This window comes from Saccopteryx leptura, chromosome 6 (assembly GCF_036850995.1).
Source record: "Saccopteryx leptura isolate mSacLep1 chromosome 6, mSacLep1_pri_phased_curated, whole genome shotgun sequence".
Lineage (NCBI taxonomy): Eukaryota > Metazoa > Chordata > Mammalia > Chiroptera > Emballonuridae > Saccopteryx > Saccopteryx leptura.
This window is the reverse complement of record NC_089508.1, coordinates 30,896,774-31,028,474: the sequence shown is the minus strand read 5'-3', so window position 1 is coordinate 31,028,474 and position 131,701 is coordinate 30,896,774. Positions and strand designations below refer to the sequence as shown.

The 131,701-nt window shown below is 41.1% G+C and overlaps 2 protein-coding genes and 1 long non-coding RNA gene across 3 annotated transcripts; 2 read left to right on the top strand and 1 right to left on the bottom strand.

Moving 5' to 3' along the window:
• Positions 1-23,987: 23,987 nt before the first annotated feature.
• On the top strand, positions 23,988-31,805 carry LOC136377387 (uncharacterized). The gene is made up of 2 exons (XR_010746291.1): positions 23,988-31,518; positions 31,549-31,805. It is a non-coding gene; the product is annotated as an uncharacterized lncRNA (long non-coding RNA).
• SYNJ2BP (synaptojanin 2 binding protein) lies at positions 31,551-74,884 on the bottom strand. The gene is made up of 4 exons (XM_066344085.1): positions 74,722-74,884; positions 47,181-47,317; positions 35,122-35,217; positions 31,551-32,207 (listed from the first exon to the last, which is right to left on the bottom strand). The coding sequence occupies exons 1-4, from the start codon at positions 74,783-74,785 to the stop codon at positions 32,067-32,069; spliced, it is 438 nt and encodes a 145-aa protein (XP_066200182.1). The 5' UTR covers positions 74,786-74,884; the 3' UTR covers positions 31,551-32,066.
• A 16,369-nt stretch (positions 74,885-91,253) lies between these two features.
• On the top strand, positions 91,254-93,446 carry LOC136377025 (disintegrin and metalloproteinase domain-containing protein 20-like). Its single transcript, XM_066343608.1, has one exon. The coding sequence runs from the start codon at positions 91,254-91,256 to the stop codon at positions 93,444-93,446; it is 2,193 nt and encodes a 730-aa protein (XP_066199705.1).
• The last annotated feature ends 38,255 nt before the right edge of the window (positions 93,447-131,701 follow it).

The following is a 131,701-nucleotide window of genomic DNA, read 5'->3' as shown; positions in this document are numbered from 1 at the left end:
GTCCAGGGCCCCCACCTGCTTCTGGTGCCGAAGCTATAAGTCCTGCAGCTCCCGGTCTTACTTCTGCCTCAAGGTCTCAAATTCCCACTGGTGAGCCCATCACAGGCGCTCCAGCTTCCTGGCCAGGTCCCCCAAGAGTCAGCCCTCAGCTTCTGCTCCTGCAGAAGGGTGGGGCCACCAGCGGGAAGCTGCAGTGGCTCTCATACCCCTAAAACCACAGCCCGGCTTGGATCCTGAGATTATCATTAGAGGGGAGAGCAGAGAGGAGAGCAGAGAAAGGCCATGTGGAGGAGGCCAGGAGAAGCAGCCAAGATGATGGAGTGTTGAGTGAGAAGCCAGTTTGTGCAGGGAGAAGGAAGGAGATGGGGAACAGAGGTGAATAAGTCTGGTGAGCTAGAAACCTTTGATTCTAGGAAACTTGGATAAGTCAGTAGCTTTGTGAGCACTGAATGAGTGGGTTTTGAAGCCCAGTGTGTGTTTTTACTTGCCCGCCGGGTGCAAGCTAGGATTAAAGATGATGGCCCACCAGTGTTTGGCTCTGCTGTTTCTTTACCGACTGTCCGAATCCAATGTGAACCTGCATGGGCCAGGCTGCTGTGATGGTGGCCCTGGCCACTGGCTTTACATTTGGCGTAGTCTGTGGCAGGATTCGATACAGATCGGCAAGGAGCCACTACCACCTTTGAGTGGTGGAATAGAGGACTGGCTGGTGTTATGGTTCCCCATGGCTGTCCTTTTGGGGACCGTAGGCTGGCTGACTTTTACAGCCATGCGTGAGGAAACTGAGAGCTCTGTGGAAGAGGCGTTCCGGGACCTGCAAACCGAGCAGCGGAAGGAGCTGGAGCAAACGTGGGAAAAACAGATGCTGACCCTGGAGCTGGTCGAAGCGCTGGAGAAGGAGGCTGACCAGGTTTGTGAGATTCGCCTGGAAATGGAGCAGCTGCTGGAGGAGGATTCACAGGTTCGTGAGTTGCAGATTGCCCTAGACATTGTGGAGAGCCAGCAGCAGTGGGAGGCTGGGGCTGAGGCTGGAGCTGGAGCTGCAAGGTCTGCGGAGCAGAAGGCGGCAGCAGCCTGGGACTCGAACCCGGCAGCAGCCCAGGACTCCAGCCCTGCAGCGGGAGCTGGTGTTTTCAGTTCCTCTTTGGAGGATGAGGAGAATCGGGCTGGAGTGGCGATCCGCAGTCTCCAGAAGGTGAGAACCCAGCAGCAAGAAATACTATGTTCCTGGTAAGTCTGCGATTTTGGGACATAGCGGTGAACGCCAACATGCTCTCCAGAGCAGAGATGGAAATGCTGACTGCCATTGCCACGTGCTCCTCTTTGGGACAGTGTAAGACCTGCCAGGACGGCAGGGATGAGGGGGGTGGCTGAGGTCTCATGTGCATGGACTGATTTCCTGGACTATGACCAGAGTGGGCATTGGCTCCTTTGTTGAATGGACTTAAGGATTTTGGACAATGTGAAATACCCTGATGGGGTTGGGGGGCGGTTTTGCTGGAAGCACTCCCCTGCCCCGGGAAGCTTTTCCCATGGCTAGAAAGAAGGCCAAAGACATTTTGCGCTTTGGGCAAAGTGCTCAGAGACTGGTGAAGTGAACCTTTGTGATTGTTGAAATTGTATGATTTGTCATGTTGTAATTTGTGTAATGTGCCTAATTTTCTTGCACAGGGATGCCGGTGGTGTAGATTGTGGGTAGTAAAATGATCATAGGGGTGGATTGTTGGGCAGATAAAATATATTATGCTCACTTTGTTAAAGATGGCGCTGCCCACACAGAAGCTGTCGCCCAGGTGATATTAATGTGTGTTGGGGGCAGGCAGGATCCTTGTAGCCTGGGGCTTGGTTTTAGGACTAAGCCTTTCCCACCCTTTTTGATGTGTCTGCCTTTTTTATCTTCTTTCTGAACTGGGATATGTGAGTAGCCCTGCCTGTCCTGTGTCCTTCACAGAATGAAGGGGAGAGGGTGTAGAGGTCTTGAGGACTCAGACTATCCAGATAGGCCTTCCTTTACTTTTTTCTTTTTTTTATTTCTTTTTGCCCTTTTCTATTTGTTTCTTGTTTTTCCTGTGTTTATATGTTTCACTTTTTGTTTCCTTTATTTTTTCCAGTTTTTTCTTTTTTCCTTTTATTACATTTTTCTTTTTTATCTTTTTTATTACTCTTTTCCATTTTAATCTTTTCTTTTTTCTTTCTTTTTCTCTTTTCATTTTTGTTTCTTTATTTCTTTTCCACTTTTATTTCTTACTTTATTTCCTTGTTCCACTTCATATTTTTTTCACATTTTATTTCTTGTTTTTTATTTTTTCTTTTATATTTTTTATTCTTCCTTTCTTTGTTCTTCCATTTCTTTTTTGCATTCCTTTTCCCTTTTTTATTGCTTTCTCATTTTTTATATATTTATCATATTCTTTTGTTTTTTCATTCAATTTTTTTCTACTTATTTCTTTTTGCTTTTTCTATTTTTATTCCATGTTATACCTTTTGCTTTTTTATTCTATCCACTTTTTATCTTTTTCTCATTTTTTCTTTATAATTCATTTTTTCTTTTTTATTTTCATTTTTATTTTTTTATTTATTTTATTTCTTTTTCTATTTCTTTGTTACATATTATAAATTTTTCCCTTTTCATTTCCACCTTTTTCTTTTCTTTTTATACATTTTTTTCTGTTTATTTCTTGTTTTTCTTTTTTGTTTTTTCCCTTTTTTCTTTTTCTTTTTTCCTTTTATCTTCCATTTTTTCTTTGTCTCACTTTTAATTTTTTTAACATTTTTCTTCTATATTATTTTATTTTTCTTCCCACTTGTTTCTTTTTTAGTATTTTATATTTTTATTTTTTCCTTTTTTGTTCTTTTTTCTCCTTTATCTTTTTTCAATTTTTCTGTACCATTTTATATTTTCTTTTCTAGTTTTTTTCTACTTTTTGTTTTTTATTGACTTTTTTCATTTTTTATTTCTTTTTTCTATATCGTTTTTTTCTATTTTATCATTCTTTTCCCTTCATTTCTTGTTTTTTACATTTTAACTTAGTTTTTCCCTTTTATTTCTTTCTATTTTCCTATTATATTTTCCCCCTTCCTTTTTTCTTTTCTTTCATTATTTTATTTCCATCTTTTTCCTTTTAATTTTTTCACCTATTTTATTTAATCATTTTTTCACTTTTAGAAGATGCCAGGAGGAACAGAAAACATCAACTCATATATGCCTTGAATATGCAAGGTCAGGATTTTGAACCACTAACCTAAGCATTTTAGTCTGATTCATTATCTACTGAACTGCAACAGCTCAGGTTAATCTGGCTCGTTAAACTTCTCTCTAGGTGTAAAAGCGAAGTACATGGCTGTTGTGTGATCTGCAGAGAAGAGAGGGAAGAGGGTGGGGAGGTCGTGAAACCTCAGACAGTCCTCACCACAGAGCCCTGATCTCCAGCTGTACTTTCTCACACATCACCAGAAGCCTCTGGCTGCCACTAGAAAGGATGCAGGTATCAAATCCTGTGCTTGCTGGTGAAGGGGTGCCTGTTGCAGGGTGTGTCTCCGAACACACAGTCACCCCACAAGCAATCATGTATTAAGGTTGAGAATTCTATTGGATACAAAGAAAGTATATTTCTGGGCCATGACCACACTAGGCTGTGGTCAGGGAGGCCAGTCCAGGATGTGCTCCATTGGAGGGGCAGGCAGCCCATGTTGTTTTTGAGTATTTAAAGGTCCCACTCCCCACAAGACTCACCTTCCTAGCAGAGCAGTCCTTCTTGCCGCTTGTCCTGTGGGGAAGGGAGAAAGGAGGGAGTGGCTTAACCTCCAGTTGCACTTTCTGCCTTAAGCTCAGAAGCCTAGGGCTGCCCCCAGAAATATGCAGGAAGCTGATCCTCACTGGGCTATGCAGATGGCCAGTCCAGCCGCAGGCTCAACATCTGTATGGCCGAGTCCAGCCCCTCAGAGACCAGAGCGACTTGCCCAGAGGGGTCCCTGCCCTCCCAACCTTCCAAGCTCAAAAACCTTCCAGCAGAACTTCAGCTTTCCTCCCACAGCCATGCCCCCATCCAGATAGTCTTTGCTTTGCTGGAGGGCCCCTCCAAACTATCTACTGGAGTGGCTGGTTTGGGGTGTGGGGTATGTCCCAAGCACAGGGCAAGGTCTCCTCTTCTGAATGAGGGGGACGGTGCCTGGCCACAGAGAGCGCAAGGGGCCCGCAGGGGAAGATGCCCTGAGTTTACCCAGCCCAGCCACCACTTTGTAATGGAAGCTTGGAGAGCCTGGGGCCTAGCATGGATGCACAAGAGCTTATGTTTTCTTTGGCCTGTGCTCAGTTCCCAGAAAGGGCGTGCACTGAGTGATTTGGGCCAGATCCCAAAAGGCTGAGAGCTGAATGTGAAGACGGGAATTCCCGGGATTACCTGGAAATGATGTCTGCCAAGTTGTTATGCCTGTGCCCATCCTTCGAGTGGCAGATGTATTTTTTGGCTGGATCTATGCACATGGGCACAGGCTCCTGATTCTGGGCACCCCCTTTATTGTGACCTGTTGGTCAAATAAGTTTGTAAATATGATATATTTGTTTGTTCGCTTGTGATTTATATTGGGTGTGGGGGACAGGCTATAAGCAGGCCAGGTCATTATAGCCTAAGGTTTAGTTTTAAGACTAAGCTTTTCCCCACACCCTTGACTGATTGTATGATCTGGGTAGTGCACTCCATTGAAGAATCCAATTATGCCTCAGATAAGTGACTTTGTATCAGAGACTTCCTTATTTGTATATTGGATTAAGGGTTTTTGGTTTTCTACTCTATAAAGTGGGACAGACCAGGAGCTTGCTCACACAGTTCCTGCTATCACGATTGCAGGGGCCTCCCTGATCCCTTGCCCTTCATGGGAAAAGCTGGTTTTCTGCTTTTCCCTTGTCTTCTTTTGTGGTTTGCCTGTCTTGGTGAGACACCAATAAATAGGATGGCCCACCATCCTCTGACTCCGCCATTTCTTTACCTTCTGCCCGAATCCAATGGGAACCTGCATGTGAATGGCCACGATGGCGGCTCCTGGCCTTACAACTGGCGTAGTCAGCAGGATTCAGAGATTGGTATGGGGCCGCCATCCTTGATGGGTGGGGTAGAGTACTGGTTGCTGCTCTGGCTCCCCATGGCTGTCCTTTTAGGGGCCATGGGCTACGTGTTTTTTACTCAAGAGAAGAAACCAGGAGTTCTGTGCGAGAAGCTGCCCGAGGTCAAAAGCTTCAGTATGAATTGCAAATAGAACGGCAGAAAAGGCTGGAATTGGAGCGAGCAATGGAGAAGGAATTACGGGTTCGCGAGTTGCAGTTTACCCTGGAAGCTGAACGTTTTCACCGGCAGTTGTTGGAGAAACAACTGCGGATTCAAGAGCTTGAGTCTCAGCTTCCGGCCAAAAGCCAGCAGCCACAGGAGCCTAAACCGTCATCAAAGGAGCAGCAGCATCTGTGCCGGTGGATTGGCTTTGAGTCAGTGGGAGCAGGCGCTTGCAACTCCTCTTCTGAGGATGAGAAGGCTCAGGCTGAAGCTGCCATACGCACACTGAGAGCCCGACCAGTGGTCGCCAAGAAGGTAAAAACCCAGCAACAAAGAGTCCCTCAGGGGCAGCCACAGCCTCCTGCCCAGGTAATGGAACACTCTGTGGTCCAGCCCTATACCCAGGCAGAGCTGATGGAGTTTGGGGCACAATTTTGGCAGAAACCTACTGAATCCCTGGTAGCCTGGTTACTACGATTATGGGATATAGGGGTGGATGGCATCATGCTCTCCAGAACAGAGATGGAGAAATTGGCCGCCATTACCACATACTCTTTCTTGAGGCAGCGTCTTCAGAACTGCCATGGCAACCCAGGAGACCATACCCTATTAGAATGGGTGATGGTTGCCATTCGTATGGTCTGGCAGAATGCTGGAGAATTGCCGGGGGCAACGAGTCGGTGGCAGTGCTACAGTGAGTTAGTAAAGTCCTTCGGGAACTAGGTATGAAGAATGCTGTTTTCAACCCTGGGTCCCATGGGCCAGACGAGGAAGTGTTTACAGCAAAAATGAGGGAATTTGTCCTTGCTAGCGCCCCGTCAGCCCTTTTTGGGTCACTTGTGGCTATCTTGGGCCCCTATGTGGGGCAGCCCATCAATGCAGTTACACAGATGGTAGCAGATTTGGGAGAGCTGGAGGCCACTCGGGATCATAAAGCAGTGAGGGCTGCTGCATATGTTGCCCCCCCCCCCCATAACTAACAAGGGAAACTGGCCAATAAAGGTTACCCGAACGCAGATGTGGGTAGATTTGATTGCGGCTGGAGAAAATAAGGGGAAATTGGATGGCCAGTCTAATAAAATTCTTTTGGAGCTTTGGCAGCAGCTTAAACCAGAACAGAAGTTCCAGCCACTGAGACAAAAGGCCCCAGCAGCTACCAATAAAACATTTGGTGTGTGCACAGCTAGGTTACAAGATTATATGATAGAGACGGCCGAGGGAGAGGAGAACTCCCAAGACCCATTGTACCAGTTTGAATAGGAAAAGGGCCGAGGGACCCATCTAAGGGGGATGGGTGGGGACCGGAGGCCACATGTGGAACTGGCTATCCACTGGTCCCCTTCCAATGTACAACGGGTGTTGGCCTTGTTGGATACAGGTGCAGAATGTTCCCTCCTCTATGGGAACCCAGAGCGGTTTGCTGGGACCCCAGTGGCCATTGATGGTTATGGGGGCCAAACTGTTCAAGTGAAGCCAATAACTATTCCATTGGGGATATGAAGACTGCCTCCTAAGCCGTATAAGGTGTATGTATCTCCTATTCCTGAATATATTTTGGGGGTAGATGTCTTGCAAGGACTGTGGTTGGAAACTATAGCTGGGAGTTTCGGCTGCAGATCAGGATTGTGAAGGCCATATTGCGGGGACACGCATCACATTCACCTTTGCTATTACCCATCCCTCGGCATGTGACTAACACCAATCAGTACCACCTGCCAGGTGGTTATGAAGAAGTCATAGGGACAATCCTCGAATTAGAAAAGGTGGAGATCATCCGGCCAGCACACAGTCCTTACAACTCCCCGGTGTGGCCTGTGCGCAAAGCAGATGGAACCTGGAGAATGACAGTAGATTACAGGGAACTTAATAAAGTTGTTCCCCCTTTGCACGCTGCTGTTCCCTCAATAGCTAACATGATGGATCAGCTAAGCCATGAGTTGGGGACATACCATTTTGTGGCAGGCTTGGCCAATGCTTTTTTTCTTTATTGATATAGGTGCAAAGAGTCAAGACCAATTTGCCTTCATTTGGGAAGGGAGACAATGGACCTTTACAGTGTTACCCCAGGACTATTTGCATAGCCCCACCTTGTGCCATGGGCTAGTGGCTGCTGATCTGGCTAAATGGAAACAGCCAGAGGTAAGTTCGCATGTACCATTATATTGATGATATTATGCTAACTAGTGACTCTCTTCCAGAATTGGAGCAAGCAGTCCCTACCCTGCTATCCCATTTGAAAGCATGTGGCTGGGCAGTTAACGAGAACAAATTACAAGGACCTGGGTTATCTGTTAAATTCTTGGGAGTTGTCTGGTCGGGTAAGACAAAAGTTATCCCTGACGCAGTTATAGATAAGATTCAAGCATACCCCGTGCCCACTACGGTAAAACAGTTACAGGAATTCTTAGGTTTGTTGGGGTATTGGCAAGCATTTATACCGCATTTGGCTCAGTTACTACGCCCCTTGTACAACCTTATTCGAAAGGGGGTTCGTTGGGATTGGACTGAGCAGGCGCAAGGTTCATTTGCAGCTGCTAAGAGAGCTGTCAAGGTGGCACAGGCCTTGAATGTGTTTGATCCTGCCAGGCCCTGTGAGCTGGATGTTCATGTAACCTCAGAGGGGTTTAGATGGGGCTTGGTACGACAACCTATTGGGTTTTTGGTCCCAATTGTGGAAAGGTGCTGAAGTTCGTTACTCATTAGTGGAGAAGCAGCTGGCAGCTGTGTATGCTACCCTCCTAGCAACTGAGAGTATTACAACCACAGCTCCAGTTACAGTAAAAACAACATACCCTATTGCTGGATGGGTGAGAGATTGGGCAACTAAACTATGCAGTGGTATGGCCCAAATGTCCACCCTGGCCAAGTGGGGTGCCTACCTGCAACAACGCTGTGCTCTTAGCACCAGCCCGTTGAGAGCAGAACTGCAGGAAGTCTTGGGTCCAGTCACTTATGCGACCTTAGAGTCAGGTGCAACTGGGGCTCAGGAGGCAGAACCTGAAGTCAGTCCCTACCAGGAGGGGCGGGTGCCCATCCCCGAGGATGCCTGGTATACTGTTGGTTCCAGCAGGGGCCAACCTGCCAAATGGACAGCTATCGCCTTCCATCCGGCCACTGAGACTATTTGGATGGACACGGGTGTAGGCCAAAGCAGCCAATGGGCAGAATTAAGAGCTGTTTGGCTAGTTGCCCATAATGAACCTTCACCTCTGGTGATCTGTACTGACAGTTGGGCTTTCTATCGTGGACTGACCCTTTGGATTGCTACTTGGCACATTAACCAGTGGATGGTAATGCACCGTCCACTATGGGGTCAGGCCATGTGGCAGGACTTATGGGAAATAGGACACCAGAAGCAGGTGACAGTATATCATGTCACGGAGCATGCCCCTCTAGCCCATTCTGGGAATGATGAGGCAGATACGTTGGCAAGGGTGCGATGGTTGGAGACTGCCCCTGCAGGTGATGTGGCATAGTGGCTCCACCAGCGCCTGCTCCATGCAGGACAGAAAACTATGTGGGCTATGGTTAAGGCTTGGAACTTGCCTGTGTCCTATGCAGAGGTACTTGCAGCCTGTGAGCAATGTGCAGTATGTTCCAAGGAACACCCTCGGAGACCACTGGTGTCGCCTGGACAGATCCAGAGGGGTCATGTTCCACTGACACGATGGCAGATAGACTTACCAAAGTCAGAAGGGTACCAGTATGCAGTCACTTGTGTAGATACTGCCACCGGGCTGCTTGCTGCTTGCCCCGCTCGTAACCCTGACCAGAGGGCAGTCATACAGGCTCTGGACCACCTGAGTGCTGCATACGGGCGACTGCTGGTCCTTGAAAGTGACAATGGTACCCACTTCACTGGTTCAACAGTGAGGCAATGGGCTCAAAAGCGGGGGTGGACTGGAAGTACCATGTTCCCTACCACCCCCAGGCTGCTGGTATCATTGAGTGGTATAATGGACTCTTTTTTTTTTTTAACTTTTTTATTTATTTATTTATTCATTTTTAGAAAGGAGAGAGAGAAGGAGAGAAGAGAGAGGCAGAGAGAGAGAAGGGGGAGGAGCAGGAAGCATCAACTCCCATATGTGCCTTGACCAGGCAAGCCCAGGGTTTCAAACTGGCGACCTCAGCATTTCCAGGTCTACGCTTTATCCACTGCGCCACCACAGGTCAGGCCTATAATGGACTCTTAAAGCAGGGATTGCGACAGGAGGTGGGCACCGGCTCTCTTACTGGATGGACACGCCGCTTATGGACAGTACTCCGGATTTTGAAGGAGCGACCTCGACGGGGGAGCCCAGCTCCAGTAGAGGCCCTCCTGCATCGGGCAGCTGCCCCCATTCAGTTGCAGATATGCACCAAGGATATTTTACTCAAGCCAAGTTTCGTACAGCAGGGCAACGTGCTCTTGCCTGCTCCAACAGCTCTTCTTAAAGGACAACAGCTTCAATGGACTTGGCCCTGGACTGTACAGGCCCCCCATCTGAGATGGGTGGCCTTGTTGGCACCATGGGGAAAGGGGCTAGAGGTGGACCTCCAGTTAACTCCTTGGGCAACCAGCACCTGGCCACCTAAGGTAGAAGTGTATTATCCCTTGAGTGCTCAAGGGGACAGCATTATGAAGGGCACCTTTGTAATTTCTTTATGGCCAATAATGAGTTCTCCTATTTTACTACACATAAAACCAGCAGATGCTGGTGTATTGGCCAATAAGGTTTGGTATGCCCGCTCAGGGAGGCCTCTGGTGCCAGCTATGGTGCTGTCTGCAGACAAAACTCTGGCCTGTATTCTGCCAGAGGGAAAAGATTTGCCTCTCTTGGTGCCACTGACAGCTCTCTCATTTTGCCCATAGTTTTTGATCTGTTAATCCTATTGCTGTAGTTGGTACTATTTCTGTTTATGTAATGTTTCCCACTCCTTGCACAGTGACCATCATGGAAGATGCCTGTGGTTTAGATTGTAAAGCAAGCAAAAGGGGTGGAATGTTGGTCAAATAAGTTTGTAAATATGATATATTTGTTTGCTCGCTTGTGATTTATATTGGGTGTGGGGGACAGGCTATAAGCAGGCCAGGTCATTATAGCCTAAGGTTTAGTTTTAAGACTAAGCTTTTCCCCACACCCTTGACTGATTGTATGATCTGGGTAGTGCACTCCATTGAAGAATCCAATTATGCCTCAGATAAGTGACTTTGTATCAGAGACTTCCTTATTTGTATATTGGATTAAGGGTTTTTGGTTTTCTACTCTATAAAGTGGGACAGACCAGGAGCTTGCTCACACAGTTCCTGCTATCACGATTGCAGGGGCCTCCCTGATCCCTTGCCCTTCATGGGAAAAGCTGGTTTTCTGCTTTTCCCTTGTCTTCTTTTGTGGTTTGCCTGTCTTGGTGAGACACCAATAAATAGAATGGCCCACCATCCTCCGACTCTGCCATTTCTTTACCGTCTGCCCGAATCCAGTGGGAACCTGCATGTGAATGGCCATGATGGCGGCTCCTGGCCTTATATGGCCCAATGCAGGGCGTTTTTTCGGAGGCGTCAGGGGAGTAGGGCTGTAGGGACAGATACTCCATCGGTCCATGGTGATGGAGGCCTCTGAATTGCTGGAAGCAGTCCGCTTGCCACGGGTAGAGGGAGGGACAGGGTGGAGGAGAGGAGGGGAAGGTGGGCTGGGTGGGTTAGGGTTCATGGGCAACCTTGTTGTTTTGTGGACCCTGCAGGGCCTGTGCTTCCCCATGGGGGTGAAGGGCCTCCTGAATATTTTGAAAAATCTCTTTCCAGTAAGAGGCCTCAGCCACAAATTTGATCCTGGAGCCTGCCAGGGGAAGAGGGCAGAACGAGGTGAAGGGAGAGGGAGATAAGACACAAGAGGAGATTTAGGTTTTCTGTGGACCGTAGGAGCGGTGAAATGGGGATGGTTAGTGCAGCGGAGAAGGTGACGGCAGGGAGGGCGTTTTTTGGGAAATGTGGGTGAGGTAGAAGGGAGATTGGCAGTGCAACGACTGGTGGGAGGGCCTCGGGAGGACAGTACTTTGAAACGGAAAGGGGATTGGGAGTGGAAGGGGGAGGGGGTCTCATAGGGCGGATAGGAAACTGGATACTGGTGAAGGGGCAAGGAGCATTAAAAGGGGGCTGGGGAGGGGATCTAATAAAAGGGATATAAACTGGGTACCGTTTGAGGATGAAGGGGCAAGGAAAGTGGGAGCCGGAGGGCATTTGCTGGGAGCAGTAGTTGAGGAGGATGGGAGATAAAAAAAGGAAGAAGGAGGTGGTTTGCTGGGAGCAGTAGCTGAAGAGGAAGCAGCGTGGAAAGTAGAAGGGGGAGGGGCTTTGCTGGGGAAGATAAACTGGGAACGGATTGAGGAGGAAGGGGAATGGGAAGTGGAAGGGGGAGGGGCTTTGCTTGGGGCAGTAATTAAGGGTGATGGGGGATGGGATTTGGCAGGGGGAGGGTGTTTTCTGAGAACAGTAGTTGAGACGGATGGCAAATGGGATGTGGAAGGAGGAGGTGGTCTGCTGGGGGCAGTATTTGAGGAAGGGAGGAGATGGGAAGTGGAAGCGGCAGGGGCTTTTCTGGGAGCAGTAGGTGAGGGGGAAGAGGCATGGGAAGTGGCAGGGGGAGGGGGTTTTCTGGGAGCAGTAGCTGAGGAGGAAGAGGGATGGGAAGTGGAAGGGGAGGGGCTTTGCTTGGGGCAGTAGTTAAGAGTGATGGGGGATGGGAAGTGGCAGGGGGAGGGTGTTTTTTGAGAACAATAGTTGAACGGGATGGCAAATGGGACGTGGAAGGAGGAGGTGGTCTACTGGGGGCAGTAGCTGAGGAGGGAGGGGCATGGGAAGTGGAGGGGGCAGCCGGTTTGGTGGGGAGGATAGGAAACTTGACACAGGCTGAGGAGGGAGGGGCATGGTAAGTGGAGGTGGGAGGTGGTTTGCTAGGGAGAGTGGGCAAATGGGTACCAGCTGATGAAGAAAGGGCAGTGGCAGGGGAAGGGAAAGGGGGCTTGCTAGGGGTAATAGCTGAGGGGGAAGGGGGATGGGAAGTGGAAGGGGGAGGGGGTTTGCGGGGATTAGTATATTCACCACACTGCTTCTTCAAGGCTAATGAATCAACAGAGTGAGAGCAGGATCCAACCATTGGGCTCTGGCTCCACCCTCTGTCTTTGTGACATCAGGAGAGACTCCAGGAAGCCCCGCCCTCTGCACATCTGTTGCCCTATAGGGCTAGCAAACCAAGGTCGTCTGTGTTCAGTCCACTTTATTTTCATATGGTTTTCTGTTAATTTCAGGTGTAGGCACAGTGGTTAGACCATGGTACGATTTACAAAGTGTTCATCAGATACTTCCAGTATCCCCCTGGCAACACACATAGTTATTACTACATTACTGACTGTATTTTGTGTGATTTACTTTACATCCCTGGGACTATTTTGTAACCATGAGTCTGTACTTCCCAATCCCCTCATCATTTAAATCCAGTCCCCGAACTGCCACTCCCTTATGACAACAATCGGTCTGATTCTGTTTTGTTTGTTTGTAGATATTGCCTTTCAAACTCCACACAAAAGTGAAATAAATTGTCTTTCTCTGACTTATTTCACTAAGCACAACAACTTCTTTGTCCATTGAATATACCAGAAATGGTAAGATCTCATTTTTTGGCAGGGGATGGGGTGAGTAATATTTCAAAGCATACATGTACCACCCTTAAATTTTTTTTCAGGTTTTTAAAATATTTTTATTTAGAAAATTAAATTTAATGGGATGACATTGATCACTTAAGAGTATGTAGGTTTCAGGTAAACATTTCTTTAGCATTTGAACTGTTGATTATGTTGTGTACTCATCACCTCATGTCAAATTATTTCCCGTCACCGTATATTTGTCCATCTTAAAATGTTTTAATTTATTCTTTAATTGAATGTATTGGAGTAGAGGTTCTGCTGTGAAACTCAAGAAAACATCATCTGCACACCGCATCGTGTGCCCACTGCCCCACCGCCCCACGCAAGTTCTCTCTCAGCTTCATTCTCCCCACGCTGCCCACCCCACCTCCTCCTCATCTCCCTTTTCCTCTGGCTGTCACATGGTTTACTTGGTTTGCTTCCTGTGCTGCCTATTTTAAATAACTGCATTAAAATAGGGGTGCAGGCCTGACCTGTGGTGGCACAGTGGATAAAGCATCGACCTGGAACGCTGAGGTCGCTGGTTCAAAACCCTGGGCTTGCCTGGTCAAGGCACATATGGGAGTTGATGCTTCCTGCTCCTCCCTTCTTTCTCTTTCTCTCTGTCCTCTCTAAAATAAATAAATAAAGTCTTCGAAAAAATAAAAATAAATAAATGTTAAAAAAATAAATAAATATAGGGGTGCATAGTTTCTTTTGAAATACTGTTTGGGTTGTTCAGATATTACCCAGAATTGGAATCACTGGGTCGTAGGGCATTTCATCTTTAGTTTTGGGGTACCCTTCATACTGTCTTCCATGGTGGCTGCACCAATCTGCGTGCCCACCAACAGGGCATGAAGGTTTCTTTTCCTCCACATCCTCACCAGCACTGTTGTTTGTTGACGTTATTGAGGATTGCTTTTCTGTCAGGTGTGAGGTGGTAGCTCAAGGTGGTTTTAGTTTGCATTCATTCTGATGATTTGTGATGTTGAGCTCTTGCATATGTCTACTGGCCATCTACATATCCTCTTTGGAGACACGTCTATTCTGGTCCTTTGCCCATTTTTTTAATAGGATTTGGGGGGGCTTGGTGTTGAGTTGATGAGTTTTGTGTTTTTTTAAAATAAATCTAGGATTGTAACCCCATATCAGATGTATCATTGATGAATGTGCCCTCCTATTCAGTGTGTTGCTTTCCATTTTGGTTTTTGTTTTGTCTTTTTGTTTTTGCTGTGCAAAGACATTTTTGTTTGCTGTTGTCCCGTTTGTTAGTTTCTTTTTTTTTCCTTGCTTGAGGAGATAATGTCAGAAAAAGATATTGCTATGAGTAATGTCTGAGATTTTAGAGCCTGTGTTTTTCCTAGGATATTTATGTTTTTTAGTCTAACATTGAAGTCTTTTATCCATTTTGAACTTATTTTTGTGTATGGTGTAAAAAGGTGGTCTAGTTTCTTCCTTTTATTCAGTCTTTATTTCTTTCCTTTTTTTATTTTGCACATATCTGTCCATTATCCCCAACATCATTTATTGAGTAGACTGTTTTCCCCCATCTGAGGTTCTCCACTGCTTTGTCTAATAACTGCTTTGACCAGTATTTGTTGGTTTTATTTCTGGGGTCTCTGTGCTGTTCCATTGATCCATATTTCTATTTTTATGCCCATGCCATGTTGCTGTGATTACTATAGCCTAGTGCCATGATGGCAAACCTATGACACGCATGTCAGCACTGACACGTGTAGCCATTTTCAATGACACGCGGCTGCATGTGGCCACATACCAGAGAAGTATGGGGCCACATGCCAAGAAGGACATTTTATCCTTGGCTCCTGCACGGCCAGGTGCAGTAGCCGAGGATAAAACATTTGTTGTAGTGTAGACATTCTGTGCCGGAGGTCTGTAGGCCAAAACAACAGAACTCCGGCACAGAGCGTCTAGTTCTTGGACTTCTGGTTAGGCCGTTAGGGGATCTTTGACCTCACTTCCAGCGGGTGGAGCAGGGAGCAGCGGAATGCCGTGGAGGACGCATCTCTGGGGGCTCTGTGATTGCCATTATCAGCAACCACTTAACCACAGCAACCATCATCCAATCTACTCTTCTGGGGTGTCGAGGATTTCTAATTGACCATTGTTACTGAGATAAGTGAGGGGGAGGCTGGGAGAGGCGAGGGCCTGTGCTATGGGTGCCGTTTCCCGCCATTAGAAATAGCGGCAGCCATCTTAATTTACATAAGATGCAACTTGCAGAATTTCAAGACAGCATCTGGGCTCAGGTGTTTGTCGACTTGAGGTCAAAGTTTGAGAATCTGGAAAGGTGCCGCTTGGAGAATCAAGAGGAGTGCCACTACGAACATGAAACTAGGAGTGCCTGCAACCGATTACCAGACACTTTTAGACCCTGAAAAATATAGCAATGGCTTTACTCACAATTTTTCCCTCTACGTACTTTTTTGAGACCTTATTCTCAGCATTAAATAATATCAAAACCAACCAAAGAAACAGATTGACAGATGAAGTTAGTAGCGCTTGCTTGGGCTTGAAGTGTACAAAAAAACCAACCTTCAATTGAAGATTTAGCCATTGAAATTCAGCAACAAAAAAGTCACTAATAGGCAGGTTAGTTAAAGAATTCCCCCTCACTTATCTTAGTTCACGGCACCCCACACAAGTTAAATAATATCAAGACCAACAAAAGAAACTGACTGACAGATGAACAAAGAAGTCACTAAGCAGGTAAGTTAAATAATTTTTAGTTTATTAAATAGTTATATATTACAATTATACATTTTTGTTATTTAAACTATAAATATTGCAAAACTATGGTTTTTTTCTCGAAGTGACACACCACCCAAGTTATGCTCGGTTTTTTGGTGAATTTTGACACACCAAGCTCAAAAAATTGCCCATCACTGACCTAGTGGTCTAGTTTGCTATCAGGTGGCATGATACCTCCAACTTTGTTCTTTTTTCTCAAAATGACTTTGGCTATTTAGGGTTTTTCCTGATTCCATATATACTTTGAACTCTATATTTGTTTTCCTTCTGTAAGAAACACCATTGGTATCTTGATAGAAACTGTTGTGATTGTGCTCCCAGTAATATGGATACATGAACAGTGTTCGCTCTTTCTGTTTATGAGAACAGTATATGCTTTCATTTATTTGTATTTTCTTCAGTTTCTTTCTTACATGTCTTATAGTTTTTTCCAAGTACAGGTCTTTTGTCTGCTTAGCTAAATTTCTTCTTAGGTATTATTTTAATGCAAATTAAATGGGATTGTTTTCTTAGTTTCCCTTTGTGATTGTTCATAATTAGTTTATAAAAATGTTACAGACTTCTGGATATTTATTTTGTAACCTGCCAGTTTTCTAAATTTTTAAGTTTTAGTCATTTTCTGTTGAAATTTTTAGTGTTCTCTAAATACAATATCATGCCATCTGCAAATCAGGACAGTTTCACTTCTTCCTTTCCAATTTGGATTCCTTTTATTTCTTCTTCCAGCTGACTGCTGTGTCGAGGACTTTTCCGGTAGGTGCTACATTGAGTAAGTGTGGTGAAAGTGGCCATTCCTATTGGTTTCTGATCTTGAGGGAAATGCTTTTAGTTTTTCCCTGGGCTATGGAGACAGTAGAAAGATCATTGGTTGTCAGGGGTTGGGCCCACCTGGATGACCCAGGATACTCACCCTACTTAAGGTCCATAACCCTAATCACATCTGAAGAAATGTCTTTTGTCTTAAAATGTAACTATTCACAGATTTAGGGATAAGGGTGTGAACATTTTGGGGAGAGGCTCATGCTGCAATATGCTCATGTAAATACTTGTACACAAATGTCCATAGCAATTTTATTTGTAATCACCAAAAACTGGAAACAACACTATCACGGGGGTGGATAAACAAATTGTTGTATGTCCATACAATGTAATGCTACACAGCAAGCAGTAGAATGAACTACAGAATGATACATGTCACCACATGCATGGATCTTAAAATGATTATGCTGTTTGAGAGAAGCCAGGCCTCTTCCCCCAAAGCAGTGCAAACTGGGTAATTCCATTTGTATAAAATTCCAGAAAATGCAAACTAGTCGATAGCGACGGGAGCCAGGGGTGAGGTGTGTCAAGGAAGACCTAGTGGGGGGATTACAAAGAGGCTTGAGCAGACTTTTGGGGTGATGGGTGCATCCATTATCTTGAGGGGGATCATGGTTTCATGATTGTATACATATGGCAGTTTATCACATTGCACACTTTAAATATGTGTGGTTTGTTGTATATGTCAGTTAAACCTCAATACAGCTGGTATTAAAAGGCATTTCTCTACAATGGGATACATATTTCATAAGAGAAGACGTTAATATGCCAAGAGTTAAATTGTTGAAAGCAGATGGTGGCGAGACAGGTGATCGTTCTACTCTTCTTTTAACTTCCCGAGATCCTTGAGAATTTTCAGAAGAAAAAGGTTGGGAGGAAAGAACCCAGGCTTTGGGGCCAGACCTCCAGGGAATCAAGTCTGATTCTGTCATATCCTAGCTGTGTGAACTCAGGCAAGCGCTGACCTCGTGCATCTCATTTCATCATCCGTAAAACAGGCCCGATCATCACGCTGAGGTCACCGGGTCGTGTGCACAAAATGAGACTGACGCACAGAGCCGGCTGAGCAGGGGCCTGGGATGTCATGAGTGCTCACTCCATAAAGGTAGCTGTCCTTGTCAAGTTAGTTCCCTTAGCTGAGGGACACAGAAACCGAGGTTGACAGACTAAACTGAGGTCATACAGCTATTGTCAAATCTGAATCTGAACTCTTTTTTTTGAAACATTCACTGACTACCACACTTCTGAGAACCATGAAGTTAATAGTTCATGGCCAGAGTGGCCAGGACTCCGCCCCCACCCCACCCCACCCTCCTGCCAGGAATGTCATCCTCATTCTAGACAACAAAGGAAGCCAGACCTAGCACCCAGATGTGTATTTTTACAGGGTGAAGTTACATACGTTGCATAGCTGGTCATTTTCAGTTTGAGGCTCAAGGTCTCAGTCAAAATGACATGTTTTTGTAGACAGGTGAGATCACATAGGCTCAAAGTCCATGATCAGAACTCTTTCTTTAAAGTGGAATCAGATCGTACAGATACATTCCTAAAAACACATTTATTTGGTTACTTCAACTTGTATTGAAGCCTTAAGACCTCGAAGGGTCACGTTAGGGTTGCCCAGGAGTGTACTGTATAGGCTTCACATGTAAGCGCTCAAGACGTACCAGCCAATGGATGCTCCGTTGAGCCTGGAGGTGAGGGGAAGATGTTCTAGAATGGGGGAAAGTCTTGTGCAGTCAGTCATTCCCCTCTCAGTCTTTTGGGATATTGCCATTTAATTTGGTAAGTGGTTTTTGTTATAAGGAACAGAGGGGTATAAGGGAAGTTTGAATATGATGAGAGAGGAGAGGAAGTTGAAAGACAATTACCGTGAAGGAGAGGAAAGAAACTTTGGAGGATCATGACCTTTTACTCACCTTTATATCCATCTTTCTCCCCTCCAGCCGGGAACACACACAGTAAAAACTCAAATCTTTTTGTGACCATTACTTGAGAGCAATATGTGCTGTGTAGAATTGTTGTATTCGAACAGCGAGATAAGATGTCTCGCCACACAATCAATCAATTAGCCAAGTTAAGAAATTAGGAATCTTTAATTAGCCGGCTACGCAGACCACATGGAAACTTAAGTTGTTCAAAATGCACACAGTTTGGGGTTAGGTTTTATAGATAGAATTACATACTGACTGAGGAATGGGGAGGGGAGAAAGCATAGCAGTAAAACAAAGCAGTGAAACAAGCTTTCTTACAGTGTTTATCTATAGCAGGGGTCCCCAAACTACGGCCCGCGGGCCACATGCAGCCCCCTGAGGCCATTTATCCGGCCCCCACAGCACTTCCAGAAGGGGCACCTCTTTCATTGGTGGTCAGTGAGAGGAGCATAGTTCCCATTGAAATACTGGTCAGTTTGTTGATTTAAATTTACTTGTTCTTTATTTTAAATGTTATATTTGTTCCCGTTTTGTTTTTTTACTTTAAAATAAGATATGTGCAGTGTGCATAGGGATTTGTTCATAGTTTTTTTTTATAGTCCGGCCCTCCAATGGTCTGAGGGACAGTGAACTGGCCCCTTGTGTAAAAAGTTTGGGGACCCCTAATCTATAGGATTAATTCAGGGAGAAATATTCTGAGAACACCTGCTACTTCGCAAAGCTAGCCCAAGTCACAGTCTGGGAAACCAGCCTCAAGGCCAATAGGGAGTAATTTACTTTCAGAAAAAGTAAGTTCTGCTAAAAGTCTCTTTGTTTTAGAGAAAGTAAGTTTGCCGCCTGACCTGTGGTGGCGCAGTGGATAAAGCGTCGACCTGGAAATGTTGAGGTCGCCGGTTTGAAAACCTTGGGCTTGCCTGGTCAAGGCACATATGGGAGTTGATGCTTCCAGCTCCTCCCCCCTTCTCTCTCTCTCCTTCTCTCCTCTCTCTCTCTCTCTCTCTCTCTCTGTCTCTCCCTCTCCTCTCTAAAATGAATAAATAAAAAGATTAAAAAAAAATAAAGGTCTTGCTTAAAAAAAAAAGTTTGCCAAAAATTATGTTACAAGCCTTTTCTACACTTCAAAATTACTTATTGCAAAGAATGCCTTCTGGCGAGGAGACCACACAGCTGCTTGGGACATCCCTCCAACTGGCTATTCCAACATGGCATGTGTGCAACCCATACACTGCTTCTGGTGCATGAGGAGTGTAGAATTGCGAGGAAGGGTTTGAAAAATTCTGTAGCAATTTGATGGAGGGCTTTGATGTCTGTCCTAATAAATTTGGGGTTTATATTGTGCACATCTTTATTATTATTATTATTATTATTATTATTATTATTGTATTTTTCTGAAGTGAGAAGCAGGGAGGCAGAAAGACAGACTCCCTCATGTGCCCAACCAGGATCCACCCAGCATGCCCACCAGGGCGCAATGCTCTGCCCATCTGGGGCATTGCTCTGTTGCAACTGGAGCCATTCTAGCACCATGGAGCCATCTTCAGCGCCTGGGCCAACTTTGCTCTAATAGAGCCTTGGCTATGGTGAGAACACTTAAAATCTACTCTGGTAGCATTTCAAGTATACAATACAGTATAATTAACTATAGTCACCATTTTGTGCATTAGACCCCCAGAACTTACTCATATAAACTCAGAGTATATGGTTTCACTAACATCTCTCCATTTACCGTACTCCTCAGCCATGGCAATCACCATTCTACTCGAGGTTTTTGTGAGTTTGACTTTTTTTTTTATTCCAATTATGAGTGAGAGAGTGAGTCATCCAGTATTTGTCATTTTCTATCTGGCTTATTACACCTAGCGTAATGTCCTCCAGGTTCATCTGTGTTGTCACAAATAGCAGAAAACAGATCACTTAAGAAATAAGAGATAATACACTGGATCTGATATTGGAATAACAAGGCTTCTCCCAAGAGCAGTGTCTGATAAGGCTAATTACTGTTAAAGCATGAAATGGTATCAGTAGAGAGCAGAAACAACACATTCTAATTTTAAAGAGACTGCTGCCAGTGTATATAAAAGCTGCAAACAAAGATGCAGAGTATATCTTTCTTTTATTTTTAATTTTTTATTTATTCATTTTAGAGAGGAGAGGGAGAGACAGAGAGAGAGGAGAGACAGAGAGAGAGAAGGGGGGAGGAGCTGGAAGCATCAACTCCCATATGTGCCTTGACCAGGCAAGCCCAGGGTTTCAAACTGGCGACCTCAGCATTTCCAGGTCGATGCTTTATCCACTGCGCCACCACAGATCAGGCAAGCAGAGTATATCTTTAACCTGTTGTTAGCAATGGGACAGAATTTTCTTTTGGCAGTCTGAAAAAAAGAGGCTGCTTTCTGAGGCCAACACTCCGGATTCATTTTGAGGGCAGCAGCACTGTAAGTAGGAATGACTGAAAGGAAAACGGGCAGCAGAGCTAGCACACTAGTGGGGGAGCAGCAGGTAATGAGACAGCAAATGAAAACTGCAGTGTGACCTTTGGTAGGGGAGCCCAAAAGTGAGAAATTTGGCTTCAGTAATAGTAGCTTCTTGGTTGTGATGAATAGGAGCTATGTAAGGGTTGGGAAATAGTTAATCTGCTTGCTCTTCTCCCTTAATGGCTCCCTGGCCTTTGTTTTGAAATGCAGGCAAAAGTTTACCTTTGTAGGAATGTCTGGGAAAGCTTACTTTGGGGAGGGACCTGACAATGGTGGTAGTTTAAATCTCAATAGTTGTTTGTAAAAGCCTAGCCACAGGATTTACTGTGAAAAGTTAAGGCCTATGAATTAAAAACTTAGTTCACCATTCTTAAATCTTTACCTCGTATCCTAAGAAAACAGGGAGTCTTTTCCCAGACAATTCCCAGAGGCAGATGGTCCCAGAGGCACAAGATCCTGGCTGTTCTTGGAAGACACCTGACCCTGGCTGTCTTGAAGATTTACCAAGGACACCAGATAGGACCATGCTAATTGGGCCTGTTACATCAGGATTTGCAGAGAAGATATTCCTGAAACTGAACCCCAAACTCCTGCATATTTTTACATGTCTAACTGCACAGACTTTGTTTGCCTCTTACAACATTACCAACACTCTAAAAACAGTCAGCATGAGGAGACTGTTAAGGCAGTTCTATTGGACAGGAGTCCCCTGCCTACTCAAGTTGCTGCAATTTGAATTAAAGATGCTCTTTTACCTACTCAGTCCCTGTCTCTCATGAAATTGGAACTAAAAAAATGGGTGGCAGACAACATGGATCCCAGCTTGTTCTGGTAACACCTTCAGCAAGTGACTGAGTTTATCACTGAAATACATTCATTCATTGAAGACCTGCTAGCAACTCTTCTAGGGAATAAAGATAAAGCACTGAACATGGAGTGGGAGCAGATGGCACAGAAAATGCAAAGCTCTAAAGCAAATAAATTTATTTGAGGAATAATAAAAAAAGCCAGGGAATACGCAGAGTAGTGAGAAGGGAAGGGAGTTGTGGAAGTAGATGAATGAGAGAGCTAGACAGAGGCCAGATCATGTGGGACCTTGTGAGCAATATTAAGGATTTTGACTTTTATTCTAAGTCAGATGGAATTGATTGCACAATTTCAAGCAGGTGCATGGCATGCTCTAATTCAGTGGTTCTCAACCTTTTTTGGGCCACGGACAGGTTAATGTTAGAAAATATTTTCACGGACTGGCAGCCTTTAGGGTGGGACGGATAAATGTATCACATGACCGAGATAAGCGTCAAGAGTGAGTCTTAGGCTCTGGCCATTGGCTCAGTGGTAGAGCGTTGGCCTGGCGTGCGGGGGACCCGGGTTCGATTCCCGGCCAGGGCACATAGGAGAAGTGCCCATTTGCTTCTCCACCCCCTCCTCCTTCCTCTCTGTCTCTCTCTTCCCCTCCCGCAGCCAAGGCTCCATTGGAGCAAAGATGGCCCAGGCACTGGGGATGGCTTCTTGGGGCGCTAGAGTGGCTCTGGTTGCGGCAGAGCATCGCCCCCTGGTGGACAGAGCGTTGCCCCTGGTGGGCGTGCCAGGTGGATCCCGGTCGGGTGCATGCAGGAGTCTGTCTGACTGTCTCTCCCCATTTCCAGCTTCAAAAAAGAGAAAAAAAAAAAAGAGTGAGTCTTAGATGGATGTAACAGAGGGAATCTGGTCATTTTTAAAAAATAAAACATTGTTCAGATTTAAATATAAATAAAATGGAAATAATGTAAGTTATTTATTCTTTCTCTACAGACCGGTACCAAATGGCCCACAGACCAGTACCGGTCCATGGCTTATGGGTTGGGGATCACTGCTCTAATTGACATTTTTTGCAAAATTCCCCTGACTTCTATGGGAAGAATGGGTTAGGAGTGGGTAGTGGCAACAAGGCAAACTGTTAGGAAGACTAACAGAAATCCAGGCAATAAATCCTGGTGATTTGGAATAAGATGGTAGTGACAGAGATGGTCAGATACAGGCTATATACTTTTTGTATGTAGAGACAACTGGACTTTTTGATGGGTTGCATGAGGGGTATGATAGAAAGAATATGATCAAGAATGGTTGTGAAGATTATCATTTGAACTGAGTAAATCAAGTGACCCAAGGAAAGGGAAAGACTAAAGGAGGTGTAGGTTTGGAGGCATAGGGATTAGGAATTCTATTTTTATCACGATAATTTAAAATATCTCTTAGGCATCCAAATCTTGAGATGATACGTAGACAACTGACTTATACAAGACTGATGCTAAGTGAAGAGATGAGGGCTGGAATATCAATGGCACTTATGGTCAGGGGGCTAAGTTAGATTTCTAGGGAAGAGAGTGTACATATGTAAAAGAATATAGCGTACCAAAGGCTGCTAGGAGGTGAGATCACTGTAAATGCCTTACTGATACCTGCTGTTATCAATGGTTAAGGTCTGCAGTACAACCTTCCTTAAGAACTTGGAAATTAAAAATCAGTACTGCTATCCGGGTTAAATTGTAAAACTAACAGGTAACAGGCCAAAGCAGACATGCAGTGCCACTTTGAAAATACAGAACGGTTCTAAAATCTGTGAGACATCACTGTGATCGGTGTGACAGGAGAAATTGTAGCCCCACAGAATTCACATTTTGAAGCTCTAACCTCAAATGTTAACCATATTTGGAGATAAAGTCTTTATAGAGGTAAGTTAAAAAGAGGTCTTTGGGACAAGCCCTAAAGCAATATGACTGGTGTCCTCATAAAAAGAGGAAATCTGGACACAAGATATTCGTGCACGCACAGAAGAAAAATCAGGTAAACACAGAGAAAGGAGGCAGACATCTACAAGCCAACAGGGAGGCCTGAAAAGAAACCAATTCTGCCTACACTTTGATCCTGGACTTCTTGCCTCCAGAACCAGGAGAAATAAATTTTTGTTGTTTAAGCCACTCAGTCTGCAGTATTTGTTATGGAAACTCTAAAAACAGGTACAATCTGATTAAATGTAATAACACAGCAAGAAAAAATGTGTTGATCAGAAAGACGTTTAATCACTTATGGAAGTGCACACACAAAAATAGGCAACAGTCTGAAACCAAAGAGTTACAGGGCAACAAGTTGGAACAGATGTCATATCAACAGCGAAGTGTTTTAAGTCCTAAATGCAAGCACATCCGTTAGTCATCAGAGAGGCTAACAGAATAAAATATTGAAGTAGGAGGGGGTAAGAGTAAACAGGAGATGGGGGAGACAAAATTAATAAAGGACATGAAATATGCAAAAACAGCCTGACCAGGTGGTGGCGCAGTGGATAGAGCGTCAAGACCCCAAGGTCGCCAGTTTGAGCACGGGCACATCTGGCTTGAGCAAAAAAAAAAGTTCACCAGCTTGGACCCAAGGTCGCTGGCTTGAGCAAGGGGTTACTCGGTCTGCTGAAGGCCCATGGTCAAGGCACATATGAGAAAGCAATCAATGAACAACTAAGGTGTCGCAACGAAAAACTAATGATTGATGCTTCTCATCTCTCTCCGTTCCTGTCTGTCTGTCCCTATCTATCCCTCTCTCTGACTCTCTCTCTGTCCCTGTAAAAAAAAAAAAAAAAAAAAAAGAAAAAGAAAAAAAAAGAAATATGCAAAAACAGAGCAAGTTATGAGTCAAGTACCTCAAGGTATGAGGCAGTTTCCAATAATCTTGTAAGTAGTAGACTGGAGAAACCAAGATTCATACTTTTCAAATACCTCAAGGTCATAAGGCCTTAAACAGAAAGGCTAGTTCAGACAGAAAGTGTAACTTTATGTGTCAAAGTACTAATGGCTTTCCAATCTCCATTCTCACCTTTTAACTTATAATAGTAACCCTGATTTTTCTTAGTTGGCACATTTCCATTCTACTAACATATAACCTATCCTAGGTCTCCCTTATAGTTAAGTAAAACCATAAGACCAGGTTTCTGGCTAATGAGATACAAAAAGTATATGAAACTTCCCATGAGGTCTCCATAAAGGTAGGGAGTGAAATGTCACCCTTGCCTTTTTTTTTTTTAATGTTTACTGTATTGATTCTAGAGTAGAGGGGGGTCAGGGGGGGAGAGGGAAAAGAGAGGGAGAGAGAGACAGGAACATCGATCTGCTCCTATATGTGCCTTGACCGGGAATCAAACCAGCAATTTCTGCTACTTTGGAACAATGCTCTAACCAACTGAGCTGTCCTGCTAGAGCTACCTTCTCTTCACTAGTTTACTGGAATGTGACAATCAGGTTCAACGTTCTAAAACCCATCTCAACCATTTTGAACCATGAAGCAAAGGCCACACTCAGGGAGGGGCTGGAGAGAGGACAGAAAGCTTGGAAGGAACTTGGGCCCCAATGACTGAGGAGTCTTGATATCAGGCATGAACTATTGATTTCTAGACTTCTCTAATAGAGAGAAATAAACTTCCATCTTAGCCTGTTGCATATAGAATTAAGTGCATAGCTTTGCACTAGTGTTCCTCCATAATATTTCTAGCTGACTTTTTCAGTGTCATCACCTACCAACTCATTCTGCTTGTTTCACTCATAGACTATTATTGCAAGGCTGGTGGTTGTGGCCATGCAAATTCGCATTGAATTCGGGCAGACGGTAAGGTAAAGGAACTTTGGAGCCAGAAAACAGTAAGCCATACCAATTTATTGGAGGCTTGCAAAAATGTGCAAGCCAAAAGAAGAGGGAAAAACAAAGGAAAACCTGTTTGGTTTTTTTTGCAGTGGAGGGCAAGGGATCCGGAAACCGCACCTCGCAGAGGTGGGAGCATGATCTGCTGTCCATCATCCCTGAGGGGAAGCACTTATGTCCTTACAGTACTGCTGTCACATGCCCGGGTACTAATTGCACAAAGTTCTTGCAGCTGATAAACCAGCGAGCAAGCCTAACAGTGCTGCTTTCCCCACAACTATGTTGTATTTGCGATTCCCTAAATACCCCCAAAGACTACCGATTCCATAATTTTTCTCAATTTGTTTCTTTGAACAGACATCCCTATATCCTGTTTTCTTCCTTCCTAAATAGTACTGTTTCCTCATTGTTAAAAAACAAAACAAAATAACTATGGCTCTGGCCAGTTCGCTCGGTGGCTAGAGCATCTGCCCAGTGTATGGACATCCCAGGTTCAGTTCCCGGTCAGGGCACACAAGAGAAGTGACCGTCTACTTCTCTCCTTTTTCTCCCCTCTTATCCCTTTTCCCCTCATATAGCCAGTGGCTCGATTGTAAGAGCATGGCCTGGGCACTGAGGATAGCTCTGATGGTCCCAGTGCGACAGTTTCAGGTGCTAAAAATAGCTTGGTTGATTCGAGCATTGGCCACTGACAGGGTTGCTAGGTGGATCCCTGGATCCCTGTCGGGGCACATACAGTAGTTTGTCTCATTATCACCCCTCCTCTCCCTCTCTCTCTCTCTCTCTCTCTCTCTCTCACACACACACACACACAAAAAAAAAAAAGGAAAAAAAAGATCCATTGACAAATGCAACAAGTTTTTAATGCCAACACAGAGCTAGGCACAGTTTAATAACACTATTATCTCATTTACTGTATCTGGTATCAAATAGCAAAGTTTAGGAAATCATCATCTATTTCAATAGCCTCACTTAACACATTTAATCTATGGTGATATAGAGGATACAGTTTTATGCCAAAGTATCTTCCAAGTTGCTATAGGGCATCTATTTTCTTCTTAGATCCAGACATGACATGTGACATTAGAATCAACGTAGAACCTGACCAGGTGGTGGTGCAGTGGATAGAACGTCGGACTGGGATGCAGAGGACCCAGGTTCGAGACCCCGAGGTCGCCAGCTTAAGCGCGGACTCATCTGGTTTGAGCAAAGCTCACCAGCTTAGACCCAAGGTCGCTGGCTCGAGCAAGGGGTTACTTAGTCTGCTGTAGCCCCACGGTCAAGGTACATATGAGAAAGCAATCAATGAACAACTAAGGTGTCGCAACGAAAAACTAATGATTGATGCTTCTCATCTCTCCGTTCCTGTCTGTCTGTCCCTATCTATCCCTCTCTCTGTCTCTGTAAAAAAAAAAAAAAAAAAGAACGTAGAAAGGAAAATAATCATTACAAACACCTAATATGGTCTGGGAGTAAAATGCACATATATCTAGTAAAGATATTCATATTCAAATCAGCATTGCAGATATAGAATGAAAATAGAATTCAGTTTTGTGATCCCATTTGCCTATCTACAAGCTATGATCATCCCATTTTCCTGTGAGTGGTCAATAAATGTAATTACAGTAACCATAAAGTCCTTTTGTTTACTGTCTGTTAATGAATGACTCACAGCCCTCTCCCCTTCCCTTTTCACTCTGCAAAAAAACATTAACAGTAAGGACATTTAAAACAAAACCGTGTTTGCTAATAACTTAATTAGACACCGCAATGCTTTCTTAAATGTTATTACATTATCATCAAGTGCATCAGGTAAGATCAAGTGCTTTGTGGTCCATATATAAACTTCAACACCGGGCAAGAGTCTATGGCAGGTAAGAACTTGGTTCGAACCAGAATTCCTTAAAATACCATCTTCCCTTTGTTCACAATTGCCCTTTTGAATGTAAATACTGGTCTCATATTTGCAGATAAGAGCAACAGCAAAAGGAGCTTACCCCAGTATCATAACCAGCTCTAAACCTATTCTCGCTGAGAGGCAGAAAGCTTCATAACTCAATCTTCTGCTTCTAGGTGATGTTAGAAAAATGCTTTATCATAAAGATCAACAAATACTCCGCCACTTCCTGATAATAAAATTTCAGTTTAGAGTGACTGTATCTTAACTTTGCATCTTCAGCACATAGCACACACACTCATTTGCTGAATGAAGGGAAACCCTCATCTGTCCAAAGATCAATTTTGATGAAAGTGGAATAAAATCTTTATTGGCTCCACATGAAATTAAACAAACACCGCTCTCTACATATGTGACAGTTTAATGTTCTTGTGTTATTTCATTTCTTTAAATATCTTAAGTTGCTTATTTACACAATAAAAACAATGTCCAATGTCAAAAAACAACTTCTCTGGTTTAGAGCTATTGGAATTAGTCTCAGATGAGCTCACTTAGTTGAATTTGGTATTAGCTCTTTCTCAGATTATTCTGTGGAATCTCCCAATTATGTTTGATGCTTGCAATGCCCTTAAGCAGCCTGGCAGTTCCTCTGGTCTTTATTTAAGACCCAGAGAGAGAAGATGGAAGTGGACTGAGATAAAAAGGATATTTTGTGTATGTTCACATGGCGGATACGTTCCAGACAGAGCAACTCTGCAACAAAGTCTGTGATCTGGGTTAAGTTAGTTCGCCTCTCTGAGACTTGATTTTATCTCTAAAACAGATTCATCCCACAATCTTTCTGGTTCCTTTTGCTCCAATGTTCTACAGCTTGGTTCTAATTTCACAGATGCACAACCTGAAACACTAATATTTTGCTGGGGGTTGGGCAGTCCTTAGCAAATCAGAAGCCAGTGTTTCCCTTCTTACGCCACTATTCTTGGGGCAGAAGCTCACGGGAGCTGGACTCTGAAAAGGCCCAAGTGAAATCTTCACTTTTGGCTGGAGCAACGTGCCTGTATTTAACTTGAATGCTGCGTAGGTTTAAATGCCACAGAGGGATTTTTACTGCCACTGCACACTAGAACCACCTGTTGAACTTTCTATTATGGTGCCTGACTCCCACACCAAGAGACTCTATTGGCTTGGCCTATGTACAGCCCGGGCACCAGAATTTTTATAAACTCTGGGTAATTCAATTATTGGCACAGAGAAGTGATTCTCAAACTACAGCTGAATTAGTCACCTGAAGGGATTAAGACACCAATTGCTGAGTGCCCAACTCAGTGTCTGATTTAGTAGGTCTGGGATAAAGCCCAAGAATTTGCTTTTCTAGCAAGTTCCCAGGTGATATTGATGCTCACTTTGAGAAGCAGAGATCTCACTTTGAGAACTGCCAGTGAGAAAATATTGCTGGTGGCTCCTGACATCCTGAGTTTAAATCCTGATTCTGTATGTAATCATAGGAAAGTAATTTTATTCTTTCCTTTAGTGTCTTTTTAATACTTAGATCCCAGAGCTGTGAGGCATGAAAATAACAGTGTTACCAAATCAGGGGTTATTACAGTACCTGGCACAGAATGCAGTAACAAATATTAACTTCCCTTTTCCATTATACATGGTTAGATGGTGTGATTAATTAAACCAATAGCATGGATTAAAAGTTGGCAGGCAGGAAAAATAGATAACTGAAGCAAACAATGTCTTATTAAGATTATATGTATAATAGAGAATGATAAATGTAGAGAAATGTTTTAAGTACACGGTCTTTAAAATACATTCATTTTTAAAAAAAACTTTGAACACAGTAATTTAGGTGGTAAGAATAATTAGATACAATCTATAAAAGTGACAGGAATATTAGTCAATTTATAAAGAGCATGGATTTTTTTAATGACCTCCAATGGATTCTGATAGCTCATCTCTGATAATTTAGTCTTCTAGAGAATCAGAACTAAAAATAGTATACTTGCCTGAAACATTAATACATTGGTCTTTAAATGCTATTTAAATCCAGAGAAAACCTGAATTATTCAAGTGCATCAGAATCCCTATCATCAACCAAAGCAAAACGTCTACCAACGATGGGATAGGTGTTCTCTTTATTTACATATACCAACAAATAAAAAACTAAAAGTAGCTCTCCTTCCTGCTTGTCATTTTGCTTCATTTTGTACTTAAGTCTCCAGTCCTTCCAAGGGTAAATGTCCAAACCCTGAGGTGGTCCTGGGAGCCAGCAGGCCCACTGCAGAAGCAGCTGCACACCCCTCCAGATGCAGAGAGCCGGAGATGGCATCTCCCCATGGGGCGCGTTGAGGTGAGACCTTGAATACTGTCAGTGTTTTTCTGCGGAATGCACAGGTGCAGTGCTCTAAGTAAGTCTCAAATGTACTGAACAGCTCAGGTTTAAAGAACTAAGTCACATCAGGATTGTTCAAAGCAAGTTTCTCCCTGCAGGAATAGTTGACCCAGAGGCAAAGTCTTACTGGGCTTTTTATTTTTAAAAGCCTTCCCTTTCTACTCTGGCCTCATGTCATCATGTGACAGACAGCTTTCTTTCCTGAACACCTAAACAAAAAAATAATAATGCTGGCTGCACATCTTTTCTGCTGTATTGTGCTGTGAATAGAACCATTTCTTTTATTGTTTTCAACTGTTAACCGGGTAATATATATCCTTTTAACTTCTCACCTACTTATGAATTCTCCTAATTAGGCTGTGAACTCTCAAGGGTCCTTAACTTGTCACCTTCATGGAATTTCCTCAAGTGTCTCAATTCTCAGTAACTTTCCCCTTTTGCTATCTGAAATATAAATTTGACATCAACTTAAAATGCATTGCTTATGTGGCTAATTCAACTTTTAAGTGTGTAGTGCTCTCTTCCCAACTGGAACCAAAAACACAAAACAAAACAAAACAAAAAACCTTTAGGATGAAGTCTATATGTATTTTACTTCTTTGTCAAAGTGCCTTAACAAAGCTGATGTCCAATCAACATTTGTAAAATACTTAGTAGATCATCCATACTAGACACAGCCGACTGCCTGAGGGAAAGTCCTTGTGCTTTTGTTGTCAAGATTATATGTATAAACTCTATAGTCTCTAGTTGGTATATTTGGAAGATGGAAATGATTTTCTTAAAAGCCAGAAAATTAGCCTTGCTTCAGATCTCATTAGTGTTTTAAAACCAACCTCCAATACCACAGAAACAAGACGGTTCTCTCAATACTAATCTTAGTGTTCCCCAACATCCCTTCATCTGTATCTTCTCTCAAGGTTTCCCAATGGAACTTCCCTACCCCTAGAACAAACAAAACTCTTCTTCCCCTTCCCTGCAAAATCGGTCACCCATGTAAAGCCAAAACTAGTGTTTAGAGCCTTAGGAAAGAAAGTAGCAATCCAAACCCTCCATTTAACTGAATCAAAGGCAAAGCTGATTTCACGCCCATCGTGCGGGGGAGCAGCAGTTCCTTCTCTCACACTTTGCCTGTTACTGGAGACCGGAAAGACTGGCTGACAGCCTGACACGGACCATCTTGGAGGCAGTATCTTTTTCCTTTTTAGTGTTTTTTCCACTGGGTTGGTTTGGCCTCATCACAGCAGCTCTGACTACAATCATTCCGCCGATCCTTTAACAGGACTGTGAGGTACCAAAAAGTCACGAGGGTAGACCAGAGACTGGTAAGATTTATCTTTAAATCTCAAAAGTGTTTTTGAATAAATTGACTTGCACAAAGCAGGATTATGGCATTTTTACCTCAACTTCACCTTAACTACTCTGAGAAGCAATAAGAATTCAAGATCTTAAATTAGTTGCTTCAGTTTTCTTTCCTTTTTTGACTCAGATTGGGTATCCTGTAAGACTCACTCTCTTACTCCCTCAATTAAGATCATCCCTTATATCCAAAACCTAGAAACCAGAGTAGCTTCCTACCTCTTTAACTCTCCATAAGGTATCACTATTATGTGTGTGTGTGTGTGTGTGTGTGTGTGTGTGTGTGTGTGTGTGTGTGTGTGTGTAGGTATATATGTATTTATTTTAAAAAGTAAAAATGCTCTCATTCTATTTTGTTTGATACAGGCACCCAAGTATCTACTTAGAAAGTAAATTAAGGCCACAAAAACTTCCCAAGGAAGATCATTAAAAAGAAAAAATCCTCTCTTCCTCTTACATCACACAGCTGGTCCCTGAGGCACGCCAGCTGGGAAAACAGGTGTCACCCATGGTGATGGAAGACTGGACCTTTCCCTCTTTGGGTCGTAGCTGAACTTCTATTGGCAGTCCTAGCAAAATATAGAACTCTTCTTTTGTTGCAAGCAAGTCTTTTCTTCGGCTTTCCTTCAAACAATGCCTTTACTCTCCCATTAGAATATGAGGGCTTAGAGATTTTGAACAGCACAGTTCTGGTTGGGAAGCAGTCTCTTTAAATCACGTGTGAGCTACACAGAGAGACGGGAAGATATGGGAGAATGACAGGGGAAGGGAGGGTGAAAGGAAGAAATGTTATCTTCATCAGGAGCACTGAAGAAAGCAAGCTTTTCAAAGTTGTTGCCGGTATCTCATGAAGGCCCAGACTGCTACCATAGTGACGGCAAACAGTGGCACCAGCACCATAGCTATGGGGACACTGCCCGGTTCCCCTTCACCTCGATGTCCTATAGGCCCGTTTTGCACCTGTAACTGGAAGAGAAAGAAAAATGTAAACTTTAGTGACCAATGTGTGTTTGCCAAAACTGAAATGTCAGGGTTGACACATTACCTCGGTCTACAGTCCCTAGACCAGTGTTTTTCAATCAGTGTGCCGCGAGACATGGTCAGGTGTGCCGTAGGGAAATTAAACATGGGTCCCCAAACTACGGCCCGTGTGCTGGATACAGCCCGTGGAGGCTATTTATCCGCCTGCCACCAGCCGCCTCCATCCGAACATAAACATTCCCCTCACAATCCCTCCAGCTATCAGCGACAGGAAGAGTGGAGGCACAGGGAATGCTCACTGACCAATCACCTTCTAGGATTCATCCTGACCACTAGCGATGAACCAATAGTAGGCCGCCTCTCATCCACACCCAGGAAGGTCCCCGCTCGGGCTGCCGCACACTTGTCATTGTGTGGCCGCAGCAAGTAGTTGAAGCTGCTACTCCTCCCCATGGTCCCGATTTCTAATCCTGGTCAGGACTGGAGGTAAATGTTGCCACCACTAGTTGAAGCTTCAGCCTCAGCTAGTTATGTCTATCCTGATGGTGTATATAGATATTTGATCTTTTTCTTTTTAAAAGAGGCCCCGCAGAGGGTGATATATAATGCATCACAATGCATCACAATGTTATCTATATTGTATATGGCCTCCTGAAGGGTCATCTTCTTAAAGAGCTCAAATCTCTATATACACCATCAAAACAGACAGAACCAAGGCCCCTACACCCAGCTGACCATGGGATTTGAACCCAAAACCTCAGGGAGAACTCTAGTATTTATCAGAATCCTTACCTAGAAAGCAAACTTCTCAATCTGGCAGTAGAGATGCTCTGAGGACTTATGATGTTACACAAGTACCCAACATTTTCTAAAATTGATTTTTTCCAGTCTCTACATAGAGAGAGTATTTGCCAAACTGATTTGAACCCACAACCTTGATGAAAACTCCAATATCTATTAGCGGGACTGTGTATATGAGGTTACGTGGGACTGTATATGAGGGGATGTTACGTGGGACTGTATTTATAAGGGGATGTTACGTGGGACTGTATTTATAAGGGGATGTTACATGGGACTGTATATGAGGGGATGTTATGTGGGACTGTATATATGAGGGGGTTATCCTTTTTTATTTAACTTTTTTTTTAATAAATGTAATTTATTTAAACTTTAAATAAATTCTAACAGAGTGTCATTTCGTGTCATTTTGGTAGGTGGTGTGCCCCAGGATTTTGTAAATGTAAAAAATGTGCCGCGGCTCAAAAAAGGTTGAAAATCACTGCCCTAGATTACCCAAAACTGCAAACCCAAGAACTATCTAACAGAGGATGTCCTCTTTGTTTGTCTTCACTTGATACATCAATGTCACCCAATCTTTGGAAACAAAGTAAGTTTGATGAGGAGGCATTTAACTTCGCTGTGCTACTGACCTAAAGGGACCCCTGTAGGTGGGTCAGATAACCTCTTTCCGCTTTTGTACTGCTTCCAACAAGCTATATGTGTACCACAGCAAGAAAATGAAGGCATGAGATTAAGTTTATTGGTCCTATAGGAAATCTGAAAATTACTGGATGGGATGGGGGGGGCGGGGAATATCCATCTTCCTAGAATGTTTACTTAGAAAGACTATCATTAGAGTGCAGTAAGAGCAGATCTAAGCAATATTATTTAAATTATCTGTTATCTAAGCATAAATTGTAAAGTCATTATTTGGAAATACTTTCCAATCTCGAAAGGCACCCATTTTCTTCTAAGATGGGGCCATGTTCTTCACCCCCTATTTTGTAATACTGGACACAGATAAAGGTAAAACCTCTGTGGAATGCAAGTAAAAAGAACCAGAGGCAAATAAATAAGAATAAATCACATCCAAGTATCAATTTAAGACAGAGTAAGTTTAAAGACACATTGAACCGGCCCTGGCCAGTTGGCTCAGCGGTAGAGCGTCAGCTCAGTGTGTGGAGGTCCTGGATTCGATTCCTGGTCAAGGCACACAGAAGAAATGCCCATTTACTTCTCTACCCCTCCCCCTCTCACTTCTCTCTCTCTCTCTTCTCCCCTCCTGCAGCCAAGGCTCAATTAGAGCAAGTTGGCCCCAGGTGCTGAAGATGGCTCTGTGGCCTCCACCTCAGGTGCTAGAATGGCTCCTGTTGCAATGGAGCAATGCCCCAGACGGGCAGATCATCGCCCCCTGGTGGGCTTGCTGGGTGGATCCCAGTTGGGGTGCATGCAGGAGTCTTTCTCTCTGCCTCCCTGCTTCTCACTAAAAAAAAAAAAGACACATTGAACCTGTGTTGCAAGTGCCCTCTGAAACCCTTGCTATGGAAGGCATTGTCTATAGGTTTCCCTTCCCATCATTCAAATTGTAAGACTCTAGGAACTGAGGGGCAGGTACTGCCTTAACTGAATTCTGAATCCCCTTTGTTTTCTTGGAGCTCACCCTTGTGTACTGGAGCTTTGGGCAGGACAGTCATCACGCTGATAAGTAAACGGTTCATGGAAGTGATAGGGAAAAGCACATAGTGAGTGAGTATGAGAAAACCCACCATTTTTGTACTTAAGAGTTTCATCAACAAGAACGTTCAATGGCAGACATGCTTTCCTTCCCTACTAAAAAAAAATGATGAGGTTGCATTTTCCCCCCATTTATTTTAATTTGGGTGTCAAGCTTTAAGGCACATTACCTTGCAGCTAGGACCTGGTTGCAAGAGTACTGTCATGAATTTCCTTTCATGGTAAGCAGAGTTCCGAAAGACCCCTGCCAGACAAGCTCTTCAAAAGTGGGAGTGAAAGGAAATAAAGCCGAACACATCACTGAAGGTCACACCCCAGGATTATTCACCAGAATGGTACGAAAGTCTGGTGCCAGGCTGCTGGCTGCAGACGGCACAGCACCTACCCTGTGTTGCACTCTCAGGGACACAGCATAGCCTGCGTTACGAAAGAGGTTGACTGCATCCTGGTGTAGCAGGTTCTTTAGGTCTTGGCCATTTACCTGTCCAAACAGAAAGAAAAAACAGGAGAGGTAAATGTAAACCTTCTGAAGTCAAAGATTTACTTTCGTGTGAGCAAACATTTAAAAAACAAACTCCTACACAGCAAATTCCAAGGGTCAAGAGAATAGGAAAGTCATTTAGAATTCAGTGTGAAATTTCATTTTCAAAGGTATGTTTTCCTAGAACTAAGGTTCCATGGGCCCTATGAAGAGCACCCAAGTTAAAAAAAAAAGTAGTCTCTCTTTCATGTTAGCTCTGATAGTATGTCTCATTTGAACACTTAGAATTCTTTGCTGTATTTGTATGACTTCTATGAGCATCAGCCTGGCTTCCAACAGCTAACATGGTCTTCCAGGTTTACTTCTAATCCCTGGCATTGCCAGCTTCAACTCTAGAAATATAACTACTATATGAAACTCTCCCACAATTAATATTGATGCGCTACAAATCTACTAGCCCATTCTATTGGTCTTACGCTATTGTGAACAATTTCTCTTGATTCCACTGATGCTCCACTCCTCCTTAAGTTTACTAAAAAACATGTTTCTGTGAAAAATGTTTTCGTGTAAGTCGGCCCTAGCACTTAGAGGTGAGAGATGTGAAAGACTACTGACATTGATCTTTTTTTAGTGCCAGGCCACAATATCTATCCTATGCTGCACTCAGTGACAAGCATAGCCCACTTTATGCAAGATCTACATATCTTTTATACATGACAATGTCATCAACAGCAACAAAAATATCCAATACATAGATCACTTTGACTCACCAACTAGTCTCTGCTCAACCGAAGCTCAAGCCATTGACATATTCTTGACATATTCAACCCTCTTATCTTCCTTGTCACAATGTTCCTTCTAGAGGCTCAAAATAGTCCTTCCACTATCTCCTGCCAATAACCTTGGTGACTTCATCTACCAACAGTTTGGCCTTCCCAAATTAATAGTTTCTATCTCTATTCCACGTTAGTCATCAATTGGCATAAGCCTTGGACTTCAACAATAGACAGTGAACCCCAATCACCAACTCTTATCACCCCTTTTCAGTCTTCAGACCACTTCCTCTGTTTTGCAGGTCTTTCCTTAGTTATGAATAGAGTTCCCTTAGTTCTGGAATGAGTCCTTTCCTTTCCTAATTCCTTTTTACTTCTCTTAAGGTAAGCAAATAGTACTCAATGTCAGTTGTCTTTTGTTCTCTTAACATTTTTCCCATGTGATCTTTCACAATTTCAACTGTAATCTGTAAGAAAACTCCCAAATTTGTGTCCTTACTTCTACTTCTGAATTTGCCACTGGGTGCTGTACTTGAATATTCTGCTAGGCCCCAATTTAACACCTCAAAAACCTCTTCATTACTTCTCACAAAAGCAGACTATCCCACCTTCCTTATTGTCATTACTATCCCTTCAGACTAAAATTTTGAGAATATTTTTAAACTGTCTCCATTTGTCAATTTTCACATAGAGTATGTTGTCAAATCCTGTAATCTAATATAATGACATTCCTAATATGCTATTCTTTTCTATTACTTGTCTCTTTAGGCTGTGGATACTGTTTCATTAATCAGCTTCTCTCTGATTTACTTTCCTAGATCCTTCCCATTCTACCTTCTTCAAACACTATGTCTCCAGACTAATCTTTCTAAAGTAAAATTCTGTTTATATCACTTTATGGCTCAAAAACAAAAACAGAAGTAGAAGCAGGAGAGGAAAAAATGCATGCCTGATTTCTCATTCTGATATGTAAAACCCTCCAGGAAATGGCTAGAACCTACCTTCCCAATTTAATCTCTCATTATTCCCTTTCATATATTCTATGCTCTACTTAAATCACATTAAATTATTGACCCCGAGACAAAAAACCCCAAAAAACTTCTTACTCTCAACCTGTGCTTAAGCTATATCCACCATCTAAATATCCTTTCCTTATTTTTATGTTTTAGCGAGCGAGCGAGCAAGACAAAGGGAAAGAGATGAGAAGCATCAGTTCGTAGTTGTGTCACTTTAGTTGTTCATTGATTCTCATACATGCCTTGGACGGAGGCTCCAGCTGAGCCAGTGGCCCCTTGCTTAAGCCAGCGACTTTGGGCTTCAAGCCAGCGACCATGGGGTTATGTCTATGATCCCATGCTCAAGCCACAGACCCTGTGCTCAAGCTGGTGAGCTCGCACTCAAGCCAGCAGCTTTGGGATTTTGAACCTGGGTCTTCAGCTTCTCAGGTAAAGGCTCTATCCACTGTGCCACCACCTGGTCAGGCTGAATACCCTTGCCTTTTATTTTTTTTATTTTTTTATTTTTTTCTGAAGCTGGAAACAGGGAGAGACAGTCAGACAGACTCCCGCATGCGCCCGACCGGGATCCACCCGGCACGCCCACCATGGGGCGACGCTCTGCCCACCAGGGGGCGATGCTCTGCCCATCCTGGGCGTCGCCATGTTGCGACCAGAGCCACTCTAGCGCCTGGGGCAGAGGCCACAGAGCCATCCCCAGCGCCCGGGCCATCTTTTTTGCTCCAATGGAGCCTTGGCTGCGGGAGGGGAAGAGAGAGACAGAGAGGAAAGCGCGGCGGAGGGGTGGAGAAGCAAATGGGCGCTTCTCCTATGTGCCCTGGCCGGGAATCGAACCCGGGTCCTCCGCACGCTAGGCCGACGCTCTACCGCTGAGCCAACCGGCCAGGGCCACCCTTGCCTTTTAAAAAATTGCATTTACCTTCCAAGATTGATCTTAAATAGGATCAGTCCTGGTGCCCATAGTGTAGAAATGAATACAGGATTTTCTAACTGATGGTCTTTGATGTCATGCTACCAAGCCACATTCTGATCATGCCTCTCTCTCTCTCTCTTTTTTTTGGGTAGGTATATCACAAAGACAGCAATTTGAAATTCCTCAGTTGAGTCCTTCTCAGTGACTCAATTTTTTAGTTAATTGCTGGGGGAGCAATTAGGTGTGAAATTGCTGACTGTAGTGGGAATACTCACTTAACTAACTTAACTTAGCTCATGTGATAACTGTATTTCTCATTTAGAAAAATAAGTGTTTATTTTCTCTCAGAGACAGACAAATAAGTTAATGATGCAGTCATGTTAACGAATGCCAAAAGTAATTTAGTTAACCTCAGAACCAAGTTTCATAGTAATACAAATGAAAACAAGAGAACTGTATGACATTCAATGGCAACAGCACTGAATTCAATATAATCTTTGACATGGTAGTCAGTAATAATTGTCAGGAATAACTGCACATTTATTACCATCTCTGGAGCTGTCTATTCATTTTACATGTACTAACTTATTCAGTCTTCAAAACAGTCCTATAAGTTAGCAGCTCCCATTTTACTGATAAAACTAGAGAGGTTATGCAACTTGTACATGGGCATATATAACTGAAGCAGCAAAGCTAGGACTCAAGCTCAAAAGCCTGGCCTCAAAACTTTCACTCTGAAACACTAAACTATACAAATTTCCTCTGTATGCAAGTATTTTATTTCACTATCCATCACACTAATACTGTAAATTGAATTTTTATCGATTTTGTAGTTTCATTTGTATCTATCAATAAATATGCACCACATTGAAAAATTTGAGTTGTATAAAAATATAAGGTTTATGTATTAATATCTTTTTTTTAGATTCTATTTATTCATTTTTCAGAGAGAGAGGCGAGAGAGAGGAAGAGAGAGAGAGAGAGAGAGAGAGAGAGAGAAGGGGGGAGGAGCAGGAAGCATCAACTCCCATACATGCCTACACCAGGCAAGCCCAGGGTTTTGAACAGGCAACCTCAGTGTTCCAGGTCAATGCTTTATCCATTGTGCCATCACAGGTCAGCCTATATATTAATATCTTTTTTTTTTTTTTGTATTTTTCTGAAGCTGGAAATGGGGAGAGACAGTCAGACAGACTCCCGCATGCGCCCGACCAGGATCCACCCAGCACGCCCACCAGGGGCGACGCTCTGCCCCTCCGGGGCGTCGCTCTGCCGCGACCAGAGCCACTCTAGCGCCTGGGGCAGAGGCCAAGGAGCCATCCCCAGCGCCCGGGCCATCTTTGCTCCAATGGAGCCTTGGCTGCAGGAGGGGAAGAGAGAGACAGAGAGGAAGGGGGGGGGGGGTGGAGAAGCACATGGGCGCTTCTCCTATGTGCCCTGGCCGGGAATCGAACCCGGGTCCCCCGCACGCCAGGCCGACGCTCTACCGCTGAGCCAACCGGCCAGGGCTATATTAATATCTTAATTCATTTGTATATACTGAAGTTAACATTAAAATTTAAAAAGCAATTTAGTTAACTGCCACTTCATTAACAAGGCATTTCTAGATGTGACTGAGAATCTCTGCACTATGTAACCATCTTAAAACTCAATCTAAAAGCTGCCTTTTATTATATCACTTTACATTCTACTGTAAATAATGAGAAGTTGTATCTCAACTCATTTTAAAAAAAAATTTTTCTCAACTCTCTTTACCTTTTCTTAGTTGAGATATATTTTTATTTTTTATTTTTTTTTGATAGAGACAGAGAGAGGGAGAGGGAAAGACAGCACGGGAGAGAGATAAGAAGCATCAATTCTTCGTTGCAGCTCCTTAGTTGTTCACTGATTGCTTTATCATATGTGCCTTGACCACGGGGGGCTACAGCAGAGCAAGTGACCCCTTGCTCAAGCCAGCACTTGGGCTCAAGCCAGCGACCCTGCGCTCAAGCTGGCGACCCCACGCTCAAGTCAGTGACCTCAGGGTTTTGAACCTGGGTCCTCCGCATCCCAGTCCGCCTGGTCAGGCTCTCAACTCATCTTCATAACCCCTATAATACCTGAATAGTGCAATGAATTACACTTGAGTATAATGAATATCATATGATTTCCTGAGCTTTAGTACACTCTGCAGAAGCCACTACTACACAAGCCTGACTGACAGAGTCTCAAAATTACAGAAAGCTGAAAGGTCTATACTCTATTAGCAGCTTTACCCACCAATGACTCAGTGTGCATATAATATTGGTTCTCTCCTGAGACTCCTTCTTCTTATAGGGAAGCTACTGGTGACATCAGGCAAATGAAGGTGCTATTCAGGGCATGGGCAAATTATGCTAATATATGCCTTTTGACTCTCCTAGTTAAGTTTAAACGTATTCTAGTATAAGAGGACTTTTATTCTAATTGCTTTAGAAAATAAAACAAGAGGCCTTTAAGAAATACAAAGGGATTTTTGTGTGTGTGTGTGTGAGAGAGAGACAGAGAGAGGGACAAATAGGGACAGAAAGGGAGAGAGATGAGAAGCATCAGTTCTTCATTGCTGCACCTTAGCTGTTCAACAAATGCTTTCTCATATGTGCCTTGACTGGGAGGCTACAGCAGAGCAAGTGACCCCTTCCTCAAGCCAGTGACCTTGAGGTTTTGAACCTGGGTTGTGTCTCAGTCCAATGCTCTGTCCAATGCGTCACCGCCTGGTCAGGCAAGGGAATTTCTTTTTTAAAGAACAATTTCTCATCCTTTGCCCAAGGTGAACCAGCTCCATAAAACAAATTTATGATACAGCCCCACAATACAAATTTATGATACTTTCTCTCTTGACATGTCACCTCTATGCGCCAAAAGACAAATCTGCTTTCTAATATTTAGCTTCTCTAAGTGTTTTTACAGATTTCAATTCATACTGATTAACCATCAAGTTCTTTAGGCTTTACCCCTAACTATATGTGACAGCCATTTTTTCCATCACCATCTTTACTAACACAGACCCGAGGAGTGGGTCTCACTGTGGTCCCACAATCAGCAGCATTAGCATTAACCTGGGAACATGTTAAAATGGAAAATTACTACATCTTATCCTAGTACTCCATGCTTTAACAAGTCCTCCTGGTGATTCTGAAGTTAGTTAGCTCTAGCCTAAACTGCCTGAAACAGTCTTCTAACTGGTCTCTATACCCAGTCTACTTACCCTATTTAATACATATTCTACTCATCTGAAGATTTCATCAGTGATTTTCCATTTCCTGGGGTAGTGATTTAAAAAAAATATGGCTGTGTTGACCCATTAGAGAAGATAGTAAAGGTAATCCAGTGGGTCAAAACCAGTATTTAATTTTTAAAAAGTGAAATTAGAAGAAAACACAACATATCAGAAAGCATTTGATATAGAAGAAATTAGTACTATTTTTTAAACTATGCTTCAGTTGCGTGTGTGCGTACATGCATGTGCATGCATATGTATTTCCTGTGACAGGTCATAATTGTAAAAGATACTTGCCTACAGCAGTGCTTCTCAAACTTGATTCGCATTCACCTAGGGATCTTGTGACAATGCAGGTCTGGGAAGGTCCAAGGCTCTGCATTCTAACAGGCTTCCAGGTGATGGGATCACGGTCTTGGACCTCACTCTTAGTACCAAGAGGTACTCAACTGAGAAATCTTAGAACCCTACTAAACTTGCTACTTCAGCTTCCGTAACTCATGGCATAGTGAGTTTTATTGAACTTGAGATTTGCAACATTACTAGAAAATTCTGCTAACTGTTCAGAGAATTGGGATGGTGGGGGTGGCCTAGGTGTTCTGATGGGAAAACATATAATATTTTGCTTTAACTATGGTTGTTAGCAGTCTTTAAAAGTGAATTTCCTATATCCTGCCTTGGGAAATGAGTAAACTAAGTTAAAAATAGTTTTCTTTGATGAGGAATAATTTTGAATTGCCTCAGGACAATCTAACATTATCTCAGGATAATGTTACAGAAAGTCTATAACTATGTAGGATAATACAAAAGTAGATGTATAAGATGTAGAGAAAATCCTGGCCTGTGGTGGTGCAATGGATAAAGGGTCAGCATGGAATGCAGAGGTCACCAGTTAAAAACCCTGGGCTTGCCTGGTCCAAGAACACACGACAACCAGTCAATGAACAACTAAAGTAAACAATTATGAGTTGATACTTCTTGCTACCCCCCTTTAATTCCTCTCTCTGTAAAATCAATAAAATCTTTTTAAAACATGTAGAGAAAAAAATGGGCTTAATTTATTAAGCACTGACCTCAGATTATACTCTGGATATTTTAATTATCAAACAAGATCCTGAAATGAGTTGCAATTTGGGGGAGGAAGAGTCTCTCTCTCTCTCTCTTTTATCAAAGTTAAAGGAAGAAAAAATATTATCCTGTTCCAATTAATCAGGCCCAACCAAAAATGTGAATTATGCTATAATTCACTCACAGAGCAACCAACTTACTAGATGCTTACTCTGTGCTAGCTACAGGCTTAAATGCTGGGGTTACAGAGATGAGAAGACAGATTCTTCCCTAGAGGTATTTGTCTAAAGGACATATTGCAATGTCTCTGCAGCTGATCGGATGAGGATTTCTGCCAAGTTTTTCCTACTGATTTCTAAGCTAAGGGGAGAAACAAGTCTTTCATTTTCTTTTCATTTTCCCCAGCACCCAGCACAGTGCTCTGCAGGCCACCAAGTACCAGAGTTGATAGATGTTGATGACTACTCAACTCTTTCAGTCACCAAATTAGTAACTGTTTTTGAAGAGAATATGAAATGCAGCTGACTTAATGGCCCAACCTATGCCATGCTCGTTATATAAGGGGTTTGGGTCAAAATGACACATTCACCTGAGCAGTATAATCCCCAGCTATATCACCCTGAGCTTCATAAAAATGTGTAATTCACTGAGGACTGGCTATTCTTGACTACCCACCTCCCTTCATTTAGGCAGACAAGTAAGCTTACATTTTATTTTATTTTTATTTATTTATTTATTTAAAATGCAATTTATTTTTTTAAATTTTTCTTTCTTTCTTTATTTTTTTTACAGAAACAGAGAGAGTCAGAGAGAGGGATAGACAGGGACAGACGGAAAGAAAAGGAGAGAGATGAGAAGCATCAATCATTAGTTTTTCGTTGCGCATTGCGACACCTTAGTTGTTCATTGATTGCTTTCTCATATGTGCCTTGACCGCGGGCCTTCAGCAGACCGAATAACCCCTTGCTTGAGCCAGCGACCTTGGGTCCAAGCTGGTGAGCTTTTTGCTCAAACTAGATGAGACCGTGCTTAAGCTGGCGACCTCGGGGTCTTGAACCTGGGTCCTCAGCATCCCAGTCCGACGCTCTATCCACTGCGCCACCGCCTGGTCAAGCTATTTTATTTTTTAAATAAAATTTCCCCAGGTTCCCTGGTAACTATACAAATATTAAACCATCCTTACCATCACACACACAAAAAATGAACTTTGGGTGAGGAATCTCCAGGCCTCATCTCAACTTCAGGTTTGCTCCTCTATTGGTAATATGTCTTTGTTTCATGATTGTCAGATGTAACAGGGCCTTAAATGTCATTTACATTCATTAAAGAAATTTCTTTTTTGTTTAAACCATCCACAGTGATCACAAAAAATTATATTTCACTTTTCATGAGAAAGGGAAAACTACATAATAAATTATGCAGTTAATTTTAGAATTTTAAACAAAGACAAAACATGGGTATTTAGAGAGAAATGCAAAGATTAAAATAATGAATAATAACTCACAGGAATCTAAGTCATTTAATGATACTTCTATTATCAATAGTTACCCAAAATGGATATGTGGTAAGGAAGAGGTATATTCTTAGTTTGATCATCTAGTAAAAGTTAAAAGAAAGAGTGGGGGCATATTTTACAAAATGGACCCATGTGAGGAGAATAGGAAATCACATAAAGAATAAAAGAAAATATAGGCTAATAAAGAATTTAGCATCACTTTACAGAGACTCCAAAGCCAATAATAAATGAGTATTTAAGTACATCAGAGGGATAAAATAAGTTAAGCACACGTGTAAGTGTTTAATGGTTAAGTTCACTTAAGGATTGAGAAAGATGATGAAAAGAGACTTGACTTGGGGTGTTGAATACACAGTGCAATGTACAGATGATGTGCTATAGAATTTTGCACCTGAAACCTATGTAATTTTATTTTATTTATTTATTTACTTTTTTTTTTTTTTTTTTTTTTTTGGTATTTTCCCAAAGTTAGAAGCGGGGAGGCAGTCAGACAGATTCCCACATGCGCCTGACTGGGATCCATCCGCATGTCCACCAGGGGGCAATGCTCTGCCCATCTGGGGCATTGCTCTGTTGCAACCAGAGCCATTCTAGCACCTGAGGCAGAGGCCACAGAGCCATCCTCAGCGCCTGGGCCAACTTTGCTCCAATGGAGCCTTAGCTGCAGGAGGGGAAGAGAGAGATAGAGAGAAAGGAGAGGGGGAGGGGTGGAGAAGCAGATGGGTGCTGCTCCTGTGTGTCCTGGCGGGGAATCAAACCCAGGACTTCCACAAGCAGGGTTGATGCTCTACTGCTGAGCCAAACAGCCAGGGTCTCCTATGTAATTTTATTAATCAATGTCACCCCAATAAATCCAATTGAAAAATAAAAAATAAAAATAATAAAAAAGACAGTGAGGGAACTGAATGGTGAGTGAGACAATAGTCACTATTTTTTAAGGAATGAGATCTAGAAAGAGTTTTGGACCAACTCTTGGAAGGGAAACTGGAGTCAAAGTCTAGACCTAGATAGAACGGAGAGGATATGCTGGCCACTTTCACCTGTAATATGCTCCATCTTTTTCTCTTGCTCTGTCTTCATCTCTCTCCATATTTGACTCACACTTTCCTCTCCTTTCACGTCTTTTCCTTAACTAGACAAAACATAAACTTTCTTTGTAATGTGTTCTATATATATTTACAATACTAAATGTCTTCTTTTTTGTAAATTTTTAAAATTTATTCATTTTAGAGAGGAGAGAAAGAGAATGAGGGAGGAGCAGGAAGCATCAACTCCCATATGTATCCTGACCAGGTAAGCCTGGGGTTTTGAATCGGTGACCTCAGCGTTACAGGTTGACACTTTATCCACTGCACCACCACAGGTCAGGCCCGTAATATTTCTTGTATTTTGATAAAGTAAAATCTTCTTTGTTATAAATCTTAAAGTCAAGTGAGCCGAGTTATTTAGACATCTACTTTTCTCCTCACTGACATTTATTACCTACCCTTTTAAAAAATTTGAGTGGCCTTCCAATCATTTCTTTCTCTCTGAGGCAATGGCTCATATAGAAACGGCTTGGCTATCAGTTCATGTCTAATAAATTCTCTCAATTGAGGTTTATGTCCTTTTCTTCCCCTTGTCTAACTCCACTCTTTATAGAAGAACTTTCAGTTTTTATATAAAACTGTACATATAATAAAATCTACTATTAATTCATGGCCCTGGTTGGTTGGCTTAGTGGTAGAGTGCCAGCCTGGCGTATAAGTTCCAAGTTTGATTCCTGGTCAGGGCACACAGAAGTGATCATCTGTTTCTCCACCCCTTTCCCTCCCCCTTCTCTCTTTTTCTCTCTTTTCCCACAGCCATGGCTTGACTGGTTTGAGTGCATCGGCCCTGGATGCTGAGGATGGCTCTGCTAAAAATAGCTCGGCTGTGAGCATGGCCCCGAATGGGCAGAGTATTGGCCCCAGATGGAGGTTGCCGAGTGGATCCCAGTTAGGGTGCATGTGGGAGTCTGTTTCTCTATCTCCCCTCCTTTCACATGGAAAAGAAAAAGAAATCTACTATTAATTCACCATGCAACTTTTTGTTTAGAACAACTAATCCTAGCCCCCTATTTACTTTTAGAAGACAGTAGAGTATACTGATTAAGAGTACAGGCTCCAAATTCAGACAGACCAAAGTTTTAGTCCTCTGCTACTTACTACTTCTGTGACCCTTGGCAAGCTGCTTGACTGTATGTACCAACCCCATAGCTTTCTTAGCTGCAAAATAGCATAATAATTATACCCATCTCAAAGGATTATTACAACATTAAATAAGTTTATAATTCTCAGCATATTGCTTAGCATATAGAACTCAAAAACTTCTAACCATTCCCATTTTTCAATAATCTACCTTTAACCAAAGCTTTTCAAATAAGATGGCTCTCTTCTTAATCCCTATACTTTTCAAGTCCCTCTGTGTCAAAGTATTGGACTGCAGAGTTTCTAACCACATGCTATACCTTTATTTTAACCTGTCTCAAATTTTCCTTAATGTACCACTCAAATTGATGTCATATTTTTAGAATGTCTTTCTCCTTGGAGTTATAGAAAATTATCTGCTTAACTTCTCAATATCGTTTGAGATAAAAAATCTCAACAGATTAAGAAACAGGGTCTAGAATCTTAATGGACAGAAAAGAGGCAAAATGGTCAGTGAGAAGGACTAAAACGGGATATTACCATTCATGATACTTATTTATATTCTGATCAGCCAATCTTGCTGGGTTTGCCTGAATTCAGTAACTTGTTTTATTTGTTAAATACATACTGAACACTGTGCCAGAACGTAAAAGGTTAAAATAAGATGTGGTCACTAACTTGAGGAACTTCCAGAAAATAATAAAATTAACGGTTACCATGTAGTAAGGGTCTTCCTAGAGATGTTAGCAGAGTGAAACGGGAGCACAATGGACAGATATCTAAATCAGGCTGCAATCCAATTTTTTATCTTAATAATGGGTGAGAAAAGGCTCTAAGTCTAAAAAGAACACTTAATTCCTACCTACCTTTTTTTTTTTTTTTTTTTTGCCAATTTTGGTGTAAAGGAAGACATATCATGTTTTAATCTACAAAAAGGAAGTGATAAAGTATAATGGAAGAACAACAAAAATTGTGGATTTTAAGTGCCTCCCCCACCCACCAGTCCCTGACCCTCCCTCTTCCATGCTTTTTGAACTTGGGTAAGTAACTTCACATTCTGGACTTACTTTTGCCTTGTCTATCAAGCAAGGTAATAGACTCCATGTTATCATTGGGCTGGGAAAGATCAAGGCACCTCCCATTAAACTCTACAATTTGGAAATTTCCTGATCCAAAAAGGCAGGGAGGACTCTTCCCAAGGAAGGGGCTAGCAGTAGAAAGTAGGGTCTAGGGAGCAAGGGGCAGTGAAGGAGGCCGAAGCCAGTTCTCACCGAGAGGATCTTATCACCCTCCTGGAGCCGCCCATCCTGGGCCGCAGCCCCATTCTGTTTGATGCGACTGACGTAGATGCCACTGTCGTTGGAGACATACTGCTGATCTGTCCCACCGACGATGTTGAAGCCCAGCCCTGAGAAAATCATGGAGGAGTTGTGAAGGAGATAGGAGTGAAGAAAAAGAAAGGATTAGAGAAGAGAAAGAGAGAGAGGAAAGGCCTAACGGAGAGGGGAGGCTGGTGAGTCAGACTGCTGATACAGCTGGTGAGTAATCACGGGCAAGGTCAGCGAATACAGTATGACCAACAGAAGTCAAGAGTATCTAGAGTTGCCCACTCAGATCAGGTAGAACTAAAAATACAAACACAGTGATCAACATGGTTTGTTGACTATAAAAAAAAATGTCTAAGCTAACTCAGTGAAAGAATATGGTGATTCTTATAAGATGTGCTTCCGTTTACACTTGCTTCTGATTCTGTTGATGGCATTCAGTGGACCCAATTATTAACTTTTCTGTTATTAATGTAACAGGGTTAGCCATGCTCATGAGAAGAAGCCACATTTTAACTAATTAGCAAATAAACTATTCCTAATTTAATGGGAGAGAGATTCCTAATCAAACTTTCCCTTCCATACTTCTCCCAAACTTTGGAAGAGTTTGTGTACGGTGATATTTTGGAAATGATATTAGGAATCTTATTATTATTATTTTTTTTGAGTTGAGGGGGCGGTAGTGTTAAGTGTTGGCAGGAACTGGTAAATAAAAGATAACTGATGCTTCATGACAGAACTAAATTGCCAAATTCACTCTTCGTTCTTTGTCTGCCTCAGTGCAAACAACTTGGTACTTTGGTAAGTGATTGCTAAATTCTATTTGCAGTAGAAAACTGACTACTCAATGATGAACAATTTCTCATTTCCCCTTCTCCCCAGCCGTGGTAACTACCATTCTATTTTTTGCTTCTAGGAGTGACTAAGTTAAATGAACATAAAATTTCAGTTACCCAAGACTAGTTGAGTTCTAAATCTGATGTACAACATTGTGCCTATAAATAACAGTTTATTTTACACTTAAAAATATATTGAGAGTAGATATCATTTAAGTGTTAACACAATTAAATTAAAAAACAAACAAACAGAAAAAACGTGAGTTGTGGGAAGGATTTCAGTTTACTAAAACCACTGTTATAAAGGGATTTTACCTATGCATTAAAAAGAAAAGAAAAAGGCCCTGGCTGGATAACTCAGTTGGTTGCAGTATCGTCCTGATATGCCAAGGTTGTGGGTTCGATCCCCAGGCCGGGCATGTACAAGAATCAAACAGTGAATGCATGAATTAGTGGAACAACAATACATGTTTGTCTGATCCTCCCTTTCTCCCTCCCTCTTCTTCTCTTTCTCTAAAATCAATACATTTTTAAAAAAGAAAGAAAGAAAAAAGTAACTTCCCTAGGGTTATCTTTGCATCAGGTACTGTAGAATTCAAGACACAGTGCAAAGAAAAAGGATATAGTTTGGAAACAAAACACCAAAATCTGGTAGCACAATTGGAAGAACAGACATAATCACTAACCTACTACTAGTTATAATAGAAAGCAGATACTTAGAGACATATGTGGGCTTTCTAAAAGTTCTCAGTGGTGGAGTAAGAGCCTACATGTAAAAAGCGTATTAATATAAGCACTAGGAAGTTAATCTGTGGTTTAAGGGAACACATGGCTGAAGAGAGAAGCAGCAGGACATATTTAACTGAAATAGCATAAGCTGTGCACAGAACATCTGCAGCTAGAGAATAAAAAGGATTTAAGACTCATGAGAGCAAAAACTACTTTTGGAAGATGACTTTCAGCTTCCTTAAAAGGTGGAGTATAAAAAATTTAAGTTACTACATGGTTTCTCCTAGAACACCTTTAATTTGTATTATAGTGGGTAGCAGGTATTGGAAAGGGGTGGTGGTAGTGTTTTGAGGTGAGATGGAAAGCCTACCTATGGAAAGCTTTGAAATGACTTCAGAACTGTGACAGGTTTGAATAAAAAAAAAAAGGAGTAAAAGTCCATTCCTCTACTAATAGAACAAAGTGAGACTGGAACTCAAACTTTAAGTATGTCTATGCCTGTGAACCATGCATTTCTCGTGAGTAATTTCTAGAGTGGTATTTGTAATAAGCAATGATCAGTCCAGCACATGTACCAACTGCAAGAAGTGAAAATAAAAGGGGAAGGACTATCCCAGTACATATCCGCTGATTATCAGCTGTGCCCTAGAATAATCCTCCAAAAACAGGATGGATCACATATCCATAGCAGTCTTGATATACACCCGTGATCAAAATATTTCCCTTCAATCTGAAAAGCATCTCAGCTTGAACCAATGTGAACACCTGATTTATAAAGAATGATACAAGAGGCCCTGGCCGGTTGGCTCAGCGGTAGAGCGTTGGCCTAGCGTGCGGAGGACCCGGGTTCGATTTCCGGCCAGGGCACATAGGAGAAGCGCCCATTTGCTTCTCCACCCCTCCACCGCGCTTTCCTCTCTGTCTCTCTCTTCCCCTCCTGCAGCCAAGGCTCCATTGGAGCAAAGATGGCCCGGGCGCTGGGGATGGCTCTGTGGCCTCTGCCTCAGGCGCTAGAGTGGCTCTGGTCGCAACATGGCGACGCCCAGGATGGGCAGAGCATCGCCCCCCCTGGTGGGCAGAGCATCGCCCCATGGTGGGCGTGCCGGGTGGATCCCGGCCGGGCGCATGCGGGAGTCTGTCTGACTGTCTCTCCCTGTTTCCAGCTTCAGAAAAAAAATGAAAAAAAAAAAAAAAAAAAAAAAAAAAAAAGAATGATACAAGAATGTTAATTGCAGCATGTTTTGTGATAGTGTGGAACTGATGTTAATTTAGGTTTCCATCCTTTGGGGATTAGATAACTAATAAAATTAAAAGTTGGAAGCACTGAATAACCCTATATAAAGTAACAGAAATTTAAAATGTAATGCTGACAGTGAGGGTACATTATAGGAACAGACTGATGTTCTCCACCCCCCCCTCTCTAAAATCAGTAAATGAAAAAAATTAAAATGGAATGCTGATATTGCCGGGCCTGTGATGGCACAGTGGATAATCCTTGACCTGGAATGCTGACGTTGTCGGTTTGAAGCCCTGGGCTTGCCCAGTCAAGGCACAGCAACAAGCAATCAGTGAACTAAAGTGAAGCAGCTATGAGTTGATACTTCTTGCTCTTCCACCCTTTTCTCTCCTCTCTTGGTTAAATCAAGGAATAAAATCTTCTAAAAAAAATGTAATGCTGATATTAATAGCACATATCTTCTGATAAATTAAAAACCCATGCAACAACAGATTGGCAATAGCCAGAGGGAATGGGGGGCTGTTGGAGGTAGGAGGAGAGGGTCGAGTCGGTCAATAGGGGTGGAAAAGACTACATGGAGCACGGGGGGCATGATGTGGCATGTTGACGGTGTTATAATGACTCGTTCACTTGAAACCATGTCAACACAATAAAGTAAAAAATAAATTTTAAAAAGCCCATGCACACAAAATACTATTACGTATTTACCAAAAAATGCATGCATATCTAAGGACACGTGGAGAAATACCAGAGTGGGTAACTATATATTAGGGAAGGAATCAAGATGAGGTTAGAAATAAAGGGTACAATTAGACCCCCCAAAAGGATCTTGCATGTCCTGATGATGAAAAGGATCTTGCATGTACCGATGATGACCATGTTATAGAGTTAAAAGGTATAATTAATTCAGTTATCAGCAACTACAATGGGGGTTATGGGAAGAGGGCAAAGAAAAATACCTAGACTCAACAGACTAAAAAAAAAAATTTAAATGTGGTATGAACCAAAATATCTAAACTGGAGTCACTATTAGGGGGACCTAAAATGGAATCAGGATGCCATTAAGAAAGTGAGGCCTATGTAGACTAGACAGACACATTTGTGCTTCAGCTCTCAAGTGGTTATTGCTGCTAAATCTGTTGCTAAACTCAGCTTAAGGCTGAATCCTAACTCTCCTGGAACAACTGCTGCATGGACAATGTGGACTTGACCTTTTTCTGGTAGTTTGTGCCTCCCTTGTTTGAATATTAGAACTAACCAAGCCTTATTAACCCAGCCAGTAATCCTTCCTTTGCATTACATTTTGTGACTTTTGCCTTTATGAACCTTTCCTTTGTTCTCCCTGGGGCACAATTTAGGTTGCTACCTGAATCCCTGTATCCTGGGCTGCAGCTTCCTTTGCTTACATAAATGCTCTTTGCTATAGTCTAGAATGAACTTTAGTTTATAGTGGTGAGATTAAAATGGGTTGCTTACTCTCGCTTAGAAGTCTCAAAGGTAGAACAAAGTAAATGTGGTGTAAGAATGACACCTTCTTCCCCACAGGACTGGGAGAGAAGAGCATGTGTGTTTAAGAGCCTTGGAAAGTTAAACAAGAAATGCCTTCTTGTAGACTCCTCCTGTTACCAGGTCTGAATCTTGCACTTGTTTATGAGTAAGAGCAGTAATAGTAGCAGCAACACCTAATATTTAGTGAGCATTGAATATGTAACAGGTACTATGTTGTATACTTTACATATATTATCTCACTTGATCTTTCCTACAAACACATGAAGTGGTTATTACATTTTCCAGATGAATTTAAAGGTGAGGCATAAAGAGATTAGCTAACTTTACAGAAGGTCAGTTAGCTCTTTGCCAAGCCAAGACAAGACACTAGTCCTGATGTTTGATTCCAAAGTGTGAGTTTCAAACCATTTTGCTATACTATATCTATGTAGAAAATACGAACAACTGTCTCAGAAAAAAGTCTTTGGGCTGTCTCTGAATAAGAAATGTTGGGATAACTGTTGTAGAACAATCCCCAAGGGTAATATATTATAGGTGAAGAGTTGGTCATTCTGCAGCAGGGTTCGGGAACCTATGGCTCACAAGCCAGATGTGGCTCTTTTGATGGCTGCATCTGGCTCGCAGACAAGTCTTTAATAAAAAAATAATAATGTTAAAAATATAAAACATTCTCATGTATTACAATTCATTCATTTCCTACCGCTCATGTTCATGGTTGCGGGTGGCTGGAGCCAATCACAGCTGTCCTCCGGGACAACACCAAATTTTTATTGGATAATGCATAATATACTCGGGCTCTCACGGAATTACATTTTAAAATATGTGGTGTTCATGGCTCTCTCAGCCAAAAAGGTTCCCGACTCCTGTTCTGAGTGTCACCTTAGTCAGGGTCCTTATTACCTACTTTCAGGCCAGAAAAAGAAAAATCATTCCTTTCATTCAGATTCCTGTCTATTAAATCTAAGTTATAAAAGACCAGTGTTTAACAATGTTGATCTAGAAGTGATATTTCTGAACATAATTAAAATGAAGCAAAATAGTCTATATTAACACCAGTGATAATAGCCACTTGTTGAGTTATGAACAACAAATTGACAAATGCTCTACTTCCCCCTATTTATCTGCAAGCTTTTCTACCCCAAAATATTCTTATAATTCCGCCTAGACATCAATCCAACTCTACTGAACACAACCTACTATTTATTTTGTTGTAAAATAAACATAACATAAAATTAAACTGTATTGGACACACAACTTGCTGTTTGCTTAGTAGTAAAATATATGTATCATAAAATTTAACATTTTGCCCTGGCCGGTTGGCTCAGTGGTAGAGCGTCAGCCTGGCGTGCAGGAGTCCTGGGTTCGATTCCCAGCCAGGGCACACAGGAGAAGCGTCCATTTGCTTCTCCACCCCTCCCCCTCTCCTTCCTCTCTGTCTTTCTCTTCCCCTCCCACAGCCAAGGCTCCATTGGAGCAAAGTTTGCCCTGGCGCTGAGGATGGCTCTGTGGCCTCTGCCTCAGGCGCTAGAATGGCTCTGATTGCTGCAGAGCGAAGCCCCAAGATGGGCAGAGCATCGCCCCCTGGTGGGCATGCCGGGTGGATCCTGGTCGGGCGCATGTGGGAGTCTGTCTGACTGCCTCCCCGTTTCCAACTTCGAAAAAATACAAAAAAAAAAAAATTAACATTTTAACCACTTTTAAGTATGACATTAACTAAGTGGCATTAAGTACACTCGTAATGTTGTACAACCATCACCACTATACATATCCGGAACTTTTTATCATACCAAATAAAAATTCTGTGTTCATTAAAGAATAACTCCTCACTCATCTTTCCCCTTCATCCCCTGAGAACATCTATTACAGTGATTTTTAATCTTTTTACACTTGAGGACCAGTAAAAATAGAATTATTTCAGGGACTGATAAGAAATCACACTGAGCATAAGTAAATTCGACTAAGATCATGGGTCTGAAATCTTCATACAACGGTGGTTAACTCTTCTGTGGACCGGCACTAAATTTCTGGTGGACCAGCACCAGTCTGCATACCAGCAGTTGAAAAACACTGATGTATTATACTGTTTCTGTGATTTTGCTATCCTATAGACCTCATATAAGTTATTGTCCTTTTGTGTCTTGCTTACTTCCCTTTGCATAATGTTTTCCAGGTTAATCCTTATAACACGTATTAGAAGTACTTCAATCTGTTTAAAGGCTGAATAATAATCCACTGTATGCATATACCATATTATGTTTATCTAGTCATCTGTCAATGTATATTTGATTGTTTCCACATTTTGGCAACTGTGAAAATGCTGCTGTAACACTGGTGTAAAAGTATCTGCTTTCAATATTTTTGGGTAAATATCTCAGAATTGAATTGCTGGATCCCTGGTAATTCTGTTTAACAATTTAAGGAAATGCACACACTGATGAGGAACTGTTTTCCACAGCAGCTACACCATTTTACATAACAAGCAATGTCCAGGGTTCCAATTTCTCCACATCCTTGCCAACATTTGTTATTTTCATATTTTGGATTTTTTTTTTTTTTTAGTTTTGGATAATATTCTAACATATGTGAACTGGTATCTCATTGTTTTGATTTACATTATCCTAAGGCTAGTCATGTTGAATTCATCCTTCTTTGGAGAAATTTCTATTTAACTCCTTTGCTTATTTTGATTGGGGCTTGTAGTTGTTGAGTTCTAAGAGTTCTTCATATATCCTGATGTTAACCTATTATCAGATACATGACTTACAAATATTCTCTCCTATTCTGTGGGTTATCTTTAACTCTCTTTATGTACCTTTCAATACACAAAATTTTTTATTTTGCTAAAACCAATTTTAATTTTCTCTTTTTTTTTTAACATTTAAAAAACTTATTTATTTATTTATTTATTTTTTACAGAGACAGAGAGTGAGTCAGAGAGAGGGATAGACAGGGACAGACAGACAGGAATGGAGAGATGAGAAGCATCAATCATTAGTTTTTTGTTGCGTGTTGCAACACCTTAGTTGTTCATTGACTGCTTTCTCATATGTGCCTTGACCACGGGCCTTCAGCAGACCGAGTAACCCCTTGCTGGAGCCAGCGACCTTGGGTTCAAGCTGGTGGGCTTTTGCTCAAACCAGATGAGCCCGCGCTCAAGCTGGCGACCTCGGGGTCTCGAACCCGTGTCCTCTGCATCCCAGTCCAATGCTCTATCCACTGCGCCACCGCCTGGTCAGGCTAATTTTTTTCTCTTTTGTTGCCTGTGCATTTGCTGTCATATCCAAAAATCACTAAATACAATGTCATAAAAATGTTTCTTTGTAGGTAGAGCGCAGAGCGCATTCCTAACAGCTGTGGCTGATGCAATGCTGTGAAAACACTCCAGCACCTGAAACCCTCCTAGGCACACCCAGGAGGGAGCTTGCCCGCTATAAGGAAGTGACTCAGTGCCAACCACACAGCTCCCTGATCTTTTCAGCCATTGGCTGTGAAGGACACGCTGTAACACCCTATAGGCTGAACCTGTGTATATAGGCTAGCTTGCTTCCTGAATAAAGTGGATCTGCATCACTGAACCTGGTCCCTGGAGTCGGGTCTCTGCGTCTCTGTCGTCCTCACCCCCGGTGGGCTTGTCCACAATTCTTGGCCCTGGCCAGTTGACTCAGTGGTAGAGTGTCAGCCCAGCGTGTAGACGTCCTGGGTTCAATACCTGGTTAGGGCACACAGGAGAAACTCCCATCTGCTTCTCCACCCCTTCCCCTCTTACTTATCTCTCTCTTCTCCTCCCCTCCTGCAACCAAGGCTCAATTAGAGCGAGTTGGCCCTGCGTGCTCAGGATGGCTTGGTGGCCTCCGCCTCAGGTGCTAAAAAATGTTTCTGGTTGCATTGGAGTAAAGGCACCAGATGGGCAGAGCACTGCCACCTAGTGGGCTTGCCAGGTGGACCCCAGTTGGGGCACATGCAGGAGTCTGTCTCTGCCTCCCTCCTCTCACTAAAATAAAATAAATAAAAAGAAATAAAAATTTTATTTATTGACTTTAGAGAGAGGAAGGGAGAGAGAGCGACATACAGACCATTGATCTATTCCTGTATGTGCCCTGACTGGGGATCGAACTGGTAACCTTTGTCTCGGGACAATGCTCTAACCAACCAAGCTAACTGGCCAGGGCTACATCGATTGATTTTATTCATTTCAGAGAAGAGAGAGAGAGAGAGAGAGAGAGAAAGAGAGAGAGAAGTGGGAGGAGCAGGAAGCATCAACTCCCATATGTGCCTTGACCAGGCAAGCCCAGGGTTTCAAACCTGCGACCTCAGCATTCCAGGTCAAGGCTTTATCCACTGCGCCACCACAGGTCAGGCTACATCGATTGATTTTAAATGTCTTTGCATTTTTGGAATAAATCCCACTTTATAATGGTACACAATGCTCTTAATATGCTGCTGAATTAAAGCAACGTAGTGCTGTGATTGGCCTAACTTTCTGTATGGAAGCAATTTGTGGATCACAACCACAGGGTACAGACCCAAGTAGAATCTAGCAACTTCACCGAGTTGATGAGACAGAGATAATAAGTTTTGGGAGGTTAAGGTTGCTAGAAATTATAGGGTAAGTTCTGGAAAAGAGACAAAAAAAGAGCTCCATGTACCTGCATGTGTCTTTACCTTGTACTAGGCCATGCATATGTTGAGTGAAACTCCACAAAGTTAGAAAAGCAAAAACTATAAAGTTGTATGCTGAATAATTCTCTGAGCTCATGTGAGGCAGAGAGACCATCAAATTCTGACAATCCAGAATGAAAATGCTCAATGACTCACTTGGTAATTCAGTCTAGATCCACTTAGGACATACGTCATATATAGGGTTGAACTACCCCTGAACTGAATGTTACTTTAGAACCATCCTAGAAAAGCTTCCAAAGAGGCCTTAAAGAAATCAAACTCACCTGAAAGTTACTTAACTGCCTGCCAAAACAAAGTTCAACAATGTAGCACTAATAGTTAATGTACAAAAACAAAATGCAGATACTCAATGTAATACTCACAGAATCCAAAATTTAATTAAAAATTAACTGCAAAGAAGTAAGAAAACATGACCCATCATCAAGAGAAAAACCACTCAAAAGAAACAGACCAGAAAAAATAGAGGATGAAATTAGCAGGTGAGGATGTTTAAAAGGTCATTATAACTAGATGAAAATAATTAAAGTCAAACATAATGAGAAAATGGAAGATTTTTTTCAAGTCCTTAATCCATTTGAATTGCTTTTGTATATGGTGTAAGATGGCAGTTCAGTTTCATTCTTCTATATTTGGCTGTCCAGCTTCTCCAACATGATTTATTAAAGAGACTATCCTTTTCCCATTCTATATTCTTAGCATCTTTGTAAAAAATTGACTATAGATGCCTGAGTTTACTTCTGGACTCTGTATTGTGCTGCATTGATCTACATATGAAAATAGAAGAATCTATAAAAAATACATTTAAAAAATCCATCTGAAATGAAAAATACACCGAATGTGATTAACATCAAACTTAATACCATAAAAGAAAAGATCAGTGGCCCTGACTTGTGGCTCAGTGGATAGAACACCCACCCACATATGAATGTCCTGGGTTCGATTCCTGGTCAGAGCACATAGGAGAAGTGACCATCTGCTTCTCCCACCCCTCACTCTCCTCCTTCTTTCCTTCTTTTCCCAAGCCAGTGGCTCAATTCATTTGGTTGTCGCCTCACACACTGAGGATAGCTCCACTGGAGCACATCAGACTCAGGCACGAAAAATAGCTCTGTACTCAAGCATCAGCCCCAGATGGGGTTGCCAGGTGGCTCCAGGTTGGGGCACATGTGTGAGTCTGCCTCACTGTCTTCCCTCCACTCATCTAAAAAAGAAAAAAGAAAAGAAAGAATAAAAAGGAACCACAGAAAAGATGAATTCAGTAAAGTAGTAGATTACAAAATAAATATCCAGAAGTCAGCAGCATTTTTATACACCAATAAAGAACTATCAGAAAGGGAAACTGAGAAAACAAACCCATTTACAGTTGCAGTAAAAAAAGTAATCTGGGAATAAATTTAACCAAGGATGTAAAAGACCTGTACTTGACCTGATCAGTGGTGGCACAGTGGGTAGAGCATTGGACTGGGATGCGAAGGACCCAGGTTTGAAACCCCGAGGTCACTGGTTTGAGCCTAAAGGTCACTCGCTCTGCTGTAATCCACTGGTCAAGGCACATATGAGAAAGCAGTCAATGAACAACTAAGGAGACACAATGAAGAACTGATGCTTTTCATCTCTCTCTCTCTCTCCTGTCTGTGTCCCTATCTGTCTCTCTCTCTGTCTCTGTCACACACACACAAACACACAAACGACCTGTACTTGGAAAACTATAAGACACTGAAGAAGATACAAACAAGCGGAAGCATACACAGGGTTCACGGATAAGAAGAATTAACATCATTAAAATGTCCATACTACCCAAAGCAATTTACAGATTCAGTGCAATTCCTATCAAGATACCAATGGTGTATTTCACAAAACTAGAACAAATATTCCAAAAATGTATATGGAACCACAAAAGACCCTGAGTAGCCACAGCAAACTTGAGAAAGAAGGGCAGAGTTGGAGAAGTCACACTACCTGATATCAAACTACGTATACTACAAGTCCGCAGTAACCAAAACAGCTTGTTACTGGCATAAAAACAGACATATAGATCAATGGAACAAAACAGAGAGCTCAGAAATAAACACATACTTTTATGGGTTGTGAAGACCCTCATAGTGAAAGCCAGTATTGAGCTCTGGCTCTCATGAGAAACTGCAAGCAGCACTAGCTCCCGTTTTGGGCAACTGGCATGGGTACCATCTCCCCTGCATACCTGGGTTAGTTTAGCCTTGGTTCCAAGGTGCTCCTAGCTCAGGCACCCAGAAGACTGCCTTGTAGGGCACGGGCTAGCTAACACAACAAGTTGACATCACCACACTGATGTAACAGCTGATGTAATATTGGTTCTATCCCACTATTGTCCCTAAGCCCTTTATCTACTTGTACCGACGCTGCTAGACAAAACAAAACAAACAAAAAACATCAGAATTCAAAATAAACACTGAAAAAACAAAAAACTCATCAAAAACAAAAATAACAGCAACAATAAAAACATCAAAAACAACAAAAATAAAACAATAAAATATTTAAAAATGTACCATGCTGCCATGGCTCCTTGTACTTTTCTTCACATTGGGGATCTCACCACCTAAATCATCCCTTGTGGAGCAGGTATACTTCAACATGGATCAATTAATATTTGACAAAGGTAAAAACATACACTAGAGTAAAAACAGTCTATTCAATAAATGGTATTGGGAATACTGGACCGATATGTGCAAAAAATGAGACTGGACCATCTTAAACCATACACAAGAATATACTCAAATGGATTAAAGACTTAAATGTTAGATTGAAACCATAGGAATCCTAGAAGAAAAGATAGGCAGTAAAATTTCATACATTTCTTGTAGCAACCTTTTTTCTGATATATCTCCTTGGGCCAGGGAAACAAAAGAAAAAAATGAGCAAATGGGACTACATCGAATTAAGGCTTTTAGCACGGTAATAGAAAGCATCAACAAAATGAAAAGAAATCCCACTGAGTGAGAGAACACAGTCGCCAATGATACATCTGATAAGGGGTTAATGTCCAAAATTTATAAAGAACTTCTAAAACTCACCAAAAAAACTCCAATTGAATTAAAAAATGGGCCAAGATCCTGAATAGATACTTCTCCAAAGAGAACACACTGATGGCCAATGGACATATGCAAAGATGCTCAATGTCACTAATCATGAGAGAAATGCAAATTAAAACCTCAATGAGATATCACCTCACACTTGTCAGAATGGCTAGCATCAATAAACTCACAAACAACAAATGTTAGCAAGGAGGTGGAGAAAATGGAACCCTCCTGAACTGTTGGGAATGCAGATTGGTGCAGCCACTGTATAAACAGCAGTATAGAGTTACCTCAAAAAAAAATTAAAAACAGAACTGCCTTATGACCCAGCAATTCCACTCCTACGAATATATCCAAAAACCCTGAAGCACTGATTGAAAGAATATATGCACCCCTATGTTCACTGCAGCATTATTCACAATAGCCAAGATATGGAAGCAGCCCAAGTGGCCACGTGTATAAAAAAGCTGTGGTACATTTGCATAATATACAGAATACTAGTTGGCTGTAAAAAAAAAAGGAAATCCTATTCTTTTGCAACAGCATGGATAAACCTAGAGAGCTTTATGCTAAGTAAAATAAGCCAGTCAGAGAAAGTACCATATCATTTCACTCATATAAGAAATCTAATGAACAAAATAAACTAACAAACAAAAGAGAAACACTCACAAATACAGAGAACAGACTGACAGCTGTCAGAGGGGAGAGGGTTTGGGGGACTGAGTGAAAAGATAAAGGGATTAAGCAATAAACACAAAAACAACTCACACACACATAACAATATGGTGATTACCAGAGAGAAAAGGGGATGGAAGAGATAGAAGAGGAGATAGAAGTGATAAATGGTGATGGAAGGAGACTTGACTTGGGGTGGTGAACACAATACAACATTCAGGATATGGGCCCTGGCCGGTTGGCTCAGCGGTAGAGCATCGGCCCAGCGTGTGGAAGTCCTGGATTTGATTCCCAGCTAGGGCACACAGAAGAAGTGCCCATCTGCTTCTCCACCCCTCCCCCTCTCCTTTCTCTCTATCTCTCTCTTCCCCTCCCTCAGCCATGGCTCCATTGGAGCAAAGTTGGCCTGGGCGCTGAGGATGGCTCCATGGCCTCCACTTCAAGCACTAGAATGGCTCCAATTGCAGTGGAGCAATGCCCCAGATGGGCAGAGCATCACCCGCTAGTGGGTATGCCAGATGGATCTGGGCCAGGCACATGTGGGAGTCTGTCTGACTGCCTCCCTGCTTCTAACTTCAGAAAAATACATACACACAGACACATACACACACACACACACACAGAGGATATGTATATAGAATTGTACACCTGAAACCTTTATAATTTTATTAACCAGTGTCACCCCAATAAATTAAATAAAAAATTAATTAAAAAAAGAAACCACAATCAGATGTGTGAAATTAGCAAGTGGTTTAATATACATGTTACTAGAGTTCCAGAAGAAGAAAAAGGAAAACAGTAAATAATTTGAACAAACAACTGGCTCAAATTTGATAAAAAGAATAAACAAATAGGTCCAAGAAGCTCAACAAATTCCAATCAGGATAAACACAAAAGAAACCAGCAGCAAGGTATATCATAATCATATTGCTCAAAACCAGGTATAAAGAGAAAAATCTTAAAAGTAGTGAGAGCATAAAAGGAAACATTACAGACAAGGAATTAATAAAGATAAGAATGACAATAGACTTCTGAAAAACTGCAAGTCAGAAAAGAAAACTACAAGTAAACTTAGAATTCTTAAAATGCTAAGAGAAAACCAGTGAATATAACCTTCAAAAAATAAGGCAACATAAACACTTTTTTAGAAAAATAAAAGCCGGGAGAATTTACTGCAAGTAGATCTGTACCATGATAAATGTTAAAGAAGATTCTTCAGGCAAAAGAAAAATAATATTGAATGGAAACTTGGATCTATGTGAAGAAATGAATACCACCAGGAATCATAAATGAATGGGTAAATACAAATTAAAATTAAAGCCTGACCAGGTGGTGACTCAGGGGATAGAGCACCGACCTAGGACACCGAAGACCCAGGTTTGAAATCCTAAGGTCACTAGCTTGAGCACGGGCTCATCTGGCTTGAACACAGGGTTGCCAAAACAAACAAAAATACAAATTAAAATTAAAAATATGGACACATATACTAGGCAGCTGGATTGGCCCTATAAGTATCATAAAAAGTAGACTTCAGAATAAGGAATATTACTTACAAGGAATAAAAAAGAACATTTGCTAACGAAAAAGGATTCAACATGAGGACATTAAAACACTAAGCATGAATATATTCAATAACAGAACCTATTTGAATATCAATGAAGCAAACTACAAGAAAAGGGCATCAAAAATGACAGTTGCAGATTTCAACACCTCTCAGTAATTGATAGAAGAGGTAAACAAAAAAATCAGTAAAAATACAGAATGCTTGAACAATACTAAGAACCAACTTGACTTAATTTTCCTTCTACAGCAGTGGTCCCCAACCCCTGGGCCGCGGACCGGTACCGGTCCGTGGGCCATTTGGTACCGGTCCGCAGAGAAAGAATAAATAACTTACATTATTTCCGTTTTATTTATATTTAAGTCTGAATAATGTTTTATTTTTAAAAAATGACCATATTCCCTCTGTTATATCCGTCTAAGACTCACTCTTGATGCTTGTCTCGGTCACGTGATACATTTATCTGTCCCACTCTAAAGGCCGGTCTGTGAAAATATTTTCTGACGTTAAACTGGTCCGTGGCCCAAAAAAGGTTGGGGACCACTGTGCTACAGAACACCACACTCAACTCTAGAAGTAAATCTCAGTAAATTCCTTCCTTCCTTCTTCTTCCTTCCTTCCCTCCCTCCCTCCCTCCCTCCCTCCCTCCCTCCCTCCCTCCCTCCCTCCCTCCCTCCCTCCCTCCCTCCCTCCCTCCCTCCCTCTCTCTCTCTCTCTCTCTCTCTCTCTCTCTTTCTTTCTTTCTTTCTTTCTTTCTTTCTTTCTTTCTTTCTTTCTTTTTGTATTTTTCCAAAGTAAGAAGTGCCAGGGAGGCAGACAGACAGACTACCGCATGCTCTTGACCGGGACCCACCCGGCATGCCCACCAGGGGGCGATGCTCGGCTCCTCTGGGGCATTGCTCTGCTGCAATTGGAGCCAATCTAGCACCTGAGGCAGAGGCCACAGAGCCATCCTCAGCGCCCGGGCAAACTCTGCTCCAATGGAGCCGTGGCTGCAGAAGGGGAAGAGAGAGACAGAGAGGAAAGGGGGAAGGGTGGAGAAGCAGATGGGCCCTTTTCCTGTGTGCCCTGGCTGGGAATCGAACCCGGGACTCCCACTCATCGGGCCTATGCTCTACGGCTGAGCCAACTAGCCAGGGCCAAATTTCTTTTTCTTTTTAATTTTACTTTTAGGTGAGAGGAGGGGAGATAGTAAGGCAGACCCGTACATGCACTCCAACTGGGATCCACCTGGCAACCCTGCCATCTGGGGCAGATGCTCAAGTACCGAGCCATCTTTAGTGCCTGTGGCTGACTCACTTGGACCAACCAAGCTATCCTAGCACCCAGGGCCACGTTTGAACCAACTGATCCACTGGCTGCAGGAGAGGAAGAGGAAGAGGAAGAGGGAGAGAAGGGGGAGAAGGGGGAGAAGGGGAGAGAAACAGATGGGTGCTTCTTCTGTGTGCCCTGACCGGTAATCGAACCTGGGACATCCACACACTAGGCTGATGCTCTATCCATGGAGCCACCAGCCAGGACTGATAAATTTCAAGACAGAATTGAATGAGAAACCAGCAAATATTACTCTTAGTCTTATTGGGCTACCATAACAAAAATACCACAGACTGGATGGTTAAACAACAAAAATTCTGTTCTGATCGATTGGCCAGCCCAAGATCCAGGTACCAGGCAAGGTAAGTTTCACTCTCAGGCCTCTTCTCTTGACTTGTAGGAGGCCACCATCTTGCTGTGTGTTCACATGATTTCTTGGTGCATATGGGTCTCTTCCTATACGAACAGTGATTCTATAGGATCAGGGCCTCACTCTTACAATTTCAATGAAGCCCAATTACTTTTGTAAAGGCACTATCTCCAAATACTGTCACAACAGGGATTAGGGCTTCAACATATGAATTTGGGAAGACAATAAGAAATCCCTACACAATAAAAAAAATCCCTAAATGTTTAGAAAACAACCTATTAAAGATAAAATTATAAGGGAAAACAGAAATGGTTTTAGTTAAAAGACAACAAAAACTGTGGGATGCAGCTGAAGGAACATTAAGAGAAAAATTTATAGTTTTAAATTCTCACGATAGAAAAGAAATAAGAAAGCAAAATAAATCAATTATCTAAATTTCTATTGGAAGAAATTAGAAGAGTAAATTAACCACAGAAGGTAGGAAATAGTAAAATAAGCACAGAATCAATAAATAGAAAAAAAGTTAATGGAGCAGAAAGATGGTTCTTTAAAAGGATTAATAAAGTTGATGTACTGCTAGCAAGACTAATCTAAAAAAATAGAATTTACAAATGACCAACATCAGAAATACAAAATGAATTTTCACTAGAATGGCTAAAATAAAGATGCTTCACTATAATTCCCTGTTTAATTATTCTTTACTCTATTTCAATATTTAGTTTCAATTAAGCTATAAATAGCCATGCACAGGTAGATGTTTGTTCATTTTTTAATTTTTGTACTCCTTTGCCCATAGAGTACCTAGTATGTAGACAAACCTTAATTGGTGTCAAGTGACTGTTAATGCCATATGAAATAACATGTAGGCCAGGAATTCTAACATTTCTATTTCTGCAGAAATCTAGCAAGGTTAAAAAAGTCTGTGAGCCTCAATGAGCAGCCTTTTTAATAGTCAAAAAAAGGTAAAGAAGAGGAAGCCCAATGTCCTTAAAACTCTTATGATACAGGTTACTCTACCTTTTCTAAATGACCCAACCCTTGCCCCACTAAGGTCTATCCTACACAACAGCAGTAATGATAGGCACTATTTAAGCCCCATCAATTAAGTGAATTACCTATTGGTAAAATGCTTAAAACACTGCCTAGTACAGAGTCAACACTACAAAAGTATTTATAAGACAAAACAAAAACCATTTAATTTTTCCAACCCTGTGAGTGGGTTCTATTAATACTCTCATCTTTTAGCTTAAAAAGAAAATTAACACATAGAGAAGTGATGTAACTTGCCCAAGGTCACAGAGCTAATAATTCAGGCCTTCTGTCTCTTAATTACTAAGCTCTGCTGCTCACTGCAATTGTATTAAAATCCAGTTCTACTTTGAATCCATAGTGCCTAGCATAGAAACTTACCCTGTTGTCCTTGCTTAATAAAGATGTGTAGACTGAAAGAATGATTGAGTAAATTCAAATGAATGAATCCAGAGATTAAATGAGTAGGCATCTGTTGACCTAAAAAGTATTGTATATTATTCCCTGGAGACCCAAAGATGAAAGATGTCACTTGTCATTTTGGTACCTTTCCCAAAAGACAGTAACAAATGTGCATTGACAAATAGAAAGTGGAAAACTCTGACCCTGGCCAGTTGGTTCAGTTGCCTGAGAGCATTGCCCCAAAACAATGCTGTAGGTTCAAACCTGGGTCAGTGCACACATAGGAAGCAACCAATGAATGCATGACTGAGTGGACCAATAAATGAATGCTTCCCTTCCCTCTTCCCCCTTTCCCTCCCTCTCTCAGTCTCTCTAAAAATAAAGGATTAAGCCCTGGCCAGATAGCTCAGTTGGTTAAGTATCCCCCAGGAGTGCAGCGGTTGCTGGTTTGATTCCCTGGTCAGGGCACATGCAGGAGCAGCTCCATGTTTCTGTCTCTCTCCCTGCTTTCCACTCTCTGAGAGAGAGAGAGAGAGAGAGAGAGAGAGAGAGAAAGGGGAAAATCTTTCACCTTAAAGAAACAGAAAGATGGTGCAACAGTAAAAAATGTATTATAGCCATGGCCAATCCCTCCCCAATCCAGTGCATCTGATGGGGCTAACAAAGAATGATCTATCAAAGTTGTTTCAGGCAGTACCTGCCAGGATGTACATCAGAGCTCCTTCTTCTCCCAGACTTCTCTTTCAAATATCTGGTAGGCATTCTTACTCTCATTCCAGAAGAAGCCCTTGTTCAAGCACAAAGAAAAGGCCTGGCCTCTACTACATCATCACGTCTACATTTGCTCCCTCGCTTTTGAAATGTTTCAATCTCTTTATTTTTGCCTATTACAATCTGAACCCTCTCTATTGTCCTCTTTTCTTTCTTTAAATTTCTTTTTAAAATTTTTATTTCTTGATTTTAGAGAGAGAGGAAGGGAGAGAAAGACAAAAACACTGATCTAATCCTGTAGGTGCCCTGGCCAGGGACTGAACCCATAACATTAGCGTTATCAGGAAGATGCTCCAACCAACCAAGCTATCTGGCCAGGGGTCCACCGCCCTCTTTTCACTTTTTCTTACTTTACCTCTTCTCGCCCAACATATGGCAAACTGGGCAATGCATACTTATTGCATGAATATACTTTACTTTTGTACAACGGGAGAATGACATTATCGAATTTGTTTCTAAATTCATAAAGGCATTTAATATTTTCTTGTGTCTTTTGCCTGAAATGGCTGACTCTGACTCTTCAAGGAACACAGCAGATCTGATGAAGATCCATAGCCTTTTATTGGCTACTTCTTAAATGGATGCCTATCATAAATATCCTCCTACTGAACTGCAATATTCTTAAAAACAGGAATCATTAACACCATTTTTATTCTAGTATCCATGATTTCTAACCATAATGTAGTAAACACGACTCATAATGTACAGTAAGTATGATTCTCCTCATATGAATATATAGTAACGAGCTACTTTGCTGACTAGTCACATGACTTTAGAAATGTTTCTCAAGTTGAGCATCTATCAGTTTACCTTTCTACTTCTTCAAAGTAATTCCTAGATATTTAACACTTTTTAATCTTTCTTAAAGATTATCTTGAAAAAAAATCTTAAGGCTGACCCTTGAAGCCCTCTTTAGAGACTTGCACCATATACTGTTCTACGTGGTTTCCCATCTGTTCTATCTCCCTGTTACTAGTATCTTAGTTTCCTATCCATTTTAACACATTATATCCAGACTCCTTCTTTCAGTTTAAATTGTATTTACTAGAGAACCCTGTTTATAACTGGTTCAATCTACTTACCAACGTGCCCAGTCATTTCGTATACATTTGCTGACCATTTAGTGTCATGTACCAGGCATGAAGTTAGGAAACAAGGGATGAAATATACATCCTTTCAGCCTTGGCCAGTTGGCTCAGTGGTAGAGCACTGGCCCGGTGTGTGGGTTCAATTCCTGGCCAGGGCACACAGGAGAGGTGCCCATCTGCTTCTCCACCCTTCCTCCTCTTCTTTTTATCTCTCTCTTCCCTTCCCACAGCCAAGATTCCACAGCAGCAAGTTGGCCTGGGCACTAAGGATGGCTCCATGTCCTCCGCCTCAGGCGCTAGAATGGCTCTGGTTGCAACGAAGCACTGCCCCAGATGGACAGAGCATTGCTCCCTAGTGGGTTTGCTAGGTGGATCCTGGTCGGGTGTATGTGGAAGTCTGTCTCTCTGCCTTCCTGCTTCTCACTTCAGAAAAATACCAAAATAAAACAACCAACCCAAAACCGAAATATACATCCTTTGAATCAGAAGAGCTCAGAGTAAAGTAGAGAGAGGAGGAGACACAAGTAACAAATATAAACAGTAAGATAGGAACATGCAGAGTCCTGTGGTAGCAAAAGGATAAAAATAAAATTTTTTCTTTTAATTAAGTGTGAGGTGGGAAGCAGAGACAGACTCCCACATACTCCCTGACCAGGATCCACCCAGGAAGCCCCCCAACTGGGGGATGCTCTGCCCATCTGGGGCTACTGCTTCATTGCTCAGCAGCCAAGCTATTTTAGTGCCTGAGGCTCAAGGCCATGTAGCCATCCTCAGTGCTCAGGGCCAACTTTGCTCGAACCATTAGAGCCATGGCTGTGGGAGGGGATGATAGAGTGGGGAGGGGTGGAGAAGCAGATGGTTGCTTCTCCTGTGTGCCCTGACCAGCAATTGAACCTGAAACTTCTACACGCCAGGCCAATGCTCTACCGCTGAGCCAACATGCCAGGGTAAAACTTTCTATGATGATTCAGAGACTCAACTTTAAAAAAATTTTTTTTAGCAAGAAAGACAGAGACAGAGAGATAGGGAGAGGGACAGATAGGGACAGACAGGCAGGAAGGGAAGATGAGAAGCATCAATTCTTTGTTGTGGCTCCTTAGTTGTTCATTAATCACTTTCTCATATGTGCCTTGACTGGGGGCTTATAGTAGAGTGAGTGACCCTTGCTCAAGCCAGCAACCTTGGGCTCAAGCCAGAGACCTTGGGCTTCAAGCCAGCGACCATGGGGTCATGTCTATGATCCCCCGCTCAAGCTAGCAACCCTGCACTCAAGCCGGGCAACCTTGGGGTCTCGAACCTGGGTCCTCTGCGTCCCTGTCCGACACTCTATCCACTGTGCCACCGCCTGGTCAGGTGAGACTCGATTTTTAAGTCACACAGACCTGGATCCATTCTTAACTCTGCCACCCAAAGATTTATGCGAGGTGAGAGTCAAGGTTTTCTCATTTGTAAAATGGAATAACTATTTCATCTGTTCCTTGTTGGGGGCAGATGAGACAAAGTGCTTAGTGGGGCAATACATGACAGGCACTCAATAAGAGGTGTATGGTATTCACAGAAAGAGGGATATTCAGCCTGGGTCAGGAAGGCTTCCTAGAGGCAGTGACTCTTGGATTGAGTCTTAACCAATAAATAGGAAGGGGAAGGAATCAATATGAAACCTTTAAAAAATGTTAAGTTTCCATAGTAGCACTGAGAACTTCTCATAATCCAGTTTTTACCTATGTCAGCAACTTTGTGATCCTCAACTCTCCCTCTAGCCAGGCTGGTTTCCTCACTGAGTTCAGAATATGCTTAATTTATTTTCTTTTCTCTATTACTGCTTAGGCCATATGCTTCCCTGTTCCTCACTAGCCTAACGCCCATCCATAAAACCAACATTAGTTCTACCTTCTTGTAATTGATCAGTCTGGCCCTTATCGGTGCTCCATTCTTTGAACTTTTCCATCAGAGTCAGATGGACACACTCCCCTACATACTTCCTTTACATACATGCGGTCTTAATCCATCACCATCTGTACCTCTGCACTGACATTTAACTTTTTACACGAGAATGTCATGTCTCCAGGGAAATGTAGTTTCTATGAGGGCTAGACTTCACACAATCAAGAGAAAATACAGCAAGGACATAGCATTTCAGTCTCCTATCTATTTGGTACATGAAGGAATAGATCAGAAAACTGTTAGCAACAGTCTCAGGGTTAAACACATGACAAAGCACGTGACAGGTCTGTAGAGGCTTAAATGCTTGGACTTAATGAGGTTTCTTGTTTTTAGGTTCTCACCTTGACATGCCCTCAGCTCTATCAACAGCAACCTATAAAAACTTTCCGCTGTGGACTGGGTCAGTCATTTAGGATGCCTCAAATCCTTCTGGGAATAAGGCATGAAATAACAAAATAAAGGTCAGGAGAAAGGCTGGCAGTCAGCTCCTGAGACATAGCTACTCTACTGGGAAGTAGCACATGAAATAGTATCAACACACCTGGGTTCAATTCCTGGATCTTGAAGTTCACTGGCTTAAGAACTTGGGCAAAACTTAACCTCTCTGAGAAACAATTTCCTCATCTAATAATGTGGATTAACCACTTACCACTCAGGGATGCTGTGAAAATTAAATGAGTTGATACATATATAATTTACCACAGTGCCAGGAAGAGAATACTTGCTTAATTATTATTAAAACCTTATACCAAGCCGTTTATCCTCTGCAACTCCTTCAAAGAGAATAAAAAAGGAAAGATTTTTCTCCCTTCTTTAAAAATATATCAGGAGCAACTTGCTGAAACCCTCTGAGGCCTCAGTTATAAACAAGTATATAGAGCTAAATCACAATAATTGCTTGTAAGAGCTCAGTCACAGAAGTTTCTGTAAGGAGTTAAGGCAGTACAGATAACTAGCTTAGTTCACAAATCTTAATTTTTACTGTTTCCTAAAGAATACAGGGAGGCCTTCTTGCAGAAGCAGGGACTTTCTCTTGCAGATGGTTCCCAGAGGTGCTGCCAGACCCCAGCCTCTCTGGAGCAACATCAAAGATGCCAGATAAACCGGTGCTAGTATCAGAACATTCCATGGAGGCATCCTTGCAAACTGCACTCCCCCCTCTCACACGCTAATACCACATGACTAACTATTGCTCTATAATGAATTATATATATATAAAACTGGCCAGTAAGCAGAGACTGTTAAGGCAGTTTTTCAGACCTGAGTCCCCAGTCTTGTCAAGTTGCTGGCAATTTGAATTAAAGATGCACCTTTTTTTTTTTTTAAGTGAGAGGAGGGAAGATAAAGAGACAGACTTCCACATGTGCCTCTACTGGGATCCAGCCAGCAACCCCACCTGAGATCAATGCTCCAATCAACCGAGCTACTTTTAGCACCTGAAGCTGACATGCTCAGAGCAACCAAGCTATCCTCAGCACTGGGAGTGATGCTTGAACCAATCGTGCCACTGGCTGCAGGAGGAAAAAAGAAAGAGAAGGGGGAGGGGAGGAGGGAAGAGGGAGGGGGAGAAAAAGGGAGGGGGAGAGAGAAGAAGAGAAGGGGAGGATGAGAGAAAAAAAGTAGAAGAAAGGGGAGAGGGAGAGAAAGTAGAGAGGGAGAGGAAGGGGGAGGGAGAGGGAGAGAAAGGAGTGGAGAGGGAGAGGGAGAGGGAGATGGAGGGGAGAGGGAGATGGAGGGGAGAGGGAGGGAAGAGGGAGAAAGAGGGGAGAAGGAGCAGAGAGAGGAGAGGGAGAGGAGAGGGAGAGGGAGATGGAGGGGAGAGGGAGATGGAGGGGAGAGGGAGATGGAGGGGAGAGAGAGAAAGAGGGGAGAGGGAGCAGAGAGAGGAGAGTGAGAGGAGAGGGAGAGGGAGATGGAGGGAAGAGGGAGAAAGAGGGGAGAGGGAGAAAGAGGGGAGAGGGAGCAGAGAGAGGAGAGTGAGAGGAGAGGGAGAGGAGAGGGAGAGGGAGATGGAGGGGAGAGGGAAATGGAGGGGAGAGGGAGGGAAGAGGGAGATGGAGGGGAGAAGGAGCAGAGAGAGGAGAGTGAGAGGAGAGTGAGAGGGAGATGGAGGGGAGAGGGAGATGGAGGGAAGAGGGAGATGGAGGGGAGAGGGAGCAGAGAGAGGAGAGGGAGATGGAGGGGAGAGGGAGATGGAGGGAAGAGGGAGATGGAGGGGAGAGGGAGCAGAGAGAGGAGAGGGAGAGGAGAGGGAGAGGGAGATGGAGGGAAGAGGGAGATGGAGGGGAGAGGGAAATGGAGGGGAGAGGGAGATGGAGGGGAGAGGGAGATGGAGGGGAGAGGGAAATGGAGGGGAGAGGGAGATGGAGGGGAGAAGGAGCAGAGAGAGGAGAGTGAGAGGAGAGGGAGAGGGAGATGGAGGGGAGAGGGAAATGGAGGGGAGAGGGAGATGGAGGGGAGAGAGAGATGGAGGGGAGAGGGAGGGAAGAGGGAGAAAGAGGGGAGAGGGAGCAGAGAGAGGAGAGGGAGAGGGAGATGGAGGGGAGAGGGAGGGAAGAGGGAGAAAGAGGGGAGAAGGAGCAGAGAGAGGAGAGGGAGAGGGAGAGGGAGAGGGAGATGGAGGGGAGAGAGAGAAGGAGAGGAGAGTGAGAGGAGAGTGAGAGGAGAGGGAGAGAGGGAAGGGAGAGGGAGAGGAGAGGGGGGAGATGAAGGGGGAGAGGAAGGGGGAGAGAAGCAGATGGTCCCTTTCCTTGTGTGCCCTGACCAGGAATCAAACTGAGGATGTCCATACGCTGGGCCTACGCCCAATGCACTGAACCAGCCAACAAGGGCCAAAAGACACTCTTATAACAACTCAGTCCTTGTCGCTCATAAACTGGTTAAAAAGGTGACTGGTAACATGAATCCCAACTTGTTCCAGTAATACAAGGAGTCTTAATCCTAATACCTAATGTATAGTCGAGTTATCTTTACAACCAATCTCTAACTGTTGTAGTGAAAAAAAGCTATATTAGATTATTGTCATTATTCTAAAGAGTGAGTATTTCCAACATTAAGAATGCCCAATTTGAGCCTGGTCTGTGGTGGTGCAGGGATAGAGAGTAGGACTGGAACGCAAATCACCCAGGTTCAGAACCCTGAGGTCACCGGCTTGAGTACAGGGTCGCTAGCTTGAGCCCAAAGGTCGCTGGTTTGAAGCCCAAGGTCATTGGCTTAAGCCTAGGGTCACTGGCTTGAGCAAGGGGTCACTTGCTCTGCTGTAGCCGCCCCCCTCAAGGCACATGAGAAAGTAATCAATAAACAACTAAGGTGCCGCAAGGAAGAATTGACGCTTCTCATCTCTCTCCCTGTCTGTCTGTCCCTATCTGACCCTCTCTCTGACTCTCTCTCTGTCTCTGTCAAAAAGAGAGAAAGAAACAAAGATCTCTATGGGACTACCAAAATCACTAGAAGTTCCTAGTGGTGATAACTGTACCTGTTCTATCTTCATGATGACACAGTGAAGAAAAGCTGAATGAAGACTGTGAGACTTCTTAGGAGTACCACATACCAGGTAACTAGCTCTGGGAGGTGATAAACAGAAACTTGCTATCTTTTCTTGTTAACTGAACCACCAAAACTTCAAATGAGTGTTTGAAGTTAAGTTCAATCCAAAATTTGTGGCTCTACTCTCTTATGTTTATCAACTTATATGAATAAAGTATGAACATACTTAGGAAAATTCAAGTCTCCTGGTGAATAAATCCATTCATTTTGAATACATGCACATATAATACTGAAATTAAACCACTTTGGTGTATTACCTAGATATAATCAGTTCCTTTAAGTTTGTCCTAATTCCAAAGAGTCAGAAAAAAATGCTAACATTAGGAACTTTAGGTCTGTAAGAGCAACACGAAATTTCAGTGAATGGTGAGCTAAACATTAAGCAACACTGCTAGGCAAATACCAAAAAAGGTGAAGTGATACTATATGGAGCTCCGAAAATATTCAGTGACTGGAACATGCAAGATAATATCAGACTTCTGCTCTGCTCTAGTCAGGAGATCCTGGAAATACTGTTGGATGCCACAGCCAAAGGACTATGTCAAAGTACGTTAAATTCCTAAGAGACGAGAATCAAATCTCAAACCATGTCACAAGAGAGCGAATGTGATAACTAGGAATATTTAGGCTCTAGAAGGAGGACACAAAACAGGAGCAGAACAACTAGATGCCTTTAAATATTTGCAGGGCAATCAGGAAATGAATGACCACTGTTTTAATGGGCCTTAGGAGAAGAACAAGTACCAATGGATGAAAATCAGAAAAACTGATTTTGGTTTAATAATAATTTTCCACGTGAACTTCAAAAGTCAAAAAACATAAAGATAAGAGGAGAAATTTATGTAAAATAAGAAAAGTGTACCTAAGGGACTTGGGCATAAGAGCCTTTGATAAAGTTTAGGAGTTCATATGGGACATGACACTAAACCATGCAGATTAAGAATGAATTATATTCTGATAAGTAAAGTCAACTTCCAATATTTTATAACAAGAAAGAAGGCAAAATATGAAGATTCTGAAAGCAATAGTTTATGGAGAATAACCTATGTGTGGTCAAGCTACTGCAAAATTCCAGGTGAGAAAAGATGGACTGTTCTAGGTTGTGGTGATGGGAATAGAAAGAAGTGGAATGTTTACAGAAACATTTCAGAGATAGAGCTCATGGTGTACCTGATGATTTACAGGAGACTCTTGGAATAACAGTATCCAGTGGGATTCACTGTATTATTCTGGAGGTTCATCTATTAACAATAACAACAGTAATAGCAAATACTTATACAGTGCTTACCACGTGTCAGAAAATTTACTAAATGTTTTACACAGTTTAATTTCATTCTCATAATGCTACAAAATGTATTCTATTATCACGCACATTTTATGGAAGAGAAACTAAGGTTTACATAGACCACTGCTGGTCAGAGAATAAATATCAAAGTATTTGTAGGAAAAGTAGATACCAGGTTTGGATCTAATAATACCAAACCTAAAGCTCTGAATAGATACACTAGACAGGTGTAAAGGAAATGCAACAAAATTCAAGGCAGGCAGAATATAGTAATGGTAGCAAACCAGTGAGTGAAGAGCCATCAGGGGGAAGAGGACTGTAGGGCTACTGAAGGATTTGGTGGTATCAGAATCAGGGAATCACTATCCCTGTCAAAAAAAAGAGAAAGTTGTTGGCACTGCAGAAGTATGATGCGCTTGCTTTAAAAAAAAAAAAAAAGAAAAATTGGCTCAGCGTTAGAGCATCGGCCCGGTGTGTGGAAGTCCCAGGTTCGATTCCCAGCCAGGGCACACAGGAGAAGCACCCATGTGCTTCTCCACCCTTCCCCCTCTCCTTTTTCTCTATCTCTGTCTCTCTCTTCCCCTCCCGCAGCCGAGGCTCCATTGGAGCAAAGTTGGCCCTGGGCACTGAGGATGGCTCTGTGGCCTCTGCCTCAGGCGCTAGAATGGCTCTGGTTGCAACAGAACAACACCCCAGATGGGCAGAGCGTAGCCCCCTGGTGGGCGTGCCAGCTGGGTCCCAGTCAGGCGCACGCAGGAGTTTGTCTGCCTCCTGCTTCTCACCTCGGAAAAATACAAAAAATACAAAAAATAAAATAAAAAAAGGAAAAAACCCAAATAATAAAATACACTGAATCCAAACACCTAGAGATGAGACCAAGGAATTAACTGTTTTTGTTGTTGTTGTTGTTAAGCAAAACCCAAACACTCGGGAGTAATTTTGAGGCAGAACTCTTTCTGCTTTAAAATTCTAGTTGACACTAAATGAATTTCCCAGAAATAAAAGGGGGAAAGGAGGGCTATTAGCACCAAGAAAACGGCTGTGCATTTATGGTCTACCGTTTATGCTCCCAGTTTTATTAACAGTCTCATAGTAACAGGCACAGACCAGGCAATGGAAGGGTGTGTTGTTCATGGAGTGCTGACTAAAAGGCAGGTTTCCTTCCCCCCAGGGTATTCTGGTACCATTAGCAGAAGGAAACCCGTCCTGACTATAATACATGTGGCAATTCAACTACAAAAAAAAAAAAAAAGTTGATAGATCCCTAGATCCATGTCTGGCTAATTATGGATGCCAATATATTTATTCATCTACGTGCTCAAAAACAATTGCAGGAAACCTCTAGGTTGGGGCCTGCCTGCTCCGAGGACAAAAGGATCCGGTTCAGCAGAAGAGGTGTCTGCTCCGCAAGTACACCTCAAGTGTCCTACTCCCAGAGATGACCTGCTCCGCACATACCTGAGGGTCCTCTGGTGAGATTAATCTCTTCCTCAGTCACTAAATAATCCACTCTTCCGTTCATGTTTTACTGCCTGTCTGGTTTCCACCTGGCCAACTAAAGCACACGCAGGTGAAGGTGAATCAACCTCCCCGCGGCGCCCAAAACACACTTTCGGTTTCAGCAGCCCTTGGACCGGAAGCGGAAGCCGAGAGCGCTGGTGGCGCCGGGAATGCTGGGAATCGTGGTTCGCCTGCGGGCGCGCTGTGTAATCTAAATTGGTTCTTGCACCCTCATCGCCCAGTGGGAGGCGAGCGAGGAACGAGTGACTGTCGCGGCGGCGGGACGGAGGGATAGGAAAGATGAGAGGTGTAAGTGAATTCGTATTGTCGAGAAAAAATTAAAAATAGTATCTCCTGCCAGGAAATCTCCACAAATATTTAAAAAACAAAAAAAAAAAGGAAAACTTTTATTCAGGAAGTTTAAAACCAGACTGGCGCGGTGTGTCAGGCAGCCCCGCTAATGCGATTGCAAAGACAAAAGAACCCTTACTCTTTTCTGTAGCCACGCAGGTATGTGTATTTTCATGTAAGAGGACCGTACAACAGCATTTGCTAAACATGCTTTGGTGAGTCACCCTTTGGGTTGTCATCTGTGTTAGTTAATTGCCATTGTCCAAAGTAAAAAAATAAAACTTTTCTCTATGACAAGCAGGTACTCACAACTTGGAGCACGGCGCCTCCATTACATACATACAAAAGGGACAGTGGAAGAATTCAGGATGACAAGTTTCTCAAGGAAAATCCTTTAAGAAAAGGGAAGTGGGATATAGGTCTCTTCCTTTTAGTACCCGGAAAAATTCGATCTTTAAAAAAGAAAAATCCTAACAGTAACACCAGTGGATTAACTAGCTGTGGCTTCAGCCAGCCTTCCTGACGCTGGAGATAGAATTTCAAACCAGGGCTCGAAGGAACCTTCCCGGGTCAAAGACTCATAATTGAAATGTGGGAAACAACCTGGAGTTAGACCACAGAAATTGGTGGGGACTCGAGGACTAAAAAGTGCAGTTCCAATTAAGGCATTCGAATTCAGATTAACTAATTAAAACTACTACTGTGTTTACCAAACAAAACAAGAAAAAGGCAGATTCCTCAAGAGGCCTTTCATTTGCTAATCCGAGATAATGCCAGAGTAGTGGAAAAGAACACAGGAGTTAATGTCAGAAAGCTTGATCTCCAGTTTCAAGTTTGCCTTCTTCTAGTTATCTAGTTTTGAGCAGGTAACAAGTTATCTCCTGTGTTTCCCCCATCTGAGAAAAGGGCATAATGATAGACCTTTAAAAGGTTGAAAGGATCACCTGACCAGACGGTGGCACAGTGGATAGAACACCTGACTGGGACTCAGGGGACCCATGTTTGAAACACCGAGGTCGCTGGCTGCCTTGAGCATGGGTTTATCTGGTTTGAGCAAGGCTCATCAGCTTGAGCCCAAGGTGGCTGGCTTGAGCAAGGGGTCTGCTGTAGCCCCCACCCAGCCACCCCCATCATGGCACCTATGAGAAAGCAGTCAATGAACAACTAAGGTGCTGCAATGAAGCTTCTCATCTCTCCTTTTCTGTCTGTCTGTCCCTATTTATCCAACTGTTTCTGTCACAATATATATGTACATATATATACATATATAAGAGGTTGAAAGGATTAAATAAGATGAAGTTTTAAAAAATTAAAATTAGTGGTTTATTTTATTAAATGAGTACTTTTTCTTACATTTATTATTAAAAATTAATAGGCATGTAAGCATAATTACAATATAAAATATTACACGTTTTTATTATGCATTTATCATATACTATATTATTGTTGCAATGAATAAAATGTTACTTTTATTTACGATATTGTTTTCCTCAAATTTTGTCCTCCTTTTCATTCTAAAAAAGTTGGTCACCATATGTATACCCATTGCCCAAAGTTAAATCGTCCTCCATCACCTTTTATTTATTTTCTTTATGCCCCCCCTCCCACTACCCCCTACCTCTCCAACCTTCCCCTCCCCCTGGTATCCAGTGCACTCTTATCTATGTCCATGAGTCTCAATTTTGTGTCCCACCTATGTATGGAATCATACAGTTCTTAGTTTTTTCTGATTTGCTTATTTCACTCAGTTTAATGTTATCAAGGTTCATCCACATTGTCGTAAATGATCCGATGTCATCATTTCTTACAGCTGAATAGTATTCCATAGTATATATGTACCACATCTCCTTTATCCAATCTTCTGTTGAAGGGCTTTTTGGTTGTTTCCATGTCTTGGCCACCGTGAACTATGTTGTGATGAACATGGGGCTGCATGTGTCTTTACGTACCAATGTTTTGAGTTTTGGGGGTATATACCCACTAGAGGGATTGCTGGGAAATATGGTAGTTTTATTCTTCATTTTTTGAGGAACCACCATACTTTCTTCCATAATGGTTGTACTACTTTACATTTTCACCAACAGTGAATGAGGGCTTTCTCATTTTTTTTTTTTTACGTGAGAAGAGAGGAGATAGCGAAGGAGACTGCTGTATGTACCCCAACGGGGATCCACCCAGCAACCCCATCTTGGGTTGATGCTTGACAGCATACAGGTCCTGTTTTCTTATCCATTCAGCTACCCTATGTCTTTTGATTGGAGCAATTAATCCATTTACATTTAAGGTTATTATTGATATGTAGTTGTTTATTGCCATTTTTTTTCTTTAAATCTGTATTCCTCTTTTACTATATATATATTCCCCCCCTTTTTTGTTCTGTCTACAGCAGGCCCCTTAACATTTCTTACAGCATTGGTTTGATTGTGATGAATATCTTGAGTTTTGTTTTGTTTTTTGTCTGGGATTTATTTTTCCTTCAATTTTAAATGATAGTCTTGCTGGATAAAGAAGTCTTGGTTATAGGTTTTTGTTCTGCATTACTTTGAATATTTCTTGCCAGTTCCTTCTGGCTTCAAGTGTTTCTGCTGAGACGTTGGATGTCATCCTTATAGGTGTTCCTTTGTAGGTGATTGACTGTTTTTCTCTTACAACTTTTAATATTCTTTGGAGTTTTGATTATGATATGTCTTGGTGTGGGTCTCTATGGGTTATTTTTTAATGGGGTTCTCTCTGCTTCTTAAACTTGTGTGATGCTTTCCTGTATCAATTTAGGGAAATTTTTAGCTAACATTTCTTCAAAGAGCTTCTCTAGTCCTTGTTCTTCCTCTTCTCCTTCAGGAACCCCTATTATGCAGATATTGTTTCTCTTCATGTTGTCACAGAACTCTCTTAGAGTTTCCTCAGATTTTTTAATCCTCTTTTCTTTTTGCTTTTGTGCTTTTGCTTATCTTGTCCTCTAACTTGCTGATCTGATCTTCTGCTTTATCCAAATTGCTTTTAATTCCTTCTAGTGTAGTCTTCATTTCTGATATCATGTTTGTCATTTATGTGTGGTTCTTGCTTATGATTTTTGTGTCCTTTTTGATGCTTACAATTTCTTTATTGATGTGTTCATTAAGTCCATCCATTGTAGCTTTGAGATCCTTAAGCATCCTAACAATCATTATTTTATACTCTACATCCAGTAATTTGATTATTTCCAATTTATCCAGGACTTTTTCTGATCATTTATCTTGTTGAAGCATATGACTTATGCTTCTCTGCCTTCCCATTTTTCTCTGTTTTCCAGTTGTGGTCTCCTTGCATAGAAGAGCCGCTTTGAAGTCTTGATTTTTTTGTTTTGTTCTCAGTTTTCCTAACTTGGTGGTAATCTTGTTTACTGATCTTAGCAGGGGGCTTATTTGAAAGTGTATCCAGGAATGCGGTGGGTGTAACCTCTGAGACTCTGCCAGCTTCTTTCTGGGGGTGCTTTCTTGGCTTCAGTAGGGGGAGGTGTATCTCAGGTCTCCATGGAGACCTGAGTTACTGCCCCTCTTCCTCACTTCCTGTTTTTAGCTATGTCTTTTTGCACTGATTGGAGCTGGAGAGCTTTCTGGAGGTGGGTCACCAGGAACCACTTTAGGCTTGTGCTGTGTGGAGTGGCAGCCAGGTGGGTTTCTCAAGATGGAGAGGGCTGGCCAATGAGTTGTAGGTCCTTATCCCCAAAACTGGAATCCCAACCTAGAACCCTGGATCCCAGAAGGGGCTTACAGACTATATTTGGTTGAGACAAAAGCCTAGACATGGTCTGAGAGAAGGATGCAGAACTTTCAAACCCAGGCTCCATCGTAAAGGAACTGCACAGAGAGCCTCGCTCACAGCCACTTTCCTGCAGCTCCAGGAAGACACCCTAACCCCTGGTTAAGTCACTCCTCAAATTTAAAGTGAGCACTTTTCCTGGGAATAGCATCACCAGCAAAGGAAAGAAAGAGCCCCATCCACCAGAGGCTCCCCTACCCTAGCTAGAATGAAGGCACTTAGAGCCAGGCACCAGGTTAGGGACATAAACAGGGAGTGCAGTGGTCTAAGCTACATCACCCCCCGCACTGCTGAGTGCTCGTCCAGGGCAAGTAGGTCGGAGGCAGAAAGGTGCAGCTATGGAAATTTAGCGAGGACCCATAAGCTGGCCCGCAGAGCCAGCTGCTGCTGTGGGAAGTCCAGGCTCACACAGAGTCCTGTTTGCTAAGTAGGCAAGCCCTTGGTTGGGGCAGAGGCCCGAGCATGTGCAAAGGGGGTACATGTGGGCGTGCATGAGCCCGCCAGCAAGGGTGGAAGTTGTGGCGGCCACGGCTGGGATCCGGGCCAGTGCGCAAACTTGCCTGGAGTGGGGCATGCCCTCAGTGGAGATCTGAGTGGGCGAGTATGGTCCTCCGTGATGACTACCGAAGTCTGAGTCGTCACGCAGACCTCCAGAGATGAGGCAGCCCTGGAAGTGGTTCGAGTGGGTGTGTAGGGCTCCACTCATGGGGGTGAGGGCATGGGCAGATGCCCAAGCCCATGAGCAGGGGCGCCTGCTGTGCACACCAGCTCTTGGGGGCAGCGGAGGCTGGGCGGCCACGGAAGCAGTCCAAATGGGCACGCCGGCATGCACGAGTCCATCCAGGGCAGCAGCAGTCACGGAGGTGGGTTGGAACCAACAGCACCTGAGCCCAAATACCCCAGGAAGCAACAGTGGCACTGACCTGGTAGACAGACCACACAACATCTGGATAACCTGTAGCTCCCAAAAGGTGGATAAGAACCAGTCATAGGCAGTGACCCCCTACTGATCTTCGCCAGGCCCCAGCCAGGGAGGTCCAGGGCAACAGACAAAATGGGAAGACAGAAGGGCAATCCAAATGAATCAACAAGAGAAACCCCCAGAAAATGAACTGAGTGAGATGGATATAAGTAAACTACAGTAGGCAGAGTTTAAAATAATGATTATTAGAATGCTGAAAGATCTTAGAACAACAATAGATGGACACAGTGAGCACATAAATAAAGAGATAACAAGCATCAAAAAGGACATTGAAATAATAAAGAAGAACCAGACAGAAATGACAAATACAATATCAGAAATGAAGACTACACTAGAAGCAATTAAAAGGAGGCTGGATGAAGCAGAGGATCAAATCAGCAATTTAGAACAGTGGTCCCCAACCCCTGGGCTGCGGACCATTACCAGTCCGTGGGCCATTTGGTACCGGTCCACAGAGAAAGAATAAATAACTTACATTATTTCCATTTTATTTATATTTAAGTCTTAACAATGTTTTATTTTTTAAAAATGACCAGATTCCCTCTGTTACATCTAAGACTCACTCCTGACACTTGTCTCAGTCACGTGATACGTTGCACTAAAATTAAACCCATAAACTAGCAAAATGAGTGAAAAACAAAATTCCATCGAAAGGTTTTTTGCAAAGTGGAAAAGGGCCAGTGAGGAGACAGAAGAAGAACCTACGACCTTGAAGAAAAAGAAGGCTTCATTTAACAGACAATACCAGGAGTCCTACTTGAAGTATGGATTTGTCGCAACTGTTGATTCTTGCGCACGAAGGCTGCTCTGCATAATATGTGGCGACCGGCTAAGTAATGAGGCAATGAAGCCTTCAAAACTGCTTTGCCACTTGGAGACCAAGCACCCTACTTTAAAAGACAAGCCTTCTGAGTATTTCAAAAGAAAAAAGCATGAACAAGAAGGACAGAAACAATTACTGGTGGCCACTACATCAATAAATGCGAGTGCACTGAAAGCATCATACTTGATGGCTAACCATATTGCTAAGGCTAAGAAGCCATTCACCATTGGTGAAGAATTGATCCTTCCAGCCACTAAAGACATTTGTCATGAACTTCTAGGAGAGGCTGTGGTTAAAAAGATAGCACAGATGCCTCTTTCGGCTACTACTGTCACACGGCGCATTGAGGAAATAGCAGAGGACATTGAATCACAATTGTTGCAAAGGATTAATAAATCACTGTGGTACACTCTCCAGGTTGATGAATCTACAGATATTGACAACAAGGCAATGCTACTTGTTTACGTGCATTATCTTTATCAAGAGGATGTGCATGAGGATATGTTATGTGCACTATCATTGCCAACCAAAACCACAGCTGCAGAACTATTTAAATCGCTGGATGACTATATATCAGGAAAACTGAAATGTTCTTTTTGTGTCAGCATATGCACAGATGGAGCTGCTGCCATGACCAGAAGGATATCTGGTTTAACTCCTCGGATTAAGGAGGTTGCACCTGAATGCGAGTCTACGCATTGTGTCATTCACAGGGAAATGCTGGCTAGCTGAAATATACCACCAGAACTTAACAGCATATTGAATGATGTCATTAAAGTTATTAACCATATCAAAGCACACACCCTTCACTCACACTTGTTCGAGCAGCTTTGTGAGGAAATGAATGTGGAGCACAGACACCTTCTCTTATACACAGAAATAAGATGGTTATCCCGAGGAGGTCCCTGGCCAGAGTGTTTGAATTACAAGAGCTGCTGCAAAGATTTCTCTCAGAAAAAAAAGTCACCGCTGACAGCACATTTCAGTGATGAGAAATGGGTCGCAAAACTCCCTTACTTGTGTGACATATTTAACCTCCTCAATGAACTCAATTGGTGACTTCAGGGGGAAATGACAACTGTCTTCAAGTTGGCAGATAAAGTAGCTGCATTTAAAGCCAAACTGGATTTGTGGGGACAACGTGTGAACAGGGGTATATTTGACATGTTTCAAACATTTGCGGGAATTTTGGAAGAGACTGAACCCAAGCCTTCATTGTCCCAGCTGGTGCATGATCACCTGTATTTGCTTTTAAAAGAGTTTGAACGCTACTTCCCAACCACAAAAGACCCCAAAATTGCAAAGGAATGGATCCATGATCCATTTGTCAACAAACCAGGTGAATCCAGCATGTCCATGCAAGAAGAGGATCAACTACTGGAGATTGCAAATGACGGAGGCCTTAAAAATATGTTCAAGACTACAACTCTGCCAGTGTTCTGGATTAAAGTCATGGCAGAATACCCTGAGATCGCCACAAAAGCACTAAAAACCCTGTTGCTATTTCCGACATCCTATTTGTGTGAAGCTGGATTTTCTGCAGTGACTGCAACCAAAACAAAATTACGGAATAGACTGGACATAAGCAACACACTTCGGGTGTCATTGTTTCCCATTACCCCTAGATGGGACCATCTTGTTGCACAGAAACAAGCTCAGGGCTCCCACTGATTTAGCATTATGGTTGTTGAGAGATAGGCTACTATCTCTCATTCTATATAAACATTATAATAAATAATCCTTAACTTACAATATTCATAACAATGATGAGTTGTATTTTTGTGCACTTTATATTTGTTTTTGTGTTGTATCTTATTTTTAAGGCATGTTTAAATGTTACCATAATGACTGGAAAGTATTTGGAGGCAGAGAGGATGTTACTCATGTTATGTTGTTGGTGCGATGTTAAGAGGACACTTCTAATAAAGTTGCATATGAGTACATAGTGGATTCATGTTTATTTTTATTGTTGTAGGTTCATGATTGGTAGTGAGCCTGAACCTATCATATTACATATTAATGTCAGACATGAAACATTGTCAGAATAACAAATTTAAATACAGCCTGAATAATGAGGACATGTTCATTCCTCCTTTAACATAGCCCAATAAATATCGTAAGTTCAACAATTATATTTAAAAATACCACAGTTTTTACGCCAGTAGCATAATATTATTTTGTGCATTTATCTGTCCCACCCTAAAGGCCAGTCTGTGAAATAATTTTTGACATTAAACCAGTCTGTGGCCCAATAAGTTTGGGGACCACTGATTTAGAAGACAAGATAAACAAAAACACAGAAGTGGAGCAGCAAAGAGAAAAGAGGTAGAAAAATCTGAGGAAACTCTAAGAGAGCTCTGTGACAATCTAAAGAGAAACAACATCTTCATCATAGGAGTTCCTGAAGAAGAAAAGAAAGAGCAAGGGTTAGAGACCTTGTTCAATCAAATCATAGCTGAAAACTTCCCTAAATTGATTCAAGAAAAAGTCACAGAAGTTCAAGAAGCACAGAGAATTCCATTAAAGAGAAAACCCAAAGAAATCTACACCAAGACACATCTAATTAAAATACCAAAGCTAAGAGATAAAGAGAAAATATTAAAAGCTGCTAGAGAAAAAAAAGGCTATCATCTACAAAGGAACCCCCATAAGGATGACATCTGACTTCTCAACAGAAACACTTGAGGCCATAAGGGAATGGCAAGAAATATTGAAATTAATGCAGAACAAGAGCCTACCACCAAGGCTACTTTATCCAGCAAGGCTATTGTTTAAAATTGAAGGAGAAATAAAAAGCTTCCCAGACAAAAGAAAACTCAAGGAAATCATTACAACCACACCAATGCTGCAAGAAATATTAAGTGGCCTGTTGTAAACAGAAAAAAAGGGGGAAAAGAATATAGTAAAAGAGGAATATAGCTTTAAAGAATGAAATGGCAATAAACAACTACATATCAATAATAACCTTAAATGTAAATGGTTTAAATGATCCAATCAAAAGACATAGGGTAACTGAATGGATGAGAAAACAGGACCCATACATATGCTGTCTATAAGAGACACACCTAAAAACAAAAGATACAGGCCCTGCCCGGTTGGCTCAGCGGTAGAGCGTTGGCCTGGCGTGCGGGGGGACCCGGGTTTGATTCCCAGCCAGGGCACATAGGAGAAGCGCCCATTTACTTCTCCACCTGCCCCCTCCTTCCTCTCTGTCTCTCTCTTCCCCTCCTGCAGCCAAGGCTCCATTGGAGCAAAGATGGCCCGGGCGCTGGGGATGGCTCCTTGGCCTCTGCCCCAGGTGCTAGAGTGGCTCTGGTCATGGCAGAGCAACGCCCCGGAGGGGCAGAGCATCGCCCCCTGGTGGGCAGGGTGTCGCCCCTGGTGGGCGTGCCAGGTGGATCCCGGTCGGGCGCATGTGGGAGTCTGTCTGACTGTCTCTTCCCGTTTCCAGCTTCAGAAAAATACAAAAAAAAATACAACCCCCCCCCCAAAAAAAAACCCCCAAAAAACAAAAACAAAAGATACACATAGATTGAAGGTAAAAGGATGGAAAAAATATTTCATGCAAATGGAAATGAAAAGAATGCTGGGGCAGCAATACTTGAATCAGACAAAATGGACTTTCAAACAAAGGCTGTAGTAAGAGATAAAGAAGGTCACTACATAATGATAAAGGGAGCAATCCAACAGGAAGATATAACTATTATAAATATCTATGCATGAAGATAGGAGCACCTAATATATAAAGCAGACTTTGATGAATATAAAGAGCGAGATCAAAAGCAATATTATAATAGTAGGGGATTTCAGTACTCCACTAACATCACTAGATAGATTCTCAGGAAAGAAAATTAACAAAGGAGCTGCAGAATTATGGGACACACTAGATCAGTGGTAGTCAACCTGGTCCCTACTGCCTACTAGTAGGCGTTCCAGCTTTCATGGTAGGTGGTAGCGGAGCAACCAAAATGTAAATAAAAAGATAGATTTAATTATAGTAAGTTGTTTTATAAATATTTATTCTGCCAAACATAGTAAAAATCCAACATAAAGTACTTGGTAAGTAATTATTATTATATGCTTTAACTTGCTGTAACTGTACTTTATAAATTTTATAAAGTAAAGTTACTTTCCTACTTTATAAATCACCATTACTGTGGAACCGGTGGGCAGTTATAAAATTTTCCTACTAACAGAGATACAAAAGTGGGTGGTAGGTATAAAAAGGTTGACTACCCCTGCACTAGATCAACTGGATTTAATAGATATCTTCAGAACCTTTTACTCTAAAGCAGCAGAATATACATTCTTTTCAAGTGTGCATGGTACATTCTCTAGGATAGATCACATATTAAGGCATAAATGGAGTCTCAACAAATTTAAGAAGATTGAAACCATATCAAGCATCTTCTCTGACCACAATGGTATGAAACTAGAAATCAACTACAATAGAAAAACTGAAAATCAATCAATCACTTGGAAACTAAACAACATGTTATTAAATAATGAATGGATCAACAATGAGATCAAGGAAGAAATAAAAAATTTCCTTCAAATAAATGAAAATGAGTATACAAGAACTCAAAATCTGTGGGACAAAACAAAAGCAGTCCTGAGGGGGAAGTTCATAGTATTACAGGCAAACCTTAAGCAGCTTGAAAAAGCTCAAATAAACAACTTAATTCTGCAACTAAAAGAACTAGAAAAAGAACAGCAAGTAAAGCCTACAGGAAGTAGAAGGAAGGAAATAATAAAGATTAGAACCAATATAAATGACATAGAGACTAAAAAAAAAATACAGAGGATCAATGAAACCAAGTGCTGGTTCTTTGAAAAAGTAAACAAGATTGATGAACCCTTACCCAGTCTCACCAAAAAAAAAAAAAAAAAAAAAAAAAAAAAAAGAGAGAAAGGACTCAAATAAATAAAATTAGAAACGAGAGTGTAGAAGTAATAATGGACACAATAGAAATAAAAAGAATTGTAAGAAAATACTATAAAGAACTATATGCCAAAAAATTAACCAACCTAGGTAAAATGGACAAATTCCTTGAAAAATGTAATCTTTCAAAAATCAATCTGGAAAAATCAGAAAACCTAAATAGATTGATTACAACAAATGAAATCGAAACAGTAATCAAAAAACTCCCAACAAACAAAAGCCCTAGGCCAGATGGCTTCACAGGCTAAAATCCTCAACAAAATATTAGCAAACCAGATCCAGCAATACATGAAAAAAATCATACATCATGATCAAGTGGGATTTATTCTGGGGAGGTGAGGCTGTTACAGTATTCGCAAATCAATCAATGTGATTCATCACATAAACGAAAGGAAGGACAAAACCCACATGATAATTTCAATAGATGCAGAAAAAGCATTCGATAAAATTCAGCATCCATTTGTGATCAAAACTCTCAGCAAAGTGGGAATACAGGGAACATACCTCAACATGATAAAGGCCATCTATGACAGGCTGACAGACAACATCATAATCAATGGGCAAAAGTTAAAACCAATCCTCTTAAGATCAGGAACAAAGCAAGGGTGCCCCCTTTCACCAATCTTATTCAATATAGTTCTGGAAGTCCTAGCCACAGCAATCAGACAAGAAGAAAAAATAAAAGGCATTAAAATTAGAAAAGAAGAAGTAAAACTATCATTATTTGCTGATGATATGATACTATACATAGAAAACCCTAAAGTCTTAGTCAAAAAACTACTGAACCTGATAAAGAAATTCAGCAAGGTGCCAGAATATAAAATTAATACTCAGATATCAGAGGCATTTTTAAACACCAACAATGATCTGTCTGAAAGAGAAATTAAGAAAACAATTCCCTTCACTATTGCAACAACAACAAAATACCTAGGAGTAAATTTAACCAAGGAAAATAAAGACTTGTACTCAGAAAATTATAAAACATTGATCAAAGAAATCAAGGAAGATACAAACAAGTGGAAGCATATACCATGTCCATAGCAAGGAAGAATAAATATCATTAAAATGTCCATATTACCCAAAGCAATTTATAAATTCAATGCAATTCCTATGAATATACCAAGGTCATACTTCAAAGATATAGAACACATATTCCAAAAATTCATATGGAACCAAAAAAACCCCCCCAAAACCACGAATAACCTCAGCAATCTCGAAAAAGAAGAATAAAGTGGGAGGTATCACACTTCCTGATATAAAGGTATACTACAAGGCCATTGTACTCAAAACAGTTGGTACTGGCATAAAAACGGGCATATAGATCAATGGAACAGAACAGAGAACCCAGAAATAAACCTGCACCTTTATGAACAATTGATCTTTGACAACAATGGTAATAGCATACAGTGGAGGAAAGATAATCTCTTTAACAAATGGTGTTGGGAAAATTGGACAGCTACCTGCAAAAAAATGAAACTAGACCACCAACTTACACCATTCACAAAAAGAAACTCAAAATAGATAAAAGACTTAAATGTAAGTCATGAAACCATAAGCATCCTAGAGGAAAACATAGGCAATAAGCTCTCCGACATCACTCACAGTGATATATTTGCTGATTTATCTCCACATGCAAGGGAAATAAAGGACAGGATAAAAAAATGGGACTATATCAAACTAAAAAGCTTTTGCACAGCTAAAGACAATAGGAACAAAATAAAAAGGCAAACCACACAATGAAAGAACATATTCAACAATATGTCTGATAAGTGTTAATAACCAAAATTTATAAAGAACTTGTAAAATTTAACACCAGCAAGGTAAACAATCCAATCAAAAAATGGGCAAAAGAAATGAATAGACACTTCTCCAAAGAGGATGTACAGATGGCCAACAGACAGATGAAAAAGTGCTCAACATTACTAATCATTAGAGAAATGCAAATTAAAACCACACTGAGATATTACCGCACACCAGTCAGAATGGCGCTCATTAACAAAACAACACAGAATAAGTGCTGGTGAGGATGTGGAGAAAGGGGATCCCTCCTGCACTGTTGGTGGGAATGCAGACTGGGGCAGCCACTGTGGAAAGCAGTTGGAGATTCCTCAAAAAATTAAAAATGGAACTGCCTGTTGACCCAGCCCTGAGAACACCATATCACTGACTCAAAAAAAGAAATGCACCCATCCCCATGTTTATGGTAGCATTGCTCAGAATAGCGAAGATTTGGAAACAGACCAAGTGTCCGTCAGTGGACAAGTGGTTTAAAAAGCAGTCGTACATATATACAATGGAATACTATGGGGCCACGAAAAAGAAGGCAATATTACCTTTTGCAGCAACATGGATGGACTTGGAAACTATTATATTAAGTGAAATAAGCCAGGCAGAGAAAGAAAAATATCAAATGACCTCACTCATTTGAGGAATCCAAGGAACAATGTGAACTGAGGAATGAATTGAGACAGAGGAGGAATCAAAGGGACCAGAGGAAAAGAGAACAGAGGGAAAGGGGATGATAGGATGGGATAAACCTGAAGGGAAAAAGGGGAGAGCGCTGTTGGGAGGGGGGTGAAGGCGATGTTGAGTGGAATATGGGGGAGGGGGAATGCATTTGGGGCGACACTAGAAACTATGTAAACACAATTAATTAAATAAAAAATAAATAAAATAAATAAAAATGTGTATGCACACAAAAATCTCTAAGAATACAAATTTAAATGTGAAAGAATATACAATAAAGGATTAGCAATAGTTATCACCGGGCAGGAAATTTTGTCTTGAGAGTCATTATGTCTTTTATTATACATTTCTATATTCATTCTTCACTTCATATTTTTATATTTTCTGAAATTTTACAATTATATAAACTTTATTATTAAAAATAAAAAACAAATAAAATAAATATCAGTATGTCTGACTTAATTTCCAAATATGAATGTGTGTGTTAACCTTCCCAACTCAAGAGATATGATCCATAAGAGAAGAAAACAGGTCAGATAAGTTATTCTTGCTAACTTCCCTATATTGAGGTAAGTGCATTCACACGCAACTGAATTTTTAAATGATTTTTGAAAAGGTAAAGAAGATGTGGTGTAGGATGAATAATGATGTGCTTCTTCAGACTAGGTAAAAAAGAAGCTGAAGTCAAACATTTGTATGAAATTAACTTTCTGAGGTCTACATTGCTTTGCAATAAAATACACAGATTTATGGTGTGATTTGTAACCACAACCCTGTCTTAATCTGTTTGGGTTGCTGTAACAAAACACCTTAGATGAGATGTTTTCTAAGCAAGGAACTTTATTTCTCACAGTTCTGGAGGCTGGAAGTCCAAGTTCCAGCACCAGCAGAATCAGTGTCTGATGAAATCCACTTCTTTGTTCACAGACAGCAGCACCTGCTTCCTGTAATCCCACATTGCAGGCAGAAGGGGAGAGGGAGCCTCTCGGGCCTCTTTATATAAAGACACTAATTCTATTCATAAGGGCTGTGTTCTCATGACCTAATCACTTTTTAAAGGCCTCACCTCCTAATACTGTTGTGGGTGGAAATGGTGTTCTTTCATGGAATCACGGGAAGGGCATTGCACAGGACTCATGTATGGGGGGAGTGAGGCATTTGTGGTCAGATTTATTCAGGGTTGAAATGGAAGGAGACCCATAGATTCCTGTGTCTCAATTCTCTTCATCCCACCATGGAAAAAGTCCAGCCTCATCTTCACCAAGCCCAGCACAAAGGCCAGAGTCCAGAATCTGTGCCATGGTTCAATCCGCATAAAGCCTAGTCCAGTCCAGGTGCTGTGTTGTTGTACCAGGGCACACTCAGAGCCCCTGCCACTGCTGGGTCCCTGAGGATCATTAGAGCTGCAAAGGAACAGTGGCAGAGTGTGTGTCCAAGTAGAAGAGGAGGAAACCGCTTGGAGTATAAGCTTTTATTTTTCAATTACATTTTTTATTGCTTGATTGATTTGAGAGAGAGAATAAGAGAGAGAAAAGAATTCATCTGTTGTCCCACTTAGTAGTTGTGCATTCACTGGTTGGTTCCCATATGGGCCCTGACAGGGATCAAACCGGCAAACTTGTTGTTTTGGGACAGCATTCTAACTGACTGAGGTAACCGGCCAGGACTAGATTATATTCTTTAAACTAACCATTAAGTTCTTAATCTTTTGTGGGCTTGTGCTGGTTTCCCTCACTAATCAATCAGATCTTTCTTCTAGGCTGACTGATAGTCTCTCTGGTTGACACTCTGCCTTCTTTGTGCATGCCTCAAAGTGGAGACACAGGAGCACCACCCCCATAGTCTGGGGATGGACCAGTTGAACCCCCGGGTACAATTCCTAACTAGCTCAGGAATTAAGTCCTGAGGCCGGATGGTGCAAGGTTAATCTACAGTGTGTGAATTAACCTGTAAATGCTAGAGATTCCTAATGAGGGGAATGCTATAACTTCCTATTGAAGTGGGCCTCACAGTATTAGTAAGCCTAAAGTTTGATTCCCTCTTCCATAGTTTACTATGCTCAATGTCTGATGTCTTCTGCTTGCTTTGTGCATTCATCTTTAGCTACTTACAGTAACAATACCATCCCCTAGGGGTTTAGGGTTTTAACATATGAATTGTAGAGGGACATGGACATTTAATTTGTAGCACAACCCAGTCAAGATATAAGTTTTCCAGTACTACAGAAAGTTCCCTCCATTTCTCCATTTCCATGGAAAGAAACGACCATTTTACATTCTGTTCCCATAACTGATTTTGGGCTGTTCTAGAACTTCATAAAACCTAAACTGTATACTAAGTTCCTTTGGTCTAATTTCTTTCTGTAAACATCATCATCGTATCTGTGAGACACATCCATATACTTACAAGTATCAGCAGTTTCTTGTGATTTACTGAAGACTATTCCACTGGACGAATTTACCAGTTTGTTTATGCATTTGTCTATTAAGTACTGGTCGGTTCAGTTGGTGGGATGAACTCGTGAATAATGCTGCTATGAAGTTCATCTGCAAGTCTTAGTGGGTGATTATCTAAGACTAGATTTGCCAGGACATAGGGTAGATAAGTATAAGTTTCACTGTACAAGAAACTATTATTATACCTTAATTTTTCTACTCATGACATCTCCTTCCACTTTTTTTCATCGTTCAACCCAACGGCATTCAGTTTTTATAAATATGAGTGAATCTAATTCTCTCCTCAAAGTTCTTAAAAGGAAAAACTGCCACTGTCCTCTCCATTCTCCTTCTTAATTACATGTTGATCTATTATGTCTTCTAGATGTCAAGAAGAAAGCTACTAAGGGTCTTAAAATTCCCAACAAATCCACTTATTCTTCCTCTGTGTCTTTTGCAACAGACCAGGGGACATTTCAGTCCAGGGTCCCCAGAGCACTGAGCACAGCCTCCCCTAATGAATGCACCATTGTTATGCAATAGTTTCCCCTCCCCCTCCCCCTTTCCTTGGGTGTCAAACCTCCAGACTCTGTCTGCTGTCCTGATTACACTGCCAGAAACTTGCTGCTTCAGCACTAGTCTTGCCTGCCTCGCACCTGACTGCATTTTCTTTGGTCACTGGCTCCCTCACTCATGGGGCCTGCCTGGGCCCAGGCCCACCTGACAGGTGATTTCTGGCTGCCTCTGCTCTGGCTCCTGCTGTCTCAGGTCTGCTGCTCCCATGCCCTACCAGGATGGCGCTTCACTTCCTCTGAAGTTGTGATCCCCAGGAAGGTGTCCCACAGGGTGGGTGGAGCTCAGGCACCAAACCAGCTCTCCTACAAGATTCACTTCAGGGGCCGCAGTCATGTGATTCACATGAAGGTCAAGAAGAACTTGCTGCCCAGACATTTTCCTGTTATCACCGATAACGACCAAGGTGCCATGCAGGAGGACTACCCGTTTGTCCCTCGAGACTGTTACTACTACAGCTACCTGGAAGGGGTTCCCGGGTCTATGGGCACGCTGGACACTTGCTATGGGGGCCTGCGTGGCATGCTGCAGGTGGATGACTTCACTTACGAAATCAAACCACTGGAGGCTTCTTCCCAATTTGAGCATGTGATTTCTCTGCTTGTGACAGAACAACAATCAGCAGCGACTGAAAGGTGTACAATCGGGGAGGAAGATGCAGATCTAGCATATGAAGAGGCAATAGTTGCTGAAAGCCCTAGAGCAGTGCCAGTGTATCTGTGGTGGCCACATAAGAGATATTTAAAAGTCCACTACACTGTTAGTAATGCATTATACAGGCTGAACCCTAATATAACAGATCTAGTGGAGAAGGTAGTGATGCTGAACAGCATAGTACATACCATTTTTAATCCTATTGGTCTAGAAGTCCACATACGTATGTTGTGCATATGGCAACAGCAGAATGATTTTATCCCAGAAAGTTATCGGACTGCATACAGCCTTGCAGAAAATTATGGTTTGTGGAAAGAACGTACCTTTTGGAGACAATTTATGCATGATACTTCAGTACTTTTTACAGGATTTAAAATAAGAAATACTGTCCGATATGCTTTCACAAATGGAGTATGCAATCCCAACTGGGGGTCCACATGGGTATATATAGCACATTTTCATATGTTCTTAGCTGCCACTATTACAGCACATACACTAGGTCATAGCCTGGGTATGGACAATGATAAGCCTAGTTGTAAATGTTTTCGAAGAACCTTCTGTGTCATGTCTCTTAATCCTGGTCTTAATGATATGTGGAGCAATTGTTCTTATGCATCACTGCATGGACGGGTTCATGCGTGGGATCCTTGTTTGGGTGCAAGAAATGTACCATACTCTAATTTTCCTTATGTAGCTCCTCGCTGTGGTGACCACATTGTAAATCAGAGAGAAGAATGTGACTGTGGCACCTTTAAAGAATGTGCCGATGATATATGTTGTGGGACCAATTGTGCCCTCTCCCTTGGCAGTGATTGCGATGAAGGAGGTTGCTGCAGGAACTGTAAATATGCTCACCCTGGACAGATTTGCAGAGAGGTGCGAGGTATTTGTGATCTACCGGAATACTGCGATGGGAAAATGCAGAATTGTCCAGATGACCTTTATATCCAGGATGGAACCCCGTGTTCACCATTAGCCGTTTGTGTGAGAGGAAACTGCAGTGACCGTGATATGCAGTGTCAGTCCCTTTTTGGCTATCAGGTAAAAGACGGTTCACCTGCATGCTATACACAACTGAATGCAAGAGGTGACCGATTTGGAAACTGTGGGGTGAGGATGCAGCGAGGAGGATTACGACCTGTTAAATGTGAGACAGATGATGTTTTTTGTGGAATGTTGCACTGTAGGAAGGTCCAACAAATACCTGGTGCAGGTGAGCACACGACTTTTCGTCACATAATAGTAACAGATGTTAAACAAGAAATATGCTTTGGGTTCGATGCACATCCGGGGACAGACATTCCAGAGATGGGGCTTGTAATAGATGGTGCAACATGTGGGCCAGGAAAATACTGTTTCAAGCAGAATTGTACTTTTCATCAGGACATGCATTTTGACTGTGATATCAAAAAATGCAATTTCAAAGGGGTGTGCAACAACAAAAAACAATGTCACTGTCAGCGAGGATGGAAACCACCGAAGTGTAATATCAGAGGATCAGGTGGTAGTAACAGTAGTGGCCCTCCACCTGTCAGAGAACTAGGTCTTCGCAGCAAAATTATTACTAATGTAAACCAGGCACTAGTTCTAATGTTTATTCGTTCAGCTCTTTTATTGCTTGCATTATTTTTTGGCGGCATTTCATACTTAAGTAGTTAATTAATGAACAGTAAAAACTAAACAGGTAAAGAGATTCCCTTGAACTTTATTAACTGATCACTTCGACCTACAAGAAAAATCACATTTATGCTTACTGGGAGAATAGATCAATAACACTCTGATAATTACATCCTAAAGCTATTCCAAGGCTGTCATCTTGAAATAAAATGACTGGACAATTTAAAAAGGGTCAATGTGTTTCAGTTTGTTTAATATTTCATGTGTGGTCATACTATTAATATTTCTGTAGGAACTCTTAGATTCACTAGCAGGAGGGTCTCTACTTGCTTAAGATATTGATTCTAATGTTTTATAGATGTGCCTATAGCAACTCTCATTTGCCCTACTGTGTATTTTTTGTAAGTTCTCCATAACTGATTATGTGCTTGATTTTTGTTATTTGTTCATTTTATTGCTAGTGTAAAATAAGTGTGAAAAAGAATCTCTGGGCCAATACAGTAGGAAGATCAAAAACTTCCATGTCCTAGGTCGTGAATGTCAACTGTAGTGGAAACACTGGCTCTGTATGTGATCTTGGACATAGTCTTAAAATTTTACATTTTCTTGGTCCACAATTACATTCAGAGATGAAATGTATTTTTTTCTAAGCTTATGTGATAACCAAGAAAGCATATAAGAAGAGCCTGCACATTGTTAAGCACTCACTATGCTAACTCTATCATTTTCCTTATTCTCATTATTACTCCTCAGTTCTGCTAAACCTGGGGTGTTCCAAATACAATGACTTTGACATTGCATCTTTATTGTAAAATTATCATATAAGGAGCAATTGATCACTGATATATCATTTCATAAATCCTCTGCTTATTAAGTCATAGTATCTCACATTTAAAATCTCAGGATTGATTAATCACACCTGTTCATGAATTATAACATGGAGCTGATCGTCTGGTATATGTATGGAGGCAAAAATGTAGGTCAAAGGAAAGAGGAAGCAAACACTCCCTAAATAGTGTACCGGAACCCAGTCTAATAAGCAGTGTGTCATATCCGTGCTATTTAGAAGCCTCAGGCCTCAGGTCAAATTTCTTTCTGAAAATACAGAATCCAGATGAGACCAGCCAACAAATGATGGAGGAAAGATGCAGCCACAGAGAATCAGTAAGATCACCACGCTGTGACATCATAATTTGTCCAACTTTTATAGAGCTCTCTTGACCAGCACTTCCCATCTAGATAACCCTCTGGTATGTGACCTATATCTTCACCGATGACAGGTCTGAGTTCCTATTTACTTAGCTTTTATCAAATATGGTAGCTGTGTTTGCAATTGTAATCAGTAACTACTAAAATCTGGATTGGATCAACAAGGTTATTTTTTTTCTAATCCAAAGGTATGGTTGAAATTAGACTGTCAAAAAAATAAAGAGAATGAGAGAGAAGACAGAAAGTAGAATGTCTACCTAAGAGAGGAGTAATTTTGTTTCTCTTGCAGCGGCCAATTTACCAAAGCATAAATGTAGGTCCTGTAAATTTTCTGTCTTCCCACCACCCCAATGTTTTCTATATTGGTTCATATCCTTTCCATTGTTTTACATTTGATAAGGACCTTTAGTTTCAGACTATTTCATTTGTAGTACCACAAGTTTGAGTGTGTGAAGGTGGCTTTCTCTTTGGTTGTCATGCTTTCTCTAAAGTGGTGAAATAAGATTTTGACCCAAGGAAGGGTGTGGTCTGCCAGTCTAAATGTTTTCAAATAGCACTGATATTTCAGGTTATAAGCCATAACTTCTGAAAAGGGGCCTGTGTGGTGTTAAATTCTAACATGTATTTTTTAAAAGGGGTTCCTTACTGGTGCCAGATATTCTAGACAGATTCAGCACAAACTAGTCAACACAGCTGGTTTATTCCCAGTTGACATGAGAACAGAAATGCTCAGAGTTAGTATTAAAATTGTTATTCCCATTTCAAGGGCTGTGGTATATCAAGAAACAACAAAGTTACAGGGCAAATGTGAGGGGGAACAGGAGAGCAAGGACGTGAGGGGGAGCAGGATAGAGTGAAGAAGAGGAGCAGTGGGGCTGAAAAGAGGACAAGGATCAGGATAGGAGGGAGGTGAGAAAGGAATGGGGTTATAAGACACAGGAAGAGAGGTAGACAGGAGGAGAAGGTCTTGGTGAGAAGAACAGTTTCAAGTTGTTTCAAAGGGTTTAAAAAATATTAAGGTCTGTTCAAGGCAGGATGATGTCAGAATAACGGCTCCATAAGAAATATCCCTGATCTCTCCATTTCAAACAACAACAAATTGAACATTTATAATACAGCAAAGTAACCCACGCTGGGCTTGCATATGTGCCTGAAAGATCTGCACACTGAAAGTATAAGGTGAGAAAGGTTGACAAGAGGGGCGTAAAATAAGGCGTACTCGCAATCAGCTCTGGAGAGTAGATAGTCCTGGACTGTCGGGGATTTTATCCAATGGGACTACAGAGAAGAGGGAGGCCTGGACAATATGGGTTTTCCCTGCAAGTCTTACTGAAAGGGGAGAAGCCTGGAGGGACTTTTTTTTTCTTTCTTCTCTGCCAGGACTACAGAGAGGAGAGAAGCTCAAACTTTCTGGGTTTTGATTGCTGGGGATATGGAAAGGTAGGCCCGGTGTGACTGGGTCTCCTTCTGCCAGGAGGAGCAGTGAGTTTGTGGGGCTGAGGGAGAAATAGTAAACCTAAGAGTGGCAGGATGAGGGGTTAATGCCAATTTCTCTACTGTCTGCCTGCAGCTTGCACTGCAAAATGGAGTGCAAAAATGGAGAAATTCAAAGTGCATCTCACCTCATGCCCCTCAGATCACACATCCCTCTCTTTGTGGGTACAGAGAATCGCAGTGACAGACCCCACAGCTAACCCTCCAGAGATACTCTCTCTTATGAAGAACAGAAGTGCTCCATGCCTGGTCCCCTGGTCTCTTAACACATAGGAGGTGTGCCCTGAGGCTTGAGATCACCATTGCTAAAGCTGTAAGCTGGAAAGCCCTCATAACATATTCAACCCACCAACAGCACTGAAGCGCCTCCTACATCATTGACAGGTACATCACAGTGAGGCCAGCTGAGAAATCTCGAGAGCTAAACCTTGTAGCACAGTGACACCTACCGGAAGATAACAGTAAAAGCTCAAAACTGAAATATTTTTTTCTTTTTTCTCTTTATTCTTGTTTTTGTCTTTCTTTGAATTTCATTTTGTTTAATTCTTATATTTTTTATTCTTATCTATAGTGGGTGTATGGTTTGTTTTTGATTTTGTTTTGGTTTTTGCTCTCTTTTGTTGTTTTTCCTTTTTACCTGACATTATTTTTTAAATTTTTATATTTTTCATTGTATGTTTCATTCTGACTTTTCATTTTTTAGTTGTCTTTTGTAAGAGGTCTTAACAATACCACTTTCAAATGCGATTAAGAAAGAAGAAATCAAATGCCATGTCTTCGCAACCCAGAGATATAGTTTAGAAAGAAAATAAAAACTCTACAGAATAAAATCTCAATCACATGGAAACCTTGGAGTTAAACAAGAGAGAATTCAAAATTGAAGTTCTAAAAATACTTAATGAGATGGGAGAAAACTCCAATAGGCAACATAATGAGCTCAGAAATAAAATGAATGCTTCACCAAGGAGACTGATATTTTAAAAATAGAGGTGAAAAATTTAATACATGAGTTGAAACCTGAGGTAGAAAGTTTAAGCAATAGAACAGGCCAGATAGAGGAAAGAATCAGTGACATTGAAGACAAGCAACTAGAGATGCTACAGAGATAAGAGAGAGAAATTTTTTAAAAAATTGAGAGAGGTCTACAAGGTCTGACTCTATCAGAAAGAGAAATACAAGAATATTGGGTATATGAGAAGATGATGAGAGGGAGAAGGGAATGGAGGGCCTATTCAAGGAAATAATTGATGAGAACTTCACAAGCCTATGGAAAGAGTTAAAAACTCAGCTCCAGTAAGCAAGCAGAACACTGAGTTCTCCCAATCCAAACAGACCTTCTCTAAGGTACATTGTAATAAAATTGTCAAAAGCAATGACAAAGAAAGAATCCTCAGGGCAGCTAGGGAAAAGAATAACATAACATATAAAGGAAGGCCCATTAGGTTATCATCAGACTTCTCAGCAGACACTACAAGCCAGAATAGAGTGGACATGCAAAGTACTGAAAGAGAGGAATTATCAGCCAAGAATACTATATCTATCAAAGTTATCTTTCAAATACAAAGAAGAAATAAAAACTTTTGCAGACACACTCATAAGACATAAGACTTTTGTTACATATGACAGTTATTCTCTCAAAAGCCTAATGGTAACTAAGCACACACAAAAAAGCAACTACTGAAACACACAGCTTAAAAAAGGAAGAAATGAGAAAGAAGTTTGGAATACCATCAAAGAAAAACAAATGACAGAAACAAAAAAAGAAGAACCAATGAGAAAAAGAGCTACTAGAAACACAAAATATAAAATAGCTGTAGGGCCCTGGCCGGTTGGCTCAGTGGTAGAGCGTCAGCCTGGCGTGCAGAAGTCCCGGGTTCGATTCCTGGCCAGGGCACACAGGAGAAGCGCCCATCTGCTTCTCCACCCCTCCCCCTCTCCTTCCTCTCTGTCTCTCTCTTCCCCTCCCGCAGCGAGGCTCCATTGGAACAAAGATGGCCCGGGCACTGGGGATGGCTCCTTGGCCTCTGCCCAGGCGCTAGAGTGGCTCTGGTCACAACAGAGCGATGCCCCGGAGGGGCAGAGCATCGCCCCCTGGTGAGCAGAGCGTCGTCCCCTGGTGGGCGTGCCGGGTGGATACCGGTTGGGCGCATGCGGGAGTCTGTCTGACTGTCTCTCCCCATTTCCAGCTTCAGAAAAATACAAAAAAAAAAATAGCTGTAGGAAATCCTCAAGTGTCAATAATTACCCTAAATGTAAGTGGACTGAATTCACTAATAAAGAGACACAGAGTACTAGTTTGGATCAAAAAGCAAAATCCAATTTTTTGTTATCTGCAAGAGACACATCTAAGCTGCAAGAAGAAAAGTAGACTCAAAGTGAAAGGCTGGAAAAAGATTCTCCAAGCAAATAGTACCCAGAGTAACATAACAAGAGACAAAGACAGACATTTCATAATGATAAAAGAGAAATTGTATCAAGAAGACATACACTTCTATTTTTTTTAATTTTTATTAATTTTTATGGGGTGACATCAATAAATCAGGGTACATATGTTCAAAGAAAACATGTTCAGGTTATCTTGTCATTCAATTATGTTGCATACCCATCACCCAAAGTCAGATTGTCCTCTGTCACCTTCTATCTAGTTTTCTTTGTGCCCCTCCCCCTCCCCATTCCCTCTCCCTCCCTCTCCTTCCCACCCCCACTGACATACACTTCTTAATATATACAGGGAGTCCTAGGATTACTACAGTCTCGACATACAAGGTTTTGAGGTTATGATGCTCACTCCCATAAAAAACTTAACAGAATTGAGATGTGAGTGTTTTGGCTTATGTGGTTAGCATTGTACTTACAGACTTCATGGGCTAGTTTGGTTGCGCATGGAAGAAGAATAAGCAGTAATGCAGAGTATGAGTGAGGGAGTAGGTATTTCTTAGTATGCTTAACTATGCCATTTTGGACTGTTAAAAGTGCAAGTGTTCTATTTGTGTTAGGCTAGAGTGTGTTTCAACTTAACCCAAAATTTGGTTTACATCACTGTAGTAGGAACAGAACTGTGTTGTAACCCAAGGACCCCCATATGCACCAAATGAGGGAGTACCAAAGTATCATATATAAGACATCTATTAACTGATCTAAATATAGAAACAGACAAAAACACAATTATATTTGGACATATCAAAACACCACTGACTGCATTAGCTAGATCGCCCTAGGAAAAAATCAACCAAGATATATTGGCCTTAAATGACACACTAGACCAAATGGACATAATAGACATTTATAGGACACTTCATCGAGAACATCATATTATATATACTTTTCCAGTTTGAATGGAACATTCTCAAAAATAGAGCATATATTGGGCCACAAAACTACCATCAACAAATTTAAAAAGATTGAAAATAGGCCCTGTCCAGTTGGCTCAGTGTTAGAGCATCGGCACAGCATGTGGATGTCCCAGGTTTAATTACCAGTCAGGGCATACAGGAGAAGCACCCATAGTTTATTCCACCCCTCCCTTTATTGCTTCTCTCTCTCTCTCTTTCTCTCTCTCTCTTCCCCTCCTGCAGCCATGGCTTGATTAGAGCGAGTTGGCCCTAGGAGCTGAGGATGATCCCATGCCTCTGTCTCAGATGCTAAGAAGAGCTCAGTTGCTGAGCAAAGGAACAATGCCCCAGATGGGCAAAGCATCACCCTCTAGTGGGCTTGCCTGGTTGATCTGGTCAGGGCACATGTGGAAGTCTGTCTCTGCTTCCCCTCCTCTTACTGAATAGAAAGAGGGGAAGAAAGAGAATTTAAATTATATCAAGCATATTTTCTGACCATTATTAGGCTTTGAAATTAGAATTTAACTGCAGAAAGGAAGTAAAAATGCCCACAAAAAATGTTGAAATTAAACAACCTACTTTTAAAAAGTGGCTGGGTCACAGAAGAAATAAGAGCAAGGATCAAATAATATATACAGACAAGGAAAATGACAAAACTACATATCATAATTTCTGGGATGCAGCAAAAGCAGTAATAAGAGGGAAGTTTAGCTTCCAAATTGGCCACAGAGTAGGCAGAAACTCCAACTCCCACTTCCCAGAACCAAGGTGATTACAACTTAAATCTGAGAACACTCATTATGAAAGACAAACTTTAGACTAAACTAAGAGGATTCTACAGCCAGGGATGACCAAAGTCCCACACTGAGTCTGATAGGAAAGGTGGAGATGCGGAAAAGGCTGCCCTGACTCCAGGAGAGAGCGGCACCCAGGAGGGTCTTTAGCAATGGGGAGGGCTGTCCAGTGAGTTGAAACCCTTATCCCCAAATCTGGAATCCCAGCCTAGAGCCCTGGAGCCTGGAAGGGGCTTGTGGACTATATTTGGCTGAGAAAAAAGCCTACACATAGTTTGAGAGAAGGAGGCAGGACTCTCAGACCCGAATTAAAGGAACTGCACAGAGAGCCTCGCTCACAACCACTTTCCTGGAGCTCCGGGAGGACACCCTAACTCCTGGGCAGAGTCACTCCCCAAATGTAAAGTGAACATTTTTCCTGGGAACAACATCACCAGCAAAGGAAAGAAAGAGCCTTGACCACTGGAAGCTCACCTACCCTAGCAAAACAAAGGCACTTAGGGCCAGGCACCATGTTAGAGACACAAATAGGGAGTGCAGAGGTCTAAGCTACACCATGCACCACACTGCTGAGTGCTCATCTGGAGCAGACAAGCTGGAAGCAGCAGAGCACAGCTGCAGAGGTTCGAGCGAGCACGTGCAAACTGGCCCGCTGAGCTGGGAACCACTGCTGCTGCTGGAGAACCCCGGGTGCACACACAGTCCTGCTCACTGAGTGGCCAACCCTTGGTAAGCGTGGAGGCCCGAGAGTCAGCAGAGGGGGAATGCAGGGGTGTACGCACAAGCCCCCCAGTGAGGGTGGAAGTCGTGCTGGATGCTGCAGGGTTCTGGGCCGGTGCACAAACCTGTTTGGGGTACAGGTGTGCCCTCAGTGTTAGCAAAAGCACAAGTGACCTCAGCGATGATCTGAGAGGGTGCACGTGCCCCCCTCCACCAGGTGGCTGCTGAGATCTGAGCCCACCGAAGCATTCCAAATTGGTGTGCAGGCACGAGCAAGCCAGACCAGGCAGTGGCGGTCATGGAGGTGGGCTGGAGTCAGTAGCACCTGAGCCCAAAAGCCCTGGGCAGCAACAGCAGTAGTGGCCTGGTAGCAGACCACACAATGGGCAGCACAGGGGTCACACCTACTGGATCCCTGAGACTACACCCTACTGATTGCTGAAAAAGACCAAAAAAAAAACCACCCCAAAATAAAATAAAATAAAATAAGTAAATAAAATGTCTTGATAGAATGATACCTGAGGCTAAAGAGCAGGCCACATCTAATAACGTACCTAATCAATGAATTACAGTACTGAGCCCAACAAGTAGCCAGCAATAAGAGGTAACAGAAAACAGATTTTAGGGAAACTTGAACTTTTAAAGGAACTTCTCCCAGGCCAAGAGTAGATAAAAGCAAGCCTAGGGGTGCAACTGATATTTACAATGGCACCTTGAGCCAGCAGAGGCAGCAACAAGATCTGGATAACCAGTAGCTCCCAAAAGGTGGAGAAGAACCAGTCATAGGCAGTGACGCCCACTGATCTGCATCAGGCCCCGGCCAGGGAAGTCCAGGGCAACACAGACAAAATAGAAAGACAGAGAAGTGCAATCCAAATGAATCAACAAGAGAAACCCCCAGAAGATGAACTGAGTGAGATGGAAATAAGCAAATTACCAGATGCAGTGTTTAAAATAATGATTATTACAATGCTGAAAGATCTTAGAACAACAATGGATGGTCACAGTGAGCACATAAAGAGATAACAAGCATCAAAAAAGACATTGAAATAATAAAAAAGAACCAGTCAGAAATGACAAATACAATATCAGAAATGAAGATTACACTAGAAGCAATTAACAGGTTGGATGAAGCAGAGGACTGACTCAGCTATTTAGAAGACAAAATAATCAAAAACACAGAAGTGGAGCAGCAAAAAGAAAAGAGAATGAAAAAATCTTAGGAAATTCTAAGAAAGCTCTGTGACAACCTAAGGAGAAACAACATTCACATCATAGGAGTTCCTGAAGAAGAAGAGAGAGAACAAGGGATAGAAACCTTGTTCAATCAAATCATAGCTAAAAAACTTCCTTAAATTGATGCAGGAAAAAGCACACAAGTTCAAGAAGCACAGAGAATGCCATTAAAAAGCATCCCAAAGAAACCTATACCAAGACACATCTAATTAAAATACCAAAGCTAAGAGATAAAGAAAAAATATTAAAAGCTGCTAGAGAAAAAAAAGGCTATCACCCCAAAAGAGCCCCCATAAGGATGACATCCAACTTCTCAACAGAAACACTTGAGGCCAGAAGGGAATGGAAAGAAATATTCAAAGTAATGCAGAACAAGAGCCTACCACCAAGACTACTTTATCCAGCAAGGCTATCGTTTAAAATTGAAGGAGATATAAAAAGCTTCCCAGACAAGAAAAAAAGTCAAGGAATTCATTACAACCAAACCAATGCTGCAAGAAATGTTAAGGGGCCTGTTGTAAACAGAACAAAGGGGAAAAGAATATAGTAAAAGAGGAATATAGCTTTAAAGAATAAAATGGCAATAAACAACTACATATCAATAATAACCTTAAATGTAAATGGATTAAGCGATCCAATCAAAAGACATAGGGTAGCTGTGTGGATAAGAAAACAGGACCCATACATATGCTGTCTAAAAGAGACACAGCTAAAAACAAAAGATACACATAGACTAAAGGTAAAAGGATGGAAAAAATATTTCATGCAAATGGAAATGAAAAAAAAGCTGGAGTAGCAATACTTATATCAGACAAAATGGACTTTCAAACAAAGGCTGTAGTAAGAGATAAAGAGGTCACTACATAATGATAAAGGGAGCAATCCAACAGGAAGATATAACCATTATAAATATCTACACACCTAATATAGGAGCACCTAAATATATGTATATAAAGCAGACTTTGTTGGATATAAAGGACGAGATCAATAGCAATACTATAAAAGTAAGGGATTTTAATATCCCACTCACATCACTAGATAGATCCTCAAGAAAGAAAATTAACAAAGAAACAGCAGACTTAAAGGACACACTAGATCAACTGGATTTAATAAATATCTTCAGAATCTTTCACCCTAAAGCAGCAGAATATACATTCTTTTCAAGTGCTCATGGTACATTCTCTAGGATAGACCACATGTTAGGGCAGAAAAGTGGTCTCAACAAATTTATAAAGATTGAAATCATATCAAGCATTTTCTCTGATCACAATTGCATGAAACTAGAAATAAATCAACCACAACAGAAAAACTGAAACATACACAAACACATGGAAGCTAAATAGCATGTTATTAAATAATGAATGGGTTAACAATGAGATCAAAGAAGAAATTAAAATATTCCTAGAAACGAATGATAACGAGCATACAACAACTCAAAATTTATGAAACACAGCAAAAGCAGTTCTGAGAGGGAAGTTCATAGCACTACAGTCATAACTGAAGAAGCTAGAAAAAGCTCAAATCAACCACCTAACTCTGCATCTAAAGGGACTAGAAAAAGTACAGCAAGTAAAGCCCAGAGGTAGTAGAAGAAATAAAATAATAAAGATCAGAGCGGAAATAAATGACATAGAGGCTAAAGAAACAATAGAGAGGATCAATGAAACCAAGAGCTGGTTCTCTGAAATAGTAAACAGGATTGATGAACCTTTAACCAGACTCACCAAGAAAAAAAGAGAAAGGACTCAAATAACTAAAATTAAAAGTGAGAGTGGAGAAATAACAATTGATACAACAGAAATACAAAATATTATAAGAAAATATATGAAGAACTGTATGCCAAAAAATTAAACAACGTAGGTTAAATGAACAAATTCCTTGAAACATATAATCTTTCAAAAATCAATCTGGAAGAATCAGAAAACCTAAACAGACTGATTACAACAAATGTGATTGAAACAGTTGTCAAAACACTCCCAACAAACAAAAGCCCTGGGCTAGATGGCTTCACTGGTGAATGCTACCAAATATTCAATGAAGAACTAACTCTTATCCTTCTCAAGCTATTTCAAAAAATTCAAGAGGAAGGAAGACTTCCAAGCTCCTTTTGTAAGGCAAGCATAATTCTGATTCCAAAACCAGGCAAAGATAACACAAAGAAAGAAAATTAGCCCTGGCCGGTTGGCTCAGCGGTAGAGCGTCGGCCTGGCGGGCAGGGAACCCGGGTTCGATTCCTGGCCAGGGCACATAGGAGAAGCGCCCATTTGCTTCTCCACCTCCCCCTCCTCCTTCCTCTCTGTCTCTCTCTTCCCCTCCCGCAGCCAAGGCTCCATTGGAGCAAAGATGGCCCGGGTGCTGGGGATGGCTCCTTGGCCTCTGCCCCAGGCGCTAGAGTGGCTCTGGTCGCGGCAGAGCGATGCCCCTGGTGGGCAGAGCATCGCCCCTGGTGGGCGTGCCGGGTGGATCCCGGTCGGGCACATGCAGGAGTCTGTCTGACTGTCTCTCCCCGTTTCCAGCTTCAGAAAAATACAAAAAAAAAAAAAAAAAAAAAAAAAAAGAAAGAAAGAAAGAAAATTATAGGCCAATATCCCTGATGAATTTAGATGCTAAAATCCTCAACAAAATATTAGCAAACCAGATCCAGCAATACATGAAAAAAATCATACATCATGATCAAGTGGGATTTATTCTGGGGAGGCAAGGATGGTACAATATTCATAAATCAATCAATGTGATTCATTACATGAACAAAAGGAAGGAGAAAAACCACATGACAATTTCAATAGATGCAGAAAAAGCATTCGATAAAATTCAGCACCTATTTATGATCAAAACTCTCAGCAAAGTGGTAATACAGGGTCATACCTAAACATGATAAAGGCCATCTATGACAAACCCAAGGCCAGCATTATAATTAATGGGCAAAAATTAAAAGCAATCTCCTTAAGATCAGGAAGAAGGCAGGGTGCCCCCTTTCACCACTCTTATTCAACATAGTACTGGAAGTCCTAGCTAAAGCACTCAGACAACAAGAAGAAGTAAACAGCATCCAAATTAAAAAAAAGAGGTAAAACTATCACTATCATTATTTGCAGATGATCTGATACTGTATATAAAAAACCCTAAAGTCTCAGCAAAAAACTACTGGACCTGATAAATGAATTCAACAAGGTGGCGGGGTAAAATAAATACACAGAAATTAGAGGCATTTTTATACACCAACAATGAACTGTTAAAAGAGAAATTAAGGCCCTGGCCGGTTGGCTCAGTGGTAGAGTGTCGGCCTGGCGTGTAGAAGTCCCGGGTTCGATTCCCGGCCAGGGCACATAGGAGAAGCGCCCATTTGCTTCTCCACCCCTCCCCCTCTCCTTCCTCTCTGTCTCTCTCTTCCCCTCCCACAGCCAAGGCTCCATTGGAGCAAAGATGGCCCGGGCGCTGGGGATGGCTCCTTGGCCTCTGCCCCAGGCACTAGAGTGGCTCTGGTTGCGGCAGAGCGACACCCCAGAGGGGCAGAGCATCGCCCCCTGGTGGGCAGAGCATCGCCCCCTGGTGGGTGTGCTGGGTGGATCCTGGTCGGGCACATGTGGAAGACTGTCTGACTGTCTCTCTCGGTTTCTAGCTTCAGAAAAATACAAAAATAAAAAAAAAGAGAGAGAGAAATTAAGGAAACAATCCTCTTCACTATTGAAACAAACAAACAAAAAATAAACTACCTAGGAGTAAACTTAACCAAGGAGATTAAAGACTTGTACTCGGAAAATTATAAAACATTGATAAAAGAAATCAAGGAAGATACATACAAGTGGAAGCGTATACTGTGTTCATGGTTAGGAAGAATAAACATCATAAAAATGTCTATATTACCTAAAGCAATTTATAAATTCAATGCAATATCAATTAAAATACCAATGAGATATATCAAAGATATAAAACACATATTCCAAAGCTTTATGTATATATGGAACCAAAAAAGAACATGAGTAGCCTCAGCAATCTTGAAAGGGAAGAATAAAGTGGGAGGTATCACACTTCCTGATATAAAGTTATACTACAAGGCCATTGTATTCAAAGCAGCTTGATATTGGCATAAGAACAGGCATATAGATCAATGGAACAGAACAGAGAACACAGAAATAAACCCACACTTTTATGGACAACTGATATTTGACAAAGGAGGTAAGAGCATACAATGGAGTAAAGATAGCCTCATTAACAAATGGTGTTGGAAAAATTGGACAGCTACCTGCAAAAAATGAAACTAGACCACCAACTCACACCATTCACAAAAAAAACCTCAAAATAGATAAAAGACTTAAATGTAAGTCATGAAACTTAGAAGAAAACATAGGCAGTAAGCTCACCGACATCTCTCACAGCAATTTATTTGCTGATTTATCTCCACAGGCTAGTGCAATAAAAGACAGGATAAACAAATGGGACTATATCAATCTAAAAAGCTTTTGTACAGCTAAAGACAAGATGAACAGAATAAAAAAACAAACCACACAATGGGAGAACATATTACACAATACATCTGATAAGGGGTTAATAACCAAAATTTATAAAGAACTTGTAAAACTCAACACCTGGAAGACAAACAATTCAATCAAAAAATGGGCAAAAGAAATGAATAGACACTTCTCCAAAGAGGACATACTGATGGCCAATAGGCATATGAAAAAATGTTTAACATCACTAATCATTAGAGATATGCTAATTAAAGCCACAATGAGATACCACCTCACACCAGTCAGAATGGTGCTCATTAACAAAATAACAATGATAGGTGCTGACAAGGATGTGGAGAAAGGGGATCCCTCCTGCACTGTTGGTGGGAATGCAGACTGGTGCAGCCACTGTGGAAAACAGTATGAAGATTTCTCAAAAAATTAAAAATGGAACTGCCTTTTCCATTAATTTTAAAAAATTAAAAATGGAATATATTGCAAGAACACCATATCACTGACACACACACAAAAAATGCACCCCCTATGTTAATGGCAGCATTGTTCACAATAGTGAAGGTCTGGAAACAGCCCAAGTGTCCATCAGTGGATGAGTGGATTAAAAAGTGGTGGTACATATATACAATGGAATACTATGGGGCCATGAAAAAAAAGGAAGTATTACCTTTTGCAGCAACATGGATGGACCTGGAAACTATTAGGTTAAGTGAAATAAGCCAGGCAGAGAAAGAAAAATATCATATGTCCTCATTCATTTGAGAAATCCAAGGAAAAATGTGAACTGAGGAATGGAATTAAACCTGAAGGGAAGTGGGAGGAAAGCTGTTGGGAGGGTGGTGAGGGAGATGTTTAGGGGAATATGGGTGAGGGGGGATGCATTCGGGGAGACACTAGAATCTTTGTAAACACAAGAAATAAATTTAAAAAAAGTAAAGCTCATTAACATCAAAAAAGAGGGAAGTTTATATCATTAAAGGTTTTTATCAAGAAAAAAGAGAGATCCCAAGTAAACAAGTAAACAATCTAACATCACATCTGAAAGAATTATAAAAAAAACAAAGTCAACCCGAAGTCAGAAAAAAGAAAATACTAAAAATTATAGGAGAACTTAATGAAATAGAGAACAACAACAAAAAACCTACCAGAAAACAAAACATAAAATGACTGTAGGAAATCCTCAAGTGTTAATAATTACCCTAAATGTAAGTGGACTGAACTTACTAATAAAGAGGTACAGACTGGCAGTTTGGATCAAAAAGCAGAATCCAACTGTATTCTGCTTTCAAGAGACACATCTAAGCTGCAAGAAGAAGAGTAGACTCAAAGTGAAAGGCTGGAAAACGATTCTCCAAGCAAATAGTACCCAGAGTAAGACAGGTGTAGCCATACTCATATCTGATAATGCTGACTTCAAGACATCAAAGGTAACAAGACAAAGATGGACATTTCATAATGATAAAAGGGACATTGTATCAGGAAGACATAACATTTCTTAATATATACAAGGATTCCTAGGGTTACGACAGTCTCGACATATGACGTTTAGAGTTTTCGACACTCACTCCCATAAAAACTTAACAGAATTGAGATGTGAATGTTTTGGCTTATGCGGTTAACATTGTATGGATACTTACAGACTTTGTGGACTAGTTTGGTTGTGCACGGCAGAAGAATATGCAGTAAAGCAGTGTATGAGTGAGGGAGTTGGTGTCCCCTAGTATGCTTAACTACGCCATTTTGGACTGTTAAAAGTGCAAGAGTTCCGAAAAAAAAAAAAAGTGCAAGAGTTCCGTTTGCGTTAAACTAGAGTGTGTTTCAACTTACACCAAAATTTGGCTTACATCACTATAGTAGGAACAGAACTGTGTTGTAACCCAAGGACCCCCGTATGCACCAAATGAGGGAGTACCAAAATATATAAGACATCTACTAACTGATCTAAAAATAGAAACAGACAAAAACAATCATATTTGGACATCTGAAAACACCATTGACTGCTTTAGATAGATAGATCACCCTAGGAAAAAATCAACAATGATATATTGGCCTTAAATGACAAACTAGACCAAATTGACATAATAGACATTTATAGGACACTTCACCCCAGAACATCAGATTATATATTCTTTTCCAGTAGAGCATATGTTGGGCCATAAAACTAATATCAACAAATTAAAAAAGATTGAAATTAGGCCCTGTCCCATTGGCTCAGTGGTAGAGCATTGGCACAGTGTGTGGATGTCCCAGGTCTGATTCCCAGTCAGGGCACACAGGAGAATTGCCCACATTCTTTCCCCCCCTACCCCTCATTGCTTCTCTCTCTCTATCTTTTCCTCCTGCAGCCATGGCTCGATTGGAGCAAGTTGGCCCTTGTAGCTTAGGATGATCCTATTGCCTCTGTCCCAGATGCTAAGAAGAGCTTGGTTGCTGAGCAAAGGAGCAATGCCCCAGATGTGCAGAGCATCATCCCCTAGTGGGCTTGCTTGGTTGATCTGATTGGGGTGCATATAGGAATCTGTCTCTGCTTTCCCTCCTCTCACTGAATAAAAAGAGGAGAGAAAAAGAGAATTTAAATTGTACCAAGCATATTTTCTGACCATTAGGCTTTGAAATTAGAATTCAACTGCCAAAAGGAAGTAAAAATGCCCACAAAATGTGGAAATTAAAAAACCTGCTTCTAAAAAGTGACTGAGTCAAAGAAGAAATAAGAGCAGAGATCAAATGATATATACAGACAAAGGAGAATGACAAAACCACATATCAAAATTTCTGAGATGCAGCAAAAACAGTAATAAAAGGGAAGTTTATATCATTAAAGGCTTTTATCAAGAAACATGAGAGATCCCAAGTACAAACAATATAACATCACATTGGAAAGAATTAGGAAAAAAGGAGCAAAGTCAACCTAAAGTCGGTAGAAGAAAGAAAATAGTAAAAATTAGAGAACTAAATGAAATAGAGAACAACAACAACAGAAAACCTATAGAATATATTAATACAATAAAGAGCTGGTTCTTTGAAAAGATTAATAAAATTATCAAACCCCTGGCTAGACTTACTAAAAAAAAAAAAAAAGAAAAAGGACTTATATAAACAAAATTGAAATGAAAGAGGAAAACTTACCAGAGATATCATAGATATACAAAGATCATATTAGAAAAAGTGGATAAATTTCTAGAACTATAAAATCATCTTAGACCGGGTCAGGAAGAAGTGGAAAACAGAAATAGACTCATAAATAGGGAGGAAATAGAAACAATTATCAAAATCCTCTCCCTTACAGCTTATAGGTTTTGAGCCTCAAAATTATTGTTGTTCCTTTTTTTAAAGGATCAAGAACAATGGCTCTGGGAAACTTCCACTAAATGGCAAATCGCTTTTGCAAATCAATGGACAACTTTATAAACCTTTTCCTTATATCTGGAGCTATTTGGAAAAAGTCAACTTTTTTGTCAGCTATATAGTCAGCTATATTGAAACAGTCAACTTAAAATCAGCTCAAAGACTAGAAATATATGCCATTATCATGGCTTTTCAGCATTTGCCATATTCCCCCTTTAATCTATATACAGACAGCAAATATTTACTTATGGTTGTTTCCACTATAAAGACTGCTGTCTTAGGGACAACTGCTGATGAACTATTTCAGCAGTTCCTCCTTCTTCGAAGATTTGTATGTCAACATAGAGCTCCATGTTTTATAAGACATACTCAAGCTCACTCCATGCTCCCTGGAGCTTTAGCACAAGGGAATGCCCTTGTTGATCAAGCTACCCAAAAGAAAATTATTTGGAGCAACCATGACAGATCGAGCAATTCAGTCTCATACTATTCATCACCAGAACGTTGCAGCCCTGTGTAAACAGTTTCAACTTTCTTGGGAAGCAGCACTGCAGATTGGTAAATCCTGTCCAAGGGGTCCTATACTACAATCTGTCCCTTCATTTGGAGTTAACCCTCAAGGACTCCTACCAGGCCAACTTTGGCAAATGGATGTTACTCATATACCTTCATTTGGCAAACAGTCCTATGTCCACGTTACAGTGGATACCTATTCTGGATTTATAGTAACCTCTGTCAGAACAGGAGAGGCTGCTAAGCATGTTATAGCTCATTGTCTGTATGCATTTTTCTATTATTGGATTTCCTAAACTGGTTAAACGGACAATACTCCTGCATATGTAGCAAAAGCATTTACTGTATTTTGTCAAACCTTTCGAATTATGGGTATTTCTTACAATTGTTAAAGTCAAGGTATTATTAAAGTGTACCCAGCAAATATTTTAAGGTCAATTTAAAAAAAAATTTTAAAGGCGGGAGTCATATCCTCGAACTCCTACGGGTCTACCATATCATGCTTTTTACTTAAAAAATTTTAAATTTCTTTTGAATGCTGATTAACAGGAGATGCCAAATCTTCTCCTGCAAACTTCTACCTTCTTTTATTTGATCCAACTAATAACACTGTTTTGTCTTTTTCCAAATAGCTCCAGATATACAGAAAAGGTTTATATAGGCAGATAGGGATCCTCAAACCCCTCAGTGAGATCTTCTGAGCATGGCCTTTAAGGTACCAAGAGGCAGAAAAAGCCCAATAGAGATCAGGTGAATTACCAGCTTTTAGGATATGCCCTTAAAGGCTCCAACGCCCCAAAGAAATCTCATAGGAATCCATCTGGGTCCTGCTTCAATAGTGGAAAGGAAGGTCATTGAGCTAAAGCCTGCCAGGCTTACATGCCTTTGCTGTGAGGAAAAGGGACACTGGAAGGTAGGCTTCCCCCTCGCTCCTCTAAGGGAGGGTTCAGTCTCTTCCAGCCCTGCTCCAGCCACCTATGACCTAATCTTGCCCAGAATGATGGGGTTTGCCACTGAAGGCTGAAGGTGCCCACGGCCGTTAGCCCCATCTACGACACTGTGGACGAGCCTAGGGTATTTATTCCAAGAAGCAGGTAAATTGATTTCATTTGCACAAGGGCCACTTAAATATGTCTTGCCTGAATAGTCAGGTTTTTTATTCTTCCCTCAAAGATCTCTGTGGGTGTTGATAGTCCTATTTTCTGCTGCTTTGTTCAATATATAGTCTTTCCTTTATTCCTCCTACCTCATTGCCCCACTCATATTTCAGGCTGGGACCTATTCCTAATTTAGAGCGCTCTCTCCCCCTTTTGCCAACTTCTATTGTGAATTTACCTTTGCCACCCAGCTTAGTGTATCCCAAGGTTCTCTTTACCACATCACAGTCACAGAGCTCCAGGGAAAAGCACCCAGTTCTCGTCTCTCCAGGCAGAGGGGAACAGAGGCTCCATCTCCACACATGCTGCAGATGGCTTTTCCAGAATCATTACCAGCTAGAAGCAGCGGACATTGGGACTTGGACGTGAGCTACAAAGTATAGAATTGTGACAACAATTCCAGTGCCATGTGGGCTTTTCCTGAATGTGGACTTTTTCTGGACTCCTGCTCCTTGTGATAGCTCATAACGGACTGAACTGGGGTTGGGTTGCATTCACAGGGATTTGGAATGGTGTTGGTGCCAACTTGGGCTTGGTGTACATGTTAAGGACACTACTCTTTTATGGATTCTTGTTGTATTGGCCAAGAGTTTGCTTAAAGGCTTTAATCACAGTAAAAAAATATATATATGACTGGATAAAGAAGATGTGGCACATATACACTATGGTATACTACTCAGCTATAAGAAATGATGACATCGGATCATCTACAACAAAATGGTGGGATCTTGATAACATTATAAGGAGTGAAATAAGTAAATCAGAAAAAACCAAGAACTGCATGATTCCATACAGGGAAGGAGGGAAGGGAGGAGGAGGAGGGGCACAAAGAAAACTAGATAGAAGGTGACGGAGGACAATCTGAGTTTGGGTGATGGGTATGCAACATAATTGAATGACAAGATAACCTGGATATGTTTTCTTTGAATATATGTACCCTGATTTATTGATGTCACCCCATTAAAATTAATAAAACTTTATGTATAAAAAAAATCCTCCCCCAAAATGAAAGTCCAGGGCCAGATGGATACACTGGTGAGTTCTACCAAGCATTCAAAGAAGATTTGATACTTATCGTTCGCAACATCTTCCAAATAATAGAAGAGGAAACAATACTTCCTAACACATTTTATGAGGCCTACACAACCTTGATACCAAAACCTGGCAAGGACAGCACACAAAAAAACACAATACCACGGTACAATATTTCTAATGACTACAGATGCAAAAATCCTAAACAAAACACTAGTAATTTGAACACAACAACATATTAAGAAATAACACATCATGACCAAGGGGGATTCATCCCAGGGGCACAAAGATGGTTCAACATACATAAATCGATCAATGTAATATACCAAATCAACAAAACAAAGAACATAAATCATATGATCCTATCAATAGATGCAGAAAAAGCATTTGATAAGATACAACATCCCTCTATGTTTAAAACACTCAATAAAATGGGTATAGAAGGAAAGTACCTCAACATCATAAAGGCCACATACGACTAACCATCTGCTAATATCATACTAAATGGTGACAAAATAAATACTTTTCCTCTAAACTCAAGAACAAGACAAGGCTTCCAAGTCTCTCCACTCTTATTCAACATAGTTCTAGAAGTTCTAGCCAGAGCAATCAAGCAAGAGAAAGAAATAAAAGGCATCCACAATGGGAGAGAAGAAGTAAAGCTTCTTCTTTGACACTGCTTAAAAGACATAATCCTGTATATAGAAAACCCCAAGGACTCCACCACAAAACTATGAGAAACAATAAACCAATACAGTAAAGTTGCGGGATACAAAATCAATATAGAAAAGTCTACTGCTTTCCTATATGCCAATGATAAAACTTGAGAAAATGAACTAAAAATATTTTGCTTTTATAAATGTAACAACAACAAGAAATACCTAGTAATAAACTTAACAAAGGATGCAAAAGACCCATATACTGAAAACTACAAAACATTATTGAAAGAAATTGAAAAAAACATAATGAAATGGAAAAACATTCCATGTTCATGGGGGTGGAAGAGTTAACATACTTAAAATGGCCATATTACCTAAAGCAATATACAAATTTATTGCAATCCTCATCAAAATCTCAATGTCATATTTTAAAGAAATAGAACAAAATATCACCAGGTTTGTATAAAAACATTAACCCCCCCCCACAATACCTAAAGCAATCCTGAGAAAATAGGAATGAATCTGGAAGTATCACTCTATACAACTTCAAATTATACTACAAAGCCAAAACAATCAAAACAACATGGTAATGGCAGAAAAACAGACACACAGACTAATTGAACAGATTCAAGTGGCCAGAAATAAAATCACATATATATGGACAAATAATTTTCAACAAAGAAGCTGAAAACACACAATGGAGAAATGAAAGCCTCTTCAATAAATGGCGCTCAGAAAAGTGGAAAGTCACATGTAAGAGAATGAAACTTGACTATAGTTTGTCCCCTTGCCCAAAAATTAATTCAAAATGGATCAAAGACCTAAATATATGGTCTGAAACAATAAATTACACCAAAGAAAACACAGGTACCAAACACACAGACCTTGGACACAGAGAACAATTTATGAAAGCAAGGGAAGTGAAGGAAGCAATAAATGAATTGGGACTATGTCAAACTAAAATGCTTCTGCACAGTAAAAGAAACATACAGCAAAACAAAAAGGTAACCAAAAAATGAAACACAATATATACAAACAAGGGCTCCAATCAGGGGTTAATATCCAGAATATATAAAGAACTCATACAGCTCAGCAACAAACAAGCAAACAATCCAATTAAAAAATGGGAAGAAGACCTGAACAGACATTTCTCCCAAGAAGACAGACTAATGGCTAACAGATACATGAAAAAATGCTTATCGTCACTAGCTATTAGGGAAATGCAAATCAAAACTACAATGAGATACCACCTCACAGCTGTTAGATTGGCTATTATCAACAAAACAGGTGATAACAAGTGTTAAAGAGGCTGTGAATTAAAAGGAATCCTCATTCATTGCTGGTGGGAATGTAAACTGGTACAACTATTATGGAAGAAAGTATGGTGGTTCCTCAAAAAATTAAGAATAGAACTACTATATGACCCAGCAATTCCTCTACTGGGTATCTACCCAAATACTTGAAAACAGTGGTATGTAAAGTCACATGTACCTCCATGTTCATCGCAGCATTATTCACAGTGACCAAGATGTGGAAACAACCAAAATTTCCTTCAATAGAGGATTGGATAAAGAAGGTGTGGTATCCAATGGGATACTACTCAGACTTAGAAAATGATGACATATTGTCATTTTCAACAACATGGATGGGCCTTGAGAACATTATTCTGAGTGAAATAAGTAAATCAGAAAAAGCTAAGTTTTGTATGATTTCACCCATAGGTGGGATATAAAACTGAGACTTACGGACACAGATAAATGTGAAGTGCTTATACAAGAGAGTGGGTTATGGGAAATGGTGGGGAAAGGGGTGGGGAAGGGAGCGAAAAGGGACAAATATACAATGACAGAAAATGATTTGACTTTGGATGATCTGTATACAACATAATCAACATATCAAGTGCTATAGAAATGTTTACCTGAAACCTATGTACTCTTATTGATCAATGTCACCCCATTAAATGTAATTGTTTTAAAGTAGGAATCAGAGAGTCAGAGAAATCAACTCCTACAAGTGCTCTGACCAGGATCCACATGGCAAACCCCTTACCAGGCAATGCTCTGTCCATCTGGGGCACTGTTCTGTTGATTAGCAACAGAGCTATTTTAGCGTCTGAGGCGAAGCCATGGAGCCATTCTCAGTACCTGGGGCCAACCCACTCCAACTGAGCCATGGCTGCTGAAGGGGAAGAAAGTGAAAGTGAGAGTAAAGGGAGAGGGGAAGAGGTGGAGAAGCAGATAGTTGTTTCTCCTGTGTATCTTGACTGGGAATCTAACCAGGGACATCCACACTCCGGGCCAGTACTCTACCACTGAGCCAACAGGTCAAGACCTAAATGTAACTTTTAAAATAAATTAAAAAAAAAATAAAGTAATAGCAGAAAGAAAAGTCTATTCAAAAGGTTTCTTTTCTTGGCTTCTTTGTACCAACTGAAGTAAGCTACCCAGGGTGCAGTCAGTATTTAGTCTTTTCTTCCAAGGTGATACACAAATGTGACAGACTCAAGCAACCAAAAGGCCACTACAATTCAATATGGTGCTTACTGAAATCATGCAACTTAAGTGTGAAATTAATAAAGTTAATGACCTTTGCTCCAGACCATATTTAGCCCTAATGTATCCACCTCTACCTCTGCCGCCAGGGTTACTCTGTTAATGTGCCCATAGTACCAGTTCCCGGGTAGAAAAAGATAAAATTTGTTTTTTATTGACTGGACAAGTCATTTTGCCTCCTTGGATGTATAAGGCGTCTTCCAAGATCTACTACAAAAATACTCATACTTTCCTGAATACTGCTATATCTACTGCCTTTTATCTCTAACCTAGAACACCTTTTCCATGACTCCAGTCTTTTTATTTCCAGGCTCCTGACCAGTCGGTAAGACCCTAGGACACGTTGGGCCACTCATCCTTCCACGTCAGGTATATCACCAAGTACATTATCCATAACTCTGTGAAATACATTGATCTTTTTCTATTTACTCTCTTTGAAAAGTCATCCCCAAAGAGAAATGTTATGCCATCATCATCCATATTGGGCTTGAACCCACATACCAATTCTACCCATTCAGACACCACACTTAGGCATTTTATTCCCCCTTCAGCTGGTTGAAGAAAACTCCATGTGGACATATATGCAAGCTGAGTGCAGTGCACTGGTCAGACAGTGTTGAGTGATATGGTGACTTCTACTTCTTGCTCATACAGCTTATACTTATTTTTCCTCTTGTACGAGCTTCATATTGGATCTTGTGTTTTGAACTCATCGTGACTGGCTGCCTGATCCATCTGACTTTATAGCATGGCAGAACCAAAAGATTTTAGCTTATACTAGATGATGCAGGGCACATGCTCATCTGAAGTCACCTGGCTATAAATCTCATTTTCCCTAGGGCCATGTAACATACCAAGAGCTCATTCTCAATAGGTTGTTGGTATGGTCAGATTCCCAACCCGAAGCACCTGCATTGTGATTTTTCCCTCTGGGGCCTGCTTGTGTCCCACATCATTTCCCACCACCCATACCAGACAGGGTCAAAGGCACAGGGTGTGCCAGACTTTATGGCCCAAATAATGGCTTCTGCTTGCATCACTGTCTGTACCTGCAGCAAAGCCCCTTCTTGCCGTGGGTCCCACTCAAGTGGTCAAAGATGACCACTTTCATCATGTCAGTATACGGCCAGCACAGTATTCATGGGTGTGAAAAGTTGGTTTTAATAACCGAAAGAGGCATATGTCTGGCACCACCTTCCTTTGATAAGGAATAGAAGAGGAAACAATTTGCCTTTTTTTCTGAGGATATATTTGAAAATGCCTGTAACCTTAGCGTTAGTACCCTTAAATACTATAACAATAAAGCACATCCCTAAAACTTTTACACTTTATCCAGGGTGTGCTATCCCTTATTCCCTGGTTTTGTGGGGTTTTTTTTTTTGTTTTGTTTTTTTGTTTTTTTGTTTTTGTGACAGAGAGGGACCAATAGGGACAGATAGACAGGAAGGGAGAGAGATGAGAAGCATCAATTCTTCACTGGGGTACCTTAGTTGTTCATTGATTGCTTTCTCATATGTGCCTTGACCTGGGGACTACAGCAGATTGAGTGACCCCTTGCTCAAACCAGCCTCCTTTGGCTCAAACTGGTGATCCTTGCTCAAAGCAGATGAGCCCGCGCTCAAACTTGCAACCTCTGGGTTTCGAACCTGGGTCCTCTGCATCCCACGCTAATGCTCTATCCACTGGGCCACTGCCTGGTCAGGCCCCTTATTCCCTGTTTTTAATTGTCACCTGAGCAGTAAGCGTGCCTCATTTTCTAGAGTGGGGTCCTTGGTAGCGTAACAAATCCCACATCAAGAAAGTGCCCGAAATGAATAATTATCCAGATTTTCATGTAGCACCTTCTTACCAAATAACCATCTAACAGATGTATTCCACTATATGCTATCTAATTCTTACATTCTCTTTAATGTATAATATCATTTCTTCATTAATGAATATTTGTGCATCTTCAACCAGATTGTGCTGAGTATAACACAGCACCCCTAGATATAAGGTAGGGCAGCCAGTAAACAAAATGGAGACACTACCTTGATGTTCTGGGATCTGTTCTCTATGGAGAGGTTTATATGGATTTGCAGAGCCAATATATTCAGAGGCACCCACCCAGGCATTATATACAATGGTCCTGGTTTCCTCAACTGAGCCCTGAAAGGATAAATAAACTTGTTCTGGATGAGCATGGAACAGCCTCTGGAGCTCTTGGACTTTACGTAATCCCAGGGGTAGTTAACCTTTTTATACCTATGGCACACTATTGTATCTCTGTTAGTAGTAAAATTTTTTAATCTCCCACTGGTTCCACAGTAATGGTGATTTATAAAGTAGGGAAGTAACTTTATAAAATTTATAAAGCGGAGTTACAGCAAGTTAAAGCATATAATAATAATTACTTATCAAGTACTTTATGTCAGATTTTTGCTAAGTTTGGCAGAATAAATCTTTATAAAACAACTTACTATAGTTAAAATCTATCTTTTTATTTATACTTTGGTTGCTCTGCTACCGCCCACAATGAAAGCTGGAACACCCACTAGTGGGCAATAGGGACCAGGTTGACTACTACTGCCTAATCTTATGATTTTTTCTTAGCTAGGGTTTCTCTTCCCTTCCAGGAGATAAGGGTCACTCATGTTAAACCGTTTTCCTGGGAGTTGATTTTTTTTTATAGCAATTATGAGATGGACTCCTTGCATATCCACCAAAAATCTCCCTGCACTGTTTGTCATGGCTATTATATCTCTTTTGATAGCAGTAGGGATTGTCACTACAGGGAATCCCATTCTGCACATATGCATCTTCTGGGCACTGATAAGTGTCCCATTGCACCAATCTGGAAGGCCATATTCATTGACCTAATGTCTACAGAGTTTTCCTGATGGCATGAATTTGCACAGTCTTTGTGACAAAGCCCAAAAGAACATGCAGCACCAGGCCACAGACTACAGTTAAACAGACAACAGGGATCTTTTTTTTTTTTTTTTTCAGAAGAGAGTAGGGGAATTAGTGAGGCAGTCTTCCATATGTGCTCCAACTGGGATCCACCCAGAAACCTCATGTAGGGCCAATGCTTGAGTACCGAGCTATTTTTAGCACTTGACCAATGGAGCTATCCTCAGTGCCCGGGGCTGATGCTCAAACCAGTTGACCAACTGGCTGTGGGAGGGGAAGCGGGAGAGAAGGTGGAGAGGGAAGCAGGAGAAGCAGATAGTCACCTCTCCTGTGTGCTCTGAATAAGAATCAAACCTGGGACATCCATATGCCAGGCTGACGCTCTATCCACTGAGCCACTGACCAGGGCCACAATGAGGATCTTGTTCACACTGCTTCACAGATTTACAGAGACTGGGTTACAGAGAAAATCAATGAAACCAAATGCTGTCCGACTGAGCCAACAGGCCACAGCCCAATCTTTGAAATATATTAAGATGTGGTTTATGTCCCAGGACATGTTCTATTTGATAAATGTTTCATGTGAGTTTCAGAAGAACATGTATTCTGCTTTGTTGAGTGGAGTATTCTATAAATGTCCTTGATATCCAGGTGATTGATGGTGCTCTTGAGTTCAACTATATCCTAACTTACTGATTTTCTGCTTGCTGGGTCTATCAATTACTGATAGTTGATGATATCTCCAAATATAATGGCACATTTCTCAATTTCTTCTTGCACGGTTATAATTTTTTGCCTTAAGTATTTTGCCACTCTGTTGTTAGGCACATGCACATTAAGGATTATTATGTCTTTTTAGGAAATAGACCCCTTTATCACTACTTAATGATCCTTTGTATCTCTGATCATTGTAATGGCTCTGAATTCCTTGTCTGAAATTAATATAGCTACTCCAGCATCCTTTTGATTAGTGTTAGTATGATATCATTATGTATCCTTTTACTTTTAATCTATCTCTAGGTATTTGAGAGAAAGAGAGAGAGAAAGAGACAGACAGATAGACAGACAGGAAGCAAGAGAGATGAGAAGCATCAGCTCATAGTTGCATCAGTTTAGTTGTTGATAGATTTCTCCTCATGTGTGCTTTGACCAGGAGGCTCCAGCTGAGCCAGTGAACCCTTGCTCAAGCCAGTGACCTTTGGGCTTAAGCCAGTGACGATGTGATTATGTCTATGATACCACACTCAATCCAGTGACCCCTTACTCAAGCCGTTGAACCTGTGCTCAAGCTGGATAAATCCGCTCTAAAGCCTGGGACTTCAGCGTTTAGAACCTGGGTCCTCAATGTCCCCTGGTCAACACTCTATCCACTGCTTCACTGCCTGGTCAGGCTATCTGTAGGTTTAAAGTAGGTTTCCTGTAGACAACATATAGGTGGGTCTTATATTTTATACACTGTGATAGTTTCTGTTTTTTAATTGGTGTATTTAGGCCATTCACACTTAAAGTGCTTATTGATGATAGGTGATTAATACTTTCCATATTTGTTAATCTCTTCTGTTCATTGCTTTTGTCTTTGCTTCTTTTCCACTAAGGCTTTATTTTTGCCTTTTGTAGTTGTCATTCTGAAAATTTTTCTCATTCTAATGAAGCCTAGAAATCTTATTTCCTTTAAGCGGCTTTGTCATCCCTTTAAGTAAAAATGCCTTAAAATATTTCCTCTATAAACACTGAGAATTACATCAGACAATATAATTTTTGCTTCAGCAATCAAACATAATCTAGAAAATTCAAAAGGAAAAAAAGGACATTTTATGTACCGATAGTTTTACTCTCATATCCTTCTTCCTTCCCAACATTGTAATATTCTTTGTTTTATAATTTCTTTTGTTTTAAGAATTTTCTTTAGCCATTGTTTCCAGGTCTGGTGACAAATTCTGAGTTTTCCTTAATTTCAGAATGTTTTGATTTCATCTTCATTCCTGATGGATAGTTACACTGGATGTAAAATTCTGTGTTGGTATTTTCTTTTTAACTTTTACGAAGTATTTTGATACTTTCTTCTGACCTCTGTGGTTTCTAATAAGAAATCTGCTGTCTTTTCCTCTATAGGTAATATTTGGCAAGATGTTTTCTCTTCAAGCACTTTGAAGATGTTTTCTTCTCATTAGATTTCAAAATATGGCATGAATTTCATTGGGTAAATTCTGTTTATGGTTACCTCAGGTTCTTGAATCTGTAGTATATAATTTTTTTTTAAATTTAAGAAATCTTCAGATATTATTTCTTTGAATACTTTTCAGCCCTACCCTATTCTTCTCTCCTACTGTGACTGTGATAACCTAAATGTTAGATCTTTGTTATAGTCCTACTGAACTCCTAAAAAAAGGGTGTCTCTAGTTCTTCCTAGATGAATAAAATAGTTTATGAAATGGAATATTCCCGGTGCACAATTCTACAGCACATCATCTGTACATAGCACTGTGTATTTACCACCCCAAATCAAGTCTCCATCTATGACCATTTATCTTCCCATCCCATCCTCCAACTTCTTCCACCCATCCTCCACTCAGAAATCCCTGCACTTTTGTCCATGCCCATGAGTTATTCTCTTCTTTTTGCTCAATCTCTTCAGCCAGCCCAAACCACCACAGCTGTCAGTCTTCTCTCTGAGTCTCTCCCTGTTTTGCTTGTTTACTTTGTTCATTAGATTCCACGTATGAGTGAAATCATATGCTACTTGTCTTTCACTGACTGGCTTCTTCAACTTACAATAAGTCCTCAGGCATAACCTGTGTTACCCCTCAAATAAATAAATAAATTAATTAAAAAATACTAATAGCCCAAGCAGATATCTGACAAAAGCAGCATGGATAAAAGAAACATTTTCTGAGGAGAAATGGAAGGGGACTGCCACTTAAACATGCTGCTATTTAATGGTTATCTCATAGAGCTCAGAATCTATGAATTAAATTAGGAGGTGAAAAGGCTCATCCCTTTAAAACAGAATTTACCTAGAGTTAGAGTTAATATTTTATTGAATTACCTTTTATTCTATGCAATTTTTTTATAGTTGAAATTTTACAGATGATATATTTTTCCAAATACTATACTATAAATTTTCTGCCAAACCATTATAAGCATATTATTCTCAAAAATGTTATACTTTGAGGTGCAATATTAAATACTTGTATATAAAACAAAATAGCAAAGTTATTAATTATATAATAAAAATAAGTTGACTATGGTAATTATAAACAGAATTATAATATATTAATGTTATCTTGGTTATTTAGAGATTTGATGCTATAATAGATGTAGAATATGATAATGACCAAGAAAGTTATTATATTTTAATCCAGTAGTGAAAAGTGATTAAGTGTCTTGGCCAATGCAATAGCATGAGTAAAATTACGAAGAAGAAAGGCATCAAAACTGTGGGAGGATACAGAACGCAATTGAGGAGACTACCTGATTTTAATTATATTGAAGTCGAACAAAAATCTGTATGGAAATGGTAGAGCCACAGCAACATATCCTTGAGAGCCAGCTGCTGTTTCAGGCAGGTGAAAGATCCTTGTTGCTAAGCAGCTAAATCTAGAACTCAGTCATCTGAGAGACAAAAGGAGGTGGGCTTTTCCTCTGTTATATGAGGTCCCCACTACCAATCTTTGTTCATTGATAAGTACAGTATAAACCATTTAGAAAGCAAAGGCCATGTAAACTACTGTTTCTTCTGCTGATAAGTCATTCATGAAGTTTGGCTGTATGTACAAAGTGGTAGCTGGAATATTATGTTGGCTAATGTAAAGTTTAACTTTTAACTTTTTTTTTTCTTTCTTCTTTTCCATGTGAGAGGACAGGAGATAGACAGACTCTCCCATATCCACCCAACAAGGATCCATCCTACAACACCCATCTGGGGCTGATGTTCTGGCCATTTGGGGCCATGCTCACAACCCAGCTATTTTTAGCATCTGAGGCAGAGGATCCATTGAGCCATCCTCAGTGCCTGTGACCTATGTACTTGAACCAATTGAACCATGGAATTTGAGAGCAAAAGTAGGTGGGTGTGGAGAAGGAGATGATCGCTTCTCCAGTGTGCCCTGACCAGGAATTGAACTTAGGATATCCACATGCTGGGCCAACACTCTACCACTGAGCCAACTGGCCAGGGCCTTGTTTTGTTTTTCTTTTTAAAGATGAGACTTACACATGTCTGGGATAAGGTTTGTGGATAGGGTGACTAACCATTCCAGGTTATCTAGGACTGAACATGTTGCTGGGATACGGGACTTGCAGTATTAAAGCCAGGAACCAAGACAGTCCCGGGGAAATCAGAACAAATTGCGGACTCTAATTTCCAGTTAAGAACAAGTAAAATAGGAGAAAATAAAGTTGAAAGTAGGAAAAATTGATAGGACCAGTCCTCAATTAGGTAGGATAAGAGATCTTGGAAGAGAACATGAGGGGTGACTACATGACTTTGGGGGAGGATTATTTTCCCACTGAGACTGGGAGGAAATGGGTGTGGATTCAGATTGTTTTGTAATAGTGAATATCCTAGAAGCCATTTTGTCTTTTTAAATTTGGCATCACTATAGCTATATATATATATGTTACCATGTTCCAGAGTAAGAAATCAAATTTATACATACACAACACAAACATCCCCCAAATTTTGGCACCCTATGTGTAAGAGTTGCTAAGAAATTTCTAGAAATGACATCTGATATTTTTATTCACTTTCCTTAAAGAAAAAACTGCGGCTTAGGAACCAATACACTGATTTCATGACTCACTACTGAGTCAACATTAGTGACAGACAGATGGAAAAACAATGCATTCCAGCCTGATAGAATAAGAACAGAGATGGATGAGTAGAAGTCTTGAGGAATTTGAAATAGCTATGGATAATGGAAAGATGAGTTGGTGAAACATACGGAGGAGGGAAGTTGTCTACTTTGAGATTCCAATAATGTTAGAACATACGGACTTTTTTTGTTTGTATGTCTGTTTGTTTTTTAAGCAAGAAGAGAGGAGATAGACAGACCCCCACATGCACCCTGACCGGGCTCCACCGAGCAACCCCTGTCTGGGGTCAATGTTCGAATCAACTGAGCTGTCCTCAGTGTGTCCGCGGACCAACACTCGAACCAGTCGAGCCACTGGCTGCAAGAGGGGAAGGGAGAGCGAAGCGGAGAGAAGCAGATGGTCACATCTCATGTGTGCCCTGACCAAACATTGAACCCAGGATGTCTGCATGCCAGGCTGAAGCTCTATTCACTGAGCCAACTGGCCAGGGCCTAGAGCATATGGAATTTTTTTTATTCAGTATATATTTTTTAAGGATTTTAAACAGAAATTCTTATGCTGCATTTGCAATAGCAGCAGAATTTTAACATACATTGAAGAGAGTGTAGAAGATCTTTACTGAAGGATGGAAAGGATGACCCGAATAAGTGGAGGGAATCATCTAGTTCCTGTATTCAAGGGTCTAATATTGTATAAGTGTCATTTCTTCTCCTATTCAGTTATCAACCAATAAGTTTCCAATGAAATTCCTAGAAAATATTAATTAAGCTTGACAAAACTGAATCTAAAGTTCATCTAGAGGAAAAGAAATGTGTGAGAGAAACTAAGACTAGTTTAAAAAAAAAAGCAATGTGGCCTGACCAGGCAGTGGCGCAGTGGATAGAGCTTCAGACTGGAATGCGGAGGACCTAGGTTTGAGACCCCGAGGTCACTAGCTTGAGCACGAGCTCATCTGGTTTGAGCAAAGCTCACCAGCTTGGACCTAAGGTCGCTGGCTTGAGCAAGGGGTTACTCAGTCTGCTGAAGGCCCACGGTCAAGTCACACATGAGAAAGCAATCAACTAAAGTGCCACAACGAAAAACTGATGATTAATGCTTCTCATCTCTCTCTGTTCCTGTCTGTCTGTCCCTATCTATCCCTCTCTCTGACCCTCTCTCTGTCTCTGTAAATAAATAAATAAATAAATAAATAAATAAAATTAAAAAAAAGCAATGTGGACTCCCACATAGCTATGGACATTGGTTCAATGGACAAAGTAGGAATCCCCAAAGAAACCCATATTTATATGAAAATTCAGTGTATGATAAAGGTAGAGTTTCAAAGCAGTGTGTGTGTGTGTGAGGGGGCACTATACAATAAATGGGTCTGGGAAAATTGAATATTCATTGACATGAAACCACACACAATTCCCAGAAAAATATTTCATGTGGGTTGAAGAACTTCACCTTTTAAACACCCCACTATAAAAGCAGTAGAAGGAAATGTAGGTATAAAAGGAAACAAGGAGTTCCTTAAACAACTTAAACATAGATTTAAAATATGATCCAGAAATTTCACTACTAGGTTATCCACAAAGTTGAAAACAGGGTTGCAAGCAGGTTGCTTACATACTATGTTCATAGCACATTATTCACAATAATAAAAAGATAGAAACAAGCCGAATGTCCACCAACAGATTATCGAATAAACAGAATGTGATAGAAACATAAAACACACTACTATTCAACCTCAAGTAGGAAAGAAATTTTGACACATGCCACAGCATGGATAAAGTGTGAAGGCATTATGCTGAGTGAAATAAACCAGTCACAAAAGGACAATTGTAATATGATTCCACTTAATTTTTTAAACATTTTATTTATTTAATTAATTGTGTTTACATAGATTCTAGGGTCACCCCAAATGCCTTCCCCCTCCCCCTATTCTCCTCAACATCTCCCTTGCCCCCCTCACTACAGTGCCCTCCCCCCTTCCCTTCAGGTTTCTCCCATCCTATCATCCCCTTTCCCTCTGTCCTCTTTTCCCCTGGTCCCTTTGATCCCTCCTCTGTCTCAATTCTGTTCCTCAGTTCTCATTATAACTTTGATTCCTCAAATGAGTGAGGTCATATGATATTTTTCTTTCTCTGCCTGGCTTATTTCACTCAACACAATAGTTTCCAGGTCCCTCCATATTGTTGCAAAAGGTAATATTTCCCTCTTTTTCATAGCCCCATAGTAGTCCATTGTATATATATGTACCAAAGCTTTTTAATCCACTTGTCCACTGATGGACACTTGGGCTGTTTCCAGATCTTTGCTACTGTGAACAATGCTGCCATAAACATGGGGGTGCATTTCTTTTTTCAGTCGGTGATATGGTGTCCTTGGGATATGTTCCTATAAGTGGGAAGGCTGTGTCAAAGGGCAGTTCCATTTCTAATTTTTTGAGGAATCTCCATACTGTTTTCCACAGTGGCTGCTCCAGTCCGCATTCCCACCAGCAGTGCAGGAGGGTTCCCCTTTCTCCACATCCTTGTCAGCACATATCGTGTGTTGTTTTGTCAATGAGCGCCATTCTGACTGGTATAAGATGATATCTCATTGTGGTTTTAAGTTGCATTTCTCTAATGATTAGTGATGTTGAACATTTTTTCATCACCCCATTGGCCATCTGTATGTCCTCTTTGGAGAAGTGTCTATTCATTTCTTGTGCCCATTTTTTGATTGGATTGTTTGTCTTTCTGGTGTTGAGTTTTACAAGTTCTTCATAAATTTTGGTTATTAATCCCTTATCAGATGTATTGTCAAATATGTTCTCCCATTGTGTGGTTTGTCTTTTTATTCTGTTCATATTGTCTTTAGCTGCGCAAAAGCTTTTTAGATTGATATAGTCCCATTTGTTTATCCTGTCTTTTATTTCATTTGCCTGTAGAGATAATTCAGCAAAGATATTGCTGCAATAGATTTCAGTGAGCTTAATGCCTAAGTTTTCTTCTAGGATACTTATGGTTTCACAATTTACATTTAAGTCCTTTATCCAGTTTGAGTTTATTTATGTGCATGGTGTAAGTTGGTGGTCTACTTTCATTTTTTTGCAGGTAGCTGTTCAGTTTTCCCAACACCATTTGTTAAAGAGGCTGTCTTTACTCCACTGTATGCTCTTACCTCCTTTGTCAAATATCAATTGTCCATAAAGATGTGGGTTTATTTCTGTGTTCTCTGTTCTGTTCCATTGATCTATATGTCTGTTCTTATGCCAGTACCAAGTTGTTTTGAGTACAATGGCCTTATAGTATAACTTGATATCAAGAAGTGTGATACCTCCCACTTATTCTTCTTTATCAAGATTGCTGAGGCTATTCGTGTCCTTTTATGGTTCTATATAAATTTTTGGAATATGTGTTCTATATCTTCAAAGTATGTCATTGGTATTTTAATTGGTATTGCTTGGAATTTATAAATTGCTTTGGGTAATATAGACATTTTAATTATGTTTATTTTTTCTAACCATGAGCATGGTATATGCCTCCATTTGTTTGTGTCTTCCTTGATTCCTATTTTTTTTTTTTTTTTTTGTATTTTCTGAAGTTGGAAACAGGGAGGCAGTCAGACTCCTGCATGTGCCTTACTGGGATCCACCGGCATGCCCACCAGGGGGCGATGCTCTGCCCATCTGGGGCGTTGCTCTATTGCAACCAGAGCCATTCTGGCACCTGAGGCAAAGGCCATAGAGCCATCCTCAGTGCCCGGGCTAACTTTGCTCCAGTGGAGCCTTGGCTGTGGGAGGGGAGGAGAGAGACAGAGACGAAGGAGAGGAGGAAGGGTGGAGAAGCAGATGCGCGCTTCTCCTGTGTGCCCTGGCGGGAATTGAACCTGGGACTCCTGCACACCAGGCCGACGCTCTACCACTGAGCCAACTGGCCAGGGCCTTCCTTGATTTCTTTTATCAATGTTTTATAATTTTCCGAGTACAAGTCTTTAGTCTCCTTGGTTAAATTTACTCCTAGGTACTTTATTTTATTTTTGTTGCAATAATGAAGGGGATTGTTTCCTTAATTTCTCTTTCTGACAGTTCATTTTTTTGTGTATAAAAATGCCTCTGATTTCTGTGTATTAATTTTTATATCCTGCCACCTTGCTGAATTTGTTTATTAGGTCCAGTAGTTTTTTGACTGAGACTTTAGGGTTTTCTATATACAATATCATATCATCTGCAAATAATGATAGTTTTACTTCTTCTTTTCCAATTTGGATGCCTTTTATTTTTTCTTCTTGTTTGATTACTGTAGCTAGGACTTCCAGTACTATGTTGAATAAGAGCAGTGAAAGGGGGCACCCCTGCCTTGTTCCTGATTTTTGGAAAATTGCTTTTAATTTTTGTCCATTAATTATGTTGGCTGTGGGTTTGTCATAGATGGCCTTTATCATGTTGAGGTATGTTCCCTGTATTCCCACTTTGCTAAGAGTTTTGATCATTAATGGATGCTGAATTTTATCCAATGCTTTTTCTGCATCTATTGAAATTATCATGTGGTTTTTCTCCTTCCTTTTGTTTATGTGATGAATCACATTAATTGATTTCTGAATGTTGTACCAGAACATCTCTTGCCTCTCCAGAATAAATTCCACTTGATCATGAAGTATGATTTTATTCATGTATTGCTGGATTCGGTTTGCCAATATTTTGTAGAGGATTTTAGTATCTAAATTTATCAGGGATATTGGCCTATAATTTTCTTTTTTGTGTTATCTTTGCCTGGGTTTGGAATCAGAATTATGATCGCCTCATAAAAGGAACTTGGAAGTGTTCCTTCCTCTTGAATATTTTGAATAGCTTGAGAAGGATAGGAGTTAGTTTTTCTTTGAAATTTTTGTAGAATTCACCAGTGAAGCCATCGGGACCAGGAGTTTTTTTGTGGGGGAGCTTTTTGATAACTGTTTTGATCTCTTTTCTTGTAATCAGTCTGTTTAGGTTTTCTGATTCTTCCAGATTGATTTTTGGTAGATGATATGTTTCAAGGAATTTGTCCATTTCACCTAGGTGTTTAATTTTTTGGCATACAGTTCTTCATATATTTTCTTACAATATTTTGTATCTCTGTTGTATCAGTTGTTATTTTTCTTCACTCTCATTTCTAATTTTATTTATTTAAATCCTCTCTCTTCTTTTCTTGGTAAGTTTTGCTAAAGGTTCATTGATCTTGTTTACCCTTTCAAAGAACTAGCTCTTGGTTTCATTGATCCTCCGTATTGTTTCTTTAGCTTCTACGTCATTTATTTCCACTCTGATCTTTATTATTTCCTTCCTTCTACTACCTCTGGGCTTTACTTGCTGTTCTTTTTCTAGTTCTTTTAGATGAAGGGTTAGGTTGTTTATTTGAGCTTTATCAAGCTTCTTAAGGAATGCCTGTAGTGCTATGAACTTCCCTCTCAGGACTGCTTTTGCTGTGTCCCATAAATTTTGAGTTGTTGTTTGCACATTATTATTTGTTTCTAGAAATGTTTGTATTCCTTCTTGATTTCATTGTTAACCCATTCGTTATTTAATAACATTCTATTTAGTTTCCATGTGTTTGAGTATTTTTCAGTTATTCTGTTGTGGTTGATTTCTAGTTTCATGCCATTGTGAACAGAGAAAATACTTGATATGATTTCAATCTTCTTAAATTTGATGAGATTGCTTTTGTGCCCTAACTTGTGGTCTGTCTTAGAGAATGTACCATGAGCACTTGAAAAGAGTGTATATTCTGCTGCCTTAGGGTAAAAGGTTCTAAAGATATCTATTAAATCGAGTTGATCTAGTATGTCCTTTAAGTCTGCTATTTCTTTGTTAATTTTCTTTCTTGAGGATCTATCTAGTGATGTTAGTGGGGTATTGAAATCTCTTACTATTCTAGTATTGCTATTGATCTCACCCTTTATATCTATCAAAGTCTGCTTTATATATTTAGGTGCTCCTATATTAGGCGTGTAGATATTTATGATGGTTATACCTTCCTGTTGGATTGCTCCTTTTATCATTATGTAGTGACTTTCTTTATCTCTTACTATAGCTTTGGTTTTAAAGTCCATTTTGTCTGATATAAGTATTGTTACCCCAGCTTTTTTTTCATTTCCATTTGCATGAAATATTTTTTCTATCCTTTTACTTTCAGTCTATGTGCATTTTTTGTTTTAAGGTGTGTCTCCTGTAGACAGCATATGTATGGGTCCTGTTTTCTTATTCAAGCAGCTACCCTATGTCTTTTGATTGAATCATTTAATCCATTTACATTTAAGGTTATTATTGATATGTAGTTGTTGTTGTTTTTTTTACATTTTTTTATTTTTTATTTTTATTCATTTTAGAAAGGAGAGAGAGAGAGAAGGGGGGAGGAGCAGGAAGCATCAACTCCCATATGTGCCTTGACCAGGCAAGCCCAGGGTTTAGAACTGGCAACCTCAGCATTTCCAGGTCGACACTTTATTTACTGCGCCACCACAGGTCAGGCCGATATGTAGTTGTTTATTGCCATTTTATTCTTTAAAGCTGTATTCCTTTTTTGGTATATTCTTTTCCCACTTTTATCTGTTTACAACAGGCTGCTTAACATTTCCTGCAGCATTGGTTTGGTTGTAATGAATTCTCTGAGTTTTTTTTTGTCTGGGAAGCTTTTTATTTCTCCTTCAATTTTAAATGATAGCCTTGCTGGATAAAGTAGTCTTGGTTGTAGGCTCTTGTTCTGCATTACTTTGAATATTTCTTGCCATTCCCTTCTGGCCTCAAGTGTTGCTGTTGAGAAGTCTGATGTCATCCTTTGGGGGCTCCTTTGTAGGTGATAGCCTTCTTTTCTCTAGAAGCTTTTAATATTTTCTCTTTATCGCTTAGCTTTCATATTTAATTATGATGTGTCTTGGTGTAGGTCTTTTGGGGTTTTTCTTTAACAGAGTTCTCTTTGCTTCTTGAACTTGTGAGACCCTTCCTTGCATCAATTTAGGAAAGTTTAAAGCTATGATTTGATTGAATAAAGTTTCTATCCCTTGTTCTTTCTCTTCTTCTTCAGGAACCCCTATGATGCAGATGTTATTTCTCTTCATGTTGTCACATAGCTCTTTCAGAGTTTCCTCAGACTTTTTGAGTCTCTTTTTTTTTTCTGCTCTGCTTTCATGCCTTTGTTCATCTTGTCCTCTAACTTGCTGATTTGATCCTCAGCTTCATTCATCCTGCTTTTAATTCCTTCCATTGTGGTATTCATTTCTGATATTGTATTTGTCACCTCTGACTGATTTTTTTTTTAATATTGCAATGTTTTTTTGTATACTTGCTCTCTCTTTATTTAGGTGTTCCTAATGACCATCCATTGTTGTTCTAAGATCCCTAATCATCCTAACAATCATTAGTCTAAACTCTGCATCTGGCAGTTTGGTTATTTCCATATCACTCAGTTCCTTTTCTGGAGATTTCTCTTGTGGTTTCATTTGGATTGCACTTCTCTGTCTTCTCATTATGTCTGTGTGTTTGGGTGTGTTGTTTGTAGGGCTGGTTGAGTCTAGGTTTGGTGTTGTCTGCCTCTAAATTTCAGTTGTGTTATTTCTTGCATATGGGATTTTAAAGCATCACTTTATAGTATTGATAGTAGAATAATGTTTCTTTAGAACTTTAAGTTTCTGGGATCCTAAAAATAATATAAAGAAGGCAAACAATATGGCTCAAACATTATTTAAAGCATTTTTCCATTATTGCCTTCTCACAAGATGAACTCTAAGAAAAATAATATTGTGTGGTTTATATAGTTTACCAGCCTTCTTTACTACACTCTAGTTTTATTAGCCTTTCCAACTTTTCACCCTCCCATACACAACTTCCACTCCATAGTAAGGGACAAACATATTGAGAGATACACGCAATTTAGATATCTTTGTCCTTGAAAATTTTTATATTTGTCTGTAAACTTTGTTTATTTCTAGTGAGCTACTTGCACCTGGAATAAAGTGCCTATCCATTAGCAATGGAATGTGCTCATCTGAATCCAGACTCTCTAGACAGGTAAATGCTAAGGATATTGTTCAGACTGAAACAAGGCCTCCCCATCTACCATCCTCATAGCAAATCTACAATAAAT

Excerpts from the sequence above, each read along its gene's own strand:
- LOC136377025 (XM_066343608.1), top strand. The coding sequence starts at position 91,254 with ATGGGGCCTGCCTGGGCCCAGGCCCACCTGACAGGTGATTTCTGGCTG.
- SYNJ2BP (XM_066344085.1), bottom strand. The coding sequence starts at position 74,785 with ATGAACGGAAGAGTGGATTATTTAGTGACTGAGGAAGAGATTAATCTC. Across the intron at positions 47,318-74,721 it reads TCTCACCAGAGGACCCTCAG|GGCTGGGCTTCAACATCGTC; the intron begins GTATGTGCGGAG and ends TGATTTTCTCAG. Across the intron at positions 32,208-35,121 it reads CCCTGAGAGTGCAACACAGG|TTACAGGTGCAAAACGGGCC; the intron begins GTAGGTGCTGTG and ends TTTCTCTTCCAG.